This window comes from Takifugu rubripes, chromosome 12 (assembly GCF_901000725.2).
Source record: "Takifugu rubripes chromosome 12, fTakRub1.2, whole genome shotgun sequence".
NCBI classification, from domain to species: Eukaryota; Metazoa; Chordata; class Actinopteri; order Tetraodontiformes; family Tetraodontidae; genus Takifugu; species Takifugu rubripes.
In genome coordinates, this window is record NC_042296.1 from 2,097,143 (window position 1) to 2,202,500 (window position 105,358).

The window sequence follows — 105,358 nt, forward strand, 5'->3', positions numbered from 1 at the left end:
CACTTCCCTTTTTTAAACACCATTCCACTTTTCCACTTGATACCTCCAAACCCACATGCTGGACATTTACTTTAGTATATTTTCCACCTTATTTATAAGGAAGCTAAACTCTAAAAATGTGGCCACCCTGCTCTCCCTCAGAGGGGCAGTTGTGAACACGTCATTGCTAGTAGAACAGCTGCAAAAAGAGATGCTGGGAACTGCTCCCTACAAAGAAAACGAGGAGTCTGGCAACCCTGTTTAACCCCTGCAAAATTAAACAAACAGAATGATGAGCTTAAGATGCGCTGTGAGGCAAATTTGGTTATTTTCCAGCCCGCAGGCTGGAACGAGCCAATCCACCATTAGCAGCACATTAGCAGGAGCCCTAAATTTGCTTTAAAAACACTTGAGACAAATATTTGTCTCTCTCATAAAAATACTACTGAACATGTAAAAAGTCTGTTGATCGCCCATGGCAGCAAGAATAATTCCAAAAAGACTTGTTGACCTGCTGAATTGTCTGTTATTTTATTAAATTTGCTGACCTGGATGAACCCACACTGGAATATTGCTACGGAAATGTATTCTTATTATCAAATGTAGTCAAGATTGGGTTGGATTTCACAGCAGCACATTAATTATATTATAAAGTGATTATTACCATACAGCAGCTGGAAAAGTGTCAGAGTAACGGAGATTTTTGCTCTGTGAACACAGTCAGGGTAGCTCAGGAGGACATCCCGCTCCACTTTCCCATCACCCCATCGCTGTAATGAGGCAGAAGAGAGTGGCCCCAGATACATACACAGTCTGTTAGATACACACACTCTTTATTTCGCTTCGTCTCCAGATTATCTCAACACCTGGATTCAAACATGTGTTAATATAGAGATTAGGGAACTCTCTCCGCACTCTAATCCTCCTCTGCTTTGTTCTTCCTCGTCATGGTGCGGAGGAAGGTGTGTGTGTGTGTGTGTGTGTGTGTGTGTGTGTGTGTGTGTGTGTGTGTGTGTGTGTGTGTGTGTGTGTTTGTGAACAGGTCAAGCCTCCAGCAGACGTTCACCACAGGATTACACAAGGGCGACCTTAAGCCTGTTCTAGCGTGGCTGTATGAGGAGCTGTGTGATGATGATACAGGTGAGCCTGGGTTATTGCGGAGCAAATATTTGTTTAGACAGATAACCAATACCAACGTTCATTCTTCTTTTTTCATTATTCAGGGAATCAAAAGCAGAACAATCAGTCATTTTGGACAGATTACTCAAGGTTTGAGGAAATGTCTTGAACTAAAAATAGTGGTTATGTAGATGCTAAATTCAAGTGCTCGGCGGAAAGCTTGGCCCAGTTAGCACTGGAATTTGGATTTTAAAAAAAAAAAAACCATGTTAATGTATGTAAACACGATTAAAATTTATCCTGGGAGATCAAAGAGCAGGTTTCATGTTCAAACTCCATTGTTAGCTCTCAGTACACCTAATAAATGCATATGTGCAGTTATATAGATAAAAGTTGCTAACTGTAACCTTCATTTCAAATAAAACCTATGAGGTTTTATTAAAACAAACATACAGTTGTAAATTGATTCTTAAATGATAAAGCAAATATTGAAAGTGTCAATAATTATGTTAATGCAAGCAATACTTGATCAGTTGAAACAGATACTTAAACAAATGTATGGTGACATAAAGGCCCAACAAATATGATTCAACAATCTCTTTTGGTAACACTGTGGTTAGGAGGAAATTTATATATTCTCAGTTTGGAATTTATCAATCATATTTATGTGCATATGAATTTATACTGTTTATGACTGAAACCCATGTAAGCACTTCTTTATTTGAACGGGAGAGGGCGCCACAAACGGTTGTAGAACCCAGCAGTGACATGCGAGGCCTTAAATTCTGTGTAAAAACACCCTTAAAACGGTAGAAATCTAAGTGAATCTTCTGTTGATTGGGTTTTTGTTAAGATTATTACAAATCCTATGCTGAAATTTCCACACCAGCCTCAAATCAGGGCGAGAAATTCACATTTGATCACTTTTTTGGAGTTTGTGTTGGGTTGAGTGCCATGAACTGCTGTCCAATAAAGGAGACGTGTGCTCGACCACGAGGATCTTATATAAAGTGCCTTTAGCGATTGTTCAAAAGCCCAGTGACATTAATTATTCATCGGCCTTGGTGTATGCTTTACATTCACTCTGTTATTTATTCATGTTCCAGGAGGAGAGTAAAATAATTCCTGTTTACTTTTCACTTCTGGGTTGTATGATTGTGTCTTTTTTCTGGTCAGAAAGGGAAACTGTATCGACTGGCAGGTAAAGACTGACAACTGAAATGGGGCCTTTTAACACGTTTTACATTAAATCGATCCTTCTGTCAAAGCCTGAAAAGGTTGACTCGTATTTAGATGTAAGCTCCTTTTGTCAGGGCTTCTGACCACATCTGGATGTCACTGCACATCAATGTCTATTCAGTTCCAGACGATCATTTCCCTGGATTGTTACCGGGGATGTAACGCTAGCTCCGCGGCACAAAGGCCCGTCAACCTCTCCCCGTCTTTGTCTGCTGTACATGTGACCGCAGCACAAAGGACCGCTGCACAATAGCCCACTTATTAAGTGACTGACAGGGAGGGGGACACGTCCCCGTTCACCTGTCCTTCCGTGGCCCCCGTGCAGGTGCGGCCTGATGCTCAGGGCCGGCGTTCTTTAGTGGTCTCTGCTGGTGAAAAAGTGAAAACACGGGCTGGGAGGTCATGAAGGTCAAAGTGACAAAACAAATGGGATCATCACAGATGAGCTGCTCATGCTTGGGTCTTTTCAGGAGGTGGATTGTGGACTTTTTCTGCAGGGAAACGCACAAAATTTGTTGGTCTTTGGGACTGTCGGTTTTTGTTGGTCTTTGGGACTGTTTTCATTGTGTGTGCAGACCAGCTTTGTCACTTTCGGCTGACAATCAGTCTCAGATGAGCCGACTCCAGACACCACGACCTTCGGGCACGCTTTCGAAGCAAATAGAACTGTTTATTTTGTGTGGCAGCGAAAAGCCACTCAGCCAATATTGTATTCCACAAGTCGCATGTCATATTGCACAAAATCCATTTTTTAAAGCAACAGTTGTCATTAGATAACATACAATTGACACAATGGTAATAAAGACACTAATGCAGGAGCAGGTTGCATTTATCTATATAATTCTATTATGTGACTTCTGAAAACCAACCAGCCTCTGGCGCCCCGCATCTTGTTGCCCCCCGCCCCAATTTAGTTATATAACAAATGCGGGATTTCAAAAAACAACAAAAAAACCCCAACACAAGTCTCGAACTGCAAGAAACAAAGATTTGTTTCTTTGTTTGTCGCCCACCCCGACCCAGGCCGTTGTGCCCGTGCGGGTGTCAGCGGCTCCCTCCCGCTACTCTGCGCGCTCCTCCTCTCACATTTGTGCATGAGTAGTTTACGCGCTGCTCCGTTTTTGAACTCGTGTCTCTCAGCCTCCCCCCACCGTCTCCCTCCCTCCCTCCGTCCCTCCCTCCGTCCCTCCGTGTCTCCCTGAAGGTGGGGGCCGAGCGCAGTGAGCTGCGTGAGCGGCGAACATCGTCGGGAGGGGAGAGACGCTTCCACCGCCAGCGCCGGAGCAGAGCAGGGGAGCCCTGGCAACAAGGAGAGACACAAACTCAGCAGCCCACTACACCCGACCGTAAGTCCCACTCAACTTATCCGTCCGACACTCGTTCGACCGCGCTGTCATTGCTTCCAAAGTGCCACTTCCAACCCCCCCTCCTCTCTCTTCTGGAGCTATTATGAGAAAATGGCTGGAAGAACTGGGCAGGGTGGCGCTGACGCTCCGGTTTACTTCAAACCTTTGGAATTATGTTTAGTTCGCCCTCTGGCCCGTTTGGGAAGTGAGCCGGGGGACGCGGCCGCTCCTCCGCTTCGTGTCCGTGCACTTGTCATTCCGCGAATCGGTCGCAAAGTAGAGTTAAACCGGGCCGAAAGGGAGCGGGCGTTCCGCCGGATTCTGACCGAGCGGGGAGCGCGTCCGCCGGGGCGCGCGGTCGTCGGGGCAGGCGGCGCACTTCCACTATCTGCGCCACTCGACCTCAACTCAAAACGGGCTGATTTGTCGGCTCTCGGCGCCGGCGTGCGTTGTCAAAACACCCGGGGTCTCTCTTTTGGACTGCCGGGGGCTGTCAAAGGCGAAACGTTGTGAATTTCCCGTCGTCGTCCCCCCCAATCGCGGAAGTGTTTGCTCCACTCGCAAAGAGCCGGAGAACAAGAAGAAACGCACTCGCAGCCTTGTCTAATGTTTGCTAAAACACACTTCCCGTGCGTGCGTGTTGTGTTACTACACTGTTCCATATCACCAGCTGGTTGTAAAGGACATAAGGTTTGTGATTGCTGGACTGCCCGTGATGTCATTCATCCAGGCTTGGGCCATTATATAACGGGACTGTAGGGAAGCCTGTGATAGCGGGCTATTTTTACTCTGTTTACACCTCAGAGTAGCACTCAGGGTGGCTCTGTCCCGGGTGGAAACCCGCGCCTTCACTCACACTGTGCATTTAATGCAGCGTTCTCCCTGGAATGAATGGCAGGATGCACTGTAGAGAGCCAGGTGTTGCTCTCACCTGGTGGCATGTTTGGACCGACATGTGTCCAGATGTACTTGTTGATCCGCACATTCGCAGCCAAATCTGGGTCACGTATACAGGCAGATGGAGCCCACAGCTGCACTGACAACAGGACCAGCCAATCACGTGTTTGACGCGTATAATATAGTCTGACAGCAGTAATGGCAGCTTCCAGCATGCACTTAAGGCACTGGACAAAGCCTTCAACATAGATAGTTGCTTTAGTAACGTCGGAAACCAGTGTGACGTGTGCACGCTGGCTATATAAAGACTGGCTTTAAGGTGCATGTTGCTGCAGGCCGCGAGCACTTGGCTGCATACATTCACACCCGCAGTGATGCTGCGCCCACGTCGCTGTGTATCCTAGTTGATAGGCTAACAGACTCCTTAAAGTGCATCTTAATATCAAATCTGCATCTTTTAATGCCGTCTACCACTAGGGGGCGCTGCAAATACAAAGCCCCATATCAACTTTTTGTACTGGCTGTTATTTAGTGGCATGCAGCTTATGAAACGCAGCTCTGCCGGCTGGTTTTATTACGCATCGCTTCGATCTCCCACTGCCAGGGTTGCTGCAGATGACCAGAGGGGAACATTTGCATCTGTTTCAAGGATATTTACGGATAGGGTAACTTCCTAAGTGGTTTGACGGCTTGAATCACAGCGTGGCCTCCATTCATCTGATGTGCATTCACAACCGCGCATTACAGAAGTCATGGAAATGCATTTGTTACACAGAGTTAGAGGCTATCTTTTATGCTTTATTCTTAAAGTTTTAAGTGTGTGTTTTAAGTGTGCACCTCCGCAGCCCTCGAGTCTTCCCCGTTTCAATGAAAACTGAGCTTTTCAAATCGGACTTGTAGGACGTCCATGGCTGGTTTGGTTCGTTCTTAGCAGTCAGCTAAGATGTTCTCACCATGTCCAACAGGTATTTAGGTAGCAAGCCTTGCAGGGTGTTGTTGAGGGTGTATACGTCACTAAGGGAGACGTGGCTGCGGACGGTCTTTGACGGAAAAGAAAATCAAGACATGTTGTCCAAAAAATGCTGTGTGGAATGTTGCTACAGTTTGTTTTTAGACAGTGGAGGGAGCAGATGGAGTTGGACAAGGATCAGAGATTAAGTTGCTGAGTATTACTCAACACTGGTAAACTCACAATTTTGTACACACACACACACACACACACACACACACACACACACACACACACACACAGTCTTTGATTCCACAGATTCACAAGGAAATGGGAGACAGTTAGTGGCCAGTCTGTCTTAATCACAAAGAGTCTTTTAAATGAGCTTATGTCATTTTTCAGAATATAGTGTGCTCACACACATGCAGCCCCCAACACACACTCCAATGCAAAAGTGTGAATCTGCGAGGTTGAGGCTTGTGTGTGTGTGTGTGTGTGAGAGAGAGATAGAGAGAGACTGACTGTGTCCTGATTGGGCGGAGGCTCTCAGGCTGGAATGAGTGAGTAGCACAAATGTTTCCATTCTTCAAACCTGGAGCACAGGAAGAGTCAGAGATCAGGAGATGGAGCGAAAACATCGACCCAGACCGCAATCAGATGACTGCGTCCTCATGTGCATGTGAGGATTAGAGCTCCTAAATGTAAATATCAGACAGTCTACCCACACCGAAACCCTCCTTTGTTTTCATTCTTTCTTTGTGTTTCTTCCTCCTCCAGAATATGAGTTTTGATGATGAACCTGGTATCAGGTCCTAAGTACCCTTGTCTAATCTCACAGGTTAATCCCATAATACAAGGACGCACACAGGTAGAGGTTATTGGTGCCCGGGCACCAACCCAATCACCCTTCTCGCCCGAGTCGGCTTTCCAGAGGAATTGATTCACTTTAGCTCCCTAAACAAAACTATACCATAACTGTTGGATTTAGCCTAAAATCATATGCTGAGCCTGTTTTATCAGGGTTGATCTGCTTCTGCGGGACTCTGGTGCAGCGGATGGGGCCCAGGTCAGAGCCGCTGGGCGTCACATCGTGTCTGATTTTGCGTTCACATGAGCCCACCAGGGCTAATGGGATGGATGACATGAGTGGGCTGTATGCTACATACATCTTTAGCTTTGTTCTGTTCAGCTTTATTTGCATTAGCTTCCACTCAGGACAATTTTCAGCATGTGTGTGAGATGAATGAACCAGTGGAACACATGTTTATTTATATTGGTGGCGATGCACCTGTAAATTAGTCTGCAGACCCCCTGCGTGATCTATTATTAATCTACCAGGAATAAAGGTGAAAGGCTGTGTGTCCTTTCAGTAATATTAAAAACAGAACCCTCACTTACAATATCTCTGTTTAAAGTGTTTCCATTTGGGATCAGCCCCTTCCCCCAGAACCTCATGTGCGAGAATGGAGTGTTTGGGTATCAACAATGACTTATATCAGAGCCAGGAGGATACGTATTTAGAGAGAGGAATTCAAAAACAGGAAAATGGCCAGTGACAGAAACAATCCCTGAAATACCAAAACCCACCCTTCACCACATTATTCTTGGCACAAACCCACAAACCCCAGTGCGGTTCGCCCGCAGTCGCCCCGTTTCATTGATGAACGCGTGGCTTGGTGTCGCCCCGTGGCTGTAGGTGTGCACGGACGGGCAGGTTGAGGCAACACAAGCCACCGCGGGCGCTATTGAAATAGTGTCTGAAGGCTGCAGCGACCTCCTGTCCGTCTGAGCCGCGCTGCGGTTTGAGTCTCCCCGTCCGGGTTTGGCCGCTTCATCTTTTTCACCGAGCGACCGGAATAGACGGCGGCGCGTCGGCCTCTCGGCTCGGCTGGTGCGTCCGTGTGACAGCTAGCACGTCTGGCCTTTGGCTGTGCAGCAGGCTCATGACATTGAAACAGGGACATTTGGCAACGACACCCTGCTGAAGCGCTGCTGACAGAGATAAGACACAGTGAGCCTGGATTTTCCCTGCGTGCCCATAAGCCCCGTGAACCCATCACCTATTACACCATCGGCATCCCTTTAAGAGACGTCCCTTTAAGAGACAATCACCTTCCGTGTTTTAGATTGGACTTTTAGGGACTCGGAGTAGCTATTGACAGCACCAGGACATTGTCGGGCTTTTGTGGGCTGTGATGTGAACTAGGAAGAGTTTTAAACACACAACGTCGGAGTTTCCCACGTATTCATTTAGTGACGATGCGCCGCCACAATTTTAACATTGTCACCAGTGTGTTTGGTCATCTGACGGCTGGCAACACACACTCATCACTCACACACTTGTAATTTCCCAGCTTAGGGTCACTAAATGACATATGTGTGTCTGTCTATCTGTTTATCTGTCTGTCTGTCTGTGAGTGGCCTGATGTCAATACCCTTTAGTGCAGTAAATGTGGCTTTTGGGGCATTTTTGAGTCCAATGAAGGGAGATTTCGGTCTCCTTTGTCTACTCTCACAGAAAAGAAAGTGTCTAATTTGATTGATTAAATGGAAAATGAAGTTATTTTTGTTGATTAAGACGATGGCGATGTTTTCTTTGAGCTGATTTTTATTCATGCTAGCGAATCAAGCCTTCAGGTTTCATTCTGTTGTTTAATGTTCACATGACGCACATAGAAAATACTTTTAGACACTTCAAAGTCAATGAAAAACCACCTGTGCACGACGTCAAGTGGATGATTAATTGATCCCTAGTTCCCACACAAATATTTGCAGCAATACACACACACACACACACACGTAGTTATTATGCTATTATGCTGCAGCTTATTCATAAGCACACACCCTTTTCAGGGTTTTGCCCAGGGAAAATACCTACGGTACGAGCCACCTTCATCAGGCCAGACTAAGAAGTGAATTCCAACCTTAAGAGCTCTTACTGGAAGAGTGTTGGGGCGGAATAAAACTCGCAGCGCCGGCTCACAGCACAGAGGTTGTGGGTTCGAGTTTGTTTTTTCTTTCTGATGACTTAGTGTGCTCGTGCTGGATGAAGGGGAAACTTGAATTCCGCTTCCCGGTTGGTTTTTGGAACCGAAGGACGTCTCCTCTGTCATTGCGGTGTGTTTGGGTGGTTTGACTCTCGCCGTGTGAGCGGTTTGTACAGCCGCCATCTGGACGAGTTGATGCGCTTAGCTTAGCTTAGCTCCGCCGCCATATTGAAAACCAAATGTTATAACGTAAGCGGGCATGAGTGAGCTTATTAGCCCACAGAGCCACAGCGCTCCCAGATCTTATCAACATGACCCGAGAGGCACGGCGTCCGGATACTCGGAAGAGAAGTTCTGCCGCGTTTCAACCAACATTTCACTGTTTACCTGCCGGCCATCTGGAAACGGCCTCGCCCGATTTCAGCTGAAGGATCAATGAAAATGTGGATCCAGCTCAGAGTCCCCTTGCAAAACTGCTCTTTCCATCCCCGAAATGAGAGCGCGGCGTCGCCGATCCTCGGGCACCTTGCAAAAACGTCGGATTCTAGTGGAACTTTTTGTTTTGTTCAAGCATGACCCGAGATCCAAACCCACCAATGGCCGTGCGGCTCCTTCCCCGGGGCTGTTGGGTCCAGTTGGAATCTCTAAAAGTAGCCACCTTGTGCAACGTGTGTCACTACTGTCGCTCTCATTACTATGTAAGACGTCTACCCTTCCAATTATAATAATCATTACTATTGCCAATTAAAGGAGAAGATAAAGGTCATTAGTAAGACTATGAGGCAACCCTTATTTACTTTGTCCTGTCAGGTGTGGAATTTAAAAGTGTTTGCTGTTGTCTCATTTCTGTGAGGCGGAGCAGATAAAGTATCGATTCCGCCGGCCGGGTTCAGAGTACCTCTAAAACAAACCGCCATCTCTATTTTTGGGACCTGTAATGTTTGACTTTCTGTACAAATGTTTCCGCATCCACTCAAATAAAAAAAAAATCCCTGCGTCCATTGCTCGGTTTTATGAATCATCGGTCATTTGCTTTGTCATTTATCTTTAAAGGATCGGTATCGTGTCGTGTATTCGGGGGCGGGGCTTGTGTTTATAAAAAGCTTCCCAGAGCTGCGTGAGTCCCCAGCGTGAAATCCAGTCTGCAGATTGATGAAAAGAATTCTGATAGCTCCCAAATGGAATGACTTCCTGTCTGGTCAGCAGTGATAACTGGTCCCTGGCTCCTCCGCAGCTCTCCCCACCGCTGCTGCTCTGGAAGGATCGCTCGATGATTGAATTGATGGCGTGCTAGGTTGTGTAAGTGTGTGTCATGGTGGACTCTGGTGCGTGTTGGGAGGGAGCTGCCCCGCTTTTAGCTTCCTAATCATGCCGAGACGCTCGTGCGTCGTCTGGTCTCACACAAAGCTTAGTTGTGGGAAAGAAAACCTGCTTTAAAAAAGAGAGACCTTTCAGTTCTTGATGATGGCTACATTAATAGCTCCCCGCGTGTAAAATAAACTCCTCATTATTAGAATTAACTTTGGACCTTCAACGCTCATAATGACCTTGTGACAGGGTTTAGCTCTATAAGCTGCGTTTCCACTCAGTACAGTGTGCTAACAAAAACGGCGATCGGCCTTGAAGGACGGCCTTACGCCAGCAGCGCGACAGCGTAGTGGAATAGTAGCGCAGAATAGTAGTAGTGATTAATCCACTCACACACAGATGATTGGAAATGAGTGATTGTAATAGAAACATGGATCCTCTCTGTGTCGGGTGTCCTCTAGTACTCCTCAATAGCCAGACAGAGAGAACTGGAGCATCTTTATGGCGCATTCATGTAGAAATGTCAAGCAAAAGTGTGTTTTTATTTAAATAAGAATGTGTGAAAAGGGGCAGAGGGGAAAAAATGTTGAAAATAAGACAACTCAAAGGTGGAAAAATCCCACGCTTCAGCTCTGAATCTGTAATTATGTGGTTTTTCTAGAGAGGCTATTCAGTTCACCTGTTATCTCAACTCGAAAACCCGAGTTTCATTTCCAGCCCGAACGGTAAACGCAGGCGACTGGCCCGGCGTCGGACCGCCGTGCTTCTGCCCGGAGAGGTGGCGCGACGAGCGAGGCCTTCGTTAACTGCCCGCGTAAAAAAGCTGCTTGATTAAAGGGGAGCGAATGAGCTTAAACGGGATCAGCTGCGGTAATTCCAACTCTCTCTTCTTGTCCGTGCGCTAGCAAACCGCTTCAGAAAGGGCGAAACACTCCCTTTACACATGTTGATTTCACATGTTTACTCTTTGGCTTGGCTGCCTGTTTTGGTTGTTTTGCATGTTGCACTGCAGGCAGAGGAGGCGTCCCCGCCAGACATGTTCCAGCAGCCTTGCACGTCTCCAGTCTGTCAAGTATTGACAGTCTTGCCTACTATGGAATGCCGACAGTCACGCAGGGTGTGGCCGCACTTTCTTTCCTCCTCTGACCTCGTGACCCTCGGTTATGTAACCCATTGCCTCTGCGCTTGCTAACGGAGCTGCCCGGAGAAACGGCGCCTGTATTCGTGCTCGGGTGGTGTCTTTTTACACGTCAAATACACGTCAGGTGCGTATCAAAGTGCATGTGACCAGATAAGGAATGCCTGAGTTTTTTTTGTAGGGTGGTAGTTTATAGCTGCGCACACAATGCTGCTATTCTACCCAGAGCAACAGGCACAAGACGGAACCCACATGAGCAACAAGCTGGTGCAGGTTATATCGTCAAAAACCTTAAACTAGGATGGCTAAGAGACTTGTTATAATCTGCTCGTGTTTGATATGATATGATATTACACTCATCCGTTTAAAAACCTCCACCCTTGTCTCAGAACTGTACGCAATACACCAGATTTTTACGATTCTTGATAAAAACCTGCGACTCTTTGAGGGAAACAAACTGAACCTCCTCCGACTGCAAAAGGTAAAAGTCTGCAGAACAGCTGTCAAACTGTGTGAAAGAATTACAATTGAGGACAGATTTTGATTATAAAAACAAGCACGCCACATTCATACACGTGCTTCTGTTTCCCAAAGTCCCAAAAATTGCCGAAAATTGACATTTCTGTCAAGCCTCCTGCGTCAGCCTCAACATGGACGCTCACAAATGAACAGTTTAAAGACTGTTCTTGGTTTCTCTCCTCCCTATCTCAGTGTTCTGTCTTCCTTTTCTGTTGTAACACCAGTGAAAAATCGGTAACACAAGTCAAGGCGTGTGTGTAATTCACGGCCCTCTAGTGTTAACGTTCGGCATTAGCGTTACGTTAACGTTCGGTCTAGCTAACCCTGGATCCTCCTGGCTGTCTGCAGTACTCATTTCTAGTGTTTATTAACTGCCATCTGTGTCTAGACAGCCAAGGAGGCAGACAGAACCTTGAGCAGACATACAGACGAAAGTGAGATGTGGATGTGGGCTGTCTCCCTCAACATCGAGGGGAGCAAAAGCTTTAAGAACAAGTGCATCAGCAGTTGATGATGGAAATTATGAGGATTGCCAAAGCATTTTTTTTTAGGACTAAAAGCTTTAAAATCCCATTTCCACAGCTATCAAGGTTATAAGTGGGTTAAGGACAGTCCTCGTTGCCCAAAACACACTTTACCGCAGCGTTCTGTTGCCTCGGTCGGCTCATTTTGGTCATGTGACCTTGCAGCAGGGACAGCTGGGTGGACAGTGTGACCACTTGGACTGAATGTGTGTGTGTGTGTGTGTGTGTGTGTGTGTGTGTGTGTGTGTGTGTGTGTGTGTGTGTGTGTGCATCTTTGTGTAATTATGTGCAGCAGGGTACACAGGACGGAGTAGCTGCGGCGTTCTGGCTCTTCATCATAAAAATCTTCACCTTGATGATTACGGCTTGATATTTGCTGCTATCAAACTAAGTGTTTTCATGAAATGAAACACAACAAAGGGGAGTTTCTCTGCAGCCGATGATGAATAATTATAATCGTCCCTCACCTGTAAGAGGATACAGCGGTATGATAACTTTATAGATGAAAACAGGACAAAAGGAAAAGCTTCAGCTTTGATATCGGTTAGCATTGATGCTAACTGATAGCATGGCTTCAGGGCTACGTTTGCTTCAGGGCTTCGAATGCCGCTTCCCCTCAGCAGAAGACAATCTGAAAAAAAGGCTTGATCCGACCCTCAAGTTAACCACAGGGAAGCAGAAATGCAACAGCTGCACTTTTTACTACCCTATAAAGTATTTATAATGCTTTATAATTGAGTTAAAGTATCTGTTCTGTGAAAGGAGCGTGATGCTCATGTTGGGAAGCGTTCAGGTTTTAAATCGGGGGCAGATCATTGAGTGTCATAAAGACCAGAGCTCGTTGACGTGCACTATGTGAGATGAAAAAGACAGCTGATTATGTTTTATGTGCGATTATGTTTTTGTGTATTATGTGTGTTGCCATGTCTAACTTTGAAACCGAACTTCCACATAAGCCTGTGTGTTTCCTGCCCCCCCCCCCCCCCCCCCACCTGCATATACCACAGATGGGACGTTAATCAACCGATCAAAAGCAGAGTCCCTGCGACTCCTGCTCCTCCGAGCTCGCCGCGCTAACGCTAGTCAACGGAGGAACGCTGAGTAAGTCCCTCAGGACGCAGCTTGTGCTCAGATGTTCAGTTTTCGTGTCGCTAGGCTACTCCAATCCAGGGATGCGCTTGTGCTTCTTCCTCACATTTCACATCCTGCAGCTCAAAGTCAGAGCTCTGCTTTGGAGGTTGCGGCTCCGCGCTGACGTCTCCATCACATGTCACAGCGGTTGTGTTGCGATGAAACGTTGCCCTGGAGTGTGTTTGTGCTGGAGAAGAGAGAAGAGGAACTGAAGTAGACGTGTGAGACCCCCGGAGGAAGACACAATGATGGGATCAGGACCGAAAGAAAAGATTCTTTGACTCAATGTTAGCCGATTTAGCTTTATGTCAAAATGAGGTTTGGGGGGTTTTTTTTCAATTGAAGGGATTTTAATTCAAAACCACAAAATATTTTCGCTGCTTCCACTCAGACTCGTCCCCCATTTGGATAATCAACCTTACACAATCTTGCGTTCCCTCCTCCTTTAAATTCACGACGCAGAAAGCTAAACGGACCCCCTAATCCAGAGAATGACAAAGGCAATAAAGCCGCTGAATCTTAGTGACTTTACATGTTCAAAATAACTTTTTGTGACCTTTGGAGTGAATGAGACAAACGAGCTTTGTGCCGCTTCAACATCTCACAGTCTAAATGCTCCAGTAATGAGAACAGTCATACCGGCTCAACGTGACCCCAAACAGCTGTTACTATAGTTACTATAACGCTCTAAAGTGTTTGTGGGCATCAGGAGATGCAAGAACGTCTTCATCAGTGGCTTGTTTCGTTCCCCCATTGTCTCAGCAGCATGTTTGTGGCAGCGTTCATCTCTGTGCATTAGTCCTCCTTATCTTCTCCGCATAAGTAGCGTCAGACTGTCTGTTGACTTTAAATGCTATCTGCGCTATCCGGGTTGCTAGGCGCAGCGTTTTGTGTATGTTAGCGTCATGTATGAAGAGTTGTGGAGAAGTACCCTCTCTTATCTGCGGGGGATCATCAGGTACACAGAAGCACATTTGGGCTGGATTTACTGTAGCAGTGCTGAACATTGACCTGCACTGATAGCACCAAAGGGTTAGCCGGAGGGGCGTTGCGAAACCGAGAGGCCGTTTAAGTTGCTCTCCCTGTCTGGTTGTGTGCGTCTGACCGCTGTTCTCATTTTCAGTCACTGTTTTATGCTGGCAGCTCAGAGTTCCCCAGGAGTCCTGCTGAAGCGACCTGGAGAAAACAAATGGGTCGTTCAGTTGACCCCACCCTCATTAGTTTCTGGTCTTGCCCCGTGTGCAGCCGGTGAACCCAGAAGCTTTTGAGTCCAAGAACCTCGCAGGACGCCAGCTCGCGCGACGCATTTCGAATCAGACAAACAGCTTGTGCGCCGCAGTTGGTGATTTTCCTAACAGCCAAGTAAAAGTCGCTTTTTAAATGGAATTCCCTCCCGAGCCCTGAGCCTTCTGCTACATTTTAGCCCATGCCTTCTATTCACTAGTGTATCTGACAAGTCCGGGAGAGAAATAAGGAATTAAATCGTTATAATGAAAGTGCTGTTGGCTCTAGATATCCACCACGTTCTAAATTAGGTACAGTACACACACACACACACACACACACGCATTCTCCATGGAGGTTTTATTAGTGCGACAAGTGAGTTGTGAGTATAGTCCTGCAGGAGATACACTTCTCTTTTTCTGTTCCACGCATCACTAACTAATCCTGGCCAAGGCCGTGCGCTTGTGTGTGTCAGAGGTGTCACACCAACAGAAAAGGGGCAGGACGGCGTTTAAATAGAAACACACACTCTGGCGTGTGTGACCGAAGGGGAAGCGAATCCCACAGTGTGTGTCTGTGTTTGTGTTGACAAATCTGCCACATTCAGAGTAGTTGTCAGACACAGATGAGAGGGGTGAATCCAGGTGAGTTCAACTCCCGCTTGGGGAAAGTCCAACCGGTCGGGATGCAGGACGGAAACCCGCTGGAGTAAGAGACCGCTGCACGTATCAGAACTCCTCTCTGGATAAACAGAACGGAGCGTGTGAGCAGCTTCTGTTATCCTGGTGGGCTGCTGGAAATAGATCCACATACGTGGAGGGTTGAGGCGGGTTGTTATTGCGCTGCTGCCTGTCTTTTAATTCAGCGCTCTCTGCAGTCTGTGTGCTCCAGGCTGTCTAGCTGCATATTTATCCTCGCTGGCTGTTTCATCTGGTTCACACTGTAACTGAAATCCCTTTTTTTCCCAGCCCAATCGTGCATTTGTTGTTGAATTACAGGTGTGTTTGTTCTGCAGCCGATGCTGTTGAAATGTGATAATGCCGTGATTACAATGCTTCTGAGCCACAGCGTAAATAAAAACTCCTAAAACATTTTTAGCAGTGACTTCAATGTGCTGGTGTTGAATATCTAGCTTTGTTCTGCAGCCTGGGCTCCTTCTTTAGAGTCGTCTTTAGCACATTTTTCTCCCGCCAGTCCACAAGCGAGGACGGTTTGCCGTGCGTTCGCGCACCCGAGCCTGAGCGCTCATTTATCTATTTATCTGCAAGTGTGCGGCGTTTGTTTTGCAGGATTTTCCGTGCGCGGATGCCCCCGTGTTTGTGTGCTCGCCGAGTTTGTGGCACAAACAAGGAGCTTAACTGACCGTTTCTGTCCCGAGGTGCTTGCTGTCACATGATCAAATTACCCGATTTCGCATTGCAAGACGGTGCCTTGTTGAGTTCAGCTCATTGCTCAGTTCCACGCCATGATCTTGGGTTATGCATTAGTCACCACGGCAACGGCCTGCGGAGACGAGTGATGCCACGGCCCACCTGGTCCCTGAGTTAGAACAGCTCCAAATGTAGCGGACTTTGCCAGAACTTTGCTCACTTCCTCGTTGGAATGAAGGTGAAATACTGTCAACCCTTTTGAACAAAAACGGTTTCAGGCTGTTTTCAGCAACAAACAAGCAAATAAAACACAGGCCAACAAGATTGCTGCTCCAGCACTGCTGCTGCGAGGCTGCAACAGGTAGAGGAGCCAGCCGGGAACCAGAAGAAGGAAGGGGGGGGGTTGCCATGCCGATGGGGCATCGATGTATAAATAGATCAGTATTAAATGAATGAATTTGGGTCCGACCTGCAGTAACTCTGAATGTCCAGGTCTTTGTGGGAAATATCGCTTTCCTGGCAGTTAAGCGATTCTCTTCATCAGGTAATGCGCTTATTATGCAGCGATAATTAGGTTACAGCAGACAAGCGCTGATCTTGTTCACCAGAATTCTAAAGAACCTTTTAATCTGTCGGCGATTCGTCTGTGGAGAAGAAGCATTAATCATCAATTAAATAAGTAAGAGGCTCGGATGTATCGTCCCAGCCAAAGAAATGCGGTATTGTAAAGGTCCTACATCATATGGAATGCAGATTGAAGAGCTGGAATAGAAAGAAAGTGAGGAGGGATCCTCAGTGCATCATGGGAAGTCTGCTGGAATTTATAACTGGGGGTCAGTGTGAGCTAAACTTGCCAGATAATCTGGTTTAAAAAAGGCATTTGAGGAAAAACTATTGAGTCAGAGAGCTACCTCGACCGTCCACCCCTTATATCCGCTCACACACATCCAGAGTGCGAGGAAGAGGCAGAAACTGCATAAAGGTCGAGAACACTTAAGAATGGTGTTAACGTTCCTTCTCTCCCTCTGTGTGTGCCTGCAGGGAATGGTGACAGCACCTGCAGACCCACACACAGACACACACGTACGGCGCAGCCTCCAAGAACTCCTTCCCCTATTGGTGGACGCGTCCAGCCCTCAAACCAGCAACCGCGGCTGCAAGTCAGCTGAGCGTCAGGCGCCGCCTCCTCCATCCGATCTGATCTGACCTCCCTCCTCTGCACAAGTAAGATGCTTTGGAACAAAGACTGAAGCAGAATGAGTTGGAAAATGTGTTAATGCTTCAGTTAGCTTAGCTGTTAGCTCACCGCTATTGTTGCTGGTCACACATGGAAACTTTTCACGGGGCGTCGGGAGATGTTTGAGTTTACTTTTCGTCGTGATCCTGTTGAGTTTGCTTCAGAGGAACAAAGGGGCTCATTTTCCTGGGCTTTTATTTCCCTTGTTCCTGAAATGATGTGGAGATGTGGTTCGTCATTTAATAGGATTCATTCATTTCATATTCTGCACCAGTGTCTACTCGGCTTTCTCCCTGCTCCTCTCACTTTATTCATCCTCCTCTTTCTTCTTTATCTCCGCCTCTGCAGCTGTGTTTAAGCTCGATTCACTCCTATGAGGGAGAGCAGAGTGAAATCCTTCCATTTATTATTGCTCCTTTACTCTCGGTCCGATGTGACACAGATCCCTCTCAGATAGGAGGCAAAGGCCACCTGGTCCCAATTTTTGACAACAAATTGAAAATGAATCGAGAAAAATAAAGGAATTAATCTTCGGGCTTTAATCCAAACCAAGACTGAACATTGCGCGAATCGAAATGATCACCGACGCACTTTAGCTGCTCTTCCAGACACATTTAAAGAGCGGCCTCAGAGATCCCTCCTCACCGGTAAACAGGCGATTTCCAGAGCTGCGGAACTGATTTTGTTGGATTCACGTGACGAATTCCACCGTTGGGTGGAGCCTCCCGTCGTTGGCTCCTAACTGGAATCACATCGCGTCGGACCTTGGGAGGCTGTTGACAGCAGACTGTAAACTCAGGAGGTTAAACCAGATCTGTGTCTCTTTTTAAAGAAAGGGTTTTTTACTGTCTACACGTTTGCTGCTGTACTCGCCAGCAGCACCGCTGCGCTCTGGGACTCATTTTGTGACTGTACAAATATGTTTTCGAGTGTAGGCTAATTAGTTTATTCATTTAACTTTGTACCACTCAGAGAGAACGGCTGCTAGGAGAAGTTCCAAGAGAGGGATGAGGGGAAAGGTGGAAGATATTAGATGAAAGAGAGAACACATAAATTAATGAAAGCACTGACTATAAATCACCTTTACTGTTTTTCTCTCATGGCTTTCCTCCCTTCCTTCTTTTGGCCGTTTCCTCCTTGATTCAGAAGTTACAAGTTTCTCTTCTGTTTGGCCTCTCGGTGCTTCTTCTCACTTTGGTAAACCCGGTCGGCGGTCGGCTTTCAGGCAGCAGAAAGCCCCACTGCTGAGCAGATGGAGGCCTGTCAGTCTCCCCGCTCCTACAATTGTGCGAGGCGGCGAATCTCGGCGCTCAACACATGTCAGAAAGTAGCTGTTAATGGGAGCCACATACAAGCTGTCAGTCACGGAGAGGATGGCTCTGCTTTTGTAACGCTGAATGTGAAAATTAGCCAAAATGGAGCCGCATGCGTCCTCCAGCGTTTGCGAGGTGAATAATCTCTGAATTCCAACCCTGAGCATATTTATCTTATGCGTGACTTTCATTGTTGCACCAGGAGCCTGTGATTTCTGATGTGTTAGCAGAGACTCGACGTTTCGACTGTTACATATTAACGTTATCAGATCGACTCCCACTCGCTCTCCAGTGCAGCCCGCAGCAACAGTTCACACTGATCTGAAAGATGTCAAACCAGCAATTAACCTGGCAGGCGCTCCCTCTCATGAAGCATGGGGGGGGTCTACAAATGCTAGAGGATGTCAGTCACCTGAACCCGAACAATTAATCATGGAAACGCGTCAGACCCCGATTCAGTTTTGAAATATGTGTGTCGAGGTGTAACGTAGGGGACGACTTTATTAAAGCGGCGGCATCCAAACAAAGACTGTTGTTTTTGCCGGCTGGATCCACAGCAAACAAGACTTTTCTTTTCCATACGCCACCATCAATTGAGTTCATCTTCAGCCCAGAACAAAATGGGTCTTGGTGGATATCTGCAGCCGTCCAGATGTCTGGATTAATAACGGCTTGGAGATTCAACAAGAATTCCCACTGGATCTAATCAGCATATATACGTCTTCACCGCAGTATTGCACCACTCCCTCCACGTGCTCACTGCATTTGTCACCATATTTGTTGAAACATGTCAACTTTCAACTCTGTGTGTGTGTGTGTGTGTGTGTGTAGTACTGTATGCTGGAGATGTGCCGCCTGGTGAACTCAAGCATTAGTGACACATGAAAAGTCATGTGGGGCTGTGGGGTAGACTGGGTTGACCGGGGTTCAGCCACCAGCGTGGAAAAAGCTAGTTGCTCTAGGTTGTTGTCTGGTTACTCATGAATGTGTGTGTGTGTGTGTTGGTTTTTGTGTTCTTGGTTGACCCCTCTGCTTTATGACACTATACATTAACTAGACGTGACATCAGCTCAGATTATAATAGCATCTAATTGGCCGGGGCGACTTGATTCCAGTCGAAGCGGTTCCTTTGGGATGTATCCGGTCTTCTGCCCACACATGAAAGAATATTCCATATTTTTTGCTTTGATCTGCACATCGACAAAAATCTTTGGCCGTTTTGTCAGCGTGAGTTCACAACTTGTGCGTTTTAAGCTAAATTGAGGCGGTGCGAATTTCCCTGATCTCTTTCCCGTTATTATTGCAAACGTCTCTGGACGCTTGGACCATATTACAGACGTGCCGAGGGTATAATCCCACGCCGCTGGAATGTCTTCGCTTGTGGAGTAGGTGGTCAGAGTGCTCTTGTGAGAAAGCAATAAAGGAAAAATTAAGTTGCACTTTACGTTTACTAACGGACATTAGAGATGTTCCACACTAATGTCTCTGGTTTTTATCTCTGTCTCCTGTACTTTACAGTTGCTGCTCTAAAAGCAACCTTTTGGACTGAGGTAAAATGATTATTGTAAATGGATGCACCCCTCCGCACGGACACACTCACTCCAAGTTTCCTCTGCTCTTCCTCACATCTACTCTCTGTTCTGTGCATTAGTGCGGCCTTGGGATTACTGATGCCCTCTGTGGCCTAATGCAATCACACCTCCTGCGTAAGTGCACTGAGAGAGAAACAATCAAGATGGATGGTGAGACGGTGCAGAGAGACAGAGGAGAGGCAACTGCATGGCAACGGATAAGATCACAGGACGACGGTGATGAACAGGGAAGAAATCGTGCAAATTGGATCATTTTCAAGTCCCCCTGTCGTAGGTTTTACCTGAGCAGCTCCGGAACTGCTAATATGCGCTCTGGAACCTTCAGAAGTGAAGCGCCTAGCATTAATTTACAGACGTAAACGAAGAAGTGAGTTTCCTCTCAGCTAAAATCATCCGTCCCTTCGAAATCGCATTCGATTCTGACAGAAAAGCAGGTCAACTTCTGGGGATTTTTATTAGATAACTCCGACTTATGCCACAGTCCGGATGTCACAGTGATGAATACCACATTTTCCCTGCTCAGTCCAGCCGCTGCAGCCTTTGCTGGGATGATTGATTGCCTTTGTGTTGCCGTGGGAGTCCTTAAATGCTGAAACCAGTAGAGGACTCAATTATTTAACATCTCGACTTAGCGATCAAGTGCCACCTCTTTGAACGCCCACACGCTTCCTCAGACTGATGGCTCTCTTTACGTCAGTGTCAGTTTGGGCCTTTCTTCCTTGTTTTGTTCACTTGTCTTTGTGTCAGATATCCTTTCATTTCTTACTCCCATCTATGAGGACTCTCGGCGTGTTTCTACTGCAGGAACTTGCTGGTCATTTTATGTGGAATCTCCTCTGAACGGCCACTTGCAGGAACTTTTGTGGGGCCTAATGGAGTCCCTGCTCCAGTGTAGGTACTTAGATCCTCCCAGGTGGAGATTGAGGTTGACTGTGCCCCGAGACCCTGCCCCAAGTAGTTACCAGGAACTCCCACTGTGGAAACGCTCCTTGTGTTCTCAAACATATCTTGTTAGCGCTGTGTTTCTAATTTGTGAATTTGTTCTTTTTTCTTGCTCTGCTGCTATGATACCTGGTGCAGTGTTGACAGCAGCATCTGTGCGGCACTTCTCAGCATTTTTTCTTTATACGTTCTATTTCTGCTCCTCTTAGGCATAGGCTAATAGCCCATTGGGATGAACTGGTTTTCCTTTAGCTTGAAAGAACAACTCTGGCCCCCTGCTTTCACAGTTTGTATTCCACTGACAGCTTCATTCCAAAGATTCTATTAAAACACTCCAGGCGATAGCCAGAATTTATGGATGAATAAAGATGAGAGACTGGTGTTGCCGGGTCCTTAGATCCAGCAATCATTTCGTTAGTGGCAAAGTGCAGCCATCGTACTTCTTCGGGGGGGGGGGGGGGGGGGATTCCACATATCTTCAGTGAACAATAAATGTTCACAATTCTGACCCAGTCGAGCAATATCTCTGGGATGTGGTGCGACTCCCTGGAAGGACGTCGTGCAGCAGCTTTTGTGCTGTTGGCACGAAGAGCACAATGCTGTGAGCTCGCTACTGTAAATCACTGTGGGACGCGGGGTTGTTCTGGGAGGGGGGGTCTGCTTTTATTGTGAGGTTTTGTTTTTTACTCTTGTAAAGCACTTTGCCTTATAGCTCATATATGAAACGTTCCATACAAATCATTCACGTAAAGAGATTGAGAAAAAGACTGAAATGTCGCATTTATGAGTATTAGGTTGAAAACGGATTCAAACTCTGCATTAACGTCTATAAAGATGCAGAGTTGGTGTGACTTAGTTTCTAGTTTTCACTTTCACTGCGAAATTTCAGAAGAAAAAACCCAATAATGGAACATTTCTTTGTGTTGCCATGCGCTGCCTGAATGGCAAATGTCCCTGACATAGTGGTACAGAGTTTTATCACTCGGACACAACCTCTGTGTGTGTGTGTGTGTGTGTGTGTGTGTGCGTGCGTGTGCGTGCGTGTGCGTGTGTGTGAGGCGTGTTTGACAGCAAGCTTGCATAACAGTGGTCCCTGCTGCTGCAGGTCACTGTGAATGACAGTAGTCAATGCTCACATAAGCAAACACACATTTAAGCACACACACACACACACACACACACACACACACAGGGGCACACTTGTGTACCGTAAATCCTTAGCAATACAAGGGTGCTGTAACTGCTGCACACACCCCTTTTTCTCACTCCACTCTCAGCTTTCCATTTGGTACTGCAGCTTGGATTTATACACACACACATGTGCGCGCACACAAACACACAAAAACAGGAACACTTGTGCAAATCATTAGCAATACAAGGGTGCTGTAACTCCTGCACACTTTGAAAACACCTACTTTTCTCGCTCCACTCTCAGCTTTTCATTTGGCAGCCTGGTTTTACACCACACACGCACGCGTGCACTTATGGACGCTATAGTAAAGTAAAAGGGTTGCGGTGTAAAATATATTACTGTCGGGTCTTCTTCTCCTCCGATACATAAATGACTCCCTTAATAGACATCCATGTCTGTTATTTGATTTCCCTCCACCTCTTTGTGATCTCTTGCACTTGAGATTTTCAAAGGCTGCCGGAGACAGTAGTGGTTGATGTAGCATGTGTGTAAAGTACACACGGGTCCAGTTTAGCCAATGATTCCTCCTCTAAATGAAGCAGGAGCGTGTGAATTATTGAAACGCCTGTCCTCCCCCTCCACATCTCTCCTCTCACCCTTTACATCTCATATGCTCCTCTATTAGATAAGTTGATTTGATTGATGTTGGTTAATCCAGTGTTGTCCTTGGGGACAGATTTGGCCCATATTACTGCCTGCTCTTCCCAAACCTCAAATCTCAGGTGCACTGAGACAGTTGAAATTTACTGTTGTGTGTCGTCCCGACTCCCACAATGTCATTTCTTTCCCCCTCAGAAGGCTCCACCTGACAAGAGCCAGAGACAGACAAGGATAGACTGTAGTTCTCATAATTCAAAAAGAAAAAGAGCATCTTGGCCCAATATAGACCCTGCTATGAACTGTCTCCATAAGCACTCATATGGAGTCAGTGCACTATGCACATTATTCCAACACTGCAGTGATTTCGAATGCCCTGCGGCGATCTCATCAAACCAAGCTGAACAATCAACAGGGGTCATCCACCTGAAGTTTGCAGTGTTGGGGATGATGGTACAGCATGAGAAGACTGATCAAACAACATAAACGTGCGCCAACTCCACCCCCGAGACCACGAATGAGCTGCTTTTTTACACATCAGGAAGAAACGGAAGCGCCGTCATCAACCGCCCGGTGTTACTACAGCAAATACAAATACTCTCCTCTCACCGCTGTTGTTTATTATGCAGAGTGTGACACCGGCTACTCACACACATCTCCCCCTACTCCTGCACGCAAACACACAGTTTAGCCCCTACCAAATATCATCTGCAGTGTTCGGAAGGAGTTGATGAAAAAGATCCGTTGGATAAGTTCTGACAAATCTACCAGCAAACAGAAAGGGTGGCTCTTTGTGCACATGGCCTCTGTGCACGTTGCTTTGTCTCCTGGTGACAAAGCGCAGTGCCAGTGCTACTTTAATAGAGTGGACAGGCGCTAGTTGAAATAAATTGTCCATTTTCCACTCTCCATTGTGCTTTCTGTTTTCTGCTCGCAGCCTCCATTTAGTGGACGTCTAGCTGTCACGCAGCCTCATTTTCTCTGCCATCACCTTCCAACCAAACCAGCAGAGTTTATGCAACATCATCGTTGTTAAATGTGTGACTATTTTGCTTGCCGTCTCATGTCTTGCTCGGTTAGATCTTCCCTCTCTCGCTCTCCCGTTGCAGCCAAAGAGTAGTTCCCACAACCCTTTCAGACCTGTGTGTGGATAGTTTGTGTGTTTCTGCAAGCTCTTCAACACATTGAGTCAAAGTCCTAAACAAGACACGCACTGAAACGCAGGCAGCGCTTGTGCACATAGATCCACTTGTGTGCATGCACATATATACACACAAGCGTACGCACCCCCACGTAGAGTTCAGGCTTCATGACAGTGGCCCCGGGGATTTGTGTCAGAGCTATTTCCTGTTTGGGCCCAGGGAGAAAAGGGAAGTAAGGGATGAAACATGCCGTAACTACAGTGGCGTTCTTCCTGTGTGCCCAGGGTAGAGCTGGACTTAGGGTGTGACCACAGTTAAACTAAACCAATTCAGTCACATTCACTCCAGTGTTTTCACAGTTTCAAAGGCTCATCACTGCAGTGAACCCACCCCCCGCCCTCCCTTCCCGACAGTGCTGTGTATGATACATCCTTATATTTTGTTGATCTATAATAGTCGGATCTATTTCTTCATCATGTAGCCCGGGGCTGCGCATGCATTGTAATTCTCTTTACATTCATGTGTGCACATAAATAAATGGCATCTTCTGGTTCATCTGCACAAGAAAAGACATATTTGGCACGCAGATGCATGTAGGCTCTTTATGTATTATTAAATGCGCCGTATTCTACAGCGGTGTTGCTTCACCTTCTGGCTCCCTTCAGATACACAAACATAGATCTTTATGCTGTGTTTCCACTTACACCGTCTCCTCCACCATCATCTGCTGCTATCAAAGCTCTTGTTTTTCTGTCACCATGTTGTCACTGGAACGCGTGCGCCTTCAGTCTTCTGGGTCCGAGCCTGCGCTAAGGCTGGGATATTAAAGCGGTTGCGCTCATTATAAACACAGCAACAGCATCTCTAACACGTCTGTCAAACAAAGGTTTTCATTCAGGATATAATTATCAGATGCAAGATGGGTGTTGATTGCAGCTGAAATGCTGGGATTCACCATTACAGCACACAGGATGTTAACCTCCGTGACTTCCTCTTGAGGTGTGAAGTCATCCCCCAGAGATAATGTCACACCTCCAGCACTGCGTAGATCCATGCCGCTCAGATCTTATATTACGGATCAGCAGGAAGGAATGTTGATGCTGTGACTCCGTTCCTTCATGTCTTTTCATTTCTGCTCCTCATAAGAGCTTCTGAATATGGATCCATGAACTTTATTTGAGCTATTTTGGACATTTTGTGGCTCCTGTATGGGTCAGTGGTTATTTGGAGTTCACAAGTCATCTTGTGAAGTCCCACTATTTGTGTTTTTCTTTGTACCGGTACTCTGCAGGAAATGCCAGTAACACTTGAAATAGACATGACAACTAAGCTTTTCTTCCCCATGGCAACGGGGAAGTCTCTGTTGAACACTGTCTGGCTCGAAGTGAATTTTTCTCACCTTATTTACTATATACTGTTCGTGCGTCGAGGGACTTCTAAGTCTTTGTTTGAATTTGTCTCCGTGGAAACACAGCAACAGGACTGAAACAGCATTGTGGCTTCTGGCGAGGAGGATAATGAAGTCATCGCTTTCTGCTGTCATCTGTCACAGCGACACACTGCTTGTATTTACTGTACATTTACAACTTGACTACACACAAACCCATCTGTGTCCATCAGGTGCTGATTCATAAAGCAGGATCTACACTCATTCACCGTGCTTTAATTCGTCATGTAGATGAACCCAGGAACCCGACGGCTGTTGACGAGGCTTTATCTATTTGTGGCCTCAGGGTAGACGCAAACACACACAAGCACACAGTGTGTAGTGGCACAGCAGGGGTCGCATCCCTCCAGATGGCAGGAGCCGCCCACACATTGCCAGTTGTTATACAATATGTATTGTATAACAGTGGAGAGCAACAGGCCCTCTCCCGGTGCAGGAAGCAGCGACATACAGACCCAGTCATTCACTCCAGGCTGCTCACACATGACCGCAGCCCCTGCCTGAGGCCGTTTTTACACCGTACGCTGAATCACACCTCCCAGGCCGCCAGCTATGAAGACAGAATTCCAGCCAGCCAGAGTTGGTTGTGAAACCAGGTAGCCGGCCAGTGAGACGCAATCAGTTTGTCCGTTCGCCAGGCGTACAGCTGTGCCGTGAGTCATGCAGCTGTTCAGGTTACGGGGCCGCCTGTGCAGCCTGCAGACCAGCCAGACACTTATTCACCCATAGGAATTATGCTAAATGTAAGAAGTCTGCTTCACGGGATGGATGGGGGGGGTTCTGGAGAAACGGTCTGTTTTGTGGTTTTCACACAGACACTGAACATGCTGAGCTCTCTGTATTTGTTACAGTCTGTACACCAGCTTGTGTGCATGTGTGACTTCTGGTGTGTGAGCCCATAGCAACATAGTGATGATGTAAGAAGGAACTGCAAATTCAGAGAGAGTGAGGGAGGGAGAGAGGGAGAGAGCTGTCTGTAGGTGTTAATGTGCAGGAATCACCCATCCACAAACCTGTAATGGATGGATGGGGGCCATATCGATGATGCTGGAAGTAACCACACACCAGGACTTCAGCAGATTATTGTGTGGAGCTTTTCTCTGTAATTGCAGATCTATGTTTTTAGACTTGCTCTGATCAGTAAATACATATATCTGTTTAAAAAAAGAAAAGTCCTCTCTTCTATAATCACACTTACTTATAATCACACCTAAAATGGCACGAGGCTCCTTTAAGAGAGTTGTTTCCACCATCACACAGTCAGACACAGCCACGGCATTTATTTATAACCTTGCTGCTTCTCAAGACTCTTGTTTTATTACACCTGAGCTGTGTATGTGCAGAACCTGACAGATGCACTCCAGGTGTGTACACATGCCCTGGCCTTCCGAACACATGTTTAGGTGTAACAGCTGTAGTTTTAACTTTAATCTCTGTTGCACCTTAACATAAATAAAACCCCACCGATTAGACCGTTTGTCTGGTCCCAAAAGACAAAGTCGGCGTGTAATTAAAGGAATTTGTCCCAGCCCTGTTTGATTTTAGGCGCTAATTACGCTATGTGAGTGTACAATCGGTGCTGTAAAGAGCAGAACAACGTACGACTTACTCGCACTTATTATAAATAAATATACAGTGTTTACTGCTCCAGAATGTCGGCTGTAAAACGTCTGCATCCATAATTGCATATGCATACATTCATCCCAAGTGTTTGAAGTGAGAGTTAATGTGCATGGCCTAATTCAAGGAATAAGCCGTTCAACTCTTGTTTATTAAGATTGTTTTGCATGTTTGCGTTGAAGGACGGAGGTTTGTTGTACGCTGGGGGCATGAATTACAAGTGTTCGGTGATGCCTCGACAGACAAATATACTGTATTTGTTACTCCGCTTTATTGCAGCTAAAGATTAGCTTCACGTGTGTTGATGTGTACCAAACAAATGCTTCGCTCACTAAACTACTTTTATTCTTTTGATCCATCTGTTCTTAGTGATGCAAAGGTAGGAAAATAATAGCATCACGAGAGGGAAAACGCTCAATCCACCTCTGCTTTATTTACTCAATCATTATTATACCAGTAAATCATTTTTAGTACTTAATATTTTCATGATTATCACCCCCGCTGAGTGAAAATCCATCATTACCCCCCCTTCCTTTATTTTTGGTGTTTTTCACCACTGCTGGCTTTGTTCTACTCATCTACGTCTGTTTCCATGCGTCCTTTATTGTTCTGCCTGTACTTCCTGTCACTTTTCTTCCATCTGTCTGCTGTCTTTCACCTCCCTTTGCTGCCCAGGATTCCTTTCATCCATCTTTTTCATTCACTTTCAGTAAAAAGTGAATGTTGGACACACACACACACGTCTTAATATATTTAACATGAATATAAAGCTGACAATGCAGTTTTTCAGATTTCAAGTGCAGAGGAAAAACACACCTAGAGTAATTAAATCTCTGCGTATGTGTGTGAGCATGTGTGTGCGTGCTTGTGCATGTGCTACTACTAAGAGTACCTGTGCACTCTTTATCATAACTGAAACCATCTACTCTTTCCCATCTATCTCACTTCCTCATGAATCCTTGACTTGAAGGATGCAACAATTAGAGTCTTGCTTGTTCCTCTTTTAAAATTCTGCCCTCTTGCAGAGATAGAAAAGTGAGTCTGGGGCTGCAATATTAAACTGGCTGATGAAATGTGACCCAGGGGTGTCACTCGCTCCGATCTACGTTTCATCTGGCGTCCTTTTGTTGGAGGAGAGGTGGAGGAAGACGGCCTGGCCTTTGCTAAAAGGTGCATTAACCTGCAACCTTATTAGATGGTCAGAGTATGTAAGAAGCCGCGCTGCTGCATCATTAAAACCCGGGTCGCCAAGCCTCTGACCTGGCGGTAAAATGGTTATTAATTGAAGTCCACCGCTGAAGACTGTTCTAACAGCGAATGTGTTATTACAGCTTTTTATAATTCCTCTGAACACCAGCTTTTTGTTTGTGTGGTGATTTATGGTGAACGTTCTCCAGTGCTGGTGGGAGTGCTGGGGGGCAATAGTGCTTCCTTGGAGAGTGACCTACATCTGAGGTCGAACATCTCAACATCCCTTAATCATGTCAGAACATGGGTTGTGCAACTTCTTTTTGCCTTTTTTTCCACAATTCTTATGCCAGTGGTTGCATATGGATGGGGGGTGTTTTCTTTTCTTTTTAGAATAGAGGACATGCATCTTAATATGTGTTATTGTTGTTCCATACTGCATCACCCCAGGAAAACTGCGTGTTTTCTGCTTTTTTGTGAAAAGCACAGAATATGGATGTGGGTGCTGCCCGGTGACGACAGTCACAGTCTCATTTTATTGATTTTCACATTAATGAAATCATTCAGATGCACTCACACACAAATTAGCAGTTAGCTACTGCGTACTATTATGCTAGCAATGCACCCACCCCGATAGAGTGTCCCCTGATCTGTGACGTTGGCTCCAACAGTGTCAGTCAAGCTGATTTTACCTGCGTATGAAGGTCACATAAATGAGTTTGTCTCATGTCTCACCCTTTAATACGATTACTCCCCTCTCAACTAATATTCCTGACGTAACGACCCCCATCTGGAATTTTAGGACCATTAGGATCAAATTATCGAAGCTCGCCTTGGATCCTTTATACAACTCACCCATCGTGATATAATCACACTCTAATCACTGTTCCACGCCCAACAGTAACATTAGACTGGGCGACTCTGTTCCAGCATTAGAATCAGTAATTACAGCAGCGTCTGCTGCTTAGTAGTCAAGATGAGAACCAGACTGTCGAGGTATTGTGTGTCTGCGCAAGTCTGCTGGATCTGCAGGGTGTATTGGATAAATTCACAACATTTGCAAGGTTGCATGGGACAACATAGCTGCAGGACCGTGCATGTGCACACACGCACAGACACGTGCATGTATGTACAGCATGTATGACCAATGAGCTCAACCCTCGCTCCTCCTCACCCCAACCTCTGTCTCCATCAATCTGAGTGCTCAGCTCTAGTAATGATGTCATCACACACACACACGCGCGTTTGTATCTCTACTTTGTGAGGTGACCTTACCCTAAACCCAATACTAACTAAAACCAGGTCGTCACCCTCAACCAGCCCTTTGAAGTCGTGTCCTCACTTTATAGCCGAAGTGAGTATTTTTGTCCTCACTACGCAGCGTGTGCCAGAACAAACACACACCACTCTAATTTGACCTTGAGCTGCTCATACTTCTGTCTGTGCTTGTCTGTGTTTATTGCTTTTTCCTGCACATTAAAGAAGAGGAAATATAATTTCATGCATCTTTTTTTCCAAATGTCATTATTAGGCTCCGTGTTTTAACCTTTTAATGGAGGAGTCTTGAAGTTTATCTATTTTTGTTTTAAATTAAGATTCTACATCCCCCTGATGCTAGCAGCGTAGCCCCCCCCAAACACACCCAAACACTACAGAAGGTCATATCCTGTCCTACACTCTCAACCACACATTTGTCAAGTCCCAGCTGTGCTTCTTCCAAGCTTTAGGAAGGTGACAAACACCAACACTGGTGGCAAATTCAGCAGCCAATAAGATGTAACTGTGTGTGTGTGTGTGGGCGTGAGTGTGTGTGCATGAGTATGTGTGCGTGAGTGTGTGTCCTTGTTTGACTGCCAAGTAGATACTTGGCACGGAAAGCATGCTTCAAATTCTCTCAGTATGTCCTTTCAGCATGCACCCACACACACACACACACACGCACACACACACACACACACACACACACACACACAGTGTAATGTCCATTCTGCATCCACCCTGTCTCATGTGTGGATTCCAGAGAAGACGTTTTCATCGAGGTCGTTTTATTTTTTTTATCCTTTTCTCCACTTTTTATACAATTTTAATTATTTTCTGAAGCTGATTTCATCCACTGTTGGCATATTAAAAAGACCCGGAAACTGTTTTATGTGACATTTAAAGCTTTTGAGGATCAGTTGGCCTACTAACATTTAACAGCACGCTGTGGAAAGAATATTTTACATAAATGTTACAAGATAATTCCAGTCAGGTTTTAAAGCTAAGACGGGATAAAGTACATTGTAAAAGTAACATCCACCCTTTTGCTTCTCTCTCTCTTTGATGTTTGTGTTAGAAATGGGAACAAAAAGTCTTCTGGACTGAAGGTTAAGAGGAGCAGGGAGGTGGAAGGAGAACGATCCTGGCCTTTGCTTCCCTGTTTACCTCTGCTCAACCACACTTGTGATCTCGCTTCCTTCCAACATTCTTTCGCTGGATAATAAAAGTAACTGCAGACGCAGTAACGGAGTTTGGGAAAGGTAGATAAAACTGGCGATCGTGAAGGATGCTGGGGGGTTTCAGCCCGCGTGTGCAGCCAAGACAACATCCTTCCCACTCCGAGTACCTGGAACCTTCGCAGGGCTGATTCCACACTTGTGGTATGACAGTTATGTCGGAGTCTCGGAAAATGGGCCTGTGGTTGAGGCAGGAATTTCCTCCACGGATGGTCAGTCACTTCCATCTCACACATTCTTACGCCTCGACTGACTAAACAGCTGTCAGACACTACGTCAGCTCCGCAAGCATTCGCCCTGTGCGTGTGTGTGTGTGTGTGTGTGTGTGTGCGCGCGTGTGTGTGTGTGTGTGTGTGTGTGTGTGAGTGAATGAGGGGGTGTAGCGGTGTGAATACACAGGAGGTTTATACAGATAGACACAAGCCTGTTGTGTCTGGCTACCTGTGCTGCTCCGTCCCATCAGTCCTCAGCTTTGCGCGTTCATATATTCCCAGATTAATGAGCACGGAGCGATAAGGTCTTTTTCTTTTCATCATCCGTTTCTGTTTCCAACCTCTTTGTGGGCAGAATTTAGTCTAGTTCCAGTGAATCCTGTCCTAACAGGTGGAATATTTGAAGGTGTGCGATGGCTTCCTCCCCGTCCTTCTCCGCTCTGCCTCCCCTCTCTCTGTGTCCTCCTTCTGCTGACATTTTTTGGCTTTCCACACTCCCCGCTGCGCCCAGCAAGATTCTTTCTGCTGCCATCTGTTTCTCTCTCTCTCTCTGATTCACCACATTGTCCTTTCTTTTCTCCCCATCTGTCTGTCTTTGTGAGCAACTGGATCGCTCTCCTTTTCCACGCAATATTACACACCATATTTGTTGTTATATACGCTCTTTAACCTGTCTTTTCTGCCGAGCAGGCATATATTTTAGATCGTTTTCGCCGCGGGAAGCACTCGTCCTCACTTCTACTGTCTCAGGCGCCTTCACTGTCCACTTATTATGCATATTCATTTCCACGACCTCACGCTCTCTTTCCCCTCTCGGGCTTTTCTGAGGTTTTTTTCCCACAGCCGGACGCCCACGCGGGCATCCATTCACGCCCACCTCTTGTCAGAAGTGGGTCAGTAGGGTTGTTTGATGTCCCACACACATCCACTGCAGTGAACGCGTCTCCAGCATCCCCGATACTTCCCGTCGTCTGCATCACAACGCGCCTAATTAGTCCTCGCAGCGCGTCGACGATCAGAGCGGCCGTCTCATGAGCCGGCGTGTGGGCGTCTTCTTCAGTCTTCGTTTAAAATGTTCGATTTTTTTTTCTTTTCCCTATTTTATGAGTGATATAGGTGACTCTCAAAGATGCGTTTGTATGACAGTAAAAACCCGACATGAAAGCTCAGTGGAAATATTAGAGCTGTGATATTGATGCCAGGCTCTGGTACAGACATAATCCAATCATGGGATGGCAGGAGGATGCCGCCGTCCCATGCCGCTTTATAAATTCCACACTCTTCAGAATTCCCCCTGGCGATGACCCAACCGGGGCTCCTGGTGACTAATCACACACAGTATCTGTCAGTAACAGTCAACCCAGATCCTTTAGGTGACGTGTGTTATTGTGGTGGTTGGTTGGAAGTGCTTCCCACTCCAGTTTCAGCTTCCATTGTTTTAATCCAGCAGGCAACAGACGGAGTCCCCGAGTCACGCACGGCATTCTGGGATCGTCTGGATCTCTCTTCATGGGCTTTGCCACCTGCTCATAAAGCAGGGGTGTCTGGAGTCGCTGTGTTGAATGAGGTGAGGCTTCCCTGCATCATGATTTTTAATTAAAACCTAAACAAAATAAAGAGCATCATGATTTTTATTCGACATGCATCTTTCCATCCCTTATTTTCTGCAACACGCAGCAACAGTAAGATCCAAAAGGCCCTTTTAGGTCGAGTTGTGCGTTTGAACATCTGTAATGCCTTCAGGAAGCAGCTCCTGAGAAGTCTACTTGTGAAAGTCTCATTTGCAGAGCTGAAAGTGTGAGACATCCTATGAGGCACGAGGGGGGGTTGTGAGGGGTATTCTAGGTTCTTGTTGTTTAGATTAATTAATCACTTGTGTAACAACGTCGTTGTCTCTGAAGTCAAAGGTTGGGCATTTTTCAACTCCCCCGTCCCTCGCCCTTTATTTTCTCTTTTCCCTGATGAGAACAAGCCTTCGTTAACTGAAGACACCAATCTGACCTCCTGCTGCAGGTGACGGTTGTTGTCTGAAGTTACAAGAATGTCAGGATGCTAATGGGCAGGTCAAACCTCGAAACATCTCTGATCTCTTTAGCAGATACAAGTCCTGCACATTCTTATTTAGACTAGCTCCCTGTGCCAAACAATAACTCATCATCAATAATCCACTAGGATCTGCTGGACTGGTGCTTGCATTTGTTTTACTGGTGTAAAACACATAAACATACTTTCTGGTGTTAATAAGTGCTGGTAGCTAGCTTAGCCGTTAGTAGCAGGCAAATACACACACTGTTGGAACACAACTGTGCCAAAGCCACATTTGACACTGACTCACTGTGTAACTTTCACAAGTGAAGAGAAGTTGTGCATTGAAGAAGTTGCATGTGTGCTGCCCTCTAGTGGCACCATTTCACGGATCAGTTCACACGAAGCGACTGAGGAAGTGGGAGCGATCGTCATCATCACGGCGAACTGGGCACGACTGAAAATGTGAATTTGAGACCATGCGCTACGTTATTTTTACATGTTGTTGTCGGGGAGGATCTCTTCTGTTGAAGAGTTCATTTCAGTTCAGACTCCTCTCTTTTGTAGTCAGTTTCCACGACCGGTTCGTCAAGCGTGACATAACACAGATGAGACCGGGGCGGGAGACGCGCTGACATCACCACACACTGCAGAATGTGAGGTTGCACTTTTCCTCACTGTGACATATTCTATATTCTTTCTGAAATCCAAGATTAAGAAAGCGTGTAGGCGTGTGTATGTGTGTGTGTGGGAGCGATAGAGTAAGGGAGAGAGAGAGGAGGGAGGGAGGGAGAGAGTAAGTGCTATTCTTGGCTGGTCGGGGAAATCTTGGTGTATGGGAAAAGTGCTGTTGGCAAGTGGTGAACTGAGGCATTCCTCCATTCCTCTCTGCTGTCCTTCCTGAAACACACTCTACAACCTTTACACACACGCACACAGTAAAGCTCACATTTATATGCTCGGTTAGACACAAACTCTGCCGTTTTTTTTAACTCCTCCCTGTTGTGTTCCTTTCTCAGACAGTCCTGAACACACAACACACATAACTACATGCATGGCAGCTCTCAAACAGGCAATCACGAGACACTCTAGTAGTACTACGCTGCTCCCGTAGGCCCCGCACCACAGTTTCACTGTCACTCCCTGTCCACACACACACACACACACACACACACACACACACACACACACACACACACACACACACAAACACACGCACACGCACACAAACTACTTAAACGAGTTGCCTAAGGAGTGGGAGGATGTCAGTATTCCATCAGCTAATAGCTCTCTCTCCCTCTCTCTCACCCTCTCTCTCACCCTCTCTCTCCCTTTCTCTCCTCTCTCTTTCTTTTTTCTCCCTCTCTCTCTCCCTCCCTCTCTCTCCCTCTCTCTCTGCAGTGCTTTTACAAGGTGACATCAGTCTGTATTTGCTGCTTCTTCATTCTCTTCCCGTTAATTTTCCCTGCTCCCTCCTGCAGCGTCCCTTCTCCTTCCCGTTGTCATGTAGTTCCTCACACTTCTCCGCTGCTCCTGTTCTCCGGTGAAGCCTTACGTAACCGCCAACACTTGGGGTGTTGCTTGCATTCCTGGCAAAATAGCTTTGCAAAGAGTGTCGGAGTTTTAACCTGGGCAATGATAACCAGCATGATACAAGCTCCCATTTTAATGTCCAGTCAGTACGTTTACATGCTTAACGCGACTTAAACAAGCGTCTTTGGCGACTTTGGCGTCTCCTTGGAATGTCTCAGCTCACTGGCAGCGGGGAAAAGTGGATAACTGATGGGAAGGGGTCCTCCTCTTCAACACTAGGTGGCGATATGCGTCCTCTGTGACCCCCCCACCCCCCTTTCCCGTTGACATGCTGCTTCACATTATAAACAGCTGGATAAACACCGCCGCCATGTTGAGGCAGACGAGAACGCCGTATGCTAACACCGGCTTCCTTGAATTAATTTGTTCCGGGGTCATACGCCAGCACAGTGGATGTGGCGCCTGCGCACGTGCCTTGTCTAGTTTAACACCGATTAAGCCGTGTACATGTCAGATCATATCAATTCCCTACCACGTTATCGGCACGTTTTAGTAGGATATGGGTCAGACCCACACGTTTACATGCTATTTCTTTTTTCAAGTGTCGTGTAAAGGTACTGAGTGATTTAGGTAATGCGCCCATGGTCCCTTATTGAAGAGTTTGACTAATATTTACCTCATTGCTTTGTGCAGAGCACTCACAGTGAATGCTAAACTCTACAAATTAGTCACTTGTCTGGGTAATTTTCCCATCCGGCAGTCTGAAAGCAATCAGAATGATTACATTTAATAATGTGCATGGGCATGCATATGGATTTGTAATCAAAGCCTGTTGTATCTTGGATTAAGGAGTGGACACACTGCTGCGTGGCCGCATAGACGTCTGTGGAGAGCGTGTGGGTACGAGCGTATTTATCCTGATGAATAACTACCGTACACGCCTGTTTGAGGGTCGGTGGGTCTTTGTGGTGGAGAGGAACCCGCCGCCCCAGGCTGTGATGCTCCCCCTGACCTTTTATTGTCCCTTTGAAAAGGGAAAGGATCATTCACCTGCAAGGACGTCACCGGTAGCCAGCCCCATCCCGATCGCGCCAATTAGCAGCTGTCTGGCCTCAGAGGACGTTTAGAGAGGGTCCACTGTCCTGGCGCTGGACACGTGCAGGCACCATCACCGGGATTAAGACCCCCTTTTATTCTGACGCACCACTGACACAAATACAACCGCCGCTGTGCGCAGTGCCACGCTCCCTGCACCCCCCCCACCTCACGTCTCACATGCCTCATCTGTCAGCCTGTCCCCCACCTGATGCTCAAGTTTGCCCGTTCATGTTGGACCGCACTCAAAAAAATAAATAAATTCCCGTGGATTTTTCATTAAGTGGACATTGGATTTCCAGACAAACAGCTGATCATGCTGTGGGCGGATTGAATGAATGGACGGAGTAGTGATGAATAGAGATTGAATTGTACCACCCGTCGCTCCCAATCCTCTTCTCAGCCTTTTTCCTTTTCTTCATTGTCCCCCCAGCTCACTGTAGTGCTGTGGCACACCGGATTGTATATATTGTGTTTGGAAAAAAGACATGAGGGTGTTCATGTCTGTTTGCCCTTGAACGACTGTTTTGGACGTCTGCCCGAGTGCTTGTGCCATTGAACATGTCTGATGGCTGCCTTTTGTGCGTTCCCAGTGTGTGTTGCGCCCAGTAGTGAAAACCAGAGAGCGTGCGTTCATGTTTGCACGTGTGCACATCACAGGGTTCGGTTTATTTTTCATATTCACACGTTTGTGTGTCCACGTGCATCTGTTCCGTGGGATTATACAGCAGGAGAAGAGCTTAGTAGTGATTTGCCCGTCTATTCCAGCCCCCCCTCCAATCCTACACACGCACACATGCATACATGTGTGTGAGTAGCAGGAACCTAATAGTGTGCGTGGATTAGTAGGTTTGTGAATGGGATGTGGCTTGGATTGAAGCAGCGTAGTACGCTGCCAGCAACTCAACACAGCGCTGGTGTTGGAGGCAGAGACGGGGGGGCTCAGAAAGTAGAAGACTTTTGTAGAGGGGGCAGTTGGCCTGTGGTTCAGAGGGCACTGTTAACATGATTGTGCAGCAATATCCAAAGGTTTTGTGTAATAGTAGCCTCTGAAGAGAATTAATATTGTATTAAGGGCAGGCTCTAAAGCCTGTGCATGTGTGTGTGTGTGTGTGTGTGTGTGTGCGTGCGTGCGTGTGTGCGTGTGTGTGTGTGTGTGTGTGCTACTGTAGCGAACTGTAGAAGGCACACACAGACATTGACTGATGGGTGAACAAGAAAACTTGGGAGGTTTTTTTGCAAGGAGGAAGGAAGAGGTGGACTGATAAAGAGATTAAAAATGTCAGAACAGAGTGGAGTTGCTTGTTTCTTTGTGTGTGTGTGTGTGTGTGTGTATTCCTGTACTTGCTACATATTGAGTACCTAAATCTGCATTCTACCAGCAAAGTGAGAACATTTTTGGGAAGTGAGAACATGTTGATGGGTCCTCTCATCTTTAAACGACTATTTGAGGGTTAAGTCGTGGTTTTAAGGTTGAAATTAGAATTGGGTTTGTCTTAGGAGGGTTAAGGACAGGCATTTAGGCGTGAGCGTTGAAGCAAGGGGTAGTTTAATGCATTAGGCCTATGAAAGTCCTTGCAATGACAATAGTACGAGAGTGAGTGTGAGTGTGTGTGTGTGTGTGTGTGTGTGTGTGTGTGTGTGTGTGTGTGTGTGTGTGTGTGTGAGCTTTCAGAGCCAGCACGGGTTAGTGAGAGAAGTGTGTGTGCGCACACGTGTGTATGAAGTATATATAGAAGCTTTTCGGCAGTTTCCTTAGTGACCGCCTCTGACTGAGTCGGTCCTCGCTGCCGCCGCTGCCGAGCCATGTTTGCTGATTAATACTTTACCTTTTTGTAGATGCTGATGTTGATTCCAGGTTTAATCAAGCCCTCAAGCCCTCGCTTTGTCAGTCCTGGCAACTTACTGATGATATTAATTAGAACGTCCTCTGGTGAATATATAGAAACGATTTAATGGGCTTCAATGAAAGCACAGAAGAGGCGTTTCTGCTGAAAAATGCTTTAAAAGGTCCTCGTGTTGGACTGTAGATGCAACTCCCTCCTGCAGTGATTTCATGGAAAGTCCATTAGACATGCAGGAAAGGTATAAAGAAGAAAGCGAGTGGGCCACATTTACGAGTTGGAGACAGCCGTGGACATGTGTCTTGTCCGGCTGACATCTTAACTCTTGGCGTCTGTTGTACGTGTGCTTTTGCTTGACAGCAGATAAACGAACCCACACAAACGAGCGGTGATAAAATGCTGCAATGTTGAGGCTGAAGAGTCTAGTCTGCTTTTCTGTGTCTGCACAGAGCCTCGTCTGTTTCTCGTGTTTATCAGCCGTCTGTCTGCGTCTCTTTCATTCTTCCTCCTATTTATACTCCCTCTCTGTGCTGCCGTGCTACCTTAAGCGCTAATATTTGCTGCCCTGATCCTTCTCTTTAGTATCTGAGGAGCTATATGTGTCCCCTTAAATATTTTGAGCATTGTTTATCGGCATTCGTATGTGTTTAAAGCGCTTTACTGTAATTCCTTTGCTAGCACAAGGCTAGTTCGTTAGCAGCTTGGGGAACTCGTCCAGAAAAATACCAGATTTCAAAAACAACATGGTTTTGTTTCAAAACAGGAAATTTTGTGATTTACTAGCAATAAGCTATAGCAAATCAGGAACTATAATTTTCCCACAGGGGAGGTGAGGGGTAAACATCTTTCAACAGAGCAAGAAAGTACATTTTGTACTTGAGGAGGGAAGGTGCACAGCAGCACCGCGGAGCCTCTGGACACGTTCTATAACTTATATTTATGCTGAAGGCAAATGTTAATAGGCCCACAAGTTAAATATTCTATAAATGCTGAACACCAGGATGGATATCAAGTTGACAGGAAGGCCAACCAACACAAACAGGATGTGTTGTGTGGTGCATGTTTAGATCCACTGGGTCCAGTGGGAATCATTACTGTGTGTGCGGGTGGGTGGCTGTTTGTCTTTCCTCCTTCCCTGTGCCTGCTGCCTCACTGTGTTGCAGTTGAGGAGTGCATTTCTTCTGTATTTGCCTCCAAATGGATTTTTAACTAGGTCAGCTAACTACGGTAACTGAAATAGACTCCTTCATTCTGTCAGTTGGGCGTTCACTACTGACACCTAGCGCCGGCGAGCGGCAAGCGCAAGCTGAGGCTGTTCATATCAAAAATTGGCAGGCACAATCTTTGCATGATGTTTTGGATATCAAAACTCCATTTGGTCCGTTGCTAAATATAATATAACCACCATGTTTGAGCGAGCTTTGAAAATGACGGCAGGATTAGGTGATCAATAATGTCATTTTTGTGAGATTCCTCAGTAATTGACTCTACAGCCGATCATCCTGTGGCATGTACATTAGTTACAGGCACTCTCTCCCTGCCCCCCCCCCTCCTCTCACTGGAACAAACTCCCACCCTCTCTCCCTCCTCTCTTAATTTTGCTGCTTGTAAGCGGTCTCTGGGCGTGCAGCCAGCTGGCGTGTGTGTGTTTTTTGAATGAATACCTGATGAAATTGGCCCAGCGAACCGTAGGAGGGGCCCTGTGTATGCGCGCGCCTGCCTGCCTGCGTGCGCCTGTGTGTGTGAGTGTGTGTGTGTGTGGCGGACAGTGTAAGAGCTCTGGCTCACATTCAGCCCCTTGCATAATACACGTTGAAGCGCTGCATGCGGGACTCCCTCCCCGTGGGCGTGTGCTAGTGTGTCCTACCGATTTCATGTGCCTGTGTGACATCACCTGCGTGTCTGCCGTAGTGAGGTTCTAAGAGAGGGGCATTGGCTGCGCGTTTTTTTTCCCTTTTTTTTAGGGGGGGGGGGATTGTTGTGGGAAGAAAGTCCAAGCGCAGTTTATAGCACAAGTGCCCTGAATCTGCTGAGGACTTTTCAGCTGGAGCAGAGAAGAGAGGAGGAAAAGAAGGTGAGGTGGCGAGAGAACCATGCTGCAGGAGTGTGTTACTCCTCCCCTGGTGAGTACACATACAGAGTTTGTGTGCTGAATCAAGTGTGTGTGGCGGAGGGAGCGAGAGACTCCGCGTGAGTCCTGGGCACTTGTCTCGTTGCATCGCAGTATGTCTCTGGTAAGTGCGTACTGCGTCTGCCCTAGTTTTCCTTCCGCCGCTGTTGCTTGTTTCTCCCGTTCAGCTGTCCGCCCCGGTGTTTCCCCTCTCTGCTCTTCCTCTGGCGTCTTCCTCGCTTTCCATTGGTCGGTTTCTTCCAGCTTCTCCCTCCACCCCCTGCATTTGTGTCCCACTTCAGCCCTATTGGGGGGGTGAGAAAGTGCAAGTCATGCAACGCTGCCTGCGTGTTTGTCCCCCCCCACCACCACCACACACACACACACCTCTGTGCAACTGTCAGCCACTCCGTTTCTTGGTCATGGAACTCTCTTGCTCCTTTCTCTGTCACGTCATCCCCCCATTCCCGTGATTTAACCCTCCTTCTCCATCTGTCCTCCATTACTCCCTCTCATTCTGACCACGCTCCCATATGTGTGTGTTTGTGTGTGTGTTTGTTGTTTGTGTGTAATCACTAGTAGAGAGTGGCAGTCTTGTCAGAGTTCCCAGTCTGGCAGGAGTCCGTGTAATGCTCGCACACATCCGTGCGCGCGCACACACACACGCAAAAGAAAGCAATTGTGAAGTACAGAGGCAGAGAAGAATAAGCCTTGCTGCTCTGTGCTTTCCATTTAAACTATATTTAGCGGTGAGATAACGCATCATGTTGGATTTATGCCTTTGATCATGATTATATTATTACTAGACACACACACACACACACACACACACGCACACACACACACACATTTTAATGCAAAAAAGCCATGCAGCTCATCAGTTCCGGCAGGTTTGTGCCCCATTTATCTTCTGGTGTTGTTAATTTGTTTGTCTAAGCATCCAGTCCTTCTCGGTATTATATCCATTTGTTTACTGCTGGATCGTCTGTATCCTGGTATTTGTCTCTTGCCAGCATGCGTTTGGAGGCGATGCTGCCAAAACGGGTGAATTGTAGGTGATCGCATCAATCTTCCTCAGCGGGAATGAAAGAGGAGCATTGTGGGAAACATTTGAAATGGTAATATTTCTGCATGCTGATTCTAATAATAAATAGTTTTGATGCCCCCAGTCCAGAAAGAATACATTACTAATCTAAATGTAGTCCTAAAATGAGCCTGAGCTGAATATTCTTCAGCAACTCCTTCAGTCATTAACGGCGCTCTGTCGGCTGTTCATTAAAGTTTTAAATGTTGCTCAGAGTTGTACAGTAAAGTGTTACATAAGTGATGGCACTGTCGACCGGGTTGGTGCCTTTACCACAAAAATGCTTGATGCCATTTAGGTTAACAAAAAAAAAGAAGAAAAAACAAAGTTTAAGAGAGTAAAAATATTCTACACAACAAATCGTGTCCACGTTGCTCGAAATGGTGGGAACGTCTTTAAATAGACTGATTTGGTTCCTTTGTGACTTCCTGTGAATGAGCTGAAAGAGGCTGTAAACGTGAAGCCTGGAACAGTAGTGAGGTTGGTATATTTGGAAGCAGCCTACATATGTGTGTGTGGGTGTGTGTGCAGTGGAAATAAATAGCAAGAGTGATATACACGCTCCTCCACGCTGTTTTCACAGATGGAGGACAATAGTATAGTGCAGTGAGTGAATGATTCAGGTTACTGATTCACACACACCCTCACACACACCCTCACCCTCACACACACACACACACACACACACAGACATTGGTAAGACGATATCTGTGTTTGTGAATACCCATGTGAGTATCTGAGAGTGACAGAGAGACTGAAGCACATGGAGGACAGACGGGTTGTGTTACAGTATATCTGATACACACACTTACACACCACATACACACACACACTCACACACCACATACACTCACACACACACACACTGTGAAGTCAGCAAGATTCAGATGACATCGCTTTTCAGAACTTTTCAGTGAATATGAGAGCGGGTGTCACTTTCACCAAAGCAGTTCTCTCTCTCTCTCCTCTCTCTCTCTTTCTCTCTCCCCTCTCTCTCTCTCTCCCCTCTCTGTCCCCTCTCTCTCTCCTTCTTTGCAATGTAGGTCAGTTGAACTCTCTCCCTCCCCTCCCTCTCTCTCTCTCCCTCTCTCCCTCCCTCCCCCTCCCTCCCTCTCACTCTGCCCTGTCTCCCTCCGTCCCTCTCTCTCCCTCTTCCCTGTTCATCCCAAACCTTTCCTTACTCTTTCCATAGCCTTGCTTCTCTTTATCCCTCCTCAAATCCCCCTGCTGATCCCCCTCAGTCTTTTTTCCGTAATTGCAGCTTTTGTTTTTTCCTCCCCCCATTCTTGGTCGAAAGCTCATAAAACCTTTGAGTCAGTTTCATTTACTCTTCTTAATTTCTCTGTCCTAATCGCCATATAGATTGTTTGTCTTGTGGCGGCTCTGGAAGCTGCTGACTCGCAGATTTGCCGACATTTCAGGGGACCAAGATAATCAGTCGGGGACTCTACATGCACGTCATGTTCCTGGCTGGAAGCATGTGGTGGCCTCAAGTTCTCAGATTAAATGTTCACCTGGTTGCAGCGTGTGTGTGTGGGTGTGTGTGTGTGTAAGGAGTCTGTTTCAGTAACAGCTTGTGACAATTTATTCAGTTCTTGCAGTTATCAGAAGAGGGTGTGAAAGCTAGATCAGAGCTGTGGTGCAGACTTGATGTGCAGCTCAGTGAGGAGCTCAGGTGTGGGACGCTGCTGTGTTCATTTGGCTTTACCGTCGTGTTAAACGCTTCCTTTTATATTCATCCGTAAGAGTCCAGAGGCTCTGAGAGCGGAATCCTTTAGAGTCAAACTTCTATTCCTCAATCGCAACACAGAAAGTCCGTCTCTGCCCTGGAAAAACACATCGTTGCAACAAATACCTTCTGGACAATGGAGCGTTTTGCTAATAAGCTGCCCGTTTCTCCGCAGGGTTGTGCTGGGAATCAGCAGGCTGGCTTTTGCAGGGACATGATTCCACATGAAGTGCAACGCGCTCGGCCCCCCGTCGTCCTCGGCGGCAGCAGCAGGTGTGACGTCGCGACTCTCTCCTGTATCGCTCTCGGCTCATCTTTGAGCCACTGAAGACCTCTGGACCAAACCCCTACCCCTCCTCACCGCCCCTTCACAGCTGCCTCCTCATCAACTCCTCACCAAAGTGAAGTTCTTGGTGAACTGGATAGAGTTGAAATTGAATTCAGAGCTCTTAATGCAACACGGGGAAGCGGAGCAGGACACAAGCGTGGTGAATGTGAAACACATGGGCGGAGAGAGGCAGAACCACCACTAACATACGGAATTCCATCGGAGGCAGTGCAAGAGACCTGACAATCAAACCAGAAGACCAGGATGAAGTCCAACCAGGAGCGCAGCAATGAATGTTTGCCACCAAAGAAGAGGGAGATCCCCGCCAGCACGCTGCCATCAGAAATCCGTTCGCCGCCACCCGCCAAGGACCACCGGCGCACGGAGAACATGCCCTGGCTCGCCAATGTGGCCGGTGGGAGCGAGAGCGGCGCGGGTGAGCATCACAGCTCCAGTCAGTCTGGCGAGCCCCCCTTCAAGTCCCTTTTCTCGGCGTTAGACGCGTCCTCCTCCTCCTCTTCGTCCCTGAGGTTGGTGCAGTCTCTACCTACGGTCTATACGTCGCCCTTATCCCAGTCCACCGCTGGAGGAACTGCCCATTACTCCCAACTGCCACCCAACCTGCAGTTTATAGCCTCACCTTACTCAGCGCCGTACGCTGGTTACATCTCTCAGATGTTTCCACCTCCCCCGCCGCCCCCTCCCCTCTCCTCCCCCTCCCTGACCCCCCAGAGACCTTCGCACGCAGCGCCGGCCTCTGCGTCCCCGCAGGCCTCCAAACACGAGCAGCAGAGGACGTCCGCGGTCCGCACCACAATGCCCCCGCCTCCCACGGACCCCGTTCCCCATCACGTTCACAAGTCCCCTTCGGCGCGGACATTGTCGTCGCCGCCGCACCAAGGCGCCGTTCACCTGCCTCCCCACCCGCTGCACCCCCACCATACTTTGGCACACGGGACGTCCCAGGTTGTGGTGCAGTACGCGGATGGAGCCACCAGGAAAGAAGATGTTCACTCCCTACCAAGAGAGCTGCACAACGGTGAGCTGGAGAGGGGCCAGAGGTTCGGAATCTCCCCTGAATCCAACCACCCAAAGTCAGGTAGCAAGTTAAGAGACAACGTTTCTTTTTCGTCCTATGAGGCCCGCCATTTAGTTTTGCCATCGGAGTACTCTCCCCATGACCCCTCAGGGCTCAGAACCTCCGTCATGCTCATGCCCAACAGCCACGGGGACCACCAGCTCGCACCACCCAGAGCCAGCCCCGACAAAGTGACGATCGCGTCTTCTGCCCATATGGAGAAAGGTGGAATTCTCCTGGGCAAGCCTGTCAACCGCACACCCTCCTCCACCACCACCACCTCCTCGTTCATATTTCCACCCCCGTTGAGTCTCAACAACCTGAACGCGACGGTGAGCACGCTGTCGCCCCAAACGGTTATCCAAACTGCACACAGTACCACAGAGTCCCTGTCCATGGGGCTGCCCACCACCAGTATCTACCATCAGCCCCCCATTATTGGATACATTGCAGGGAGCAATGGTAGCCAGCACGCCCCCATCGGCTACCACGCCGGCCTGCAGCAGCACCTATTTATTCCTGGTTCCCAGCCGGTTATTATCCCTGTTAGCGGTGGCGGTGTCACCACGTTGGATCCCGCCTCCCCCCACATAACATCATCTGGTCAAGCCTCAAAATTTCCCACATACATCGCTGCCACAGCCCTCAAGCAAGAGCCCGTGGAGTCGTCCAGCGGTTCGTACCCTCAGCCAGCTTCGGGCGCGGTGGTCCAAGCCCAGCTCCATTTGCCCGTCGTTCCCGCTCTGCCAGGGCTAGTTGCACCCTCTGCGCCTCCTCCCCCGCCCGGTGCAGTGCTCCCTCCTTCTCTCCCCCCATATTTCGTCAAGGGCTCCATCATCCAGCTGGCCGACGGGGAGTTGAAACGCGTGGAGGACCTGAAGACGGAAGACTTCATCCAGAGCGCAGAGATCAGCAATGACCTGAAGATCGACTCTTCCACGGTGGAGCGCATTGAAGGGAGCCACACCTCACCCAACTTCGCCGTGGTTCAGTTTTCTGTTGGAGAGCACCGCGCACAGGTAAGACGGTGGGGGGGCCTTCACTCGTTAAGGGATCCTTTAAGGAAATGCTATGAACTTTGTCACGTGATCACCACAGTAAGATCGCTGGTGTCCTTTTGACAGGCATTAGCATAGGCGCTAATTAGCAGATAGCTTAGCGATTGGCCTGATCTTCTTTGTGTCTAAAATTCTAGCTACTGTAATGAGAGCTCTTAGAGAATTGTTTTACTATTCTTTGAATACTTATTTTCAGCACAGATGAGAAATGCCAGGAATGAGACGGAGGTTTCTCCCGTTTCTCGCTCTTGCAAAATATTGAAATTGGTATCTGTTAGTGCTTGTTTTTGCTGGCACACACAAACGTGTGTTCCCACTCCACAAGCACAAAAAAGTCATTAATGGCTCAAACATCAGACATGTTCAAATCTAAATTTTGGTTCTGATCATGAGGATCAGCAGATATTGTTGCGCTTGCTTATTCGCCCGTTTGATTACCGATGCCTAACACTCATTGCTATGCTACATTTCTTCCTTTTATTTTCGCTCCGGATTCCTCCTGAACTCCTCCGAGCACTCGAATATGCAGACGCGCATCCTTACACTCTTTGAGGATGTGTTAATCCATTTCATCTGTCCACGCCGCGACTCGTCCACCCACGCAGCGCCTCTCCAACCATCTCTCCCGCCCCTGGCTGCTCTTTGATACCGTACCCCGCAAAATCTGACAATCTTTCAAAGACTTATCTCTCTCTCGTACTCTATCGGTGGCTCTTTTGCTATTTTTTGATAGAGGTGGTAGCAGTTTAGTGCCTATTCAGCCGGAGAAGTGAAAAATGCTGTAATACGGGAGGGAAAACATTGCCTGATGTTGCTTTGAGACGGTGTTTGATGCATCTTACACTTGTATCCCTCCCAATTTTGCCCCGTTTCACACTCGCTCTTTCACTCCTCTTTCATTTAGCCCACTATCTTCCTGTAATCTTGTCAGCGTTCTCGAGTAACACACCCTGACACGGCACTCTGCACTTCGGTTCAAATAATCAAATGTTGCCTTTCGGCTGATTGTTCTTGTGAAGAATTTATCAAGCTGTTTGCTTCAGTTCCGAGGGAACTGTGTGTTTATTTTCTGTGACTGTATTATCCAGCCATTCTTTTTCAGAATCGTTATATAAAAGCAGCCAATTCGAAGGATGTTCCAGACGGCCTTTCATTCAGCGAAATTTAGTCAGACCTTAAAGTCCTTTTGGTTTTTGATTAGCAGGCATTTTAGTGTCCTTTCTTCAGGAGCTGAAGTATTTGCAAAGGCTCTTAGGGAAAAAAGCTGTTTTCCGCCAGTGCTAATCTGTCCCCCCCTCCCCTCCAGGTGAGCGTGGAGGTCTTGGTGGAGTACCCCTTCTTTGTCTTCGGCCAGGGTTGGTCCTCTTGCTGTCCTGACCGGACCACCCAGATTCTAGAACTGCCCTGCACCAAGCTGTCAGTAGGTGACGTTTGTATTTCACTCACCCTCAAGAACCTAAAGAACGGATCTCTGAAGAAGACTCAGTCCCTGGAGCTGGCCCCCCCAGTCTCCGCCTCCGGCCTCAAATCCAGCAGAGCTGTGTGCGACGCTCCCCACATCTGTGGCGGAGGAGGGTCCAGGCCCAGCGAATGGGAAAACGGCATCGGCCAGCGAGCCCAGGGAGGGAGAGGCGCCGGCGAGAAGAACGGCGAACTGCTGTTCGGTGAAAGCGAGACGGTTTCTAAAATTCAGGTAGCCGGAAGTGGCCCCAGTAAACAATCAAGCGTCAGGAAAAGGAGATGGTCGGCTCCTGAAGGTCGACAGGTGGAAAAGACAGAGGACGAGCCCCCTTTGACCCTGCCCAAACCCTCCTTCATCCCACACGAGGTGAAGGTCAGCATCGAGGGGAGGTCGAATAACGGCAAGTGATGGCGTGACTGTTAAACAACCATCTGGATTCTGCAAATAACACACAAAGCCCACCTTAATTTGACCCTTTTCTTTTGATTTTTCTATCTTGAATGCTGTACTGCAGGGGTACATTTCACCGTACGTGTCCCTCCTACGTATTTTATAACACTTTTTTTTAACAGATGAGTTTGATATCACACTTACAGCCTGTGCTGTTTTGGTGGTTTCCATGAGATGACATGAAATAAGGGATTTGTGGAGGCTGTGTGGTGCACGGGAGCGATGCTGGAGGGCGCTTCACGGCTGGCTAAACTTTCTACATGAAATATTCACATCCGGTTAGACTCTCGGCAGCGGGTTTTGGTTCGAAATGAAACGCTTTCTCAGTATTCCGCATGATAGGAAATGATCCAGATGATGAAAGACAGGTGGATAAATGAGAATTTGGGTTGAATCAAAGTAGCCAGTCAGCGAATCTGTCAGGTCGGTCGCTCGATGTCGCCACGTGGTGCCAACGTGCCGCACAACAGAGAGGGAACAACACTCACTTTGTTCACTTTTATGCTAGTGGAGTCTTTGCTTTCTTCAGGAGCTTTTATTATTATTACTGAAGCCTGCGTCGCCTTTCATCCCGCCCATTTCTAATGACTTTCAAAGACCTTATTCAGGTTCGATTCAGTGCCAGGTTTAACGTTTAAATCTGAGAGGCTCTAACCAAACGTACAAGTGCAGACACACTGGGCTGGTAAAGTTTCCTTTGGACTCCTTTCTTTATGTTTTCGTGGGAAAAGAAAGTAAAATAACACGGCTGCGTGAGAGCAACCAAGAGTTTCTGCATGTCGGCTTCGAGAGGGTCAGGATGTTTCAAAGCACTTAACGCGCCTGTCACGCTCGCCGTACAGCTGTCCACATTTGTTTATGTCTCTTTATCTACGCAGTACTGTATGTTTTTAATTTTTAATTTATGTACAGAGGAGAGGAGGAGCTAGCAGCAGCACTTTGGAACGGTGGATCTTTTCCAAAGCGAAGAGGTCGGATTTAAATTTAAGAAAAAGGGATGATAGCAACAGTCGTTGGAGAGGAGTTCAATGTATGGTCTTAGAAAAAATATATATGGTGACGAGAGGAATTCAAAGCAAGGCGGTCGGCACGTGTGAATGCAGCAGGGTACCGGGATGTGCGTGTAACCTGCCCCTGGGCGGGAGGCTTCGCCAGGAAGATCTAAAGGGCGTCATGTATTTGTAATGCGTGTATGTGATGGAGTGGGTAATGCTAGCTTGTGTGCACACACATCCACACACACACACACACACACACACACAAACGGAATGAAGCGTCCCTAAAATCAAGAGGATTTGTGTGCAAAGACACTATTTGACTGACATTTACTGCTAACAGTACAGCTGTGTGGAGAGTGCTCTGGAGTGTGTGTGTGTGTGTATGTGTGTGTGTGTGGGAGGATGTACTTAGATATAGAGAGTGCTTTATGTCCAGTGTTTCTACGCGGAGTCGTATTAAGAATCTTGCAATTTGCACATCAGGAGGAGGGAGGGAGGACGGTGGCGCTGGTGGTCTTTTTACGGCGACCCCTTGCTGAAAGTGGCCCCCAGAACCCAGAAACACGCCGCTGGAGTCCAGGGTTTCACTCATCCAGGGGCACCCGTCAGGTGGTAGAGGAGGAAGTTTGTACAAGGGCACAGGTGGAATTCCATTTGCGTTTGTGACTTTTTGTAACTAGGGTAGTAACGTGCCTGCCTGCTGAATTTACTGATGTTGACAAGGGGGGTGGGGGGGAAGTCGGGGGGTGGGGGGGTGGGGGGTCATTCTTGAACGCAGCCTCTGCTCTGAAACCCTGTTTTTCCTCAGCTGTAGCAGTTACCTCAACAGCTGCGCAGGCTCGGTAGCCCCACCATTCAGCTAAAGCCAAGAGTTACTAGTCCACTCACCTCACACGTTCTCTCCCACAAACCAAAAACCACCCCCGAGCCCCCCCAGAAGCTGATTCCTTGTCTGAAACAGGGCGATGTGTCGCCTGACGTGTGAGATTTAAAAAAAAAAAAAGTGAAATCAGTCGCAAGTGCAAGTGGTGCGGTGCCATCCGGCATATTAATGCCCCCCCCCAACACGGTGGCAGAAGGGTCACGCTCACTATTGAGATTAGCATGTGCAGGTCGGTGGAGGTGGAGAGGTTTCCTCTGTTCAGGTTTTTGTATTTAGATGTCATATTTGTCAGGAATTAAGCTTATCGGCTGCTGCTGTTGATGGGTGTTAACCAGGGTGGCGGCAGGACGGGTGTGTGCAGATACATGACAAGGGCGGAGCAAGTGAACAGGAAATGAGATTTGCTACGGTTGGAATTATTTTTATAGCGCAGAGCTCGACCACAGCTCTGAAATGACCGTAAGTTGTAGAAGTCGTGTGTGTGTGTGTGTGTGTTTTTAAGTCTGTGTGAGCAGCTGTGTGTTTCCTGTCCATTTTTAAAAAAATCTGACCCCCTTTTCCCAGTACAAAAAACAATAGAACTACAGCAATTTAACAGAATATTAAAACTATCAGGTTTAAAAACAATGAAAAAAAAAAAAGTCAGCCAAAGCTGCTTTTGCTGCTTTGGTTACATTTAGAAAGCAATAGATTTCCTACACAAGCGCTTTCTGCTTGTGCGCATACACGCAGTCATTCCACTCAAATTCTCTGCAATAAACGCTTGACAACAATCCTCGAGTGTTACAACCGAAACGCCTCCTTCTTTCCCGTAGAGAAACGACAATCTTGCCACATAGTGGACGCGGAGACGCTGCACGCTTCAGCGACCGCTACCCCCGTCTCAGTGAGGGACATTCAAACTCACGACCATCGCAACAGGAGTTGCCAGTTTTTATCAGGGAAGTGTCTCATAAATATATATATATATACACATACGTGTGTGTGTGTGTATATATATATATATATGTATATATCTCAGCCTCCACTGTCCCAGCGCTCAGTCACAAACGCTGTTGCCTCGCTGCAGGTGAGCATGTGTCATGCACGCCTGTAAGTAACCAGCAGACATCCCATACTCCACCCGCGGCTGGCTCGTTGCCGCGGCTCCCGTAGTGACCTCGCTAACTTTGTTTCAGGTACCCAATCATAGCCAAGCCAGCAAGTCTATTGACCCTCAACAACCGCAAGCTACCTGTCGGCGCGGCCTGACCCGGGCGACCGGGGGTTGAGATGGATGGCGGCGTTCCCACCGGGAGCGCTTGACTTTAGGAAGAGGCCGATCGAACAGCCCGAACAGCCACACTTTCTGAGGGTTTATGTGTTTTCAACCCTTGAACGCTCAGATTTGTCCCCCTGAAATGTCCCACGTTGTGCAATACTTATTTTCGCCCCTCTCACCCTTTTGTTGTGCCAAGTGTATGTAGCATAGAAGTACTCCGGCGTGCCGTTCTCGCCGATGGCTTGTGCGGTTGTTCTGTGCGTCCGTGCAAAGGGTCAGGACGCTCACGGAAAGCAAGGAGAACCGAGCGTCTCCATGTCTCAGTCTTTGTCTGTGCGGCCTTCCTGAATTTGAGTGTGTGAGACTGTTCTGTCTTTGCGTGTGGGTGTCTGTGTGTGTGTGTGTGTCTCCTCACATTTACTACATACTGAGTACCAAAATCCTCATTCTGCTAGCAAAGTGGGGACATTTTGCTGGGCAAGACAACTTCAACAGACTGGTTGGGGGTTAAGACACAGTGTTTAGATTGAGGATGGATATATTATGTCTATGGAAGTCCCCACGTAGATAGTAATGTGAGGGTGTGTGTTTTCTCCTCTAACTGTGAGTTTGTTGACCCTGACCCTCAACAGTTCACGCTGAGACCCACAGGAAATAAAAAATGAAACCTCATTGCTAATGGGGACCACTTCATATATATGTATATATATATATTTATATATATATATACATAATATATTTAACAACCAACCATCAGAAATGCACATGTAAGTAGATGTAAAAGACTTGATAATGTTTCAGCACTTTGTAATCCCAGGACGGGCTCGCCCCCCGACTGGTACCGTCCCTGGGGGGTAACATTCATTCACAACAGACAGAGAGAATGAGAGACAGAAGGGGTGAGGACAGGACGACCCTTGGAGGTTTTCAGTTTTTGCACATCGCCTTCGCCGTGACCTTGCGTTGACCTGTCCACCTTGCCCGGCGCATTCTTGGGTCCACCGGGCCGAGGCGGTTCCTTGGCCCCGAAACCTCCCTCCTTTTTAAGGTGTTTCCCCCCTCGTTCCTCCCCGGGTCTGTCAGGAACGGTTTCCGCCACACACCACGCCAGGCTGTGCGTGAACGAGGCCCCGCGCCAAGTCCCGACCCGGCGGACGCGTCGGGCACAGCCCGGTCCGACACGGCGTGAAAACGGTGCACGCATTTTTCTGCTTTGTTTTCATTGTTGGTGCAGAAGCTTTTTTTTTTTTTTTTCCTTTCTGCATTTTTGGTCTCCTCGTAGCACTCACTCTAATGTCAGGGGACTTAAAACTACGTAGAGAATGTGTCAAGTTTCTATGACAAGCTTCCTCGCACGAGGAAACACTGTTAATGTTGTCTTTAAAATAAAATTAAAAAAAAAAATTGGCTTCTTGCACAATTTTACAGTAACATGAATGTCGGTGTGTGAGCTTTGACTTTTCGATCAGAAAATTAAGGCATGTGTGCTCTTTTGTTTCTAGGATGTCTGTACTTCAGTTTCTTCGGAAAAAGGATGTGTTGGTTTTTTTTGTTTTGTTTTTTATGACATTGTTGATGTCCATAGCGCTGGATAACTACTCAGGCAGAAAAAAAAAGATATATATATATATATATATTAAAAAAAAAGTAGAAGCCCACATACATGTTTAGTTTCATCCCAATCAATTTACACAGTGGGCCGTTTCTTATGGGTTCTAACATATGTAAATTTATTACATATAATTTGATATGATTAACAAATGTCTTTATTGACAATTAACAATGACTTGTTATGATGATATCTGTGTGCTATGCTGAAGAAGGCCTGGACGACTCTTTGGTGTACTGAACATTTTGGATCGGCCTCCCTGTGCAAAGCGACGGAAAAACCCTTTTCCTGCAGGGGGGTCGGGCCGTTTACGTTCCCGAGCTCTGACTCTGGTCGGCGTGTCAGCTGTGGCTCACCCGATTCCTCCGTCTGCTCCGAACGCTTGCGAACAGCCCGTGGAGACGCTCCTCCGCTCGGACGTCGTGATGAACTGAAACTTTAACCACGCAGCGGCGGCAGAGAATCAGCACGGACCTGCACAGACAGTCTGGCCTGCAGGGGGCTGCACCAGTTCCCAGCCAACTTGTTTGTACTATATTGTACTCACCAAGTCCCTGTGTCTCACCCCCCACCCCCCTTTCCTCTATAGCGATGGAGAAACCCTGTTGGTGTACGTATTTGACATCTGTACAGATGCACCTCTTTGAAAAAGAAAATGAAACCTTGACATATCTGTAATAATCGGCCTCCCTGTGTTCTTATTTACGGCCAGCAAGTGTTTGAAAGCTGATCCTAAAATTAATGTTATTTTACAAATTTTTGTGGTTTGGACAATTGTGTAGAACAGCACCCTCTGGTGACCGGTGGTGGTATAGCACAAGTCAACGGCAGCGGTCATAGATGTTCTGCAGAAATCGTGTTTCTCTGGCATTCTCAAAAGTTCAAAATTATTTAAATATCATCAGAATAATCTAATAAGGAAAAACCTTTAATACTGAGTCAAAAAACCTTCATTGAAAATGAACCCAGTGGATTATTTATGAAACCAAATATTCCATAACTGACGCTTTAAAGCCGGTGTGTGGCTGCGTGCACGTGGTCTTCCCCTCGGGCCAGGCCGTAAATTCAACCGTCATCTTACAGGACTCTGACAGAAGGATCGATGCCACTGAGGTCCTGCATGCACTTTATTGCAACATGACTTTTCCAGTAACGTTAAAGGGACGTGTCACTCTTGCATATTGATGACGTTCATGACGAGTTAACAGGTGGGCGGCAGCTGCCCAGAAACATGCCTGCAGAAAAGAAATCTGCCTCCCTGGTAGCTCCTGCATGTGACGCTCCACTGTGCCCACTTTGAGCTGATGGGAGTGCTGCGAGGATTCTGGGGAAACTTTCAAGGCAAAAGTTATTGACAGTGAATCCCAAGAGAAACAGAATGAGTGTGTGTGTGTGTGTGTGTGTGTCATCATCAATCTTTATTTATATAGCGTCTTATACAATCAAAATTGTTTCAAGGCGCTTTCCAGAATCCCAGGGCCTGACCCCAGACAAGCAACAGTGGCAAGGAAAAACTCCCCTTTAACAGGAAGAAACCTTGAGCAGGACCAGGCTCATGTAGGGCTGGGGAAAGGAAGGAGAGGAGAGGAGAGGAGAGGAGAGGAGAGGAGAGGAGAGGAGAGGAGAGGAGAGGAGAAGGAGAAGGAGAGGGAGAGGAGAGGAGAGGAGAGGGAGAAGGAGAGGGAGAGGAGAGGGAGAGGGAGAGGAGAGGGAGAAGGAGAGGGAGAGGAGAGGAGAGGAGAGGAGAGGAGAGGGGTGTGTGTGTGTGTGTGTGTGTTTCCTCACATTTATGACATATTGGGTCATAAATGGCTCTTTGGGGCCCCCGCAACTTTCAAAGGACTGGCTGAGGGTTCAATTTGAGGTCAGAATTGGGTTTAGGTCAGGGGTGGGGATCTAGTAATGCATGATGCCATAATGGCATAACTGTGTGTGCATACGTGCGCGCCCGTGCGCTCCCTGCTAAGTGTACATTTGGCTGGCCTGCTGTGTGACGCGGATGAACGTGGTTCTCTTGCTCAGCTCTTTGAGCCTGGCTGCACCCACATAGGTGCAGGTGGAGCGCAGCCCCCCCAGCACGTCCCGTATGGTGTTCTCCACGTCTCCTCTGTAGGGAACCTCCACCGTCTTCCCCTCTGAAGCCCTGAGAGCAGAGGAGCAAGTTAAATAGAACAGGCCTGGAGAAGCTCACCACCGAACCACACTCACAGTTTTCACTTGTTACCCATGATGCATCTTACATCATTCAGGTTTTAAGTTTGTCGGACTGTTTTTGTAAATATATTCCATCAAATTCCAGGCGAGGGAGGCCTTTCTCAGCAGTGTTGCCCCCGGTGAGCTTTGGTCAACATGCACCAGGAAAGAACAGAGAGCCTCTCACCTGTACTCTGCAATTCCACCTACATATTTCTTCATGGCCGTGTCGGAGCTCATGCCGTAGAAGAGCTTGTACTTCTTGCCGTTCTTCTCGATGACCTCGCCGGAGCACTGGTCGTGACCTGCCAGCATCCCTCCCATCATCACAAAATCAGCTCCTGCGCCTGGAGAGCAGGGAAGATTCAAGCAGCGACTATGTCGGGAATGCAGAGTGTTTGAGGAACACCAGAATAAGACAAAAACAGTGTGGAAGATTTACCGAAGGCTTTTGCTACATCTCCTGGGCAGCTGCAGCCCCCGTCCTGGGTGGAGAGAAAACACAGGTTATTCCAATGAATCACACTGCAAGCGCTGCCCCCTACCGGTTATTCTGCTCATTACAACACATCATTATTTATCCATTGATCCAGAACAATGAACAAAAAGAATTTCACTGAGGCTCAAACGCCCTCAGCAACTAAAAAATATATTACTAAAATAAAACCAATGTTAATTGATACCCTTTTGGGGGAGGGGTCGGGCTGCTCCGCCTCATGTGGTACTCACAGAGATGATGTGTCCCTTGAGGCCGTGGGCTGAATCTGCACACTCTATCACGGCGCTGAGCTGAGGGTAGCCCACTCCTGTTTTGATCCTCGTCGTGCACACTGACCCTGCAAAAATCAGCACAGCGAGAAGGCGTCACAGCAATCTGCAGCTATCACATCATCAGGCGGAGGGTTCCAGATTTGTCCCGGATGCCAGGGAAAGGCTGGAGGACGCAGACCTTCCAGGATATCTGATACCAGTGTAAAGCCGCACCCACCTGGCCCGATGCCCACTTTGATGATGTCAGCGCCAGATAGGATGAGCTCCTCCACCATCTCTCCAGTCACCACGTTGCCGGCCTGCAGAGACAGATAGCGTCAGTTAGCCAAGGACGCTAACTCGGAGCAAACGCCGTGGCCACCGGGCTCGGCCTCCTCACCATGATAGTTTGTTTGGGGAACCTCTCTCTGACCATCTTCACAAACTCCACAAAGTGCTCAGAGTAGCCGTTGGCAACGTCCAGGCAGATGTACTTGAGGGCTGGGACAGCTTCCAGGATGGCGCAAAGCTTCTCCAGGTCTGCAGTGCCGCTGCCTGAGCTGGCAGCCACATGCTGGACAGACAAACAGCACTCTCTCCAATCCAAATGTGCAGCTACTCCACAAAATATGTCTTTCTAGCAACCTGATGGTGTTACCTCCAAACATTCAGGGTGATTCGCAGCAAAGTTTTTCCAGTCTTCTACCGAGTAATGTTTATGAATGGCTGTGAAGAGGGTGTGCTTAAGAAGAAGGACCGACAATTAGTCACATTATTACAAAAATCAATTTTAAAAAAACACACATTACATCTGTCTTATTTGCGATGTTTACTGTCTAATGCTAATTTTCCTCAGTGTGTTGTAATATATCTGGCAGGCCCAAACAAGGGCTCTTCGTTGTTATAGCGACTGACTTTGCTGAGGACTCGCGCCATCTCAAAGGTCCCCGTGGTGTCCATGTTGGCGGCGATGATGGGGATGCCGGTGTATGTCTGCTTGGAGTTGCGGAATGTGAAAGTCCTCTGAAGGTCCACCTGACGGAGAGACAGTGTCCGTTGCACTGAGCCGTTACAACATCTCCAACAAGGAACGGGAATCAGGTCACGCTTGTGTGACCAGACTGATTTTGCTCACAGAGGAGCCAAAGTTGTCCTGGAAAAATCCAAATGGATCCAGTTCCAGTTCACGAGGTCCCAGAGACGTATAAATGTAGGTTTTGTGGCACGGAGCGAACGACTAAAGCGGAATCCACACAATTCACAACATCTAATATTCCATTTTTGAACTTTTGGAGAAGGCTGGGCTAATTCCTTTACAGCCTCCCACCACTAGGGTGCGATACTGCTCCCATTTACAGAGAACCGATGCTTTCTGTTCTCAAATGCAGCCTGTTTTAGAGTTTCCATCCACTAATTCTTAGTTTACTGTGCAAATTACTGGTTTAAACACGTTGACGCTAACATGAAAATGAGATGTGATGAAGTTTGGTGGTTGACATTTGCTTAAACAACTAACTTCCTTTTATTTAATGTACAAATGTACAGAAATCCCCACTGAAATCATTATTCATCATGGTTCCGGCTCATTAGCAGCCTTTATAATGCAGAGAAGTTCCCTCTTAACTCACTGACGGTGATGTTATATGAAGGTTTTAGGGGGTCACCTGACCGCCAATCACCACTGCGCGATGTTGCGTGCATGTGAGTGTGTGCTGATATGCGTTTTATCATATGCTGATAGCCGGGGAAGGGGGGGTGTGGAATGCCCTGTGCCCGTTTGTAACCCACAGAACTATTTTTAAACACTTTTCTGAGAAGTCGCCCACGTCTCATGTTGCCCGCCACCTGTCGGGCCCCAGCCCGCTTCAGGTGCTGCCTATCCCAACCTCGCCAAGCATAAAACCAGGAAGTTACAAGGCTGAAAGGGGGTGCGGGGGCAGTCCACCATAGCCACCAATATCAAATCCAATCACTTATGGATGAGGAGTTTTGGAGCCTCTTTTAGGGCCTCAGCTGATGTAGGAGGGTCGAGCCCTTTGGAAGGTCACCTAATGATCCGAGGAGACGCTCCACCTATAGACCAGCACAACATGCCCGCTTAAAAATAAAAAAGGGCCCAAAATAGAATTCAGTGGAGTCTGTTCAGCTCTTCAAAAGCACCCATACGTGAAGTCAATCTGATAATTGTGTTTGCAATTATTGCCAATTTCCGATCATCGGGGCAATTAGCTGTGACACAAACTCAAGCACTTCCTGCCTGCACCAGTGAGCACCAGATTTCCTGTTGCCGAGCATCCCGACGGCGGAGCGACACCCACCTCAGAGCGACTCTTCAGGCTGCTCCTCTTGGGTCTGAAGAGGACATCCTTAAAGTCCAGCTTGAGGTCGGCGTCCACGCGAGGCATCTTGGCTGAGGATGAGGACAATCCCCTGAGGAAGGCTCCTGCCGCAGTGGTGGTTGCTGGTCCCAAACCCCAACCACCAAACCCGAACCTCCAGACGGCCAGCGTATTTATAGCAGAGGGGGGCCCGTCCCAGCCCTGGCCCGCATGGCTTTATTTGGGCCTGGATTCCTCTCTCCCTCTCTCTGTCTCACCGTCTCTCTGTCTCACCGTCTCTTCGTCCCTCCGTCTCTCCCCATTTACTCTCATCCTCCCTCCACTCCTCCAGGCCTCTCTCTCCATCAGGAAACTGGCTGCAGCAGCCAAGCTGGCACGCCTGTGTGACGTACACACACACACACACACACACACACACACACACACGCTAGCCCAGTAGTGCCGCAGTGACTTGTGTGCTGCAGTGTGAAATAATGGGGGGGCGGGGGGGCTTATAATCCTTTGATGAATGATCACAAATGTGATCTTAAGGTTTAAGTCTTCAGTGTTCTATTTGTCTTTTGCACCATATGTAGATGTTTATTATTAATATCACTTTTGTTTTTCTTGTTGTTTGTTGTTGTGGAGTCACTGCTGCCCTGACGTCATGTTTGTTCTCATTTCCCAGCAACTTGTGTATGTATAGCGGCCATAGTTCTCCACGCCAGCAGCTGTTACCCATCATGCATTTCTACTGTCATGTCATAAACCAACCACTAGATGGAAGCAGAGCAGCAGCGAAGTCGCTGCCAAACCGCTTTTCCGTTCATCACAGCATTAAGAGTATATTTGGCAGGGAGGCTAAAAATATCAACAGGCGGGATTTTTTTTCTTTAAAATATTGAAAACACATTAACATAAACACAATGCATGAAGCCTTTTATTGTTCAAAAACTTTATTATTTTGACATCAATAAAAGAGTCATTAAAAGACTGGCAAGGAAGACTGTTGAAATATTGCACAGTTAATGCGGTTGCCTGGCAACAAAGTAGCCTAATTAGTTATGAGAACCTCCCCAGGCTCTTTGGATGAAGAGGCATGAATCTTTTTAAAAGTTTTAAGACTGAACAATAGTGAGTCTGTGCCAGCGTCCTTGTAAACACAGCGATACTCTATATCCTAATGTACAGAGGACATGTTTACATTTTACATTATGTAGTATTGGATCTGCAGACAACTCCGCCGTCATAAAGTAGTTTTTATAATCCCACTGCTCTGTGACCACTGTGTGTGTCAGACTGAACTGTGATGATAAGAATATTGCTGAATAAGGTCAAGCTTTAAAAGCTTTAACAGACAATAGCTCAGATAAGATATGAGAGGACGGTCTGTCTCCGACGTGGACTCTGTTTATGGCGGGTTCACTCCTGGTCAGGCCTGGACCCTCACTTTTTCATCTGATTTATAGGTCGGCGACGTTCTGCATGAGCGACACTGGTCCCTCCCCTGGTTTCAGACCCACAGTGTCAATAATGATGCCAATGTGCACATCAACAGTGCAAATATATTTACTCAAAAGACGTTTATGGGCATAAACAGCCCCACGGGCGCTTTTGTTGGCTTTTAGAGGCGTAACAGCAAGTAAGCTGACTCGCTGCATTGAAAGTGTTATTTTTCCTTTTCCCTGAAGCCACGCGCTGATTTCTGGAGGTGCACGAGTACTAATTAAGACTCTTAAACATCCATTTACAAGCTGATCATGGGATGAGGTTCAAAAGAAGCAGTAGAAGTTTAGCTTGCAGGTCTAAATCAAAGGGAACTGAAGAGTGTGCACTCTCATCCAGCAGCAGGATGCCCCCAGCTCTGCCATCAACACCATGCGGGGGGGGGGGTGCGTCTCCCTCCCGCATCAGCCCGAGCAGGTGTGAGCCCCACATGTCCATGGGCGGGAGAATCTTTGATGCTCGCTCGCTGGCAGCAGTTGAAATGACGCAAACTTTAAAATTCTCCTTGTGACAGAGCGGCTCAGGTGATGGCTTCCACTGGGGGAACGCCAGCGTCTCTGGCTTCTGAGCTCTGTAGTAACAGATGAGAACCAACGTGTGGAATGCTGGCATCTGCTGCCCTTCAGCAACATGTTTGGTCTACAGAGGCGAATAACACGCCACCAATATCAAAACTCTTGACCTAATTTTCAGCATGTGGGGGGGGGTCACTGTGGTACATATTCTCCATAACCCTCGGGGAGATCAGCCTGCATTAAATGCAGGAGTGATGCGGGAGCTGTGCACCGACGCGCCTGCAGGCCGTAGTTTTATTATTCTTCTCTTATGTGTTTGTGCAGCGAGAGGGATGGTAAACGTCCCACATTCCACACAGGGAACAAATGCAGCTGAAAGGATCAGATTAGCCAGTCGGAAATCCTGTCTCCAATGAAGACTGCCAGAACACCTTGTCCAAATGTCAGCCAGCAATCTGGATTAGAGCGGCGCGATTATTTGGGTGTTCCACCTCAAGTTCCTTCTGGGTGCTCTCAACACTGAAACAGCGATGGCTGCCGTCCTTCCCTGGAACCGCGTCTGCTCCAGTGGAGCTCATCAGCAGAAAAAAATCCTCAAATGGTTCCTGCAGAAGATCAATTGGTTGGGAGGGGGGGGGCAGCTAAAGCTCCTCTGCTTCCTCCATGGACTCTTTGGCGACCTATGGTGGTCTCACCTGCACTGGAAGGTGGTGGTGAAGGTCCAGGAGAGCACAGAGATGGTGGACACGGTGTCCCAGGATAGCCAAGTGAGGCCCCCACGCTTGTCGGCACTGTCCAACTTCGGTGTTGGCATAAATACACTCCAACATTTGCAGCGTTCCTCACCTGAGCTGCTGAGAAAGCAAAGTTTAGGTTCCTCACAACTTCCTGACATTGACTTTGGCGGACTTTCACTCAATCATCCGTCCTGCACGGCTGCGCCTCCTGTTCTGTGAGTTCGACCCCTGGTTAGTTTCAGTGTCACAGTTTCACTGACACTTCCTGTGATTGCAACAGTCCCTGAAGGTTCCATACAAAGTATTTAATCTTCCTGCCTCTGGGGTCAAGGGTCAACTCGCTTTAGACCAACTTAGCCTAATGAGCGTGTTCAGATAAATCAGCTTAAGCACGTCACAAACAGCTTGTTTTTTTTCCAAAAAAGAACTTTAATACTTTATTTTGTTAAAAACAATGTATAAAAATGATTTCAAACCAAGTTTATTTACAGATAGTAGCCGTTGCTTCAGAAAACAGAAGTAACAGCTACTTGTACAAAGTGGAAAATTAAAGTCTTCCCCCCCTGCAGTGACTGAACTTTAAAGTGAACATTCCAGAAACGACGTTCCGCATTTGTGAAACAAAAGTCTGCAGAAGGTTTAATAAAAACAGTCTCGCTGCTACAGTAAGGCCAGACTCCCCTACAGACGCGTGGAAATCCACCTGGGTAAAGTGACAGTGTAGTTTTATTTTGTCATTTTAAATAGTCTTTGAAATTAAATAAAACATTTTTTCTTTAAAATAAAGACAAGCTTTTGAAAAAGCAGGTGAGTATTGCACAGGCTGATCTCCTGGTACCCTTTGAATAAGAATGGAAAGCACAAAGGAAGTGACGCTCAGAAGATGCAGCCGCTGGTGGACAAACACAACGCACATTTAGTCGTTTCAGCTTTCTGTTGGCATGGCGACGGGAAACAAAAGGTGCAGCAGTGGACAAAAAGCAGGCCCATCGTACTGCAGGAGCGACAGTGAAGCAACGTGACCTGTTCTGAAGTAAAAGAGGTTGTGGGAGTGTTGTCAGAATGCACACAAACAGATCACGGTCGTTAGCGTCTCGTTAGCACTCAGCGGCGTGCAGAGCTGCTCAGCTGCTAAATGTGGACGAACAGCAAGAGAAATGCAGAAAATAAATATAAAACCAAATGTGTCACACCGAGTCATTCAATCTGTTGGCGATTTAAAAAGAAAAAAATGCTATAAAATATCACAGAACAAACGCAAACGTTCGCCGTTAAGCTAGCCTAAAACACAACGGTTTGTGGTAGCGGAGCGAAAAAACATCCAACGAATTAAACTGAAGCATTTGTTCCCACGCTAAAGGAAGTCACATTTATCTGTATCAGGTCAACTGATGCAATAATTTAAAGAAAATAAGAAAACATAAAATCGAGCGAGGAACGCATGATTCCGTGACCAACAGACAGTCCGAAGGAATGAAAACAAACTCGAATGTGCTCTTTGATTTCGCCATTTCTGGATGTTTGGTATTTGAAAGTCCAGGCAGTCGGGTGAAAGGCGTGGCCTCGCTCACGTGTGGTACATCTTGGGCTCGTACTCGGTGTGAGGCGACGGCAGCTCTCTGTGGATGGTCGGCGGGAGGCCGCCGTGGTGCTGGTGGTTGTCGGCCAGCTTCAGGTTCAGCAGGCTGGTGCAGGTGGGCAGGTAGATGTGCTGCACGTGATCCACCTCGGAGCGACACACCGGGCACAGCTGAAGGGGCAGAGAGCTCAGGTTAGCGTGGGCGGCGGCGGGAAGACGCGGGCGACAAAAGGAGCTGCCGATAGAGGAAGCGTTTACATTCCAGGTTTTGGGAAACAAGGCAGTTCTATTTTTCTACTGTGGTGGAATTCAAATATGGACAGAACCAAAACAAGACAAGGACACATGACTGGACTGTTTGTTTTGATCTGGACCCTCCCACTTCTGGGTCACGGGCCGGTCGGGTTAATATGTTGCGTGCTCCAATTCCTTCACACACATTTGTCTTGCTATCTTTGTAGGGACTCTTGCTAACATAAACACGCACAGACACACCTGAAGCTGATTGGCGCAGCTCTGGCAGCACACCATGTGACCACAGGGGCAGAACGCGGCGTCGATCTCCTCCTCGCAGCACAGCATGCACAGCAGCGCCTCCCGCAGCTTCCGCAGCCGCTCCTGCAGCGCCCGGCTCTGCTGGCAGCTGCCGCAGTCCGGCCCCTCGTCCTGCTGCTCGTCCCTGCACGGGGAGCGTGGCGGGGAGGAGCCCTCGCCGTTGCCGCTCCGGGACACCAGGTCGGCGATGCCGGAGTTGTAGAGGGCGCGCCGGGCGTGATCGTACACCTCCTTGGATGTGCGGCGGATGTCGAAAACATACTTCTTGCCCAGGTTGATGTTTTCGTTGAGGAAGAGCGAGGCCAGGTGGCCCTTGAAGTCCCTGCTGTACTGCATCATCACAGCGTTTGTCACCGTGTCACACCTGTGGAAATAACACAGGAAGTGGTCACAGACGCCATCGAAACAAGACCTACTGGACAAACACGAGGCCGCCACTCATAACTCACAGCGTTACGACTCGCTGACTTCATGCAACCACATTCCCAGAAATATTCTCCAACTAGACTCATTTGTGTTAATGTTTATGTGTTTTTGTGCTGGCGGCTGTTGGTTCCCGCACATCTGGCGCTGACGGCGACATGAGATAACGCCGTTGTGAAAGGAGATTTGACTTAATGATCCACCCGAGCGGCGAATAAACCTCGGCATCAAAACATCACGCAAGCTTCTGTCACATCTCTTCTCGGAAACCCTTTTTTTAACCCTCACCTGTAGAAGGCGTGGGTCTCCGTGATGGCTCGGTACAGTCCGCTGGCGGCCCGGTTACTGATCAGCTTAAACAGCAGCACCACGCTGTCGCTCGTCTCCTTGGTTACCGTCAGATACACCGTTTTTCCGGACTGGGTGGCGATTTGGATGAGTGGGTAGCTTATTCTAGCGAGAGGGAAGCTCGTTTCAAAGGCCGTCTTGAGGCAGAAACCACAGAAATGTGCGCAGGTTGTACCGAGCGTACCTGTTGACCAAGCTGAAGTCCTCCTTGCAGACGGCGATCCCGTCCGGGCCGACGCCGATGGCCAGCCGCTGGCCGTTAGCGTCGCGCGCCCAGTGCCACTCAACGCCGTAATGCTCCAGAGAGGCGACCAGCTGCAGGGCCTGGTATTCCACCGACCCCTGGCTCAGAGCCGCCAGAGTCTTGTGTCTCGATATGACGCTGCAGGAAGAGACGCGACATTCAGCAGTGATTTACACGTAGGAGGGAAGCGACATTAGCACACGTTTGTAACTGGGTCAACTACGGTTATGAGATCAACAGGAAGAGCAGTTCATTTATGAGTAGCTACAGAGCAAATAACCGCTGGCCAAGACACACATTCACATATTAGAGTGATGATTTACAGTTTAGAGTCAGCAGGTCGTTGTTTTTTTTGGTTTATTTACAGCTTTGTGTTGAGATGCGATGAAACAACAGTTTCTCAGCGGCCTGTGTGCTACCTGTCAATCGTGGCCACGGACGGCTCCTCCCCGCACAGCTCCGAGTACCAGTACTGGGCCGTGTTCTGGTTGTAGTCGCCGAACTCGGCCTGCGCCAGGAGCGCGCTCAGCTCCACCGCCTGCTCCGAGCACATGCGCAGGTGCCCGTTGTGGAGGTCCTCCTTCACGTGTGTGAAGAAAATGTGCCTGGTGGACGGAGAGGACAAATGAGAGGTCAAAGGGGGGGAACTGGGTCATTGGGATAATGACTAACTGCTGCACTGAGGCCAGAGAGGAAGGAAATCACATGTATTCCTAATTTCAGAGAGGAATCCTTGATTGTTGATCCGGAAACATTCGAGGAACCATCAGGCCGCGGCAGGTGCCCGACCACAAGGCGGGAGCTTTAGGAAATCCCTGTTGGACATTTGTTTCACAGACTGTCTGAAGCAATTTCCCTTTTTTCTAAATATAGTGTTGTGTCGGAACGCCATCGAAAAACAGAAGTGGAGGGAGAGAAAGTGGCTGCAGAAGTAGTACTGAAGCCGGGGTCAAGCGTCGGCATCTACTCTGGAAACCATCACAATGGCTGACATGCTGCTGGCCGTAGATGGCGCCAAACGGAGCTCCGCTGGAAAGCTTTCATTCTCTGGGCCTCAGAATGAGGCCGGTTGGTCAAGCGTGACCTCATCTGTTGCAGTTCAAAGATGAGCGTGGGTATTGTTGTGGTCGGAACCAGCAACGCTCCGATCTGGTGTGGTCAAGAAAAACAAGCCGTTTCTCCGGCAACACAAAACCAGCCCTCCTTTGTTTTGACCAGAAGATGTGAGGAATTCTTTCCCAGAAGCCATGAGGGGAGACATCATGGTGAACAACACGGGCTGGAACCTGAACTGCAGTAACCTCATCGGGCCCCTTTGTTTGGGTGACCTATGGCAGAAGATCCTTAAGAAGATTGGACAAAGACCCACCCGTTAGCAGTCACCTGCTTCTGTCTGCCAAGTCAGACAGCTTTTCCACTGCATAAAGCTGCACGCTCGGTTGCCTGGTGACCAGAATATAGTCTCCACAAGGGATCTTTTATGAGATCTGATTTCAGCTTAAACACGGAGGGGCCTCGATTGTTACAGATACTGTACCTCCGTCCTGATGTAGCTAGCTTAGCCCCCACGGCTAGCTGTTTCATACGTACTTAAGTCTGGTGATTTGTCTCCAGCAAACTTCTCAATGGAATGCATCTGTGGAGAAACTGAAGCGTTTCATACGCTGCCTGGAACTGCTCTGCTATTCCCAATAAAAATGAATTGGCCTCGAGCTGTGGCTGCTTATGAGACATTTTCTGGAGAAAACCAGGTCAGACTGTGACTTGAGGATATCTGAGAGTCTTATAAAGGACTTCGAGGTGGACAGAGATGGTAGCGCTCGCCAGCCTTTCAGAACGTTACAAATGATCCGCTGTTTTCATTAGACGGAACAAACCCAAAACACCCCGGAGGAAAAGACGGGAGGCGACGTTTCCTCGATCCCCTCACGGGACTGAAAAGCCAGACTCTTGAGGGACGACTGGCAGCAGCCTGCACATGCACGCTCGTGGATTGCAACAGCTACAGTGTTCAAACACAGACACCTTTGAGGCAGAATGTGGCCTACAAAGTCCCCGATAAAGGCCGGTCAAAACAAGGAGCCCCTATAGCCGGGGCAAAACAAACAGCGCTTTGATATGGCGTTAAACATCCCATTCCATCCAACGCACACACACGCTCATAAAAAGAAAACACTGCGCTCTATTGTGTCAGGCCCAGCAGGCATCATGTGACGGAGCGCTCCTTGCTAGCTACCTACCCGACGCAAACAATAAGGCTGGGGGAAAAAAAAAAAAAGAAGGTTACTACAGGGCGAGCCGCGGAGGTTACTACAGTTCAGGCGGAGACTGGGATGAGGTTAATGGTGAGTCCTAAGCCCCCCGAGCAAGACGCAGGACGTCCTGGACGCCCAAATGCCTCCTGGGCCGAGTCGTTTGCATTTACATTGATCAGTGTTGCAGATTTTAGAAACAGAAACCTTTTATTTTGTTGATTCCAGGAATGGCCTGCGCCTACGAGCACAGAAAGGGTGTGCTATGCTGCGATATGGTCTAAATCCCCTCCCCCCGTGGGCGCAACAGGTTCCTGACAGCCACTTTCAAACAGTCCTGCTAAATCCAGTCAGCCAACTACAGTATATTGGCAGCGACTGTACAGGTTTTACAACCATCCTGCTGAGAGGATTCCACACCAACCTAAACATTTGTTACGACATCGCTGCAAAAACCAAGAATCAAGCGTGGCGTCCTGCAGCGATCAGACGGCCCCTCGCTGAAGCGCAACGCAGGACGTGACAGACGGGACGCGGCGGGGCCAAAGTCTCCTCAACCTACATCTATGTGGAGACGAGGTCACATCATCAACCCACAGCCCGCCTTAAGGAGATTACTCATTTATGTGTAACACCTGTATGAGAGGTGACTGGAGTCGTGCATGCAGCGGCCGCTGAGGCCAAGAGAATGTGGGAACGCTCGCCGGAATAAATGAATGAATTAAAATGAGTCCGAGCGTTTCCAACCTCTAAAAACTGGGCCGCTGTTTGCAGCGCCGCAGCCACGGAGAGGATGAGCCAACACAGAACTCTCCTGCTTCAGTTTAAACAAACAAATATATATCGTCGGAGCGCTGAAGGGACACATTTTGTAGGATTCCCGGGGCAACCGCCAGACCCTGGGCGTCTCCTCCGGCAGCTGGGAGAAGCAAACGCGGAGGAACAAAATGTCTCGGCCCAAGTGAAACTCAACACCTCTGCCTGGAAACTTTACACCCGCTTCAGCCAATGGCAGCCAGCGATGCACACCTCATCTCCCGGGCACGCAGCAATGCATTGCATGCAGCTCAAATAGCTGTGAGGTTACTATCTGTCAATGAACTGGAGTAACCTCTCCGTGTGGGTGTGTGTGCATGCCCGGATGTGCAAAACGCCAAATATATCTGATTGTTGTAGGTTCTACATTTTAATTTCCAGGAAGTTGACAAATGAATAGTTCCAACAGTGAAAGGTAAGAACCCCCCCTAAAAAAAAGGTGCTAATGTGCTCGCGGCCTTCAAGTTTGTGGGCTGAACAGAGGAAAAAAATGATGATTAAAGCCCACCATCGCGGTTGAGACCGTTACAAAACAAACACTTTTTAGCTGTGGGCCAACGTTAGCGATTAACAAGACAAACCAGAGCTGTTTACATCAGTAAACAGTAGCTGGAGTCGTTTCTGCCATCATGTTGAGGCCCTCACATCACTACAGACATGCTTTTATTTCCACCATAGGGTTACTTCCCATCTGTAGCACAAATACTGTGCATGTTCCATAATTTAAAAAAAAAAAAAGGGGTTTTCTGACCCAGATTTTGCTCCATAACCCCCTTCTGGGTTCAGACATGTGGAGGAGTGTGGAGCAGGAAGGCAGAAAGATAACATTTGGATTTAATCAGCTCCTCCTGTCAGAGTCTGCGACGTGTTTGAATGCAGCGGAGGAAGCCTGCAGAGCGGCGGCGGCGGTGACGACTCAGAGGGAGAATAATGGGGAAAAAGAGCGGCAGGGTGAACAAGATGAGGGCTACAGACTAATGTCATGATAATGTGACGGTCCGTGAGGCACTGGGCCATCGGGGGACGCATTAACAACCATTTAGTGGCCCCGCTCCTGGTACACGCTACGTTTTTGGACATGCCTACAGAGAACATTGTGTCACAATTTCTGGTAGACAGACGTGGAATAAACTCATTCTAGCGGCCTTTACTGAGGTCAGAACCCCTGGAAATGAGCCTCCTTTGTCATCTAATGATTATCAAACCTCGCCGCCGGTTCAGGTTAAAGACGAGTCGGCCGGTACAGGTGTAAACAGGTCAACCTCAGTACCTCCGACGAAGCCTCTAAATAGCTGCGTGTGTCCACTGTTGGCCTGACCAGAATGTTAAACGCAAAAGCTAATGAAGGGAAACATTCAGATTCCAAGTGACACCCCCCCTCTGGCACATAGTGTTCAGTGAGGCAGATAACCTCCGTTCACACCCCTGGGTCAAGGCTCCCTGAACCTGTAAGACCATTGATTCCAGTAGAAAAAACTGGACACGTCGCTCCAGATGATGCGTCATGGGAAAACAACAAAAGGCCGTTCAGTAGAGGGGTGTGTGTGTGTGTGTGTGTAGGCTGGATTAGACCACCATGTGTATGCTTTGATGATCCAGCCAGAGGAGCTCCTCAACTCGCTAAAAATCTCCCTATAAGGTTTTCCCCAGGACAATGAGCTCACTAATCACCGGAAAACAGTGCGTTGAACGTGTGCACAGACACCCGGTTGACCTCCTGTCTCCGAGCAGCGCAGCGCGAACAGCTGCTTACATAAGCAGCCCTGTACACGCTCCGGCCACCTCAGATTATGTAATAGAGCCCATAAGAACGGCGTGGAAGAGAACGTTCAGTCACACACACATTTCCCAGGGTTATTGGAGAGTGTGTCGACTGGATTTGGGTGGATGGTGGCGTCTCCGTTGACAATGGAAACGCCGCGCAGCGCTTTACAGGCTGATAGAACCGACGTGACTACAGGCAATAAAAGCTGCAGAGGCCGGGGCAGGAAGTGGGTCAGAGGTCAAGGCAGGAAATAGCCGACACGAGCCAGTCTGCACCAATTCCCTCAAATTAGAATTGCCTTTATTTAAGGAAATTAACAAGGATTAGCTGTGAGACAGCTGCTTCCAAAAATAGCAAAAAGCGCACGTCTATGCAAATGTGAGAACTAACGGCGACTCCTCAGGCCCGGCGCTATCTCAGAGACGCCAGCCATCTGCTGATAACCCCTGCTTATCTGGCCTAGGTCGCGGCGCAGGCGGCCAGGTGTCCTCCCCACGACCTTTTGCTTTCTTCCCCAGAAACAAATGAGAGCCACAGCGCACATCTGAGAGCGTATGCAAAGGATGTGGGGATAGTTCCAAGATGACTTTTAGTCGGGAGATGACGCGAAGAAGGAGCAGGAGCGCTAGTGGATGGCTAGATGAAGCAGAAGCACCTAATGAACAGTTTAAATGACCTTCTGTGTGTATGTGTGTGTGTATGTGTGTGTGTGTGTGTGGGTGTGTGGGTGTGTGACAGTTTAGTATCAGATGGCAGCGCCTGGGGTGAGGAGAACAATCACACCATAGTAGAAGACGGAGTAATACGAGGTTGAGCTTCCAAAGGGAGAGCACGCTCGTTATTAATAACTTCAAACGAAAGCGGAGGCGGGGAACACCAGGATCAGGATCAGGATCCGTCAGGGCCTGTTACTTTGTTCTGACTCAGCTTTATCTGGGGTCCAACCGGCCGAAGATCCTGCTAGGATGAAAACTGCAAAGGCGAGACATTTGAAGGAACGGTCATTTTAACCTATTGTTTGTCCTATTGAGACGTTCCTGCTGAATAAAAGAAATGCCTGTCAAACTTGTGTGAAAGCATGACTAATAGCAAACACACACTTACGCACGCAGTCACACACACCTGGGCAGTTGCAGTTTCCAAACGTATGCAGAAAAATGCGAGATGCTTTGTACTGCGGCCATTCAAACAACAAAAAAGGGGTGGGCAGGAGAAGGGGGATTCAGTGACAGAGGTCCAGGCTGTCACTCAGAGGGCTGTGGGGGCAGGAGCAAGGAAGCAAACAGCCCCCAGAGCTGCTGGATCATGTTTCCTGCCTGGGGCTGGGCCTGAATGAACTTTAGTAACCCTGGGAGCACCCAGGAAAGAGGTTACTACAGGGCATCTCAGTCAAAACGATGAGCTCATGTTCAGGGAGCTCACAACAATGGCTCGTTCCAAGCATGTGCCTCTGGCCGCGTGCTACCAACACGCGTAAACAACTGAAAGCGGCGTGCACGGGGTCTAGCAAAGCTCAACGAGTTGGCGAGGCGAAAAAAAATACCTCGTCTGTTCCTGTAGAATCAGGTGAGGCTCCACGAAGAACTTGACGCGCAGCCTCAGCCGACACGGAGCCACGTTGTCCATCTGCTGGCAGATGCGGTTCCTCAGATTCAGCCACAGGTTCTCGCCTTTGCCGCCGGTGAACTGCAGCCCGAAGTAGTCCACCTCGATGATGCCCAACTTCCTGCACACCTGGAGGGGAACAAATGGAGAATTAGGACTAACAAAAAAGATGGGGATGCCAGGGGTGCAGGATGGGGGGGTCAAAACCTGGTCCTAGAGTGCCTTGATCTAGCCAGGACTTCCATCACCGATAAATCCAGTATTTTGGTATATGCTCAAAGGGAATAAATAAACTACAATCAACTGATTGCATTGTTTGCAGCTGAACAAAAAGAGTTATTGATATTCTGAAGCCACCGGAGGGATGAAGTGAACTTTAAAAGGGTCAATGGAAGCGATGAAGCCTCCACCCTCGTCAGCAGCAGCAGCAGCAGCAGCAGCAGAGTTTATTACCCAACTACTGGCGCTGATATTATGGAGGCTGAGATAACAGCAACTCACCCGTGGCCATATTCTATTCAGATCAAGGATTGGCTTTGTAGAGGCCACTGATGAAAGGAAAAAGTTGTGGCGCTGCGATCATGACCACAGTTTCTGCTCCCCGCAGTCTCACTTCGCCTGGGTTGAGAAGCGCTCACAAAGGAAGCAGAATGAACTCTAGTTACCCCGACCGAAGCCATCTGCCTCTGACTAACAAGCCCTGCACGCTGAGGCAGTTTTACAGCACTAGATAAACTTTTACATGCGTGACTCAACTCTGATGGTTTGATATTTCTGATATATCTGTGAAGCATCTTATGGATATTGTTGGTCTTCCAGGTGACCATCACCGCGTCTAAGGTCGCTAATGTGCCGTCAATCAGGGGGAAAAAGAGATTATTTAACAGACTTTAAAGGCTCGCCGATGCAACGGACGCCAGGGCACTCGGGTAACTAACTAATTTGAGGGGAACAAGGGTTTAAAAGTTTTTCACGATAGCTGCAGGACCGGGCTGACGTGTCGCCTAATCGATAAGAGTGACAGACGTACCTTATTCAGACAGTCCTCGCCGTTCGCCTTCGCGTCAACTTCCACTTCCATCACCACCGAATCCGGACGAGTAACGTAGCAGAGCATTTTGGCCGTGTCTCCTCAGAGTCTTTGGTTTCGCCACCCTTTCGAATCGATAAGACAACTCTGGAGCGCCCCGAAAAGCCCCCCTACATCGAGCGTTCGTCACTTTCTCGGACCTTCTCGTCTCTGGCAGCTCTCTTTACTCCCCAGCTGGACGGCTATATCAATGAAGGCTCGCGAGCTGCGCCGCCCACTCGGAACCGGCCAATCAGCTTCGTCTTCACAGCGACGCTCTAAAGTCCTGTCCAATTAGAAGTCCCGTCTCAAGCGCACGCTGTTCTGGCAGCAGCTGGCCGCTCGTGCCTGAGAGTGTGAGTCCGCTGCGCCCCCTTCTGGTAGGACGCGCAATAGACTTTAAATCAGCTGTTTGTAAGGAGTTAAGAATGGCTTATGCGTGTGGATTTGTGTGGATAATTTATGCCTTCATATCCCAGAAATAGTAAAGATAACAAAAGAAATGCTTAGCGACTCGCGTTGTGCAGCTGCAACTGAATAGTTCATGATGGGGAGCAGTGGGAACAGGTTCAGCCTGGACTGTTACTCATTGGGTTTGTAATATAAAAAGCCTCTGAATCAATGCAAACAGCTAGACTAAAGAAGATAAATGCATTTATAATCTTACAATTTATTGGTATTGATTTTTGTATGCGTGCATTTGTGTATTTTAATTCTATTATCCTGTATAGTGATTTTTTGTTCTTTGTATGTAACTACGCACTGGTGGCTCTGCTGTCACCAGTTAACAGTTTAACACATATCTTGGCTCTTCTTGTCTATCTTTTACTGTACGACTCCGGGAAAACAGGACTTGGTGGGTGGAGATGGGTTTCCAGGTTGAAAGTACACCAGAGATAACAGAAATCGTTCACTTAATTTTTTTTTACTTTTTTTTTGCATGGACAGCTTTGTCATCAAGCAAAGTTCTTTGACTTTTATCACACAAAGACTTCTGTTGATAATTCAGGAAGGTAAAGCCAACTTTTTCTTGCTTAAATATTCAATGAGTTTTATTGAGCTTTATAATTTCCCAAACACAACAAAATGATGTAACCTCCACAGAGGCAGCTATCACAGGATGTATTCTACACACATCCACACACACACATGCTTGTTTACTCTATCTTTGTGAGAACATTTCTAAACGTAATACATTCCCTAGGCTCTAACCCTCACCCTAACCATCATAACTAACCCCCTAATCCTAACCTAACCCGGTGAACCTTAAAAGCAATCTTAAACTCTCAAACAGGCCTTTGAAAGTGTGAGAACCACCCAAAATGTCCTAATTTTCCTAGCTAGATGTGTCTTTTGCTCATTTTTATGTAACACGTACAAGAAGTTACACACATGCAGACACATCCTTCTAATTCTATCCTTGTGAGGACTTTCATAGACATAATGCATTCCCCAGCTCCTGACCCTATCCAGTATAATTAACCCAAACCAGTTCTAACCTCAACCTTAAAACCAAGTCCCAACCCTCTAACAGTCCTGCCCAAATGTCCTCACTTCCCCAAGAGGTCCTCACTTTGCTAGTAGAATGAGTATTTTGGTACTCAGTATGTAGCAAGTACAAGAATGCATGCAAACGCACACACAGACCGACACACGTGCTCGCTTCTAATGCAGCTTTTGGTTTAAGCTGTAAAAGTCCACTAAAGTGTCATATCTAATTTGGCATCGTTCCCCTGATCGGCACAAAAGTCTGTCTGAACGTTGATCCAGCCGCTCTGTGGCGTTGGCAGCGGCCGCCGTTCTTTTGGCCTGTGGTGATGCAACCAACACACGCACTGACTGACAAGAGGGACGTGCAGCCTGAGCAGCCCTCAGAGCCATTAAAGGAGACAGCACAGAGACAGGTCACATAGTATTGTCCACGGTTGACGTGGGGGGGGGGGGCAACGCAGGCTTGGAACACAACTTTCCCTGCTGTTTTCTACTTCCTCTGAAAGGAGACATCAGACAAACAGGCGTGAATGCAACGGGGCAAATAAGAATCAACAACATGCACAAATTAGCCTACTGGCGTGCACGTGGGTTTTGTTGGGGGGAGGGGGACGGTCTGGGCTCGCAAACACAAGTTCCTGGTTCGTGGATAGGTGTGACATCATTCAACGTGACATCACTTTCCTCTAAGGCAAGTCACTGCTGACTCGACTGGAGCGTGAACACATAGCTAGGCAGGAGTGTGTGTGTGTGTATGTGTGTGTGTGTGTGTGTGTGTGTGTGTGTGTGTGTGTGTGTGGGCATGACATCACAGCATCATCACTGCCCATTGCCATTGCCAAAGCAAAGCTGCGCCTCTTGGAGCGGCAGTTATGTCAGAATGTACCCAGAGCTGCTGCAGCCATTGTTGCTCCAGCAGCTTTGATTCCATTCCTTCATCCTCTTGGATCCATCTCTTGTGAGGAGAGGAGGAAGAACAGCGCCAGAAGGCTGACGGTTTAGGGAACAGCGGACGCTCCAGTGCCCGAGTATGAGGAGAGGCCAGAGGGTGAGCAGCTCCTCTGAGTCTGAAGAGAGTCAGCGGTCCAGCCACCGTCCCTCAGAGCGAGGATGCTCATCGGATGAAGGAGATTCGTCATCGGATTCAGATGTGGAGGTCAAACATAGAATGAAGAGGAGCCAGAGGTTCTGCAGCTCCTTCAGCTTTGGAGAAGATCAGAAAAGGAATGAGGATGGCGAGGAGCCGCCGCCAAAGGGCTCCAATGGAGTGTTCACCACGCAGGCGCTGGAGACAGAAGAGGCGGGAGAATCCACGCGGCGGGAGACGCAGGACGCTTTCCTTCAAGCGACCCGGCCTCAGAGATCGTGCTTGTTCAGGCCCCAGGAACTTTGGCTGGCGGTGACGAGATGTCTGACCCTCCGATGGCCGCCTTGCCTGACCATCAACAGGCAAAGTGGCGTCAAACCGGCCTGCCGTGTCGACGCAGACCAATCAGAGGACGCAGAGTCACCTGACAGCTCAACCAATGGGAGCTCTTCATGGACGTGTTCCTCAGATGATGCAGATGTGAAACAGGATGAAGAGGACGTCAAAATCAGAAGCCTTCCGGCCCGTGGGTGCGGCGTTTCCTGCACGACGTCCAGATTGCCGAGGGTTCGGCAAGCCCCGGACCCGATGCTGGCCTCAATGATCCTGGAGAAGGAAACTTTCCTGAGGATCGAGCTGGTGGATTCGGGAGAAGAGAGGGAAGAGGCGCGCTACTGGGCAGAGTGGAAACTGTCAGACAGAGCTCACGAGCTGGCCGAGGGAGTGTGGATGTCCAAAAGCCCAAAACTGACGGACTGACTGGTGGAGCCTGTGACGCGGGTCGTTGCCACCGCCCATAATCAGATCTTTCAACCACTGATAATAAAAAAGAGTCACTTCCTAATCTGCCTGACTGCTGATTAGATGCGGCCCAGATTTGCCTGATTAATGATGAGGACTGTTTGGCGTGATGGGCGTGAACTTGCTGCGTTCAGCTACAGAACGCACTGACTCGGTAATTAGAGGGGCTATTTTCAGAAACTCGGCGCTGTCAGAGTTAATGTTTGTTGTTCCGCCTCTGTGGGTCGCTCAGAGAACATTTCATACATGGCTGGATCCATGTGTGGGAGGCAACAAAGAGATAAGAGAATATGTCATCTATTTACGAACAATAAAAAAAAACTGCTTTGTGATGGTTTGGGGTTATTTCTTTGCAACAATAGGACACTCGAATGTCACCTGAATGCATCATTGTCACTGCTAAATATTTAGCAACACTGCCTGATTATAATGTGCATGACAATACGACAAAAAATGATCTGCATCGGGTCAAAAAAGGCAGTTTAAAGCTTAACGTTAGCAACGTTAGCAATTTTTACTCTCACCTATCCGACTGACCAATCAGTGTTTGGCTGCCAGTTATTAGATTCCACCCAACTGGTTAGAGAAATAAACACTTTGGGCTGCTTAGGTCAACACTGCAGCCCAGCACCAGAGGGCGACAGAGATACCGCATGACTTTATCCAGCTTTTACACTCTTTTTAATGGAAAATGTTGGGGGAAAAAACAGACAACTCAGGTTTTAAAAGAACGCCTTTAGCACCAAATATCAGCAATCGAGCACCTCAGGTGGTAATCAAGCATGTCGCTAATGAGTAATGGGCAGGGGGAGGGTACCAGTTTGAGGAGATGGTGAGGAAAATAGCATGTTCTCATCTTCATATGGAGCATTTAGCAGCCCGACTTCATCGTCAACAGTTAAAAAAAACCCGTGGGGTTACGTAAAAACGAAAGCCTCGGAGCTTTTCGCGCTGTGGTCTGAATGCAGCGTCTGATTGGCTCTCTAGTGTCAACATGAAGAGGATCTCCTGTCTGTATGGACTTTGGATCTACATTTCTATCACGCCACTGGAATCCACCCCCCAGGATCTCGATCAAACAGGAGCTTTAACCCTTCTGGGTTCGTCCTGACTTTGACGGACGCCATAATCAGCTCCCGTCTCTCTCCCCGACATGCATATATTCATGAAGCCTCAGAATATAGTAGCTCTCATCACTGCATTTAGTTAACAAATACCAGCTCAACACTCTCGCTTTAACCAGTTATTAGTAGTTGCTTTAAACGCTGAAAAATTGCATTAAATATGCAACATTTTCTTAATCACCATCTCAATCCGTGTTTTTTAAAATTTCAGTGCAGGATTCTAATATTTTAAAAGGCATCATTCCGTGTGTGCGGCATGCTGGGAAACTGTCAACCTGCAGACCGGGGTGGGGGGGCGCAGATGTTCGATCCCGTCCGTCAAGTGTGTTTGTAAACCGGCGCTGGGGGGTGACAACCCCAAAGACGGTTACATAATGGTGTGATGGGCTGCAAATGCTAGCAGAGGACACAGGAGGCAAAGGACACTGCTTGCTGCAAATGTTTCTCCTGTTCAGGAGATTCTCTTCAAATCGTAATAAAACCATATTTGTAAAGCCTAAAAATCAACATTTGCATTTATATTGTTATTCCTGAGGTCAAGCCCCGTCGCTATGGAAACCTGTCCGACAGGGCCCTTTCCCCCGCATCCGTTCCGGTGAAACCTGACCCTAGGAAAGCTCTCAGCAGCCAGGGACGACCTTCCACCTGCAGGAGAAGCTGTTGCTTCATAAGTGCATCTTTTGGCTCCTGACCTAAATCCCAGTTTTGCACACCTCACTCCTCCAGGCTGAGGTTAAAGGATCCTTTTTTCTCTTTTGGGGCCACACAATAAGTGAATCAGACAGTAAATTTTGCCTGAATGGAGGGAACATTTGTCCACAGGGGTGGAGCGTTTCCTGGCCCTGATTTGACTCAGTTAGCACCGTAGCCTCTTAGCAAGACGCTTCCAGCTCTGACCTTTCTATGCGCACATTCTCCAGGTACTCTGGCCTCCTCCTGCAGTCCAAAAACCTGCACATTAACGAGGCTAAAGCTATAAATTGCAACTGCTCGCGAGTTGGAGTCTTTTCCTTTGCCGTTCTCCTATACGTTCCTATACATTCTATAGGTTCTCGCACAGGCAGCATGGTGCTTTAGCTGGCTCACACATCTTCCCAGCTCTGTTAATTTCCATGCTTTAATGAACGCAGACGTCGGAGCGTGTTCCACAGAGAAACACCCCCCCCCCCCCCCCCCGGGTGAGTGAGATGTAACATGAAAGAGAAATCATTTCATTTAGTGTTAAAACGAGCTGTCTCCTCTTTTTCCCCACTTTCCAAAACCAAGTGTTTGTTCCTTCTGATTCCCAGGGATTCATCTTTAGAGTGAAAATGTTCCACACTTCTCCGAATGATGGTTTGGAAAAAGCTTTTTAATTGTTATGAATACCAAACTTGCATTTGGCCTTTGAAGGATTTGGCCAGAACAGCAGGTAAGAATGAACTCTGACTTCTAAAGATGCGAACGAGCGGGAAAAGTCAGGCCGGCTTCGCCTTTCCCCAGAACAAAGAAAGTAAAAGCTGCGTGAGACAGCTTCAGGAAGAGAAATCTCTTAGATAGCTGGGCGGTTTTATCGGAAAATGCAATAATGGTCCAGACCCAAAGGCTCTCAGGAAAATCACTGCAGTGTGGAGACGTTATCCGAAGTTTCCCTCCTCTCGCTCTGATGTGCTCTTCCTGTCTGCTCCTCTTACGTCAATCACGCTAATCACCCTCCTCGTTGATTACCTCTTTACCCCGCAGAGCCGTCACGTCTCAGACTGGGAGCCGAGCGGGGAGTTTGAATATCTGATCGCTTGCTTGCAGCATCTTGTTTTTATCTGGCAATGCCAATGTCATGATAAGGGAAATAAAACAGTGGTATTTCTGAATATTCATGAGCACCGGCGCTAAGAGTTGCTCTGGCTAACTGTGCTCACCTCACGTTCACAGATGTTTCGAGCCTTGGCGCACCGTGTTGGGGTAGTAAGATCAGATATCTAATCTGTTCCCTTATGCAAACTACAGAACATGCTCAGCCTCAACGACAACATCAGCGATTTGTGTAAGAAGATCTCATCTGCAGCCCGTAAAACACCGTAAATGTTCAAACTTGATAGTTACTCAAACTTCTAATCAACCCGACCCATGGAAGACCATCACAAAGGGCTCAGGCAGGGCTATATGTCATGTGACCTGGCCCCGTTATCTGCGCTGATGTCTGTTATCTGTCGTGTGACAGTCCACGTACATGATGACATCATTTGTGCTATCGCTTCGCCAGCGTGGCGGCGGCCACTGTGGCTTAAAAGCCTTTTCAACTGATGAGGTTTATTGGTGATCGAGTTGTAACAGCACATGAGCTAAAGCGGGTAGGACGGAACCCCAGGGTAGAACCGGTTCCAGCAACCGGTTTATACCCACCATCGTGCAGAGAAGCACACCGATTGGCCGTTTCCATCGCGTCAAATCAAGGTTGTCGGGGTCACGCACGAGGGTGCGAGGAGGTAACAGGTCACTGAAGGCATCGCAGCACATCCGTGGAGATGCTTCGGAGCAGAATCATCACGTTCTCCTCCGGCAGGCTCCCGCACTTCTCTGACACCAGAGAATCTTGATGCGCATTGATGCCCCGCGGCCTCAAAATGACACGCGTGTGATATCTCGCCCGCGTTATCTGTCAGACATCCTTTCGCGGGCCCCCGGGACAGAACTTCTCAAGTCTTCTGTCTGCTCCTGCTTTTTCTGTCTCCATCCTCCTTCGGGGACCAGCTGACTGAAGGCTCAGCACACTTGTTCAGCCCCGCGAAAGAAGCCAGAAAAGGCTGCACCTATTTGTTCAAATGGATAAATTAATTATATAGTCATGTTCCCTTGTGTGTAATTCTCATAACATTGTTGGTTAAACTGTGCTATATTTATATTTTATCCTTCGGTTTTATGGAATTTGGGGAGTTGATTCTAATAAACTGCTCCTGGGGTGCGAAGGTAAATTATTATTATTTATTTTTTTTAACGTCATCAGGATGTTGAAAACTGCAGCCACGTTCTCCTTGTGAATGAAGCGGCTTCTCCGGGCCTCGCGATGGGATTCCAGCTGTTTTTATGTGTGTGTGGGGGGAATTTCTTCCCGGAGCGTGACTGCAGCCGAGTGTACGAAGGTGCCCCACATTCCCCAGAATGAGCAAGTGGTTTCTGACAGAAACTAGTCGACTTCAGCTTAAATCCAGATCCAATGTAAAACCCTCCAGCCGTCCACATGGAAGTTTCATTTTCATCTGAGCTGTTGGCATAAACTTGCATCTGAACCATTCCTGATGGTTCGACTGAGTGATTCCAGCTAGAATGCCAGAGTAACAATGACATCATTTCAGGAAGATGATGGGAAGATAGTCAGGATTCAATCTTTAAACAGACAGATTGTACATGTATTTACCCCAGCAGCACATGCTGAACACACCCATGCATCACATATCTAAATAGAATGTGTGCTGCTGCTGCTACTACTGCTACTGCTGCTGCTACTACTGCTGCTACTAGTAGTAGCTACTACTACTGCTGCTGCTACTGCTGCTGCTACTACTGCTGCTGCTACTACTGCTGCTACTACTGCTGCTGCTGCGACTGCTGCTGCTGCTACTACTACTAGTAGCTACTAGCAGTAGCTACTACTACTACTGCTGCTGCTGCTGCTACTGCTGCTACTACTAGTAGCTACTAGTAGTAGCTACTACTACTGCTGCTGCTACTACTGCTGCTGCTACTTCTGCTGCTACTGCTGCTGCTGCTACTGCTGCTGCTACTGCTACTACTGCTGCTACTACTGCTGCTGCTACTACTGCTGCTGCTGCGACTGCTGCTGCTACTCCTACTGCTGCTGATTTCAGCCTACAGCCACAGGGTCTGTTCTTGGAGCAGCCTTGTCCTTGTTTTATATCTCATCTCTTATTTAGGCCAACATGTCAGCGATAAATGTTTAATTCTGCGGAAGAGGAATTCATGATGAGATCTATTTTAGGCAGAGATGTAACGCTTGAAGACAGTAAACAAGAGCGCTTCATGAGTTTGACCCCAGACATGGCCGAAGGAGGAAAAGTCACCTCCCCTATTATTAGAAGTACTCAGTGTTCTCTGTGTCTTTTCTGCCTATTTTTAACATTCTATTTAAAATATGTCCTCGTGTTGCATCCAGACGGAACTTTCACATGACTGGAAGAGGCTTCAGTAAAAATGTAAAACCCTCCAGCCGTCCACATGGAAGTTTCATTTTCATCTGAGCTGTTGGCATAAACTTGCATCTGAACCATTCCTGATGGTTCGACTGAGTGATTCCAGCCAGAATGCCAGAGTAACAATGACATCATTTCAGGAAGATGATGACAAGATAGTCAGGATTCAATCTTTAAACAGACAGATTGTACATGTATTTACCCCAGCAGCACATGCTGAACACACCCATGCATCACATATCTAAATAGAATGTGTGTGTGTGTGTGTGTGACAAAGAGAGAGAGAGAGAGAGAGAGAGAGAGAGAGAGAGAGAGAATTCCTTGAGCAACACTGCCACCATTTGGAATAAGAAAGAATAATCTGGATTTGAGGACTGAGAATAAGGCAGCTTTTCTTGTGACTTGGGTGATGGTAGAACACAAAAAAATTGGGAAATGATGAACAAACAAAGCAACATCCTGCAATCATGCTTCAGAACTTCATTCATTCACGGAATTGTGGATAATTAAGTTTTCGGCGGCCAAATGTCTGCAATTTCGGGTTTTACCTGCAGGTGGAGACATTTATTAATTGAAAGTGTTTACAGAAAATCAAACAACTAATTGGTGCATTCAAATTAATGGGACCTATTCCCTTGTTTTGTTGTGCCTGAGGAAAAGTTGACCGATTTTTACTTTGTCCCATTTACTCTGCCTATTGTTGCACACAAACCTGGAGTAACAATATTTAATATGTTTTTTCAAATATTTTATTCTTAGAAGATAAAAACATTGCAAAACTAACATAATTTAAGAGGCAAAAAATGTTTTAGCCCAACTTTCTGGGCAATAGTGATATAGTTGATGTATAAGTAGTTTGTATACAGTTGCTAAAACAGACAGGAAACAGCTAATAACTGCTAAAGATATGTTTGATAAAGATATACAGGATCTCCACAAACTACCTGTAAACACCTATTTTTAATTAATCCTGCACAATCATCAACACAATCATCCTTAGCAGATGTTTGTGTTGCTCACACCAGTGTTTTCAGTGTAAATCACCACAGTAATGATAGAGAAAATAATCATGTACCACCACCTTCTCTCAGTGTTTCTTTTTTCATCTGCTACTGTAAACTAAAATCTGTACATTTTCCATCCCTGTGAGACAAGTCCCTATCACAATTAACGTCACCCTCACATGGACACGGAAGAAATTTGCCATCAAACAATCTTTATTTATATAGCGTCTGTGACAGACAAAATTGTTTCTAGGCACTTTACAGAATCCCAGGGCCTGGCAACTAATTAGCAGCAGTAGTAGTAGAGTCCTGTATTTGTTTAATATTTCTCCTTGTTGTTATCGAGTAACTACAATTTCCCCAGTATTCAATTTTAAATAAAGTGATTCCAACACACACCATGCACAGTGCACCAACAAACTCTATTGAGAAGACAGGAAGTGATGCAATACGTTACCCAACGGATACAGTCCAATCATCAAGTTGCACCAGTTTTGACCATTCTGTTAGTGTGTGTGTGTGTGTGTGACAAAGAGAGAGAGAGAGAGAGAATTCCTTGAGCAACACTGCCACCATTTGGAATAAGAAAGAATAATCTGGATTTGAGGACTGAGAATAAGGCAGCTTTTCTTGTGACTTGGGTGATGGTAGAACACAAAAAAATTGGGAAATGATGAACAAACAAAGCAACATCCTGCAATCATGCTTCAGAACTTCATTCATTCACGGAATTGTGGATAATTAAGTTTTCGGCGGCCAACTGTCTGCAGTTTCGGGTTTTACCTGCAGGTGGAGACATTTATTAATACTGCAGGTGGAGACATTTATTAATATTTAGTGATCAACTCAGTGAAACGTTTTAGTTCTGCTTTAAAATGTCATTCATTTAGTCAAAGATGTAAAACTCTGACTATGTCTTTTTGTATTTCTTTATTAAGCTTTCATGTAAACTGTTGATCTTAGAGCCTCCGAAATCTCCATTTGTTTTTTTGTTTTTTCTTCTCTTAGATTTTTTTGCCAAGATTTTAACTTCTCTATTGATGTTCATGCATTTGTCTTTGTAAATGCCAGAATCTTCCCACGCAGCATCTCTCAGCACTTCAGCCATTCATGAACCAATGCATTCAAACCTTCCCACCAAAGGCTTCTTAACGGTGAAATAATCCAAGTTAATTGTGCAATAGAAACAACCCGTAGGTGTGACGACTGCATTACAAATGCAACGTTCACATTTGTAGATCCAGGATAAGAAATGGAGTGTAGAGGAGCTCATGCACGCCGCTGAGCACCAGCACCGGCAGCCTGCAGCTGATATACAAGACACTGCAAACTCAATTATTATCAGAACAGGCTGCATGAAGAACAATATAAAGCTCTTCTCAATAGAAGTCTCATCTTGTTCTGACAGCTGATGTTCATCACACGCTCATGTCACTTAGAATCTATTAAAGGTTTATTTCTGTTTGGCTTAGATTTTCAAGTTTGTTAGTGGCTAAAATAAGAAACCCACTTTTTATTGTGTTTAAACATTCCAAAGCTGATATTGAAGGGCCATATCATGGGACGGTTGCCATCACTGTGGCTGTCAGGAAAAAACAGGCCTCAGGAGGTGAGAATGGGAGAGAACATGTCCTCCACATGTTCCTATGCATAGGTAGACCTGCTACAGTAAGACTGTGTTCTGAGGATAGAAGAATCCTTTATCTTAAATGTAAAAGTGATCAAAGAATGATCAGACAGGAGTGGGTTCTGAGGGAACACTGACACATGTTCTACCTCAACACCATAAGTCAGAACTAGATCTAGGGTGTGGTTGAAGTTATGAGTTGGTTAATTTATCTGCTGGAGGAAACCAACTGACTCAAGTAATGAAATGAAACCATTTCTAAAGCTGTCATTTACAACATCTACATGGATGTTAAAGTCTCCAATGATAATGACTTTATCTGTTCTGAGGACCAAGTCAGATAAGATGTCAGAAAACTCAGACAGGAACTCTGAATGTGGCCCAGCAAGGGGGCGATATACAACTACAAACAGAAGTGGCTTTTCTGTCCTCCGGTTCAGATGGGTGATGCCAAGAGTCAGGCTTTCAAATGAACTGGAGCTGTGTTTGGGTCTTGGATTAAGTAATAAGTTGGAGTGATAGATTGCTGCCACTCCTTGACCAATACCACCAGGAATATGATAATTAAGATGGGTAGGAGGAGTAGATTCATTGAAGCTAACATACTCCTCCTCCCGGGTGGGATGGACACGTTTCTCCTAATCAGACCAGGTTTTCCCCAAAAACTGTTCCAATTGTCTACAAAGGACACCTGGTTTTCGGGGCACCACGATGACAACGAGCGAAAAAGCCAGTACTTTATAAAATGACAAAGGGTGACAGAGGGGTTGTGGGTAAAGGGATATCATGTCTTTGATCTTTGAACATGTCTGATATTTGAGACAAACATATATTAATAAAAGCCCACTTTATAGACTTTGAGCTTTGGTATGAAAGGACAGAGTTTAACATTGGTAATTTTTATGCAGTATTTGTAAGGATTGGGGTAATACAGAAACTGGTCGACAATTTGAATTACATGTTTGCCAGAAGGTTTTAAGATAGGAATAACTTTGGCTGTTTCATTCTGCTTAGAAATATTCTGGTTTGTAAAGTCATAACAAACATACTACTCAGCACTACACAAAAGATGGCACACTGGTAAGTTTTGATCATTTAATTATTTGGCAAGGAAATTTACATTAGCTAAAAATAAAATGTCTGGCCTTGAGATTGAAGGTTGTTGACAAAATGGTGGACCTGATTGACGTTCTCTCTAATGATTATTTTAGTGTCTGAGTATTGGACAAGTTATATTTTTATTATATACCCTTACCCGTGCACAACAAATCATGACAATGCACACATACATGAGGTGTGGTGAAAATTTGATATTGTTGTCTGGAAATGAACATGAAATAATTTTATTTTGAGAATAGAGTGACCGCAGATATAGGTAGACAAAATTGGCAGGCAAGATCTACAAAAATATAATCGTGACCCGTGTCCCCAAATCAACCGGAAGTCCCGTACATCCCTTTTATTGCTGTTCTACTGCAGCTTTATGAGTGAAGCGGCTCATAAAGTTTCTGCGACAAAACTAGAAATTATGGGTTATTTTAATGGTGTAAGGGGAGAAATAGCAGGCATTGTATATCTTTGGATACAGTTGTTAGGGTGGCTTAGTCCTTTGGTAAATGGGGCACTGTGCAGTGAGGGGAAGCTTAAGGTGATCAATGATACTGAAGACGACCTTAATAAATTGCTTGATAATTAATAATGGCTCCAACTTGTCATGAGATCAGTGTTTCCCTAGAGTTTCTGTACTCCATTTTGATTTTTAAAGGGAGACTTCTCTTAATCTTTTTTCTTCTCTCTTCTAACATAGCTACCAACATTGGTGTCCATATCCCTTCGCATATGAGCAGAACATAGTGGAAATTGGAAGCATCCTCTATTCCAGACAAACCAATTATCTGGTGCAGTCCATTCTGGGAGAGGGTGCATTTGGCAAAGTAGTCAAATGTATAAGGTTGAGAGACAACAAGACTGTGGCAGTCAAAGTCATGAAGAAAGAAGAAGATTACTATGATTGTGTAGAGCAGGAAGTATGTAACAACAACTTTTGTTCCTATTTGCCCCTGTATGTGGTTTAATTAAGGTGAACCTTGACATTTGTCTCCTTAGATACAAGCCCTGCTAAGGCTTCAAAGACTGGATGCAGAAAAATGCAACATTGTCCAGATTCACGCAGCCTTTTTTGACAGAGGGTATTTCTGCTTCGTCTTCGAGTACCTGGACAAAAGTCTCTTTGACTACATGGCGGAGAACGATTTTCGTCCTCTGCCTCTAAACGCAATCAAATCTGTTGTCCAACAGGTACATCTCACTGCACTTCCTTTTTCATTAATAGCCCTTTGATCTAATGTTGAAAAAGTATTCTGAAAGTGTTTTATTTTCTTTAAGCTTGCAATTGCACTTCAATCGCTGAAGAGCGTGGGAGTGACTCACCGCGATATAAAGCTGGACAATATTATGTTAGTGGACCATGAAAAGCAGCCTTTCAGAGTCAAACTTATCGACTTTGGAATTGCCACTGTTGCCTCCACTATACCACAGGGCTCAGTTATACAGGCCCTCTGTTCCATGTAATTATTTTTACAAATGTTTAAAATCACGGAAATCTATAAATAACCAATTGTAAAAAGCAAATTAACACCCTTTTATAGGTCTCCAGAGGTCCTTTTGGGTCTTCCATTGACAGAGGCTGTCGACATGTGGTCTCTGGGCTGTTTGGCTGCCAAGTTACACCTGGGGATTTCGCTGTTTGATGGGGACAATGAGTATGACATGGTAAGTATATTTGTAGTATTTGGAGTTTACTTCATTCTTTTCTTTGAACTTTTCTGCAACATAAACTTTTTTTGGTGAATATTGTGACGTGGTGTTTTCTTTACCCACAGATGAGGAGCATTGTGGCGCTACTAGGTCAACCTCCGAATCGAATGCTGGATGCAGGAATAAATACGAAGCAATACTTTAAGAAATATATGTGCGCAGGGAATCGATCATGGAAACTAAAGGTATCTGTGGTAGTTTGTCTAAGATATTTCTTACGGACTCTAATTTTTTCCCAAATTAATAGGTAGGAATGTTTATTTTGTTGTCCTTAACTCCTTTTCTGTTACCTGTTTAGAAATGGCCCGGAACAACAGGATGTCATTTTCTGGATTCTTTGGATGACATTTTAAGCGTATGTTTTTCCAGTTTTCATTTGTTATTCACATCAATGTAACAACGCTTTCTTAATAGCATAAAGAATATATTTACAGGGTAATTAACTACTTTAAATCAATTTTTATTGTTCCAGGACATCCCTACTAAAGACAGTGAAAATCTAGGACTTGGTCCTTTTGTTGACATGCTCAAGAAAATGCTTGACCTAGATCCTGCCACGCGCATTACCCCAGCTCAACTGCTGCATCATGGTTTTCTGACAAACACTGAGTAAGTCTACACAAAGATCATTCATTTCAGTCCTAAAACCTTTGATTTATACATTTGAAAAAATTGCAGGATCTCAGATTATTATTTAAGTCATGTATTTGTGTCTTGAAGGGTGGGGACTACCTCTGGAGAGCTAGAGGTCACTGCCAGCAAGGAAAATGGACAGACGTTGCAGTTGCAGTGTGAAAACCGACAGCCGAACCAAGAGAGCCAATTAAAAACAGGGCAGAAAAGAAATCGTGACTCTAACGATGACGACCCAACTTGCCAAGACTCCAAGCGGCCTAAATTTCAGTCAAGGGTGACACCAATGACGGACACACAGATAAATGCTGATAATTCCACTGTTCAGAGGAAGCTGCCTGATGGGAAGGATGGTGAGCCTCATTGCTCCACCTCGATGGCTGTGCCCAGGTTCAGCCAAAATGTTTTGAGAAGAAGAAGGAAATACACAGGCAGGAAAAGAGAGAAACAGACTCCCTGAACACATATGTTTGGGGGACAGTCCCATCTGGTCTTTCAATCACATATTCACCCTGAATTACAATAAAGGAAGCTGATTTCATTATTTTAAACATTGGTTTCTGTTTTTTTTAAGACCATAAAGTGTTTACAGAAAATCAAACAACTAATTGGTGCATTCAAATTAATATAATTATTATTTGGGAACCTATTCCCTTGTTTTGTTGTGCCTGAGGAAAAGTTGACCGATTTTTACTTTGTCCCATTTACTCTGCCTATTGTTGCACACAAACCTGGAGTAACAATATTTAATATGTTTTTTCAAATATTTTATTCTTAGAAGATAAAAACATTGCAAAACTAACATAATTTAAGAGGCAAAAAATGTTTTAGCCCAACTTTCTGGGCAATAGTGATATAGTTGATGTATAAGTAGTTTGTATACAGTTGCTAAAACAGACAGGAAACAGCTAATAACTGCTAAAGATATGTTTGATAAAGATATACAGGATCTCCACAAACTACCTGTAAACACCTATTTTTAATTAATCCTGCACAATCATCAACACAATCATCCTTAGCAGATGTTTGTGTTGCTCACACCAGTGTTTTCAGTGTAAATCACCACAGTAATGATAGAGAAAATAATCATGTACCACCACCTTCTCTCAGTGTTTCTTTTTTCATCTGCTACTGTAAACTAAAATCTGTACATTTTCCATCCCTGTGAGACAAGTCCCTATCACAATTAACGTCACCCTCACATGGACACGGAAGAAATTTGCCATCAATCAATCTTTATTTATATAGCGTCTGTGACAGACAAAATTGTTTCTAGGCACTTTACAGAATCCCAGGGCCTGGCAACTAATTAGCAGCAGTAGTAGTAGAGTCCTGTATTTGTTTAATATTTCTCCTTGTTGTTATCGAGTAACTACAATTTCCCCAGTATTCAATTTTAAATAAAGTGATTCCAACACACACCATGCACAGTGCACCAACAAACTCTATTGAGAAGACAGGAAGTGATGCAATACGTTACCCAACGGATACAGTCCAATCATCAAGTTGCACCAGTTTTGACCATTCTGTTAGTGTGTGTGTGTGTGTGTGTGTGTGTGTGTGTGTGTGTGTGTGACAAAGAGAGAGAGAGAGAGAATTCCTTGAGCAACACTGCCACCATTTTGAATAAGAAAGAATAATCTGGATTTGAGGACTGAGAATAAGGCAGCTTTTCTTGTGACTTGGGTGATGGTAGAACACAAAAAAATTGGGAAATGATGAACAAACAAAGCAACATCCTGCAATCATGCTTCAGAACTTCATTCATTCAGGGAATTGTGGATAATTAAGTTTTCGGCAGCCAACTGTCTGCAGTTTCGGGTTTTACCTGCAGGTGGAGACATTTATTAATACTGCAGGTGGAGACATTTATTAATATTTAGTGATCAACTCAGTGAAACGTTTTAGTTCCGCTTTAAAATATCATTCATTTAGTCAAAGATGTAAAACTCTGACTATGTCTTTTTGTATTTCTTTATTAAGCTTTCATGTAAACTGTTGATCTTAGAGCCTCCAAAATCTCCATTTGGTTTTTTGTTTTTTCTTCTCTGAGATTTTTTTGCCAAGATTTTAACTTCTCTATTGATGTTCATGCATTTGTCTTTGTAAATGCCAGAATCTTCCCACGCAGCATCTCTCAGCACTTCAGCCATTCATGAACCAACTACGGTGGCCGAGAGGTGCAAAACACTTTAACAATCGGATGACAAAATTTACAAATGACGAAACACTTTAACAAGCGGCTGAAACAAATTTACAAATGACGAAACACTTTTACAAGCGGCTGAAACAAATTTACAAGTAACGAAACACTTTTACAAGCGGCTGAAACAAATTCACAAGTAACGAAACACTTTAACAAGCTGCGGAAACAAATTTGCAAGTAGGATTTTCTACCGGAAAGGGAATTACCGACCCTTGGTACGTTTGGGCCAATGGATGCGTTCCGTTGGTACAGTTGGGCCAATGGATGCGTTCCGTCGGTACAGTTGGTAATACCCTTTCCGTAAGAAAAAGCAGCCGGCAGAAAACAAAATTACAAGTTACTTTTCTTACGGAAAGGGTATTACCAACGTACTTTTTCAGCCGGAAAGGGAATTACCAACTGCATCATTTGAATCGCATCATTTGAATCGCAAGCGGGTAAGGACTTCATCGTGACGCAGGATGGACGACAAGCAAGTGGCCTTTTGCCCGTTTTGTGGCAAACATTTGATCAGATTGATGCCGATTTGTGGTTTCTGTGGTCGGTCTTTGGCGATTTTAAATGCCACAGCTCAGACTGAAGAACCAGCCGTACCGGGGACGTCTCAAGCCACCGTATCTCAACAGCCTGTTAATGCTAAGCGAAGTAAGTGTAACATAGCCGTCGCTATCTGAAGTACGTACAACGTGAATCAGCTGTACCACTGGTTAGCGGCTGCTAACTTTCTAACTTTCTGTAAACATGGCTTTGATTTCAGCAGATAAACATTTGCCGTCATATAAGCAGTTCCTGGATTACAGAAATTCAAAATCCAATGAGCGTCAGTCTTATAGCTACGGGGGAAGACATCGGGCTAAGGAGAGAAAACACGTGCAGGTCTGTTGTACTGACTGTATTATCAATACTCGACTGTCTGACTCGGGGTAACTCAAAAATAGATCTAGGCAAGACAGTGCAACTACTATATCTGGAGTGTAGTTTCCAGTCATGTTCGGCTAACTATGAAACTGTGTTGACATAAATTAGAACATGGAGGGAAATGTCACCTCCATGTTCTCCATAATTAATTGGAAGTGCTAGTGTATGTATAATCTTTTGTGTTACTTTTTATAGTACATGAAATTAACTGTACCTTCTTCATTTTTTAGATAAACATTGGAACGATGGTGCGACATGAGACTTTTCTGAAACCTCTAAGGGGGAGAACACTTCCGTTATTTGTTGACCCTGATATCGAAGCACCTGACATCTTAAGCAAAGCAGTCCAGAAGATGAGGACATTCCACCAGGACACACCAGAAGGGACTTATGTCCTTTTGTATCCAGACTGCTCTGAGGTGATCCATGTGCCTGGTTCAGAAAGGCCATTCAAATTGGCAGAGTATAAACAAGAACTTGGGAGGCCATATAGCAGGATCACCTTTTTTATTTGCCTTGAACGGCATTTTCAAGGTTAGTGGATCGCATGATGCAATCATTTTATCTATTTTAGATGCTGCACTGAAGGACATTTTGCCTTTAGCTACATGATCTGTGGATTTTTTTTGTTTTTACAGCAGTGGAATCAGATTCTGATTCTGAAATTGTCCTGACTTCAAGGAGCTCAGCTGAATTTAATCAAGCTGACACTGTGGTAAGCCATTATTTTCAATTAGATATAAATGTATTTATCAATGACAAAACTGACAACCTTCCAGTATTAATATATACTGTAAATGATGAGGGACGCGTTATGGAAGCTGAGACTAATTGTTGATAAATTTGTGTTTCCTGTCAGGTTTTTGAACCACAAAACCAAAGTACTCCCCAAAACATACCGGAACATGAAAGGTCAGTGCATTTTTGGCACCCAGCCTTTGCCAAAGAGGGAGTCAGACATTTAATGAGAGGTCTTTTCTAGTGGCAGTCAAGCACTAGGAATCTTGCCTGAAGGACAGAAATAAATAATGTAATAATTTTGCCATTTTAATCATGTTTCAGAGATGCACCAGGACATTCATCAACAATTCAGCCTGGTCAGGTATTTGGGCCGGCTGTGGCAGCTGGAAATTCCTTCCTTCCGTTGTTGTTATTTCATACGTTTTCATTTGTTTTTCAGATAGTAATATCTGACGCTGAAGATATGGATCGACCTGAAACAAATCCAGCCACGACTTCTTGCTACAGGTATGTAATAAATGATATGGAATTTATTTGGGAATTTTATGTTTTTACAACATTTTCATGTAGAGATTTTAATTTTCCAACAGTAACTACACAGACCTGTATGCACCAGATGTTGAGGACATGGATGAGGATCTGGTTGCGGTCGATGTTGAGAATTTGGAACACACTGCAGTGTAAGAACTACTGACTGGCATTCCAGTTTTTTGTTGTGAAGTATTGCTGGTATTTAACTAATTCTGCTAAAAGGGTTCATTGTGTGTTGATACCCATTAATTAAATCATTTTCTGTCATTACAGGGAGGAGATGAACATTACACTGCCCGACATTGTGGCAAACCTGTCACTACCCATTGATCACAAAAGGGTCAGCAGGTTCAACATCTCCAGGGCTAATGTTTGGGATGGAGCGGTCAGAGGTTTCAAGCGTACAACATATACAGAAAAATGTGACATGCTGGTAAGATTTACTGATGATGCTGGTGTTTTTGAGGAGGGAATTGACACAGGTGGTCCCAGAAGAGAATTCTTCACTCTTCTTATGAGACATCTGAAAGATCGGCCCATTTTCGATGGACCAGATGGACATCGATTCCTGGTCTACAATGCAAAGGGTATGCATAGGGTTAGATGTGCACTACACTAATTAAATATATGTAAATCACATTGCATTTGCTTCTTTTCCTCGACGTCTTCAAGTGTATATATGTTTTAATTTTGCAATATGAATTCCTTTGCAGCTGTTAGGGAGGATGAATACTTCATGGCAGGTAAGATGATAGCAGTATCAGTGGTGCATGGAGGTCCAGGGCCCCATTTCCTGTCGGAAGATCTTGTGCAGTATCTTGCTGGCCAGCCTTCATTCAAGTCAACAGTGAATGCAATAACTGATGAGGAAATAAGGACAGTTTTGCGAGAGGTGAGAATAGCATAACGCACAGTTTGGTAGAACACACCATGGTTACAGCATGTCACTGAATAAAAAATATGGAAGGATATCCAAATATTGATTGTGATGTTTCTCTTTTTTTGTCTTTCAGATTGAGAATGCTGCTTCGTTGGATGCTCTGCAAGAATGCATCATGAGACACAGCACAGTGTTCCAGACAGCAGGCTGTCTGAGACACGTGACTTCGGTTGAAGAAAAGAAGGACCTTGTGGCAGACTACGTCCGATGGTACATTATTGAACGCAACTCATCTGTAATTGACAGGTAAATTCAATTTTCATTTTTTTCCGCCCTTCCCGAAAACAAATTTGCTTGAAATGTCTCGTGGCATGTATATCTATGGTGTTTCAACTGCTAGCCTATATGTCTGTCTCTCCATTCTCTGCCTTATGCTAATCTATAAATACTCAATCCAACAAACAAATATAACCTTATAAACTCGTTAAATACATAAACTTCAGATAATACAATTTAGATAGTTTAATTGTTTGTTGCTGTTGGCACTGCACTACACAGCAGTGAAAGTGTTTGTGTTCACTTTGTAGATTCAAAGATGGCCTTTCAGCTCTTCAGTTTCTGACAGCACTGCAGCAACACCCTTCTTTGCTGATCCCAGTTCTGTGCCACTCTGAAAAGAGACTAACTGGCATTGACATTGAGAGACTCTTTACACCTGACGTCAGCCCTGCAGGGAGCAACAGGAGACAAAAAGAAAGTCTAACCTTGGCCTACTGGGCAGACTATCTCCTTGACTGTCAAGGTCTGTATTGTTTTTGGTTATAACTACTTGGAAAAGCACATTGCCATGTATACCTACCTGAACATTTTTTTCTTTGCAGAAGGGGAGGCTGCTGTGTCAGTGGAAGAAGTCTTGATGTTTGCTACAGGGCTGACATCACTTCCTCCTTCTGGGTTGGAACCGTTGCCAAAAATTGAGTTCCTGGATGGCTCTCCGTTCCCAATGTCTAATACGTGTTCTAACTTGTTGAAATTACCAATCCTGGATTCCTACAGTGTTTTTAAGGCACATCGTTCTGAAACTGTTCTGTTCAGGAAACTGTAGTTCATGATTTTATCTATTAAAAAAAAAGGAAATCCATGCTCATTACTACGCATCATGTTTATTCATATTTCCCACTGTAAAATAAGGATGCTGCGGGTGACACATTAAGACACTTTGTGTACAAGTTACACCTTTCTAATGTCTTTTCAATCATAGCCGAGTAATTTCTTTTAGTTTCAGATAGAGCTCAGTTGCAGACTGCCAGTCCTCTGCCTTCTGTAACTGATTGCTCTGCATGGCCAAGTCCAGGTACTCCTGCATGTTTGCATCCCCACATGGAGCTCTTGTCAGGTGAGCCTCAGGAAAAGCATCCAGTTGAGTCCGTTCAATTTGAAATCCACAGTCTCTGGAGTCAAACCTATGTTACACAGAAGATATTATTACATTTATTTGAAAAACAAATTTACTGCAGATAATTGTTGAGAATTGTCTTTATCTTGTTGTTATGTGTTTCACCATATGTTCCTGTCTTTTCTTAGAAGTTAGGCAAGGTAGACTCATTAGCAAATGTAATAAAGAACAGAGACATTCCATTCACAGGATTGTTGTTTGTTCCACTGTAATCTCAGGACCAGTCAGGCAGGGGGTGTCAAACACTCATTGTAAACGGGACATCAGGGGGGTTGATGATCACATTTGCATGAAGAATGGGATCTGGCCACCTGGGAAAACAATGGAAAAGAAGAACTCTACCAACACCAAATGGGACTGGAGGAAGAGGACGAGGTCATCCCAGCAGGGGATCTTGATTGGATTGCATGAACATTGTGAATTTGCATGTGTGTTACTATAAAAGACTGGGCCAAGGGATAGTTAGGTTGTCAGACTTCGTGCCCTGACAATTAACTCTGTTGTTGCAAGGGTTATGAACTGGCCCGGAGCTCTGTAATATTTGTATCTCGAATTGGTTCTATTGTCAAATACATTTTGAAATTGGCATTTTTCTTCTTGAAGTCTTCATTCAAAGAACACGCGGATTAGCAGTTACAATACGGGAGGTATTGCGATCCAACAATTTGGTGACCCCGACGTGATGAAGACAGAGAAGTCATCTGAGGCAAGGAATTCAACAACGGTCACTTTGGAGGACAACTGACGACAAAGGGATCCCTAATAAAAGGTAAGCAGACACCTTTTTAATCAAAGCTCTGCATATTGGCAATTTCCAAAAATTTGTTGTCACTGTCAATTGAAGTGTCGTAGTTATAAATTCCAGATACAAATATAAAAAATATTGAAACGACTGCAGGAATTACGGTTAGAGTCCGGAAGTACTGTTGAAAAAACAGGGAAGTATTGTTGAAAAAACAGGGAATAAACGGTTAGAGTCCGGAAGTACTGTTGAAAAAACAGGGAAGTACTGTTGAAAAAAACAGGGAATATGTTAGGAGTGGTTGTATCAGGACCCGAAAGCAGGCAGGACACAGTGGCGTATCGTTCCGAGAAGCTTTATTAAAGTTTGTAGAACTCAAAAAGAGGCGTGGAGACCACGACTCGGTGCTTAATCAAAACAGGGAACGTAAACTTACGACACAAGCAGTCCATGAAGGATAAAGAAAAAACAATAATCCGATAACGGGTTCAAAAGTTATCCACGAAGGAAACAGTCTCACAAAAGTCCAGGAGGGTACAGCCGGGGTTTTCCGAAAACGACAAAACACGCCAACGCTGGCCAACCGTGAGAACAGTCCATAAATAGGTGGCTTGATTACGATAGTCTGCAGGTGCGCCAGTCCCCGGCACCACCTGTGGCTGAGGCATGGCTCCACCACGCCCCCCGCAGGAGAAACCCTGCAAAAGAGTTCCCAGAAACTGGGAACCTGACAGAATAAACGGTTAGAGTCCGGAAGTACTGTTGAAAAAACAGGGAATAGACGGTTAGAGTAAACCGTAACTAGTACAGTGCTGTATTGCTGTATGCAGTGCACTGTATATCAAAAAGATTTGGGTTGGGACTCGGAGCGTAGTTGACGGGATGGACACTCCCGACGCCCGAGATTTGTGTTTTTGTGTGGGTTGGAAAAGTGCCAGAGTGAACGTGAATTAAAAGGCTCTTTGTCCTTGGGAATTAACCCCCAGAGTGGAACCGGATCAAAGACGTTTGATCTAGAAGCTTGTTTCACTGAGGCATTGAGTTGACCGTTGGAGTCATTCACATTCAATCTCACTTGGGAGCATAGTTAAAGATGGAACTGGAGTGTGGTAAAGCGTGTAGGGATCAGGGAGAATGTTCTCCCTATCCTCGGTCTGTGGAAGAACAGTGGAAGTGGACTCTTGATCAGGTGGTGAGTGGCATGAAAGAAGATGACAGGGAAATAGAATTGGATGCAATAAAAAAGTTGTGGAAGGAAGCTCAGAAGCAAAAGATACTTCCCTCTCCAGAGGTGAAGGTTAACTTAGCTGAAGCATTGTGTAAGTGGGATTCAGAAATTCACACTATATTACAGGATCATCTTGATAATCCAAAATTAGGGTTTATAGCAGGAAAATCATGGCAAAAACAGGGTAAGGAGTTAGAAGATAAGCGTCGAAGGATACATGTTGTGGCTGTGGCATGTGCAGCAGTGCACAATTGCAGATCTAAAGGGGTCACACGAGTGCCTAATGTCGAGAAGCCTCCATTAGAAGATTTAAATCAGACATTGACACTTAACACCACTCTTTATCCATCATTACCTACTACTACTTCCCCACCCCCATATCAATTGCCAGTTTTGACTATTAACAGTGGTCAGTTAGATGTGGACAGAGATGAAGAACTGCAGGAGTTACGTGAGACAGTGTGTGAACTTTGGAGACAGGTCAGCAGGATGAAACAGGGACAGGAAGAGGATGGAGATAAGTTAGGAAAAAATGAATTTAGAGAGGAAGCTCAGGTGGTTCACCCTAAAATCTCCCAACAAACTACATTTAAAAAACAGGATAGTCAAAAATCTACATTAGATATTTTTAAAACACCTAGCAATCAAATAAAACAAGTAAAAAGAGTTGATCCCTCAGGAGGATTTGCCAGGGCTGACCGCAGGGAGGAGAAGGCAAGATTGATTTATGGCAGTGATAAAGAGGAGAGTGAGAATAAGATAGATACATACAAAATTCCGGCTACATTTATTGGAGAATTGGAGCTTCAGGAGCCTGTTCATCCTCAGACAGAATTATATGAAAAGGATCAGGGTTCAAGTATGGGAAATTGTGAATTAGAATTATGGGAAGAGAGTGAGTGTGAGTATAGAGGTGAACCGTTGACAGGGGCCATAAATAATGAGGAGGCGGGTCAAATACGAATACACACGCGGAGTAAGGGGCCCGTTTCAGGAATGCCACAGTTCCAGGCCCCTCTGATACAGAAAAGAGGAGGACAGGAACCAGTATATGTTCCATTTGCTATTACAGATATCAATTGTTTAGTGGATAAGATGCCCCCACCCGCAGAGGGAGGCGGCAAGTGGATGTCTAGCCTTTTTAGTTTAACACAGAGCATGCAGCTGGCGATGGGAGACTTTAGAGGAATTTTAGGGAGACAAGTGTCTCTCTGGGATTTGGATAAAGTTGAAGTAGCAGCAGGCATTAAAGACAGACCTAATGCTGCACGTTTTGGCCCTTGTGCAACAAGGGTTGGTGAAGCTATGAGACAGGTATTTCCAATATCTCCAGGAGCAATGCAGAATTTAAGATTTAAGTGGGAGGAAAGTGATTCGGCACATGGGTTCCTTACGAGGTGTAAAGAGGAATGGATGTGTGCCACAGGGTGCCATCCTGGCTCAGATAAGTTGCACACCACCTTATTCCATCAGGCCATAATTTTAGGACTTCCACAATCAGTGAAAGAAACTATGGAAGGAAATCCTGACCTTCCAGGGAGTACGGCGGATGTCTGGGAGAGACATCTTTCTCACCACATCAACACATTTAAAGCTAAACAACTGGGAAAGAAAGAGGAGGTGATGACAGCGCAGGAACAGCTCCTAAAAATGCAGTTAGATGAGGCACTGAAAAAGCTTAATGATAAACAAAAGGAAGAGAAACAGATGGTTCAGCAGTTTTCTCGGCAGGTGCAGCCGGATCAGTTAGGTCCGCAACAAGATTTTGCTCCGATAAACCCGTATTGAGTACCGTGGGAATAATGAGGTCTATCAGGATGCGTTTAGAGAAAAGTTATAAGGAAATTTCTGGATGATTACATCACCGTGTTTGTGTGTTGGGCCTGAAGGTGTGGCTGCGCAGGTTGACCTTACTCCTGAACAGAATGATTGTTATGAGATGGCTGAGGAAGCGTGTCCCCACGTTACCCTTGCCATCCATGCTGAACATCAGGCAAAGGACCTTGGTCCTATGATAAAAAGGTTAAGGAGTGTCACAGATTGGACATCGACTCAGATTCCTGGCCTGTTATACTCTCTTTCAGAAAAGAGTTATAAGATAATGCACACAACCACTAATTCAGTAATTTTACAACATCGACAAATTCAGAGGTTTCATGGGAGAGAAAAGACTGATCATCCAGACAGTTTAAAAATTTTAAATTCACTTCCAGAAACCTTGTGGTCCTCGGGCTCAACAGATGTGGGGCTGTGTCCCACTATTGACCCTGTCTCATTCAGAGTCTCAGATAACACCCCTATCTGGCAGAGTCAATATAAACACAGACCACCTGCTGAGGAAGGTATTCAGGAAACAATAGAAGGGCTGTTAACCTCGGGGGTTCTTGAGCATTCCAATTCAGCATGGAATACCCCCATTTTGCCAGTTGAGAAGCAGGAGAAAGGGAAATATAGGATGGCTCATGATTTGAGACGTATTAATTCTATTGTGACAACACCCACAGTGCCAGTTCCCAACCCATATACTGCGATATCAGCTTTGTCTCCCTCCCATAAATGGTTCACATGTATTGACCTGGCTAATGTGTTTTTCTGTCTCCCACTTGACCCTGCTGTACGTGACATCTTTTCATTTACATATAAAGGCAGACAATTACGATATACACGTTTACCACAGGGATTTCTTTTATCCCCTGGTATCTTCAATCAGACGCTACGGAGGTTGTTAGAGGACCTAATCCTACCAGAAGGAGTGGTCTTGATTCAATATGTTGACGATATTTTACTAGCAGCTACATCAGCTGAGTTTTGTTTGCAGGCAACACAGACACTCCTTAAACATTTGTGGGGAAAGGGCTTTAAAGTCTCTAGAAAGAAACTTCAGTGTTGTCGTCGCTCTGTGACGTTTTTAGGTAGGGTGGTTTCTGCCCACGGTACAGGTGTATCACCAGCTCACAAATCCTCTATTCTTGAACATCCTAAACCAGAGACTGTGAAGGAAATGTTGTCATTTCTGGGTCTTGCGGGCTATAGTAGACATTTCATTCCTGCATATTCGGAAAAGACTACGCCCCTACGTGCAATGGTGAATGAACAGGGAATGCGTAATTTGACGGCCCGGTTAACATGGACAACTGAGGGAGAGAAAGCGTTCATTGCCCTTAAACAGGCACTCACCACAGCTGCACATTTGGCAGTTCCAGATTATTAGGATACTTTCTTTTTGGATGTTTCTGAAGGAGAACACACAGTAAATGGTGTTCTCTTTCAGAAAAAAGGGGGTGACAGGAAAGTATTAATGTATGCAAGCATCATACTGGACGCCATTGAAAACAGGCAGCCACCATGTGTAAGGCATGTAGCAGGGCTAGCAAAACTTTTACAGAAAACAGCACATTTAGTGATGGGTCATGCTCTGACAGTTCTTACAACACATAGTGTGGTATCACTGGTCAGCTCAGCAGCATTCACCATGACCTCACTTAGACAGACCAGGATGGACAAGATTTTAACTGCACCACACATAACATACACACATGAAGGGATAAATATGGCAGGGTTTAACACAGCATCAGGCTCACCTATAAAACATGAAGTAGAGATGAGGCAACTGACACAGGCACTCGTGGAACCAGCGGAGGTCGCAGTTGTAAAGTGCAAAGGTCACAGCAAGGAGAACTCTTTAGAGGGAAAAGGTAATGAGGCGGCAGATCAGGCAGCAAGGAAGGCAGCAGGTTATAAACCAAGTTACAGTTTGTTGTTGGTAGAGAAAACGGTTCATGAAATGCTTCCAAGATACGACAGGGAAAGACTTGGTTGTGATCAAGAAGAAGCTCCTCCACATGAAAAAGGAAAGTTTGGAAGGAAAAGGGGGGCTGTGAAAGTTGAAAGAATTTGGCGGGTCCCAGACGGCAGACCTGTTCTCCCGCCCGGTCTGGTAGATGCCGTCCTGGAAGAGGCCCACGGCCTGACACACTGCGGGAAACCATGAATTATATCAGAGAATGTTCAATATGTACACACTTTAATGTAAAATTAACAATTCGACCATATGAGGGAAAGTTTCCAGTTGCCCCATGGCAGGGCAAGAAATAATTATAGATTTCACTGATATGTTAGATAGGGTCAATGGGTTCCGATACCTCTTGGTCGCAGTGGATGCATACACTGGCTGGCCTGAGGCGGTTCCCGTAAAAATAGAAGAGGCAAAAAGCGTTATTAAATTTTTGATTAATCTGGCACATGGTTTCCCAAACAAATTGACAATGGAACTCATTTTAAGAATAGAGATTTACAATCCATAGGCCAGCCCAGCACTTTTATGAAATGTAGATCTTATGTTGTTCAACTAAAAACGACTCTCTCAGTTCTCTCCCAACAGGCAACCTCTGTAACCAGTCAGTAAGGATCCAGAAATTCATTGGCCCAAATCCATTGGCCCAAACGTACCAAGGGTCGGTAATTCCCTTTCCGGTAGAAAATCCTACTTGCAAATTTGTTTCCGCAGCTTGTTAAAGTGTTTTGTTACTTGTGAATTTGTTTCAGCCGCTTGTAAAAGTGTTTCGTTACTTGTAAATTTGTTTCAGCCCCTTGTAAAAGTGTTTCGTCATTTGTAAATTTGTTTCAGCCGCTTGTTAAAGTGTTTCGTCATTGTTAAAGTGTTTCGTCATTTGTAAATTTTGTCATCCGATTGTTAAAGTGTTTTGCACCTCTCGGCCACCGTAACCAACGCCTTCAAACCTTCCCACCAAAGGCTTCTTAACGGTGAAATAATCCAAGTTAATTGTGCAATAGAAACAACCCGTAGGTGTGACGACTGCATTACAAATGCCACATTTGTAGATTGTTGGATCGCAATACCTCCTGTATGTAGCTGCCGATCCGCGTGTTCGTTGAATGAAGACTTCGAGAAGTAAAGTACCAATTTCAAAATGTATTTAACAATAGAATCAATTCCAGATACAAATATTACAGAGCTCCGGGCCAGTTCATAACCCTAGCAACAACAGAGTCAATTGTCAGGGCATGAAGTCTGACAACCTAACTATCCCTTGGCCCAGTCCTTTATAGTCACACACATGCAAATTCACAATGTCCATGCAATCCACTCCAGATCCCCTGCTGAGATGTCCTCGTCCTCTTCCTCCAGTCCCTTTGGTGTTGGTAGAGTTCTTCTTTTCCATTGTTTTCCCAGGTGGCCAGATCCCCATCTTCATGCAAATGTGATCATCATCAACCCCCCTGATATCCTGTTTATAATGGGTGTTTGACACCCCCTGCCTGACTGGCTCCTGAGATAACAGTAGATCAAACAACAATCCTGCAACTGGAATGTCTCTGTTTTTAATTACATTTAGTCTACCTTGCCTAACTTCTAAGGGAAGACAGGAACATATGGTGAAACACATAACAACAAGATAAAGACAATTCTCAACAAGATCCAGGATAAGAAATGGAGTGTAGAGGAGCTCATGCACGCCGCTGAGCACCAGCACCGGCAGCCTGCAGCTGATATACAAGACACTGCAAACTCAATTATTATCAGAACAGGCTGCATGAAGAACAATATAAAGCTCTTCTCAATAGAAGTCTCATCTTGTTCTGACAGCTGATGTTCATCACACGCTCATGTCACTTAGAATCTATTAAAGGTTTATTTCTGTTTGGCTTAGATTTTCAAGTTTGCTAAAATAAGAAACCCACTTTTTATTGTGTTTAAACATTCCAAAGCTGATATTGAAGGGCCATATCATGGGACGGTTGCCATCACTGTGGCTGTCAGGAAAAAACAGGCCTCAGGAGGTGAGAATGGGAGAGAACATGTCCTCCACATGTTCCTATGCATAGGTAGACCTGCTACAGTAAGACTGTGTTCTGAGGATAGAAGAATCCTTTATCTTAAATGTAAAAGTGATCAAAGAATGATCAGACAGGAGTGGGTTCTGAGGGAACACTGACACATGTTCTACCTCAACACCATAAGTCAGAACTAGATCTAGGGTGTGGTTGAAGTTATGAGTTGGTTAATTTATCTGCTGGAGGAAACCAACTGACTCAAGTAATGAAATGAAACCATTTCTAAAGCTGTCATTTACAACATCTACATGGATGTTAAAGTCTCCAATGATAATGACTTTATCTGTTCTGAGGACCAAGTCAGATAAGATGTCAGAAAACTCAGACAGGAACTCTGAATGTGGCCCAGCAAGGGGGCGATATACAACTACAAACAGAAGTGGCTTTTCTGTCCTCCGGTTCAGATGGGTGATGCCAAGAGTCAGGCTTTCAAATGAACTGGAGCTGTGTTTGGGTCTTGGATTAAGTAATAAGTTGGAGTGATAGATTGCTGCCACTCCTTGACCAATAACACCAGGAATATGATAATTAAGATGGGTAGGAGGAGTAGATTCATTGAAGCTAACATACTCCTCCTCCCGGGTGGGATGGACACGTTTCTCCTAATCAGACCAGGTTTTCCCCAAAAACTGTTCCAATTGTCTACAAAGGACACCTGGTTTTCGGGGCACCACGATGACAACGAGCGAAAAAAGCCAGTACTTTATAAAATGACAAAGGGTGACAGAGGGGTTGTGGGTAAAGGGATATCATGTCTTTGATCTTTGAACATGTCTGATATTTGAGACAAACATATATTAATAAAAGCCCACTTTATAGACTTTGAGCTTTGATATGAAAGGACAGAGTTTAACATTGGTAATTTTTATGCAGTATTTGTAAGGATTGGGGTAATACAGAAACTGGTCGACAATTTGAATTACATGTTTGCCAGAAGGTTTTAAGATAGGAATAACTTTGGCTGTTTCATTCTGCTTAGAAATATTCTGGTTTGTAAAGTCATAACAAACATACTACTCAGCACTACACAAAAGATGGCACACTGGTAAGTTTTGATCATTTAATTATTTGGCAAGGAAATTTACATTAGCTAAAAATAAAATGTCTGGCCTTGAGATTGAAGGTTGTTGACAAAATGGTGGACCTGATTGACGTTCTCTCTAATGATTATTTTAGTGTCTGAGTATTGGACAAGTTATATTTTTATTATATACCCTTACCCGTGCACAACAAATCATGACAATGCACACATACATGAGGTGTGGTGAAAATTTGATATTGTTGTCTGGAAATGAACATGAAATAATTTTATTTTGAGAATAGAGTGACCGCAGATATAGGTAGACAAAATTGGCAGGCAAGATCTACAAAAATATAATCGTGACCCGTGTCCCCAAATCAACCGGAAGTCCCGTACATCCCTTTTATTGCTGTTCTACTGCAGCTTTATGAGTGAAGCGGCTCATAAAGTTTCTGCGACAAAACTAGAAATTATGGGTTATTTTAATGGTGTAAGGGGAGAAATAGCAGGCATTGTATATCTTTGGATACAGTTGTTAGGGTGGCTTAGTCCTTTGGTAAATGGGGCACTGTGCAGTGAGGGGAAGCTTAAGGTGATACTGAAGCTGCTTGCTAGTTGATAATGACTCCAACTTGTCATGAGATCAGTGTTTCCCTAGAGTTTCTGTACTCCATTTTGATTTTTAAAGGGAGACTTCTCTTAATCTTTTTTCTTCTCTCTTCTAACATAGCTACCAACATTGGTGTCCATATCCCTTCGCATACGAGCAGAACATAGTGGAAATTGGAAGCATCCTCTATTCCAGACAAACCAATTATCTGGTGCAGTCCATTCTGGGAGAGGGTGCATTTGGCAAAGTAGTCAAATGTATAAGGTTGAGAGACAACAAGACTGTGGCAGTCAAAGTCATGAAGAAAGAAGAAGATTACTATGATTGTGTAGAGCAGGAAGTATGTAACAGCAACTTTTGTTCCTATTTGCCCCTGTATGTGGTTTAATTAAGGTGAACCTTGACATTTGTCTCCTTAGATACAAGCCCTGCTAAGGCTTCAAAGACTGGATGCAGAAAAATGCAACATTGTCCAGATTCACGCAGCCTTTTTTGACAGAGGGTATTTCTGCTTCGTCTTCGAGTACCTGGACAAAAGTCTCTTTGACTACATGGCGGAGAACGATTTTCGTCCTCTGCCTCTAAACGCAATCAAATCTGTTGTCCAACAGGTACATCTCACTGCACTTCCTTTTTCATTAATAGCCCTTTGATCTAATGTTGAAAAAGTATTCTGAAAGTGTTTTATTTTCTTTAAGCTTGCAATTGCACTTCAATCGCTGAAGAGCGTGGGAGTGACTCACCGCGATATAAAGCTGGACAATATTATGTTAGTGGACCATGAAAAGCAGCCTTTCAGAGTCAAACTTATCGACTTTGGAATTGCCACTGTTGCCTCCACTATACCACAGGGCTCAGTTATACAGGCCCTCTGTTCCATGTAATTATTTTTACAAATGTTTAAAATCACGGAAATCTATAAATAACCAATTGTAAAAAGCAAATTAACACCCTTTTATAGGTCTCCAGAGGTCCTTTTGGGTCTTCCATTGACAGAGGCTGTCGACATGTGGTCTCTGGGCTGTTTGGCTGCCAAGTTACACCTGGGGATTTCGCTGTTTGATGGGGACAATGAGTATGACATGGTAAGTATATTTGTAGTATTTGGAGTTTACTTCATTCTTTTCTTTGAACTTTTCTGCAACATAAACTTTTTTTGGTGAATATTGTGACGTGGTGTTTTCTTTACCCACAGATGAGGAGCATTGTGGCGCTACTAGGTCAACCTCCGAATCGAATGCTGGATGCAGGAATAAATACGAAGCAATACTTTAAGAAATATATGTGCGCAGGGAATCGATCATGGAAACTAAAGGTATCTGTGGTAGTTTGTCTAAGATATTTCTTACGGACTCTAATTGTTTCCCAAATTAATAGGTAGGAATGTTTATTTTGTTGTCCTTAACTCCTTTTCTGTTATCTGTTTAGAAATGCCACGGAACAACAGGATGTCATTTTCTGGATTCTTTGGATGACATTTTAAGCGTATGTTTTTCCAGTTTTCATTTGTTATTCACATCAATGTAACAACACTTTCTTAATAGCATAAAGAATATATTTACAGGGTAATTAACTACTTTAAATCAATTTTTATTGTTCCAGGACATCCCTACTAAAGACAGTGAAAATCTAGGACTTGGTCCTTTTGTTGACATGCTCAAGAAAATGCTTGACCTAGATCCTGCCACGCGCATTACCCCAGCTCAACTGCTGCATCATGGTTTTCTGACAAACACTGAGTAAGTCTACACAAAGATCATTCATTTCAGTCCTAAAACCTTTGATTTATACATTTGAAAAAATTGCAGGATCTCAGATAATTATTTAAGTCATGTATTTGTGTCTTGAAGGGTGGGGACTACCTCTGAAGAGCTAGAGGTCACTGCCAGCAAGGAAAATGGACAGACGTTGCAGTTGCAGTGTGAAAACCGACAGCCGAACCAAGAGAGCCAATTAAAAACAGGGCAGAAAAGAAATCGTGACTCTAACGATGACTGCCCAACTTGCCAAGACTCCAAGCGGCCTAAATTTCAGTCAAGGGTGACACCAATGACGGACACACAGATAAATGCTGATAATTCCACTGTTCAGAGGAAGCTGCCTGATGGGAAGGATGGTGAGCCTCATTGCTCCACCTCGATGGCTGTGCCCAGGTTCAGCCAAAAAGTTTTGAAAAGAAGAAGGAAATACACAGGCAGGAAAAGAGAGAAACAGACTCCCTGAACACATATGTTTGGGGGACAGTCCCATCTGGTCTTTCAATCACATATTCACCCTGAATTACAATAAAGGAAGCTGATTTCATTATTTTAAACATTGGTTTCTGTTTTTTTTAAGACCATAAAGTGTTTACAGAAAATCAAACAACTAATTGGTGCATTCAAATTAATATAATTATTATTTGGGAACCTATTCCCTTGTTTTGTTGTGCCTGAGGAAAAGTTGACCTATTTTTACTTTGTCCCATTTACTCTGCCTATTGTTGCACACAAACCTGGAGTAACAATATTTAATATGTTTTTTCAAATATTTTATTCTTAGAAGATAAAAACATTGCAAAACTAACATAATTTAAGAGGCAAAAAATGTTTTAGCCCAACTTTCTGGGCAATAGTGATATAGCTGATGTATAAGTAGTTTGTATACAGTTGCTAAAACAGACGGGAAACAGCTAATAACTGCTAAAGATATGTTTGATAAAGATACACAGGATATCCACAAACTACTTGTAAACAACTATTTTTAATTAATCCTGCACAATCATCAACACAATCATCCTTAGCAGATGTTTGTGTTGCTCACACCAGTGTTTTCAGTGTAAATCACCACAGTAATGATAGAGAAAATAATCATGTACCACCACCTTCTCTCAGTGTTTCTTTTTTCATCTGCTACTGTAAACTAAAATCTGTACATTTTCCATCCCTGTGAGACAAGTCCCTATCACAATTAACGTCACCCTCACATGGACACGGAAGAAATTTGCCATCAATCAATCTTTATTTATATAGCGTCTGTGACAGACAAAATTGTTTCTAGGCACTTTACAGAATCCCAGGGCCTGGCAACTAATTAGCAGCAGTAGTAGTAGAGTCCTGTATTTGTTTAATATTTCTCCTTGTTGTTATCGAGTAACTACAATTTCCCCAGTATTCAATTTTAAATAAAGTGATTCCAGCACACACCGTGCACAGTGCACCAACAAACTCTATTGAGAAGACAGGAAGTGATGCAATACGTTACCCAACGGATACAGTCCAATCATCAAGTTGCACGAGTTTTGACCATTCTGTTAGTGTGTGTGTGTGTGTGTGTGTGTGTGTGTGTGTGTGTGTGACCTCCTGGTCTGCGAGCGTTTGGGCAGCTTTACACGCCCTCCAGATCTAAGTTCTTTCACCTCTAATTAAACTCTTTAAGGGTGAAACCAGCATCTTTAACCAAGGCGAGGGGAGGGAGTGGCTGAGAATCCCTATTTAGATGTGGACAGCATCAGATCGAAGAGGAGTAATTTTGTAAAACGCAGCTCGCGCATGGAGTGTGACAGTACCTGCAGTTATTTCCCGTACAAAATGACACCGTTGGGCGATAAACGAGACCAGACAGACAGATCAGTGTCCAAGAACCCAACCACCACCGACAGGGGGCGCTGTGCACAAGGGCAACGGATCGGAACTAACTCTGGTGTACAAAGAACACATATTCATAAAAGAATATGTGTTATTGTCAGTGGATAATGTGAACAGAGGGCAACAGTTAATCCATCATCCCGTTCCTCCGTCAGGAACTCTGAGCCTGGTTTTACTTTTCTCACTGATGTCAAAGAAAGCGTGATCCTGCTGAGGGAAGGAAAACAGAAGAGGACTGCCTGAGGCACAGAGTTGCCTGGCAACAGCTTTCAGCCTTTGTGCGAGTTATCTTCTGTCATCAGTATGCAGAGAGGACATTTAGAGTCCAGCAGATAAAAGTTGGTTTACGCTCGTGCAAGATCCAGTTACATAAGTCAAGGAATCATTTTATTCCATCCTGGCTGGAGTTCCATTGATAAGACGCAGCACGGGACGTTCTGCACAGAGAAACGGGCCAATTAAAGGTAGCAGGCTGCTCTGAGTGTACTGATCATTCCTGCTCTGGACTTCCTTGTGCAGATTATGTAACCGAGTCAGCGAGCATTAGCATTAGGCGGCTAAGAACAGGTGCTAAACTGCAAAGCAACCAGCAACACCCACACAGAAGGAAATCAAGTGACAGAGAATCTCTGCAGTGGAGAACTCACAAACATGTCTGATGTGTCTGTTCTTCTCTGTCCTCGCCACAGCAGGGGCGTTCCTCCACATGAACTCGGTCCTGCTCAAGGGTTCTTCCTGTTAGACAGATCCTTCCTTGGCATGGATGCATAAAAATGCTCCACCCCACAGGCATCTTGTGACCGACTCGTCCACCATGAAGATGCTCCCTGAGGATGAGCAGCG

General features: G+C 46.0%; 6 protein-coding genes across 14 annotated transcripts; 4 read left to right on the forward strand and 2 right to left on the reverse strand.

Annotated features, from left to right (window-relative positions):
- Nucleotides 1-3,513: 3,513 nt before the first annotated feature.
- Nucleotides 3,514-48,236, forward strand: atxn1a (ataxin 1a). Of its 8 annotated transcripts, none has more exons than XM_011608926.2 (5): nt 3,514-3,683; nt 16,772-16,954; nt 32,155-32,274; nt 42,303-44,552; nt 45,898-48,236. In XM_011608926.2, exons 4-5 carry the CDS (start codon nt 42,720-42,722, stop codon nt 46,459-46,461), a joined length of 2,397 nt encoding a protein of 798 aa, XP_011607228.2. In that variant the 5' UTR covers nt 3,514-3,683; nt 16,772-16,954; nt 32,155-32,274; nt 42,303-42,719; the 3' UTR covers nt 46,462-48,236. The 8 variants fall into 8 exon arrangements, with proteins under 8 accessions (XP_011607228.2, XP_029700546.1, XP_011607229.2 ...); XM_029844686.1 differs by having other exon boundaries at nt 32,158-32,274; XM_011608927.2 differs by lacking the exon at nt 32,155-32,274.
- Nucleotides 48,237-53,153: 4,917 nt separating this feature from the next.
- On the reverse strand, nt 53,154-56,838 carry gmpr (guanosine monophosphate reductase). The gene is made up of 9 exons (XM_003968841.3): nt 56,516-56,838; nt 55,113-55,232; nt 54,856-54,939; nt 54,598-54,771; nt 54,436-54,517; nt 54,177-54,283; nt 53,890-53,932; nt 53,635-53,794; nt 53,154-53,397 (listed from the first exon to the last, which is right to left on the reverse strand). Exons 1-9 carry the CDS (start codon nt 56,600-56,602, stop codon nt 53,217-53,219), a joined length of 1,038 nt encoding a protein of 345 aa, XP_003968890.1. The 5' UTR covers nt 56,603-56,838; the 3' UTR covers nt 53,154-53,216.
- A 2,843-nt stretch (nt 56,839-59,681) lies between these two features.
- Nucleotides 59,682-70,141, reverse strand: mylipa (myosin regulatory light chain interacting protein a). Of its 2 annotated transcripts, none has more exons than XM_003968902.3 (7): nt 69,891-70,141; nt 68,799-68,989; nt 62,842-63,027; nt 62,363-62,560; nt 62,119-62,283; nt 61,348-61,771; nt 59,682-61,023 (listed from the first exon to the last, which is right to left on the reverse strand). In XM_003968902.3, exons 1-7 carry the CDS (start codon nt 69,975-69,977, stop codon nt 60,841-60,843), a joined length of 1,434 nt encoding a protein of 477 aa, XP_003968951.1. In that variant the 5' UTR covers nt 69,978-70,141; the 3' UTR covers nt 59,682-60,840. The 2 variants fall into 2 exon arrangements, with proteins under 2 accessions (XP_003968951.1, XP_029701149.1); XM_029845289.1 differs by lacking the exon at nt 69,891-70,141 and adding an exon at nt 69,362-69,581.
- A 12,178-nt stretch (nt 70,142-82,319) lies between these two features.
- On the forward strand, nt 82,320-84,862 carry LOC115251821 (homeodomain-interacting protein kinase 1-like). The gene is made up of 6 exons (XM_029845486.1): nt 82,320-82,330; nt 83,058-83,277; nt 83,357-83,548; nt 83,636-83,817; nt 83,899-84,022; nt 84,788-84,862. The coding sequence occupies exons 1-6, from the start codon at nt 82,320-82,322 to the stop codon at nt 84,860-84,862; spliced, it is 804 nt and encodes a 267-aa protein (XP_029701346.1).
- Nucleotides 83,295-91,081, forward strand: LOC101077536 (uncharacterized). The gene is made up of 18 exons (XM_029845487.1): nt 83,295-83,817; nt 83,899-84,022; nt 84,133-84,252; nt 84,366-84,422; nt 84,540-84,676; nt 84,788-87,551; nt 87,664-87,782; nt 88,055-88,358; nt 88,463-88,539; nt 88,684-88,736; nt 88,887-88,926; nt 89,005-89,072; nt 89,156-89,245; nt 89,370-89,683; nt 89,810-89,988; nt 90,110-90,282; nt 90,564-90,778; nt 90,858-91,081. Exons 6-18 carry the CDS (start codon nt 87,368-87,370, stop codon nt 91,079-91,081), a joined length of 2,040 nt encoding a protein of 679 aa, XP_029701347.1. The 5' UTR covers nt 83,295-83,817; nt 83,899-84,022; nt 84,133-84,252; nt 84,366-84,422; nt 84,540-84,676; nt 84,788-87,367.
- A 9,020-nt stretch (nt 91,082-100,101) lies between these two features.
- LOC115251852 (homeodomain-interacting protein kinase 2-like) lies at nt 100,102-103,225 on the forward strand. The gene is made up of 9 exons (XM_029845535.1): nt 100,102-100,303; nt 101,010-101,229; nt 101,309-101,500; nt 101,588-101,769; nt 101,851-101,974; nt 102,085-102,204; nt 102,318-102,374; nt 102,492-102,628; nt 102,740-103,225. The coding sequence occupies exons 1-9, from the start codon at nt 100,293-100,295 to the stop codon at nt 103,110-103,112; spliced, it is 1,416 nt and encodes a 471-aa protein (XP_029701395.1). The 5' UTR covers nt 100,102-100,292; the 3' UTR covers nt 103,113-103,225.
- The last annotated feature ends 2,133 nt before the right edge of the window (nt 103,226-105,358 follow it).

What these genes read in the sequence shown, in the direction of transcription:
- LOC115251821 (XM_029845486.1), top strand. An exon ending in TCAAATCTGTTGTCCAACAG is followed by an intron (nt 83,549 to 83,635) that starts GTACATCTCACT and finishes ATTTTCTTTAAG; the next exon opens with CTTGCAATTGCACTTCAATC. An exon ending in GGGACAATGAGTATGACATG is followed by an intron (nt 84,023 to 84,787) that starts GTAAGTATATTT and finishes TGTGTCTTGAAG; the next exon opens with GGTGGGGACTACCTCTGGAG.
- gmpr (XM_003968841.3), bottom strand. Translation starts at nt 56,602, where the DNA reads ATGCCTCGCGTGGACGCCGACCTCAAGCTGGACTTTAAGGATGTCCTC. An exon ending in TCCCCAAACAAACTATCATG is followed by an intron (nt 54,518 to 54,597) that starts GTGAGGAGGCCG and finishes CTGTCTCTGCAG; the next exon opens with GCCGGCAACGTGGTGACTGG. An exon ending in GGTGGAATTGCAGAGTACAG is followed by an intron (nt 53,398 to 53,634) that starts GTGAGAGGCTCT and finishes CTCTGCTCTCAG; the next exon opens with GGCTTCAGAGGGGAAGACGG.
- mylipa (XM_003968902.3), bottom strand. Translation starts at nt 69,977, where the DNA reads ATGCTCTGCTACGTTACTCGTCCGGATTCGGTGGTGATGGAAGTGGAA. An exon ending in ATTCTACAGGAACAGACGAG is followed by an intron (nt 63,028 to 68,798) that starts GTATTTTTTTTC and finishes TCCGTCCACCAG; the next exon opens with GCACATTTTCTTCACACACG. An exon ending in GCTGCGCCAATCAGCTTCAG is followed by an intron (nt 61,024 to 61,347) that starts GTGTGTCTGTGC and finishes CTGCCCCTTCAG; the next exon opens with CTGTGCCCGGTGTGTCGCTC.
- LOC115251852 (XM_029845535.1), top strand. An exon ending in ATGATTGTGTAGAGCAGGAA is followed by an intron (nt 101,230 to 101,308) that starts GTATGTAACAGC and finishes TTGTCTCCTTAG; the next exon opens with ATACAAGCCCTGCTAAGGCT. An exon ending in ATCGATCATGGAAACTAAAG is followed by an intron (nt 102,205 to 102,317) that starts GTATCTGTGGTA and finishes TTATCTGTTTAG; the next exon opens with AAATGCCACGGAACAACAGG.
- atxn1a (XM_011608926.2), top strand. Translation starts at nt 42,720, where the DNA reads ATGAAGTCCAACCAGGAGCGCAGCAATGAATGTTTGCCACCAAAGAAG. An exon ending in TTGGAGAGCACCGCGCACAG is followed by an intron (nt 44,553 to 45,897) that starts GTAAGACGGTGG and finishes CCTCCCCTCCAG; the next exon opens with GTGAGCGTGGAGGTCTTGGT.
- LOC101077536 (XM_029845487.1), top strand. Translation starts at nt 87,368, where the DNA reads ATGGACGACAAGCAAGTGGCCTTTTGCCCGTTTTGTGGCAAACATTTG. An exon ending in AATTTGGAACACACTGCAGT is followed by an intron (nt 89,246 to 89,369) that starts GTAAGAACTACT and finishes CTGTCATTACAG; the next exon opens with GGAGGAGATGAACATTACAC. An exon ending in CTATCTCCTTGACTGTCAAG is followed by an intron (nt 90,779 to 90,857) that starts GTCTGTATTGTT and finishes TTTTCTTTGCAG; the next exon opens with AAGGGGAGGCTGCTGTGTCA.